At 42.2% G+C, this 144,179-nt stretch overlaps 1 protein-coding gene across 3 annotated transcripts; it reads right to left on the reverse strand.

Moving 5' to 3' along the window:
• Positions 1-26,997: 26,997 nt before the first annotated feature.
• Positions 26,998-85,713, reverse strand: Cacul1 (CDK2 associated cullin domain 1). 3 transcript variants are annotated; one of them, XR_005287683.1, is made up of 10 exons: positions 85,043-85,713; positions 66,283-66,409; positions 65,221-65,323; positions 47,703-47,798; positions 45,334-45,436; positions 39,567-39,656; positions 35,739-35,877; positions 31,561-31,604; positions 27,729-31,217; positions 26,998-27,649 (listed from the first exon to the last, which is right to left on the reverse strand). XR_005287683.1 is itself a non-coding variant. In XM_038349252.1 (9 exons), exons 1-9 carry the CDS (start codon positions 85,425-85,427, stop codon positions 31,015-31,017), a joined length of 1,290 nt encoding a protein of 429 aa, XP_038205180.1. In that variant the 5' UTR covers positions 85,428-85,713; the 3' UTR covers positions 26,998-31,014. The 3 variants fall into 3 exon arrangements, 2 of the variants coding, with proteins under 2 accessions (XP_038205180.1, XP_038205193.1); XM_038349252.1 differs by having other exon boundaries at positions 26,998-31,217; XM_038349265.1 differs by lacking the exon at positions 26,998-27,649 and having other exon boundaries at positions 31,015-31,204.
• Positions 85,714-144,179: the final 58,466 nt, after the last annotated feature.

Raw genomic sequence — 144,179 nt, forward strand, 5'->3', positions numbered from 1 at the left:
TCAAAGGCAACTGTGTTAGTTACTTTTCTCATTGTTGTGACCAAATACCTAACAAGAAGCAACTTGAAAGTGTATTTAGGTATACATCTGAGCACACCGTACATCACGGCAAGAAGTCATGGTGAAAGGACTTTGAGGTCCATAGCCAGAGAGCAGAGTGAGATGTGAGGATGCCAGTGCTCAGACGGACATCTTTTTATCCAGTCTGGGACCCCCAGTCCATGGGATGACATGGCCCAATTTCAAGGTGGGTTTTCCCTCTTCAAGAAACTATTTCTAGAAACAACCTCCAAAATACACTCACACGTGTGTTTTCATGGCGATTCTAGATCCTATAGAGCTGATGAGATTGACCCATCACAGCACCCATGGTTCTTAAGTTAGAAGATGGAGGGATGGTGTTCCCAAGTGCTGCTGTGGACCATCTTATTTTACTGTTACATACATACTTTTGGATGATTTGATGAATAATTTTAAGGCATTGATGTTAACCTGTGTTCTTAGAGGAAAAGGCAGGGGTGCACTGGGTGTTAAACACTCCATTTCTTAGAACTCTATTGGTCACATTTCCATTACAGACAAACAGAACCACTCTAGCTAATGTCTGCTAAAATGAATGTTTCAGGGACTCATGTGGTTACAAAGAAAGAATAATCTCTAACCTAAGTGACAATACCCAAAGATATCCACAGAGCTGGCCCGCTGAGTGAAGAAATTGCCTTTTCTGTTCAGTTCAGGAAGCAGAACTAGTAACTAGGACTTATAGGTGTAAGCCACTAGTGGATAGGGCAGGAAGAGGCACCAAGACTTCTGACTCCAAGGCCATATGTGTCTGCTAGAACCTATCACAGAAAATAGATACTGTGACTCTTACTTACTGTGGGACAATGCTTTTGTACACTGTAAAGATTTGTCACTCATTAGTTTAATAAATGAACTTCATACACCCCAGAATATCAGAAACTTTCAAGATTTGCAAGGCCCCTCCTCAGGTTATAAAAGCAGCAATTTGCTGAAAGAATACACACTGAGACCTAAGGAACTGTCTGCAAGTAATGGAGAGAGCTGGAAAGACGCAGCCATAACCCATGTTGGGTGGACATTTCAGGAACTCAGAGCTACCTGTGAGTCATCCCTGTTCCTGTAAGTAACCCCAATAAAAACCAAATTGACTTTAGAAGAATTATTACTTTGATCTGTTGTTGATGTTCTGTCTGGGGTGAGTAGACATTTGTGTCATTTCTCCCCATGAGAAGTCACACCATTGTATGCTCCCTGGCACATGATTGCAGAGGTTATCTCAGCTGCTTGAGGAATCAAAGTAGAATTAGCCGATGTCATGTCAAAGAGCTTTATCTCCGTTCCCAGTGTTCATTTTTTTTTTAATGTGTAAAAGAAAATAGACCATACATTCACAGCTATTAATTTAGGGGGATGATAATATGACTGCCAGGTCCTCTGTGTGGTTCTCTCTGAAGTCTAACGTCTCACAAAATAGTTTTGTTTAGTTTTTGAAGAAGAGCAGGTGGTTTCACACATTTAATGAAGCTTGATCAGCATTTGTTTCTGGCTGACACATTTGGATCTGCAGGATAGTGGGATCCGGCACCGCAATCCGTGCTCTCCTGAGGTTTAGGCAAATTGATGAGACTTCAGGTGGCTCGTCCAACATATGGAGATACAATTTAAAATCACCATGGCTTCTGCTGTTCTCTGGAGGGGGGCAGGTGGGCCAGCTCTGAGATGTAGTAACTGCTTTAGTCACAAGCAAAGGAGATGGCCCTGGAGGACAGAAGCAGAAAAGATCCTCTCCAAGGGTCAGCTCACAGAAGAGGCAAGAGAGCTGGAGAAATGGGGTCATCAGAGCACCTGCGACCTGGGAGAAGTCTTAGATCTAAGGAACAATCTCTCCCCAGTCTGGGCACTGCTGTGGCCAGTAGAACAAAGAGCCTTGGTCATCCTGAGGGTGTCCCCAGAATCACTCATATTGCCCAGGTTGATTGCATGTCCTTCCCAGCCTCGCAGGGGCAGAACACCTTGATTTCTACCCTTCTGGGGGTATACACAAGCGAAAGAGGTTTCCCTAAAAGAAAATCAAGGAACAGTCTCAGGCTTCGAGAGATGCTGAGAAACACCCAGGATCATCCAACACACAGGATACTTATAATCACATGCATTTCACCAGTGAGGGAAGTGAGATCCAGAGAAGGTTAAATCATTTTTCCAACCGCATACATGTGAGAAAGAACTAAAATTCTAGCTCTGCTCCTTGAGTCCTAAGCTCATCCCACTCACCGCTCTAAAGTCCCCCAAGACCACGAGAAGGGCACAGGGGACGAATTTTTTGCCTGATATTTCCTTTGGTATACTGGTCATCTGAAAGCTGCAGCTTCTTAGAATGTCCGTGTTTTCTCAGTCCAGATGGAAATTAAGGCCATGACCAAGCTCAGGATGTACCGCTGTGCTCCAGGATGCTGCTGAAGGCATTGTCTTATTACAGGCTGGAGACGCAATCCCTCAATTTGTGTGGTTGGAATACGTGCCTGTGAAGGGCAAATTAAGATGGCCCTGGTGAGACTAATCACATAATAAATGGCAGTCGCACTCCCAAGAGCCCAGATTCATGGAGAAGTGACCCTGCATGCTGTTAAGGAGCCCTGGATAGGCAAGCCTGTGCACACCTGCCTTTATGCCCATCCTTTCCCCCAAGAGGAAATGGGGAGGCTGAGGGTGGCAGGAAATTGGGTACCAAATAGGGTGCTTTGGCATAATGAAATGAGCTTGTTTGTCTCCTGAAGAGCCCAATTGAGCACACTTGGAAGGAAATGTTTTAGATGAAGTCCCACGGTAATCTTGTCATGATGATAATAACTAATGCTTACGCTGTACAGCGGGGCTGAGAACAAGCAGAAGGGGGGGCAGTGTGGGGCAACATTTGTGACATCTTCCACTTGAAAATTACCTTCTGCATGAGAAGCAGGCAGCCTGGAGCTGGCCAGAAAGTGCTTCAGATGAAGAAAGGGCACCACCTATGCATCCAAGGACAATTTCCTACCAAATCACTCTCGGAGGAGAGAGAGAGAGAGAGACAGAGAGACAGAGAGACAGAGAGAGAGAGACAGACAGAGACAGAGACAGAGAGACAGAGAGAGACAGAGAGAGACAGAGACAGAGAGACAGAGAGAGACAGAGAGACAGAGACAGACAGAGACAGAGAGAGACAGAGACAGACAGACAGAGACAGAGAGACAGAGACAGACAGAGACAGAGAGAGACAGAGACAGAGTACCATAAAACAACATATTTATGTGCTTTAATGATTATATGAGAAAAGCATGCCCACTATTTAAAAAGAAAATCAGATAATGGGCCAGAGACATGGATCAATGGTAAAGAGCTTGCTGAGAAATCGTTAAGACCTGAGTTAAATCCCCCAAAAGGCTGAGCATGGTGGTGGACACCTGTAATCCTACTGTCGGGGGAAGTGGAAACAGGTGGGTCCCTAGGGCGATCACTGTCAATCCAGCCTAGCCTAATCAGTGAGCTCCAGGCCAGTGAGAGCCCAGCTGATAATACCTGAAATAGAATGTTTTAGATATGATCCCCTGGTAATTGTGTTACTATGACAATATTAACACTTAGGCTGTACAGAGGCACTAGCTATAAACGGTGGGCAGAGGATGTCTCAGTGAGTAAAAACGCCTGCTGTCTGTCCTGACAGCCTGAGTTCCATCCTTGGGACCCACACGGAGGAGGGAAAGAACCAGTTCCTACCAGCTTCCTGGCTGCCACATACACACTGTGGTTTGCACGTACCGTACCCACATCCATCATAAATGATTGTGATTTTAAAGAGAAACACCAAGGAAGGAACAATGCCCGAGGGTGGTCTTTTGCTTCTACTTTCACATACGTACACACGCACAGGCACACATACAAACACATGCACTGGCACACATACACATACATGCACTGGCACCATATATGTACATGCACATGTAAGCACATACAATCTAATAACATCAACTTGTAGGGTAATTCTGACTCCTATCCCAGTCAAGTGGGGCTTATTTTGCATCTTGCATTTTCACATCAAAATACTTACTGAATCACTATGTATTTCCATTCCTCAGGTTTTTCTCTAATATTGAAACATTTCCTTTGTACTGTGGGCCCATCACACCTGCCCCTGCCAGAGATTCAAAGGTGGTTGGCAGAATGGGGCAGATTCACACCCCCTCACAGCCACAGCCTCCAGCTCTGCTAGTTTTGGGGGGTCTCCTGGTTTCTGGTCTTCCCCACACTGGTTTCTCACCTCACCTGAATCTGCTTCCATCACCACAGGCCCAGGCCCTAGTGCCTCTTCTACTTAGTTCACTCCTCCTGCTGTGGTAAACCATGACCAAAAGCAATCCCAAGATCAAAGGATTTGTTTCATCTTACATTCCCAGGTAAATCACTGAGCAAGAGTTTGGGGCAGGAACTTGCAGGCAAGAACTAAAGAACAGGGGCTGGAGAGATGGCTTAGTGGTTAAGAGACATGGCTGCTCTTCCAGAGGTCCTGAGTTCAATTCCCAGCAAGCACATGGTGGCTCACAACCATCTGTAATGAGATCTGGCGCCCTCTTCTGGTATTCAGGCATACATGGAGGCAGAATGTTGTATACTTAATAAATAAAATTTAAAAAAAAAGAACTAAAGAACACACCACTGTAGCACGATAAATAAAAACCCAGAGACAGACATAGGGGTGTAACCTGAAGGTCAGAAAAGCAAAACAGCCAGCCACTGGCTCTTACCTCTACCTCAGAACAAAATGGCGATCCTGCCTCCAGGAATCTCAGAATGAGCTGTCTCCTCCCGTCTTATATTCCTCTCTAGTGCTGGGATTAAAGGTGTGCACCACTACTGCCTGGTCAAACTAGTGTGACTACTGGGATAAAGGTGTGTGTCACCACTGCCTGGTCTGTAAGGCTGACCAGTGCCGCTGTTTTACTCTCTGAACTTCAGGCAAGCTTTATTTATTAAAATACAAATGAAATATTATTACACACCACACTGCGTATTGGCTTCTGCTCTCTGGCTTGCTCCACTTGTTTTCATACACAGCTGGGGCCCACTTGCCCAGGAGTGGTACCACCCACAGTGAACTGATACCTCTACTAGCAATCAAGAAAATGCTCCCCAGACAGGCCAGTCTGAGGGAGGCAATTTCTCAATTGAGGGTCTGTCTTCCCAGGTGACTAGTTCGTGTCAAGATGACAAGACCAACCAGCACAGAACCTGATGGCTCCACCAGTTTTTCATGGGAAGTCCTCTCATGCATTTCAGGTTTTCTGAATATGTGGGGGTGGGGCATTACCCCTGTGGCAGCCTTCCTGTGTCTAGTTTCCACACGATTCCTGGGAGCAGCAGACTTGTCTAGCCCTGAGCAGAGCAACCAACCCGGAGACCCTTCAAAGATCCACCCACACCATATCTGCCCTCCTGAGACCAGCTGTCATATAAAGCTGACAAATCCACCACCTTCATGGCAGAACTGTATGCTCCACACCCTGGAGCCCTGATCCCCAGTGTAACTGGATCAGAAGATGGGGCCTTTCAAGAGGTGTTATGATTTAAACAAGGACATGCCTGAACAGTCGATGGTATTGTTTTTGAACTCTGTGGATCCTTTAGGAGGCAGAGCTTCATTTAAATAAGTGGGTTACTTTGGGTGAGGCTAGAAGTTTTACAGTCTGGCCCTATTTCCTGTCTGTTCTCTGCTTCCTGTCTATGGATATAACGTGAAAAACCACCTAGAGGTAGCTAGAGTTCCTGCTGCCATGCCTTCCCCTCCAACCTGTGAGCTAAAAAATAAATAAGCCTTCCATCCTGACAAGTGGCTCCTTGTCAGGTATTTGGTGATAACATCAAGAAAAACAATTAATACAGGAGGCCATTAAGTAAGGTTCAGTGATGCCATGAGGTCCTAAGGTCCTTCTGGGCTGCCCTGACTAACTCCACAGATGAACTGGTGTCTTTAATAGGAAGAAGAGACCCTGGTTCAGTCCACATCAAAAGGAAAGACCACATGAGAATGAACTAAGAAAGTCCCTTCTGCAAACAGGAAGAGAAATTCGCCAGAAATCAGGCCTGAAGGCCCCTTGGCATTGGCCATCCAATGAGAAGATGCTGAGAAAAATGAAAGCCTGTTCGAACCAGCTATCCTGTAATATTCTGCAATAGCAGCCTGCACTAACACACAGTGCCCACTGTCATAGAATGCCCTTTTCTCTTATTGGTAGTACATGGCAGACATCTTTGGGTCCTTTCTTGTACCAGCTTCCTTATCATTCCTAATGCTTCAACTTAACCATTCCTGAGAGAAAGGCCTTTCAGGTAAAAGCAGGATAAAAAGAAAGGGAAACTATGGTGATCTGAGAAAAAAGCCCATCACTGAACTCTCTCCTGCCAGCTGAGCACCTCTAACAACACAATTAGTGGCCTGGCTGAGTATGCATTTAATCCTAGCATCAGGAGGCAAAGGCAGGCAGACCTCTATGAGTTTGAAGCCAGCCTAGTCCATATACACAATTAATATTTGTTTAAGGTCTTTTTCCCTTCCCAGCTGTGAACCTGAAATCGTTGCAGAATCTCAATAGGAACCTTGTTTACAGCAAAAGGAAATGCCCTGTACGTCTCCTGCAACCCTAGTCGCTCTTGGTTTTATTTTACCGGATGATAGCCCTATCCTAGGGGTCTCTGGAGCCTCCCTATAATCTCATTTATTGAAAAAGAAGGAGGAAAAAGTTTCTTAGCAAATTGAGAGCTTGGTGCTTGCATTGATGGTCAAACAGTTAACTATGACTCTTCTTTGAGAAGGTTATGCTTCTCAGTGTGTCTTATTCTTTTTCTCCAATGCCTTTCTATTTTTAATAAGCTCCAATTCTACTTCATACTGGTTGATCCTGAAATTCTTTTTTCTGCAGTGTGTTTAAGGACCCAGTTTTACCTGAATCAGGGTCCCAAGATGTTAAGGGAACTCCTTGGGCTGCTGGCCTGACATTGTGAAGTTGTATCTCTCTATCTTACTGCCGCTGACAGTGTGTGTCTAAATACATGTCTTCTGAGTTCAAAACTCTGTTAGAGCGATTCTCAGAAGCCTCATAATGCAGTGTCCACATTCGGACACTCTGGGTAAAAAATAATAGCACCTACCCTTGGGTCCTACTGGTCCACCACCCCCTCTGGGACAAACTCCTTCCCAGACCTATTTTATCTCACAGGAAACTTCTCCAGCTCTGGAGAGACTAGGTCTGAGAAACAAAAACAGATCTGAGGCTTTCCAGCCTCTCCCTCTCAGCCCATGCCCCAGTCACTGCAATAGGAACTTGTTCTGATAGAGGTCAGGCCTCTGTGATGTGATGATTAGGGATAATAGCACTGAATCAGACACAGGCCTGCTTTTCAGCTGTTTTTCAAATAGGATGGAGAAAACATTGCTATCACCATCTAGACTGGCTGTTTACAGTCTGCTCCAACTACCACCATCCTTCCTGGCACCAGCTTCTCAGAAATAGAAAAATTCCCACTTGCAATTAGAAGGTGAGAGAAAGACCAGAGCTGGTGACTGAGCTGCAGGCTCCTTAAGAATATGTGCTTCCAACGCCCAGGATCAACCCTACAAACTCTGGAGGGTCTGTAAAGCCTTAATAATAATGTAAAAAAGCTCCTGCAACCCTGATGAACACTCCAAGGTCCCTGCCAGAACCCCTACAGCTCATCATGTGGATGGAGTAGCTTCCATCACCATCACCACCACTTGGGAGGTGGAGAGGAAGTGAACAGCTCCCTGCCTCTGTTTCCTCCTCTAAGCCATATTCTGAGTGAGGGTCAGAGTGGACTGGACCTCAACCCCTCAGTCGTCTCCTAAGGCTGAAAGTTGCCTTTAAAAGCCCCCATTCCTCCCCATTCCCAAGACAGTGACAATGAGCAGCAGGCTCCCTGCTCCTAAGCCTCGTGGAAAGCACAGTGTCTTTGTGGACTACGTTAATCCTCTCCCCACCCACAGAAAGGAACAGAGTGAAGGAAGATGTTCCAAAGCTAAGTCTCTGCACTGACATAGCATCGGTGTCCCCAGGGTGTCAAAGGGACACACACAGGATGGGAATATAAGGGTTCCCCCTTATACACTGCTCCGATCTCACCTGTGTCTGCCTTTGGACTGGGTTCTTGATCAGGACTGAGGGCCTCCTCACACTGGTCCTGTGATCACAGGGGTCACAGCAATATACATATACATATATGTATACATACATATATATATATATATGTGTAATAATAATGTAAAAAAGCTCCTGCAACCCTGATGAACACTCCAAGGTGTGTGTGTATATATATATATATATATATATATATATATATATATATATATATACCCTTATCTGCTGTGGGTCTCAGTGCACCTCTGAAAGAGCTCAAGCCAAACAGAGCAGCCAGGTGAAGGTTCCCCAGGTGACTGAGACTATGCCTGCCCCTGCCATACTCAGGGATCTGGGGTAGCCCAAACAAACCCCACATCCCAAAAGCTGCTCCCTCCCCAGCATCCACAGCACATACAAGACACTTCCATTCTAACTTTCTTCTATCCTTAATGTATCTGCCCTATCCTGTCTGCTCTCTGCTGGGAGCCTGGGGGAGGGGCTGTGAAGAGTGAAGAGCCTAGAGATCCTGTGTGGCCCGGGAAGCTCCACCCAATCTATAGACTCCAAGTTCAGAACGGCCTCTCTCCAACTCCTTTTCCTTCCTCAGGCTCTGTTGCCCCATCTACACAACAGCAATGACACTTGTCCATGTCTTGAAGGCAGAGGCCGGACCAGGTGACCTTCTGAAGGTGTGTTCTATCTCAGGCTTTCTAATGTGCTGATCATAGAGTCGGTTACCACCTTCTAGGTCGAGGTGGCACCAGGACCTGCAGGTGCCCAGCATAGACTGTGAAGTTAATTCCTCTTCCCATGGCTCCTGGACGTGGGTGAGTCTTTCCTGTCTGTGTCAGTACCCAGGCACTGGAATAGGCCCTTCAGGCTTACCCCCTCCCCTCGATACCTCCCAACAAGAGAGGTACAGCCCAGCCTACAGGACAGCTGGCCAGTTTCCGGACGAGGGCTGAATCGTAGATACCAGCCCTTCATTACAGCTGCCCTGTGGCCAGCCCTAGCATCTGATAACAGCAGAAGGCTCATCCCCTACAGAAACCAGCAAGAAAAGGCATGGCACGTGGAGGGAGGCCTCATGTTCTAGTCTCCAAAGTTCCCCTAGTCATGGAGGAAGACAGGATGTAGAACTCAGAGGTAGACAGTCGGGGTCACTAGGATTTGGGGACAGGAAGGTGCTGAATCCACAATCACTCTGGCCTGCTCCACCTTGTCAGCCAAGTGCCTTCTTTCAAAGGTGAAACTGGGTGTGAGAGGCTTTGAGCCAGGGGCCCGACTCTGCCATGAACTGGCATTGCAGGCATTTGCCTGGGCTGATGGGTCAGCCTCAACCAAACCGCTCAAGTTTCTTGAAATTTGTTTCTCAAGTGCCAAGTGCAGCATTTAGACTAAAAGATTCAGTTTTCAATCATAGTTGAGGGGAAAGGCGGCCTGGGAATCTCTGAGGCAGTTGGGGACTCACCCAACTGCCTGTGCACTTTTACTGCTCCCTCTTTCTGGATTCCCTGCAAGCTCCTCCATGGAAATCTAAAATGGGCCACTTGCAAAGAGTCATTTGCCAAATATCCACCAACCCAGAGAAAATAAAACACCACACATGTAAATTTCATGCAAATATTTTAAGTAAAATTAGCATAAACTCAAAACTTCTTGAGTGGAATGTGGGTAATTGGCTTTCTTTCCTCTCATAAGTCACTAACTACCATGTTCAGCAAATCAAGCAAGACATCTAGTTATGCAGACACATGGGTCATTTGGCAAATTAATGGGCGAGTTTGGTCAGAATGGAGATCCGCTGAGGCTACATCTTACTCAGACCCAGAGGATCCTTTCTGCTCTTGAAATTCAAAAAGCACTCAAATTGGAGAGGTTTTTTTTTGTTTTGTTTTTTGTTTTTTGTTTTTGTTTTGTTTTTTTGCCAGGGTCACCACTAGTTTCAACAAGATAATCATCAACAGGTGCTACCTCCAGGGTCTAATTTCATTAGCCAAAATGAGATCAACTTCTTCAGTACTTGTGTGTGTGTGTGTGTGTGTGTGTGTGTGTGAGAGAGAGAGAGAGAGAGAGAGAGAGAGAGAGAGAGAGAGAGAGAGGTGTGTGTGTGTATGTGTGTGTGTGTGTTTTATAGGATATTTGATCATGCTGTGAACCTCAAGATTGCTTTATTTACTGGAAAAACCTGTTTCTAGTTGTGGTATGGCTCAGCCCTAGCACACACCTTTAATCCAAAAGCTTTCTGCTTGAATATTGTAAATAGGATTTTAAAAAGTCAACCATAGGTCAAGAGGCAGAGCCAGCAACCAATTGACAGGAAAAAAAAAGAGTAAGAAGGAGGTGATCAGGAAGACAGAGGGGGGGGAGGGACGGAGGGAGAGAGGGAGGGAGGGAGAGTAGGAAGGAGGGACATTCAGTTTAAGGAGTTTTGTATAGGAGAAAGCCTTTTGTTCTGGGATGTTGGTGGAGGAAGAAGGTTAACTGGGAGCTTTCTTTGCCTCTCTGAGCTAGCAAGCTTTCACCCTTGCATCTGGACCCTGAGACTTCATTGTTAAATTCCAGTGATTGAGATGTAGTCAAAAATCTTGGTCAACCTTAGCTCCATCCACCTTGGATTTGTTTGTTTTTGAGACAAAGAGCTTGCTGGTCTAGAGCTCACTGATTAAGCTAGACTGACTAATCAGTGATCCCCAGGGAGCCACCCATCTCCACTTCCCCAGTGCTGGGATTACAAGCATGTGCCCCACTTGGTATTTTTTATATAGATTCTTGGAATCAAACTTAGGTCCTTGAGCTGACGAGGCGAGTGTTTTACCAGCCCAGCCCTTCATGTTTTACCCCGGCTCGTATCCCATGGCTGCATCAGCTCCCTCCCTTTTTTCCCCCTCCTTCCTCAGGACCTAGAGCCCCAAACCGTGATAGATTCTCTATCATGTGATTTCTGTCATCACGGCTAACAGTCAAGCAGCCAGCAGGAAACAACTGGGAAGGAAACAACTCACTGGAATCTGGCAGTTTCAGAAACAAGCCAGGTGTAGTCCCGGCCAGCCTTCTGGCCACTTGCCTTGGGGCTTGTGGTGGTTTCAATAAAAATGACTCCAAAAGACTGATATATTTGAATGCTTGGGAAGTGTGGCCTTATTAGAGTAGGTATGGCCTTGTTGGAGTAAGTGTGTCACTAAAGGTGGGCTTTGGATTTTCAAACGCCCAAGCCAGGCCCTGTGGCTCTCTCTCCTCTTGCTGCCTGCAGATCTGGATGTAGAACTCTCAGCTACCGCTCCAGCATCATGTCTGCCTATGTGTGTCACAGGCAAGCTACACAGCATGTGTGTATCACATGCTCGCACCATGATGATACTGAAACGTAAGCCAGCCCCAGTTAAATGCTTTCCTTTATAAGGGTTGCCATGGTCATGGCATCTATTCACTAAAATAGAACGATGACTAAACCAGGGTTTGTCTTGGTCGGTGAGCAATCTGGAAAGAAGGCTGCTGTCTCTGAGGCAGCACAGACTACAGGGATGCCTCCGGGGGGTGGAAAGAAGAAACAGGGGACAGTGTTGCAGCTCTGAGTCCAGGTCCCTTGAAGCTCAAGAGTGAGGTCCTGGGAGTCCATCCAGCAACGTGGCTAGCTCCACATTCATTAGACCACCTGGCGCCCTTGTTAGGGTGGGTGGCTGGCTGAATGCTGAATTTCCAATTCAAGGGGCTGGAGAAATGGCTCAGAGGTTAAGAGCATTGCCGGCTCTTCCAAAGGTCCTGAGTTCAATTCCCAGAAACCACATGGTGGCTCACAAACATCTGTAATGGGGTCTGGTGCCCTCTTCTGGCCTGCAGACACACGCACAGACAGAATATTGTATACATAATAAACAAACAAACAAATAAATAAATGAATTTCCAATTCAACATGTCTAGGGAGGAACCCAAGGAATTTCCTTTCTCATTTGATCTGAGGACTACATCTTCAGAAACAGCTTGGTATACTGGTCAGTAGTTAATATATTCAAAGACTCACTCTGCCCATTCCTACTGTGTGACCGATGGCAAGTACTCTCTCTCTGTGCCAGATAAAGCTAAGGAGAGTTGCTTGTGCCCTAGAGCTGTGGAGCCAGGAAAGAAAGAACACTGGAGCTCAAGAAAGGCCCCGGTGCTAGTGCACGGAGCTGCAGCAAGCTCTCGACGGCAAAGTTGTGTCTGTGAGCCTCTCCCCTTCCAGGGATCAAGAGCACTTTACCAAATTGTTTTTTAATTCTCAAAGCAATTCTCTGGAGCCAACGTTAATAATAGTCCCACTTTACATATATGAGACAGAATCAGAGAAGCAGACACAGCTAATGGAGTTTGAGTTTAAACCCTGGCTTCAGCCTCAGTTGCCCTCTTGCCCTTCTTTGCACAGCCATGGAAGTGACCTGATCTTGAACTCAACATAACCAGGGATGGAATGGGATTGGGTCCAGCAGGGGCAGCCACCACAGGACTTAAATAGACATAAACGCCAGCTCCCCTGTTTCACTGGCCTTATACCCAGGGCCCCAGGGCCCCAGTGGACCCTGAAATTCTAGAGCATTCTCATCTGCACACAAACTGCTGTTGGGCAGTGCATCCCACAGCCTCCTATACTGATGACTCCTAGCACTTCCAGTTGCTCCAGTTCCGCAATTAAAATCGAATGGCTGCAGACCAGGTCTAGAAAGGGGAAGACAGGCAGATCCCTGGGTTTCACCGACCAGCCGATCTAGCCTAATCTGTAAGGATCAGACTAAAGAAAGACCTAAAACAAGGTGATGACTTGCTTAGAGTTGACCCTCCACGAGCTTGTGGCTCTGCTCTGGGGACTCTCCTGGCTTTCCTGACAGTGACGGTAGATTTGTCTCTCTACACATGACAGCTGGCTTCGGAAAAACACGTGTCTGTTATTCTCCGCATCTTTGCTACAGATGCTGCCAGCCTACCAAGGGACCAAGATTAGAGAGACAAGGTAGGGTGAACACTGGAGCCCTAACTCTGGGCTCAGAGGTACCAGGACTCCCAAGGGTTGTCAGGGAGGGGACTGGAACAAACCTGAGAATGAATGGTTGCTGCCCGAACAACTGAATTAATTAGTGTGCAGGTCAGAACCAGAGCACACAGTTTGCCCTTGTGTCTGCTGGCCGTGTGACACAGGACTGCAGCACAACCTCTCTGTGCCCCATGGGAATGCTGGGAGGATGGACAGTGATTATGTTGGTGGGAAAAGAGTTTCACACAGCGCTCAGGACAGTCATAGTCACCATAGTGAAGAAGGGATCGACGGTTCTTCCTATCCCTAGAAGACAGGGCCCCATCCATCCCACCCTTGGCAGCAGTGGAAGTCACTGGCAGTGCTGCCAGGCCAGCATTGTTTCTGCAGAGATGATTCTAAGCCACCACTAGCGAGTTGGGTTTTGAGCCCTAGTAGCCAGAGGCCTCCCTCTTTGTCTCCTGAGATCCAACCTTGTGACGAGAGAGTGTCGTCACCCTCTCCATTTCCCGCTCTCCTTCCCTCTGGAGAACCTCAACAGGGCACCCCCAGATTAGGCGGGGTGGGGGAAGTTCAAGGTGAGACTTTCCAGACAGATTCCTGCACCCATAGGGTCTCTTGCCTTCCTGCAGTAAGTTCTTCCATATCTCAGCCCCAGGACCTCCCTGCAAGAGACTTTCCCCATTTGTTTTCTCTAGTCTTCTAAAGGACCCTCAGGATAAGGGGTACCCTCCTAGTCCACCACTGCCCTGGAGCTCAGAGCCTGCAGGGGCCAGTAGCACCCCTTAAGTGACAGTTTCCCTCACCATGCCCCTAGGCTCACTGAGGGCAAAATCCAAGGGCGGGAACAGAAATCCTACCAGTCTCCTCCCCCAGCAAAGAATGGACCCAGGCCTGGTTGCCAGAGTAACCGTTCAGATCTATTTATTTAGGAAGTTAAGCATCCTATTTATGCCCACCAATGTAAGACCCTGATTGTAGAGGGCACTTGGGAAGAGGAATTCCACCACAAATCCCACCTCCCACAGCCAGCTAGTTGGGGAACCCTGCATCCTAGGTAGGCCAGCAGCCACTGGAATGACCTCATCTGAGCTCCACATATATGCCCCAGGCTTGGTAGAGGAGTGAGATTCCAGCTGCAAGGCTAAGGAGAGAGGCATCACACACTCTAGTAGGGCCCTGCGTGACCCATCTGCTAGACCATCCAAAGCACTCAGTCTCTTCCATTATGTGGACCTGGCACTCTGTGTCCCTATCAGCCCTGCCCCAAGTCCTCCTCCACAAAGAGAGCTCAGGGCACAGAGTCAGAATGGAATAAAAAGGTCACCCAAATTGAGAGTTTAATTTTAGCCCTAAAATGAGAAAAATTCAAAGATGACTTAAGAATTAGTCTTCAAGCAGGTTGTGGCGTCACACACCTGAAATCTTGGTCCTTGGTAAGTGGGACACTGGAATCAAGAAATCAATGTAGTCTGAGCTACTGAGAACTTGTCTTGAAAAGAGAAAAAAAAGTCTTCAATTAGACAGGATGGAAACTGGACTCTTAGACTTGATCCAGCTTCTGCGTCTCCAAGAAGTAGGCTTGTTATGCACACCTGAGCCATGTGAGGCTGAAGAGTAGGTGTTGGGACTATAGAACATGTACAGAATCAGAACCTCAGTCATGAGTGACAGGCAAGAAAGCCCCATGATCGACAAACCCTTTTAGTGACAGCTCTGCACACAAGAACTGAAGGACTCTCTGTTATGTGGCGAGGGTCTCAGCCAAGCAAGACCGAGGCCTGGGACTCAGTTCTAGTCACTGAGCTGGAGCGGCTGGGCGGGCCAACCCTCAATTTATGGGAGCCTCTGGACTCTTGTAGTAAGATGATCTTCGATGCCTATAGAGGAAACCTGGGTGGTCTGTCAGCAGGATCTTCAGGGAAAGGAGTGGCCTTGTTGATCTCGTGTTGGGTGGGCTCTGCCATCTGCTGGCTGAGTGACACTCTGAAGTTTGGGGATAATCAGGCCACCAAGTTTCTGGGTTAGGGTGGGATGGGTTAGGCTGTTCGCAGAGAACTCCAAGGGCTACGTGAATGATCCCCAATCTCATTTATGAGTAGACAAGAGAGGAAACTCCATCTTCCAGATTGAAGCATCCAAGCCAGAGCCAGAGTCCTTCCATCTCTTCCCTCTCTGCCTCATCAGACTCCTGACCTGGGAAGAGGGTTCTGCTCAGAAGAGGGTCAGCTGCTACTTGCAACTTTCTCCCTTTGTCATGTTGAATAACCATTAGGTTATTTAAATAACCATTAGGGCCACTTCAGCCTAGAGAAGTCAAGGATTGCTGCTTGGCGTGGATGGGTGTTTCATTCCCAGTCACGCTACCTGAAGAGCTGGCTGAATACTCCTGTAGAGAAGAATCAGGATCTAGTTAAGGGTCTCAGCATTCTAAGGTAGCTCAGTCTCCTTCCACTGTGACATTCCAGGTCTGCAGTGTGGCCATGTATCCAGAGCTTTGGGGTCAGACCCCAAGCTGAACCAAACTCTCAGACCTCAAGCTGATCCAAACTCTATCTTCCCCAGGCTTTAGAACATGGCATGACACAGAATTTCTCTGTGTACACTGACTACCACAAAAACAGGAGGCACTGGGTGTAATTCCCCAGTGCTACATCAACTAGGAATGATGATGTGTGCCTGTAATCTCAGGAGTACAGAGGAAGGCAGAAAGATCAGAATTTCAAGGTCATCCTCAGCTACATAGCAAGTTTGAGGCCAGCCTGCTCTATATAAGATCTGATGAAGCTTTTTTAAATTGATTTGCTTATTTTCATTTTTTTAAAAAATGCTATCAGTTCCCCCACAAGACTCTTTAAATTAAATGTCACTGATCATAAGTGGTGCTTCCTCAGCCCCAAAGAAGAAACAATAACTAGAAGCCATTGCCCATACCCAAGGATGAAGCCTTGGTAGGACTATAATAAAATGTGAGTGCTTTGGATTACCATGGCAATCGCCTAATCCAGTACACAGAGGATGCTGAGTAAACAGTCACTAAGTTAAAAGAAAAAAAAAAAGACTCTAATTTTAACTTTTCAAAAGAAAGTTAAAAAGCAATGTGAATAATGGTCTATGGCTAGACAGCCCTGTAATTTGGTTCTTCAACACTTACCGGAAACTGCTTTCTTCTAGAGAAAAAAGCCTTCTATGCCTGCTGATTGTAGTTATAGTCATTTTCTGGCAATTCCAGGTAGGGTGTGTCCCCTGTGGAGACTGAGGATGAGGTCATACAGCTGCAGGAGCAGAGTCCAGAGACTGTGCTCTGGTTTCCCCAGCTCCCTTCAGCACTCCGTGTTCAATACCAGGAAAATGACCCAACTGTTATGTCCTCACTCTGTCTCATGGGAGGAATAGAGAGACGATCACAAAGCTCTCTAGGGATGAAGACACCATGAGCATTATACATATGGGGGAAGTGGTGGCTTGGGGAGGAACAGAAGGCCCAAACCAGCCGACCCCTCTGAGGTCAGAAGTCTTGATCAGGCCCTAGCACTGGGATTTCAGAAGGAGAATGGAAAAAAGACAGCAACCTTCAGTGCACAGCACCATGTGGAGACATGTGGCACACTGTGAGAAGGGCTGGGCACAGGGCTTGTCATAAAGCTCTCATTAGCAGCCTGTACAGGGAATGGTGTCCTGCTCAGAACACACTGAGCCCACAGCGGCTTCTCCCTGTATTATGTGACTGGCAGTGAGTAGGCTATCTCTGGCTGTCATTAAAGCCTGCTGTATAGGGAAAGAATCTCCAGCTAGGGCCAGTCACCTGCCCCTTCTCTACCCCCTTGGCTGCCTCCCATCCTGCAGAAGATGGCCAGTCTTCTGAAAGTCGGGGACACTCTGCATTATGGACCCTCTCCAAGGCTGCAGGCCAGCCCTGTGAGCACCTGCTGTGGTGGCAGCCAGTATCCTCCTGCTGCTGCCTGGAGTTGGGAAATGCGTTTTTCACCTTGTCAGGAAGCAGGGCAAAAGCAATTTACAGATGGTCAGCCAGAAGCAACATGCAGCTAGAGGTGTTTGGCAGTTCATTAAACAGTGTGGACTAAGGCTTCCAGACATGTCCACACTGTGTATCGGCGTTCAGTCATCCAGAACTGGCAGGGGCTGGTGAGAGGACTCTTGGGGCTCTTGGCTGCTGGGTGATCAAGGATCAGGGGCTCTCAGGGACTCAATCTCTGGGCACTCTGCTCTGTCCTCACCAACTCATACAGGAGCTCTATTCTTTAGCGCATCAGAGTAGGGTGGAGGGGCATTTATAAGGAACTATGAAGCCATTAAGAGAGATTACTTCTGTTGATTGATGGATCTCATTCATGGAAAAGAGTTTCCTATAAATGAGACCACCCAGAGGTGATCTTTTGCCCAAGACCATTTCCGCTTCCATTCCATGAACCAATGCCCCAGGCTCCCTCACTGGAAGCCTTCCAAGTGTTCTTGAAATTTTCTGACTCTATAACTTTTAAGCTAACTAAATCTGTTCTTCCTGATGTACTCAACCTCAGGAATTTTGTTGTTACAACACAAAGAGGGCCAAGACAGGGAGCAACCTAGAAAGTGTCCCCTTTGTTTACAAATGAAGACTGGCAAGTAACTCTCTTTAGATGCATTACTCACCCGCTCACCCTTTCCACAACTGCCCTGAAATGGGCAACAAAGACCCCACTTACGGGGAATGCGTTATATGGAAAGCAGAAGCCCCCAGAAGCTCTTCGAGGAGTCTCAGGGTACATAGCCTACAAACAGTGAAAACAAACCATCTCTCAAGATGAGTGAGATAGGAACGGCGTGGGGTCTAAAGACAGCAAAACAGCACCTTTCAGGGGTGCCAGGACCAGACAGTGCCAGGATATCCACAGCAGGAATCCAGCAGTGTCCACTCCTGGCAAGGGCTGGTCTACTATTTACAGAATTCAGCCCCTAAACAGCTGCAGCTCCAAGAGCATGCTGCCAACAGTTTAAAAACAAGAAAAATTAAACACCAAAGGGACTTGCTGGTTATCTCATTGCACTATTCAAAACACTGTCAATCTGGGGCTGAAGAGATGGCTCATCTGTTAAGAGCAATGACTGCTCTTTCAGGGGTTGTGAGTTTCACTCCCAGCACCCACACAGTGGCTCACAACCATCTGTAATTCCAGCCTCAGAGGATCCAACACACTCTTCTGGCCTCCACAGGCACCAGGTATACATGCTGTTTAAAGAATACACGCAGACAAAATAGCCATACACATAAATAAAACCAACATATATAAAACAGTATATATAAAATGTAAAACACATAAGTTTTTTTTCTGCTTAAAAACAACAGAAAAGAATGTTTGATGATTCTGCCAGCCTTATACCATGGTGAGAAGTGTTTGTAATAATATGCCATCTAGAATGTGTTTTCATAGAGTGAATAGGTAACACCTTTTTTTGAGATTTATTTTTATGAGCGTTTTGCCTGCATGAAAGTATACTTGAATGCTGGTGTACTCTGAGGCCAGATAGAGGGCATTGGAGTCTCCTAAAACTGAATTTATAGCCAGTTGTAAGCACACTGTTCTGGGAACCAAACTTGGATCCTCTGCAATAAAAGCAAATGCCCTTAATCACTGAGCCACCTCCCCAGTCTTCATGCCCGATTCTTCAAGGCAAATATGAGACACAAACAAGAAAAAAGAGTTGTGACCCAATCAAAAGAAATTCATGTTAAGGATACTTTGGGATTATTAGATTGATGTGGAATGTCCTTCAGTATATGTGTTGCCTTTATTGGTTGATGAATAAAGTTGTTTCAGCCAGTGGCTTAGCAGAGCAAAGCCAGCTGGGAAAATTTGAACAAAGGTATAGAGAGAGAGTAGGCAGAGTTAAGCAGATGCCAGCCAGTCACTGAGGAAACAAGATATGTAGAAAGCAAGGTAACGCCACGGCCAAGTGGCAATACACAGATTAATAGAAATGGGTTAAGATGTAAGAGCTAGCTAGAAATATGCTTGAGCCATTGGCCAAACAGTATTGTAATTAATATAGTTTCTGTGTGATTATTTGGGGCTGAGCGGCTGGGAAATAAGAACATTAGATCTAGAGGTTTTTTGGGTTTTTTTTTTTTTTTTGGTTTTTTTTTCTTTGACAAACACTATGATCAAAATCAACTTGGGGCAGAAAGGGTTTATTTGGCTTCCACATCACAGGAAGCCACAGCAGGAACTCTAGACAGGGACCTGGAGGCAGGAACTAAAGCAGAGGCTATGCCAGAATGCTGCTTTCTTGGTTGCTCCTCATGGCTTGCTCAGCCTGCTTTCACGCCAGCAACACTTGTCCAGGTGGCGCCACATCTAGTGAGCTGGGCCATCCCACTTCCATCACCAATTAAGACAATACCCCACTGACTGCCCTACAAACCTGATTTTATAGGGACATTTTTCTCAATTACAATTTCCTCTTCCCAGATATGTCTGGGTTTGTGTCAAGTTGACAAAAAACCAACCAACACACTATGTAGCCAAAATGACCACCCATAAAAAAGCTAGGAAATAAAAACCCCAGAATAAGTTTCTTGGTTGGTTTTTAAGCTAGTGGTAAAGACTGTTGCTATCTATTCAGCAAGATCAGATTACTGGCACCAAGAAAGATGAAAATGTACTAGAAAGTATTTGAGAAACACCTCTACAAACCAGGCAGTTGGAAATGAACATTTCTTCTAGAAAGCATAGCTATTTTGCACTCAAAGGTATCCATGAGATGGCTGTTTTTAAGCATGAAACGAGATACTAAGTAACCTCAAAATCAAGTCTTAAGAAACTTACCTTAAAACCAAAACATTGAGATTTTTGCACAAAGTGCAAAGGAAGGAGTTTCAGAAATAAAGCATGTTGAAGGGATCAGGATGTATGTAGTTGAGTGGTTCTCAGCATGACATTAAAACCAAAAACCCCTTCCAAAAAACTGCTTTTTAAAGTTCTTAAATGTTGTGTGTGATTAATTTTAGTATGATGTTTTTATTTACAAGTTTTCTTAAATGTTGTGTGTGATTAATTTTAGTATGATGTTTTTATTTACAAGTTTTGAAATAATAAAGCGTGCTGGCTAGTTTTCTGTCAACTTGACAAAGGCTAGAGTCATTTGAAAGATGGAAACCTCAACTGAGAAAATGCCTCCATAAGATCAGGCTGAAAGCAACTCTGTTGGGCATTTTCTTAATTAGTGATTCATGGGAGAGGGCCCAGACAATTTTTGGTGGTTCTATCCCTGGGCTGGTGGTCCTGGGTTCTATAAGGAAGCAGGCTGAGCAAGCCATAACGGGAATGCCAATAAGCAGTATCCCTCTATGGTCTTCGCATTGGCTCCTGCCTCTACATTCCTGCCCTGCTTGAGTTCCTGCTCTGACTTCCTTCAATAATGGACTATGATTTGGAAATGTAAGCTAAATAAACCCTTTCCTCCCCAACTGTTGTGTAACACAACTTTTTCTGGGAAGACACAACACACATATCTACTTACCCAAGATGGGGATTCTGTTAGAGATTGGTATCTGCTCAGGACTTCCAAGACCCAGAGGGACAGAGGACAGGGAATAAGAGACAAAGACAGAAGATAAAGGACAAGGGAGAAGGTGAAGGGAACAAAGAAGAGGGGGCAGGGATATTTGTCCTAGAGGGGACAAAGTATTGCCTCTGGATAGAGAGGAGACAAATGGCAGTTTATAAATGTAAAAGGGGAAACCCTGTGTTAGGATGAGCTCTTTAATTTTAACTGGGCATGTTAATTAGGTGAGCCAAAAGGGGCTTTTGACTGATGAACTTCTATACTTTGATATCTAGACCTTGGAAGTCAGCCTCAGGAGGAGGAAGTGGCCAAATAAGTGAATAGACTTTGGTGGCTAGCTTAAGGAATGTAATGTGGCCAATTTTGCCAAGACAGAGAACAGTGGGGAGAAGGGCAAGGACTGCCAGAGCCATGTGCTTGAGTGGACTAGTGTCCCTCCATTCCCACCTTTCTATTGGGTTTCTGGGTGCTGGGTAAGTGGGCATCATTCTCTCCGGCTACTTCCTGCTGACACTGGGTCATCACTATCAGGAAGCTGGGTGTGGGTCAAGGTTTGGAAGAGTAGGCTGTGTCAGTCAACGTCCAGGTTCTTCCGCAGAGACATCTGAGGCCAGGGAAGTGTAGTCTGTGGTGTTGGACCAGGATGTAGATTCAAGGAAATAGTTGGGACTGGCACTGGAGTTGCCGAAGTTATGTAGTTGATCTGAAATATGTTGGAACAGATAGACTAGGACAGAGGTAAAGTTAAGGAGTTTAGAAAAAAACTATCTTATCTTGGTTATATATCTGAAACTGTTAGTTTCATTGTCCTGGTAGTTGGGAAGAGACCGGGAAAACAGGGAGACATCCTACCCTTAGGAACAGGCAATAGGCATAAAAACAGGAGTCTTAGAGTTCTTGAGAGGAGCAGAAAATTTTACATTAGTTATGTAAGATTATTGGGGAGCAATTGTTATCTGAAAGCAGAGTTTGGATGTATATGAGAGAAGACAATTTGAAGGGCTTCTGTTACATCAGAATAGTTTTTCCTGGAGTAGGAATATGGACAATTGGGGAGGATCTTGGCAAATGGTGAGAGGGATGGTCTGTAACAGGGTTTTGGGGGTTGTTGTGAATAGATTGAGAGAATTTGGCTTTGGTTCCCAAAAGGGAACTTGGTCAAGAGGACAGTCAGAAGAGGGGGTAGGGCATTAATAACTGGTGAACCGGCAGTGAGGGTCGGGGGCATTAAATAGAGGCACAAAGAAAGCAGTGGAAGGAACTGAAGGAGTATCAGTGAAGTTAGGGAGAGACTCTGTTGGATGACCTTGACCCAAGTGAGGGCTTGGCCATGAGAGGGGGGAAAGGCAAGGAGGGGGGCAGGCAGAGAGGAGATGGCTTAGGTTTAGTTATGTCTTGGAACTGGGATTGGAATTGGGAGTACAGGATTTATTTAGAGTGTCTGATGTCTGAAAGTGTCTGGACAGTTCATGAATTTAGGGAAGTCAGATGGCGGTGGATGTCTGGTAGTCATCTGACAGAAGAAAAGTATGACTGTCAGAGAGAGATGAGATTTGTGGGGAACAGGTGATCTTAAGAGAACAGGAACTTGAGGATGAGAATGAATATAATGGAAGGGTCTGTCTGACAGGAAGAAGCTGTCATCATATAAAACTATAAGCAGAAGTATCTAGAGAACCCTCTTGTGTATGAGAGGGTTGCAGGAAGAGGTCTTTGTTTTTGGACAGGAATGTAGAGGCTCTAAGGGGCATTGAAGCAAAGGTTAAGTAAGCAGGGGTTGAAGGGAGGACAGATAAGGAAAATGAGTGATGATTTTCTAAAAAGAGAAGTTTGATAGTGGAAGGGACAGGATGGTGGGGTCCTTTGTACATTAGAAGTTGAGGGAGAGGGTAGTGGGAGTGGGTTGTGAGGTGGCACCCCGAATTTACTTGCTAGACTCAGAAGTTGGCAGAGAGGCTGTGGCAAGATTGTGTGTAGACAAGGAAGTCAGCCTTAGACAGTGTTATATAGAGTTTTGGAGAGGTAGGTGAGTGACAAGGACAAAGGTCAGTCTTGGGAAGTTTATGTACTTCAGAAGTGTAAGACTGGAAAGGCTGGAAAAGATCTGGGAGGGGGAGGGCTGGAGAAGAAAGGAGAGCATTTTAAGTTTAAGGAATTGTTTGTGGATGGGAAGGAGGTGATCCAGAACTGGCTTAGTACAGGAAATGTATGTTTATAGGGATCTGTGAGTGGAGGAAATTAGCCATAAGAACATAACAAAGATAAGGTGTGGAGATGGGCAAAGTAGTTTAAAGTGAGGTATCTATGGGTTGGTATGTGAGAGAATTTACGTCAGGTGACCCGTAGAGAGCAGAATTGAGCTTTAGAAGGTGAGACCCAGTAACTTATGGAGCTGAGGAAAATGAAGAGTAACGTGTTGTCAGACTGTCCATCAGAGAGGGAAAGATTGCAAAGAAGGATGTTATCTGCACACTGAAGTAGGTGGGAGGGAAAAGCCAAGTCTGTAGTGAGCACCTGACCCAAAAGGCAGAGACTGTCTCTAAATCCCTGGGGAAGGACAGTCTAGGTCAGTTGTCAAGATGGTTTAATATCATCTAAGTGAAGGCAAAAAGGTTATGGAAGTCAAATCCAGGAGTACTGAGAAGAAAGTGTCTCTAAGATAAAGAATTGATGGCTTGAGAGAGATGACTTAGTGGTTAAGAACCTTGGCTGCTCTTCCAGTGGACCTGGGTTCAGTTCTCAGCACCCATATGTCAGCTTCACAACTGTCTATGACTCCAGTTCCAGGGAATCTGGCACCCTCGTACAAACATACATACAGATAAAACACCAATGCTCATAAAAATAAGTACATCTTAAAAATAAAAGATTTAGGATTGAAAAATAAGTGGTGTCAGAAAATGGAGTGGATAGCATAGGGGTTAGAGACTCGTGGGTGTTAAGGGACAAGAGCTCATGGAGCAAACAAGGGACTGGACTATGTGGATGTTTCCGTTAGGTTTTGGACTTTGTTCTGGGAATATTGTAGGGTGAGGAGGTGTGGCATAGAAACATTGGTTTCAGGCCTAGGCAGAAGCTAGTTAAGGGAAAGGGGTATTGGAATTTAGAGAAAAGGGCAAAACTTAGGCTTGAGTATGATAGAGAGGACATCCTTTCCTAGTAAGCAATAGATGGGAGGCAATGAGGAGGAAAACCTTGAAAGGAGCCAGTTAAGGAAGTCTGGAGGGACGTGGAGGACTGGCTGCATATTCTGACTAAGGGTGAGGGAGCAGCATAGAGAGGAGGAAAGGAACTGAAACAACTTTTCATATACCTTAAATTGCTTTCTTGGATGCATTAATGACTTTCTCAGACCATCATGACTTACTTAAACTTTCATATCTTCAGACTAGGTAGTCCAAGAAAATGTGCTTTTATTGGAGTTAGTTACAGAAGCAGAATGACTCACCCAGACAGCTGCATCACCAAGGCCCACTCCAACATGGGTGACAGTTCACAAGAGCTGGGAAACCTGGAGCACACTGCACAGCCTGCAGGCAGCTCAACAGGCTGGAGGGAGTCCTTTCCAAAGTGACTCTGGTCTAGACAGAGTCTTCTAGAAAGCCAAGCTGGCTTCTACTTCTTCCAGGCAGCTTGTCTGGTCAGAATCTTCTTTGTATGTCTCCCTTTTTAAAAATAGCTCATCTTGTTTTGAGTCTTCTCTGCAGCTTAGCTTTTTCCTCTGAGGGGGACTCAGCTTTTATTGTTTACTCTGGCAAAGGGTGACCTAGGGAATCCGGTCAGTTTTAGGGACTTCCTGAAGCTACTCTGAGTTTTTGCCTTTTTGTTTAAGGGCCTTCCCTGTAGGGTGGAATGTTTTAATTTTGGAGGAAACTGTTACACGACACCAACTTGCTTTTGATCATGGCTTTTCAAAATAGCAACAGTAACCCTAAGATGAAGTTTAAAAAATAGTTTGTGTCCAAATGTATCCTGTGCACTTATGCCAGGGTTCAAAGTCATCAGGGGATGACCCCAAGTGTGGCTCCTTGTCTTTCATCTTGTATTTTTGAGGCATGGTCTCTAACACTGCAATGCCAAGTTAACTGGCTGTCAAGTTTCCAGGGATTCTCGAGTCTCCCATCTTGCTGTAGGAATGCTACCACACACAGCTTTCACAGGTCCTCAGGAGTCAGACGTCAGCCATCACAGAGCATAACACACTAATGGGTGATCTCCTCAGCTCCAAACCATTTTTGAATTGCATGGCTCAAGTTCCTTAAGAACCATTTATTTGGGGGGTAGGCAATTCCTTTAATCCCAGCACTAGAGGGGCAGAGGTAGGTGGATCTCTGAATTCAATGTCAACCTGGTCTACAGAGTGAGTTCCAGAACAGCCAGGGGCCAGAGAAACCCTTCTCAAAAAGCAAAAAAAAAAAAAAAAAAAAAAAAAACATTATTTTTTTAAATAAAGAATACCTTTAAAAGATACAAATGCCACCCACAATAGTTTCACATACGTTACCTCATTTTTTTCTTTAGTCTTCTGTGTACTAGCATGTGAGTAAACAATTTGGGGGTGGACAGATGGCTCAATGTTAAGTGTATACTCCTTTTGCAGAGGACCCGGGTTTGGTTTCCAGCACACACACACATCAGATAACTCATAACTGTAACTCTAGCTTAATGGTTCTCATTTCCTAATGCTTCAAACCTATAATACAGTTCAAGTTCTGGTGATCCCAACCATTTTTGTTGCCACTTCATAACTGCGATTTTGCTAGTTATGAATCACAATGATCTGCTATGCAACCCCTGTGAAAGGGTTGGAACCCAGAGGTCGAGAGCTGCTGCTCTAGCTCTAGATTAGAGGTCCTCTTCTGATCTCTGCATGCACTATACGCACATGGTACACATAAACTCACGGATCCGTAAGTGCACACTGAACACTCCATGCAGAACAAAGGCCGATGACAGCATGTCTACAGCATTTGTATCTCATGATTATGTCTTTAAAAGAAACTTCTCCATTCCTAGGGGTGGGGAGTCATACTGTCTTCTTTGTGTTGTGCTTTTTAAATTTAATTTTAAGCTCATCTGGGCTTTCTTTGATGAATGGTATGACAGCAATCAATTTAATTTTCTCCAGCAGTTTTCAATGAATAATTCCTTATGGCCAGAATAACTTTTAAAAGCCAGTGTTAACACATGCCTTCATGCCGGGCAGTGGTGGCGCACGCCTTTAATCCCAGCACTCGGGAGGCAGAGGCAGGCGGATCTCTGTGAGTTCGAGACCAGCCTGGTCTACAAGAGCTAGTTCCAGGACAGGCTCCAAAGCCAAAGCCACAGAGAAACCCTGTCTCGAAAAACCAAAAAAAAAAAAAAAAAAAAAAAAAAAAAAAAAAAAAAAAAAAAAAAAAAAAAAAAAAAAAAAAAAACCAAAAAACCAAAAAACAAACACATGCCTTCATTCCTATTTTTACCCATTTCCTATTACCCCATCTATGTTTACACTACTGTAACTGTTTTAAATTTAATTGAACTTTTGAAAAATGTGATTTTTTTTTTTTTGGCACAGCCTTCTTTTTCTTTCTTCTTTCAATGGGTATTTTCCTATTTTCATCTGTTACACTTCCATATGAGGTTTTACATCAATTTAAAAACAAGGGTTTTGGCTTTTGGAATGGTTTTGTATAAATTCATATATTAATCCAAAAGGAAATGACATGTTTATAACAGTCAAAATGTTCTTATTATCAAATGCTTATACGTTTCTGGGCTTCTCCATAAAGAAAATCATGCCCATTATATATGCTTACAGTAATGTATACACGTAACACATGTCTAAATCACACGTGTACATAATACACACAGTATATTCACAAATATATACTAATCCACAGTACATTCATTCATACTTACTATAAATACCCAGAGTACATGTGTGCACATATACTATATCACCTACAGCATGCGTACACACTATACCTACAGTACACTCATACGCTACACGTACAGTACATGCTCACATACACACTATATACACCCACAGTACATGTCTGTGCACACATTACAATGCGTAAAGCACATGTAAACAACAGTTTTGTAGTCACTGACCTAGAGGTTGAGGCTGACTGTGTCTGAGCTGTGGCTACCATGTTACAGAGTGCCCTCCCTTTAAGTGGAACTCAACATGCATGTTCCAACAGTGAACCAGGTATCAGAGCCAGGACATTTGCACAAAACTTATAACAAGACAAGTTTAAGGACATTTGTACAAGATTTATTTTTCGTTAACCACAATGTTTTAGAGTGAGAATATACACCCAATACAGAGGAGTGATTCACAATCCACCAAATGTTTAGAAGGAGAGAGCCCAGGCCAGTCGCTTTGTGCCCCAGCTCAAGAAGTGCTTCAGTCGTGTTCTGTGCGTGAGGAGAGGTGAAAGACAGTACCAGATCTGCCATGTCATATGACAAATGGTCGGGAAACTGGACAGCAATGCCTCGTTCGCTCTGCTATGCTTGTGGGCGGCAAAGGCTTGGTGCCTGCAGAGCATTTGTTTGAGCCACAGTCCCTCATTTTTAAGTGACATTAAATAATTTCTCCATAATCGCACGGCTGTAACACTGACAAAGACAAAGAAGAGCCAAGGGCGCTGTAAACCATTCACCCAAACACACCCTGGGCGAACATTCAGTCTCACTGCACTTAGTATAGTCACAACAGTTAAATGACATATAAGAACCAACACAAACTATTTTTTTTCAAACCACTCAACTCTTAACCCCATGCTGACGACTTTCCCAGAGGTGCGATCCATCAGCACTCTTCTGAAAATGAATCAAGTCCAAAGTGAAATGGTTCTGTAAAACAGCAGGTCCCGCAGCGAGGTGGCGGGCCCCTCTGTACCTAAAGTGAAGTTCTTTACAGCAGAGAATGGTTCTGTAAAACAGCAGGTCCCGCAGTGAGGTGGCGGACCCCTCTGTACCTAAAGTGAAGTTCTTTACAGCAGAGAATGGTTCTGTAAAACAGCAGGTCCTGCAGCGAGGTGGCGGACCCCTCTGGAAAGAGGTTCAAGTTAAGGTCTCAGTTAGGGTAGAAGGGAGGAGGCAGTGACTACAGTTAAGTAGCAGGGGGACCAGAGAGGAGACATTTCCTTTGGGAAAGAACAGGTACCTTCTTCCAAATATCCTGGGAATCAGAAACCAAGGGAAATTTTTATGTGGTAATTAAAGCACAAGAGCCATTTCTCTATGAACCTCTGCAACTTCTCGTAAAAATGAACTTTATTTTGCACAGTTTTTCTGAACGCAGTAATCACATCAGAAAAGGTTCTCTACACTGAGTTTCAGCTGTGTCAGTTACCGGTGTCACATTCTAACTTTGAATTTTAAAATCCCCTTACGAGACCTACCACCTGGACAAAAGCAAATATAATATTCCAAGCTACGAGCTCAGGGGATATACCATAAAAACAAAAACAAATAAAACCCCCAAAACTCTAAACACTCTAACAGTTGGATAGCTAATGCAGGCTTTTAGTTGTTTCTTATTAGCTCAGATTAGTATATTCTATGAATATACATTCATAGAATAATGCTTAGTTTAATGTTGGCTGCTTAATAATTGAATCTTAGCTCAAGGGCAATTAACCAGAGAAATAATTAACTACTGTGAGAGGAAACAGAACAAAACAAAACAAACACAGCCTCAATAAGACAGAAAAATCTGGAAGTTATTTACAGGAGAACCGAGAGGTCATTTAAACACTATGTGCTCCTCTTCCCATGACCTGCAGAAACCAGTTTTGTTTGCAAGCTCACCATGGCGTTTGCTAGTAGGTGTATGAAGCCTCTTGTGCAGATAACCTTTGATGATGTTTGGTCTATACAGAGTACATTGAGGAGTGTGCAAATTGTTCCTGAGGAATCATTCATGTGTGCAAATTTGCAACCTGACAGAAAGCAAACAGGGGGGGGGGGGGGCAGCAGCTTCACAGGTCTGAGCACTAGAGACATATATGCAGTGTCATGACCAAGGGCACCCATTCCTCTGCACTTTACACCTACACACATACCAACTTCATCCTAGCAAAAAGAAGAGTAAATGACTTGTTATGGGAACCATAAATGTTTCAGTAACTAGAAATAACGCACAATTTGTGGCTTTCTTTTAAGGGCTTACTTTCAGGCAAACGCACACTTGCCAGCTTAGCCAAATCAAATGCATTACAATGACTGGCTAACCGATCTATATTATTTGGCCTTTTAGGATCTGGTTAAGCAGTCCTCAGCAGGAGCAGAAAAAGTGCACACTGCACTGGCAAGAACACAAGTACACATGAAAAGAAAACATTTCCTGGAAATACTAAGTGGGAGAGAGCAGGTTTTTATTTCCTCATAGTTGAGGACTAAGAATTCTGCCAAGATTTCAATTAATAAGCAAGGCCAATTTCATCTTGAGTGAGTTTTACAAACTGTAAGGATCACATTTTCCCCCACACCTTTCAGCATCTGCACAGTTGTAGCCAACTCTAACTCAAAGAATTTCACAGGCTTTCCCTGCACATTTTGTGCTAACACAGAATGAGTGTGATTACTTCTCCATTAATTTAATAACACAAAAGCACCCACTTTAATGCCGATTTACATAATATAATGCTTTTTATAGGGAAGGTTCTATTAGAGATAAAAAAAAAAAAGAGTACTCTCTTTCAGGGGAGGAGTATAAATTAAGACACTGAGCTACTTACCTATGTTTCAAGAAATGTTCCAAGTTTACTGTTAAAAATATTAAAGCCATGTAGAAGAAACCAGTTCCAAATGATATTACAACCCTGTGGCAAACATCCCAACAGAAAAGCAAACTTTGGACTTCTTGATAAAATGAAAATTTCCCTTGCTATTAGAGCAGAAAAGGCTGTGCAGGCCACAGTAAGAGCCTGCCTGTCCCTACTCTAGGTTCTTCAATATAACCCAAATGAAACTAAGTCAATTAAAGACCCCACAAACTCTACCAACTGCAGAGAAGTACCCAAAAGAGCCAAGCTGTCAGCTCTTACTATTCCTCCCCTAGACATCATTTACAAATCCTGAACTGCTATCGGGCAACGTTCTTGCCGCTGTATCCCATTTCTACCTCTTCTGCCCACTGAGTTCCCAGCAGTAGCCTGAGGAGGCGTTCTCTGAAGGCTCAGAATCACTGTCTGCTAAAGCCCGGTAAGCACAAAGCCAATGCTCACTTCACATTCAAGCAAAATTGAGGAGAAAAGTATTTTCCTTCACCATGTCTATTTTTTGTTTACCACTGAAAAGACACCTGAAGTAAGCTTCAGACTTTTGTGAGGACCCAAAGAGCACTGTTGGTGCAGTGAGACAGAAAATCCGGCTTTATCACAGCTGAAGGAAGCCTGCAAAAACCAGTGCAAACTCTCCCCTGCTGTATTCAAATATCAAACATGATGTTTACAAGATACAGGGCAGAGTTGACCTTTTACAAATACTAAATGCATCCATTAAAACGAGATGGACCAAGAACTACTCACCATATAACTAGAGGGATTCAGGGAGCAGCTCCCCCTGTTGGGCAATCTCTACAGTAGCACAGCCCTGGACCATGGCTCCACCCACACTACAGAGGCTGGTAACTTCAGATGAGGAGATGGCAGGAAGGAAACCACTCAGTAAGAGTTGGTCCCCATGAGAACTGGGACAGAAGGTGAATTCTGACCCCTATCCATTTCCTCAAGCAGGTCCTGCCAGAAGGCCACACCAGAGGCCTTGGTGGGTCAGTTTGCGATACCAACTTCTCCAGGAAGCATTGTGAGTTTGCTGACACGGTCACACAGTTGAAAAGTGCACAAAGCTCAAGGCACAAAGTTGAAAACGTGAACTGATGGGGAAGTTATAGTGAAAGCAGCTATTAGCATTTTCCTCCATGAGACTAGTGCTAAACACAGACCGATTCTGAATTTAAAACATTGTTTGGGGCATGGGTGAAAACACTGTACTGTAGCATCTGCTTGGTTTTAAAGCAAAGATATCTTGACATGAGGCACCATGTGCCTAGTCTACAAAAGAACAAGACAAGTGCTTAAAAAAAAAAGATTCTTTCATCTTTGTATTTTTTGGAGGAAGCGGGTTTGCATGTTGGGCTTCACTTAGCAATGGCCACTCTCCAAGACACTTGCTCTGTAGATAAACTTAATAAAAGATTGTCCCATTTCAAAATCACCCTCAAGTCTAGCAGCAATTGTTTTTGTTAGTTCTTGTTTTTTAAAACTGAAAATCAAAGAAAGAAGTGTGGCATCCTCTCTGAGAACAGCCTTTGACAGAGCTCCTGAGTGGTGCAGGCCCCACTGTGCCTGGAACACTGTCTGTAGCGCCAGTGTCTTCTCTCCGGGAGAAAAGCCCTTCAACAGTCACTATCTGTAGCCCCTGGAGCCTGCACAAGCGGATGGGCTGTCTGGAAAAAAGGCCAGAAGAAGAAAAACCATGAGAGACAGAGCACTCTGTTCACACAAGCTATTTCTCTCCTGATCCCCACCTCCTGATGTGTTTATTTTTAAAACTTTGAAAAATAACACAGTTCTGAGAGACCTGAAAAGGAACCAATATCACCAGGAATTGACCTTGGGGCATTATCCCAGAGTCTTGGTGGTCTCTTGGCACCTGCCTGATCCCAAGGCCAGAAGAACTTCAATTTCCCAAGCCATGCTGTACCACCTAGACCACCAACCCGACCCCATGGATTCCACACTTATCCTCAGAAGCTGGCCCATATCAAAAGCCCATCAAAACAGGAAAAGCATCATTACTTACTATAAGCCAACTCATCCCCAGCTCTCTTCCGGGACTGGTCACCTCTAGGGATCAGAAAAGAGAAAGAAGTCAACAAAACTGACTGGTTTCTTTACACACAAAACCAGCAGAAATAAATCGATATATGTGACAGTACAAACAGCAAATGCTGTTCTAACCCAACAGCCTGTTTAAACAGACATTAAACATCAGCTGAGTCTTTACCCCGAGTATTTGTACCTCAAGGGTATGTAGTCTGTAAAACATAGAAAGTTATTAAATGGATGATCATCTATAAAGACAGTTTACACTGAGAACTAGAAACAGGTGGAAAGTAAAATATGTCTTTGACGACAACCCTGGGTTCTGTTAATATTATCTCCAAGAACCTGCACACAGTAAACAAACTTTAAATATCAAACAGAGGGAAGTTAAAAATCTTGCCCTCAAGCCCCAAACTGAGACCCTCAACACCATTCGAAGTCAGAAACTAAGGTGTTTGCAGACCCTTGAGGTGGAGAGCACAAACCTTCAGATATCGTGCCCAGTCTAACTTCACAAGGTTGTGAACAAGCCTTCGCCTCCTATGAATCACACTCTGGCTTTCTGACTTCAGACACTAACCAAAAACTCCAGTGCTTAAGCAATGAGCAGTAATGGCTCCACTTGTCTCAGCCAAGGGTGCAATCAATCCTCCTTCCTGAAATACTTTTTTCTTAGCTTCTTCTGACCCTCTCCCACCCACTGCTGGTGTCCTTTGCTGCTCTGATTAACACAGCCATAGGCCACCTTTAGTTCTCCATATATATTCTTCTCTTTCTTCTAAGATGCAGACCTTGCCAGTCTGTAGCTCGGAAATTTACAGGCAGTTCTTGATTTCTGTCTGCTTGAGATCTGTAGGTTCAGTATTCTCATTATTAAATACACACTGAAAACTACCATTCCCAGAATATAACGTCTGTTCAGCTCCATCCCCAAACCTTCCTCAGGCTTGTATTATTCTTGACAAAGAGTCAGAGTGAGCTTATACAAGGTATAAGATAGTTCACACCTCTGATTTAAAATCAATTCTAGTTCATCTCCCAGCACTGTCAGGCTCTGGACTAAATCTCCCACCTCATTTTCCAGCGCTCACCACCTCTGCTCACTTTGGGGTGGTAATCTTTTTCTGCTTGCTGCTCTCTTCCCAAGGTGGTTACATAGCCTGTCTCTTCCTCCTCACCTCAGCTCAGTCATCCCCTTGGAAGCCAGCACCACGGCACTGAGAACCCTAACTCTACTTCACTCTCTACGTCTCTCACAGGGCTTACTTACTCGAAACTGTATGTACTTCTGCACGTAACAGCAGAGCGTAAGTACCATGAAAGTGAGAACTGCCTGTCTTGTCTACCCTAGTGACTCAGTGTCTAGAACATAAGAGACACTGGCAATCTATCTGCTCAATCAACAAATTGGTTAAGAATTCACAATCTCAGATGATTACTAAAAAGCTGACCTGAGCATCCCACATTTCCATTAACCAAACAATAAAATAATATCTGACTACTAAACCAATGCTAATTTTGAAATGTTCTAAGATTTTGAATAATTTCCAGATATTCCAAGTTATTCTTTCCCTTATTTGGTTCTAAGCAAGACAGACATCTCTTGCTAATCTAAGGATCCTTGATGATTGGCAGAGAGACCATAATACATGATTGGAAGGTATATGGTTCTTTACAGTGAGCATCTAAAAGAAATTCCACTGTATTCTCCAGGAATAGTCCTAAGCAGCCAACTTTGTGCCCTACCAAATCCAGCCGAGCAACTTCTTAATAATACTGATTAAAACTGAAGATTCAAAACTTTTTATTGGAACCTCTACTTCTAAACAAAGTATCCATTCCTACCTCCTCTCTCGTTAAATAGAAATCGAAGATCTACCAGTAATAGGCAAGAGGAAAGTAATGGATGCAGATGCAAAAGACAAAACTGATTAGTGAAGTCTGCCTACTGCACACTGCTCTGCTATGAAATGGAAAAGCCCAAATCCAGGGGCCTCCCTCTCAGGTGAACAAACAACAACAAACCAAAAACACCAGTATCTTTACAAGGTTTTGCCATATTCCAGAAACAGAAGTCACCTCTTCTCAGACAGAACATCTTATTTGCCCTTGCAAAATGTTTGGTGGGACTCTAGGCTGACCTGAACAGTATACTCCAGCCAAGGGCCCATGTTTTCTGTTTCAAGGTATTTCTGACAGCAGACACCAACCTATCCTCCTCTCCAACCAATTCAATTACCCACAAGAAGATCGATCATAATGCTTCAAGGCTACATTACTACTCTAGTTTCAAAATAAGTCTTCCCTGTACTTCCATGCATCTAAAGAGCTATTGCAGAGGAGCATGTATCTGAAGACATTTGCATAGTATGTAAAAACATTTCAAACACTTGGACACAAAATGAAGAGCTTCGAATCCCAATAAAGAACCACAAACTTGATGAAATAAAACTCACAAATTATTGCTCAAGTCCAAAGAGGCAATCCAAAAAGTTATCTGAGAACCTGTATATTTTGGGGGTTTCTCCCCTTTCATATCAGTGAACACTATGTCTCTCTAAGACAATCCTAGCTAGATAATGACTCAAGAGATCATCAGTCTGACAGGGTATTCCAAAGAGGGCCCATGACACAGAGACAGGCTTGTAACAGGGCTGAGCATGGCAGTCCTTTCTGATAGGTGGTTAATAAGCCTAAAAGTGGGTCATAGGATGTCAGCTCTGGCAGAGCCTACTCTGTTCAAAGTTCCTGTCAGAATCACTTAGAAGGGAGAGTTTAATCCTCACAGTAAATTTGTAATATAGTGTCAACTATAGAAGTGGCTTAAGTTTGTGCTACAAGACATTTCAATTTTACTGCCTCTTAGAATACAACCTAATGTTTAAAACTCAGTCAGAGGCTGTTTTAAAGATGCTGTTATGAGTGGTAACAACTGTAATTTACTTCAAAAGCCTAAGGCAGTTCCCTGATCCCCTTGGCCTTGGCAGCACAATGCTCCAATAGTTCTCTGAAAGCAAAAGAAATACCGTGTGACGCGCTTCCAGAGTCAGCCACCCATTTCACCCCAACCCAACTCTGACACGAGACACATCACATGCATCCGTGAAACTGTCAAAGAACATGGCATTAAATGGCTTCACTATGCACAAATTACTTCAGTACTGGAAGATACAGGATTCCTCAATCTCAAACAGAAAAGCTACCTCTTACATTCAAGTAACACCTGCCTGCATTGACACTGTGGTGTAAGCTACTTGAGGGGGACTAAGTGACCAGTGGAATTCTCAGAACCTCCACTACCTCATGACTGCTGATGTCACCAAGACCACAACACAATGAAGTCCAATCTGTGGACAGACATCAACAACAACATTTCCTTTCTTTCTTAACCTGAAACAAATTAAGTAAGCAACCATGGTAAAGGCTGTTTTTTGTTTTGGTTTCCTTTGTCTGTTTCTGAAATTCAGTTTGGCCTCAGAATTTTTTAGAGAAATGTCCATCCTGTCCCATCAGATAATCAAGATTCAATATGCTGCTTGGGTCCTCATTTTCACAAGTTTCCTTAACACTAGGTATTCAGATACCAGAAGACAGGAGAGACAGATAAACATGAAAGTTATGAAAATATAAGTAATTAGTGTGTCCTTGACTTCCTAACATAATCAAGTACTTTCCCACTGGAAATTACCAGACTTTTATATTAATTCATTCTAATTAAAAAGATAAAAGACCTGTGTTTACTGTGATTTCTCTGGGGTACAGCCATAATAAGGAATTGCAAACATTTTAGAAAAATAAACATAAACACCAAAAGCAATGGACAGAAAATTTCTGGACATTTATAAAGAGAGACTCTACTTTTTAAAAAAAATTAGATTTAGAGAAAACAAGAAAACATGACAATAATGTTTTTGCGTTGTTTCAGGATTAATGTGAGAGACTAACGCGGAAGAAAGCCTTGTCCCGTCTAACTGTTCTTTCTTCAAAATGCACACAGAAATGCACAGCTTCCTCCAGCTTAGCACCCAGCTGGCAATGTCCAGATAAGGACCCCCCAGCTCCGGGCTCTCAGACAGTGATACTCGACACTCTCTCTAGCTAAGCTAGAAGCCTGGGAAAATGGGCTATACTGTCACTAAAGGAAAGCCAACTTGCCTGGTGAAACCATTCTGTATAAGTTCTCTTTGAAGCTTCTGATCTTGAGCGGCATATTCAGACAGTTCCGATTCCACAGCTGGAGGCAGTATGTTTGGAATAAACTTAGAAAACAAAGTCGGAGCCATCTGAACCCATTCTGTAAAGGGAAATATATGATTTGTTAAGAAAATAATAAATTAAAAAAGCAAGTTTCTTATTTAAACAAGAATATATATTAAACCAAATGGAAAAAAAAACAGTCTAGCCCTATTTTGGTGAACACACAAAAATGTATATTTTTCTTTCTAAAAAGTATGAAGAAAATTGACGTTTTTTACATTACTGATTCAAGAAAATTAAATGAAAACCTGTAACTTTTGAATAAATCTTGCAAAAAAAATTATAGAGATGTAGGAAAACACAAATGAGATTACTGGACAATGCCAAGTGGAAAAGGATGTGCAGAAAAGCAGCTTGATGGCAAAACCAGCTCTCTATGAGCCATTAATTCAAACAAGAAACCAGTCCCAGAACACAGCACTTCAGGGCGAACAATAAGTATAACCAGAGAGGAAAAAAATCCAAGTGGGGCAAGGAAGTGGAGAACTAGTTAGTGCTTTGCAAATAAAAATCTCTTTTGATCCCTGTTAAATGACAACTGTGTGGGAGTGGGAATACAATAGTAAAGTAAAGAGAATTATATGGTTATCAAGAGAAAGACCAGAAAAAATAATCTATAGAAAATAAAAGAGCAAAGAGAGGACATAGGGATATATTTCTACCAGATATAACAAAAACTTGTAGCCGGGCGGTGGTGGCGCACGCCTTTAATCCCAGCACTCGGGAGGCAGAGGCAGGCGGATCTCTGTGAGTTCGAGGCCAGCCTGGTCTACAAGAGCTAGTTCCAGGACAGGCTCTAAAAAAGCTGCAGAGAAACCCTGTCTCGAAAAACCAGAAAAAGAAAAAAGAAAAAAAAAAAAACTTGTATTAGAGTGTTTGTACAAATCAGGTTCAGAGAAAAGACAGGATGAGCCAGGTGGTGGTGGCACACACCTTCAATCCCAGCCCTCGGGAGGCAGAGGCAGACGGATCTCTGTGAGTTTAAGACCAGCCTGGTCTACAGAGTACATTCCAGGACAGTTGGGATTGTTATACAGAGAAACCCTGAATCAAAAACAAACAAACAAAGACAGGAATGAATTATCTGAAGAAAAAAAAAAATACACAGCATCAAGGTAAAACCCACGTGCACACTGGTCAGGGTGGCACTGCACCTGGACTTCCTGAGTAAGGTCTTCCGTGAGCACTATTTCAGGTTAGGGCTTTCAAAATGCCCCTTTATAAAAATCCTGGCTGTTTATACTGAAAGAAACATGACAATGCTCTATAAAGCCGGCAAGCCTTCTTTAAAAACTGCAATCTGAATCTGAAAGCCCACATTTTTGATTCTCTGTGGCAGTGGCCAACAGCAAGTAACAAGTAGAAAAACAATGTGCAATTGCAGAAGGGCTAAATGAGAGGAAACACGCAAGAGCCGGAAGCAATGCAGGCCAGCCACGCTGCCCTCGATAGAACCACGGCAAATGCTCACAGTGGTGTGCCCGTTTGGTATGTGGCTTGGAAAAAGTCATTAGAGTATTCTAGGCAATGACTAGCCAGCCAGTCTGAGACTCCAGAGGCTAAATCCTTCCTCCAGGTGGTTTATCTTCAAATAGTCGTTAGTAAAGATAATGAAATAAAAGTGCATATATTAGATGAAAAGAGGCAGAGTAAGTGAGTTTTTAAAAACTGACGGAAAGTTAACATCAATGCTAAATCCTCTAAATTGCCAGTGGGTGAGGGCAGGGAGAAGGCTGCGGACCTTCCAAGGTGACTGAAATGTAGCACAGAGACTAGCGTGATCGAGGACACCTGTGGCAGAAGCGTCTCGGTTTCAAATTCAGCTTCTGAAACATTCCAACCTTAATCTGCCAGGTGACTAAACTTTATTAGACCAGGAACATAATGGACACTGGCAAGACATGGAAATGTCAAAACATGTTTGATAGCATCTCTGAACACGCCTAGGGTAGCGAAAGGTTAGTCTGTGATAAAATTCACCTTTTGAAAAGGACAATTCTCACAGAATTCTCACAAGGAGTATAAATCCTATTACCAGAGCTCAACCTGGATAAAATAGCATTTAGATAAACAGGCACCTAAATTTTTTTCTACCCATACTGATTAGCTTTATTCTGTAATTTTGCTGCATATATTAAAGGCCATGGCTGATGAACCTGCCTACTTAGGAGGCAGAATTTGTCATTCTACACTGGGAAGACTTCCAACATAAAGAAAAACATCATTCATAATCTAGTATACAAAAAAATTCATGAGGATTCTTAATAACACTATAGGAAAATGAAATTCAAATATCAGAAAAGCTAGAAGAAAATAGCTTACTAGAAAATGTAGTAAAATATTTTTAACTTTATAAAATTACTTGACCCAAATGATTAGTGTTAAAAGTTACAACGAATAAAGCTCAAGATGAAAGCCAAAGTTAGATAATAAACATGAAAACTCTACAAGTCACTTATCATTTTATAGTACCTCAAGAAAAAATAATTTCTTGCCAGACAGTGGTGGCAAATGCCTTTAATCCCAACACTTAGGAGGCAGAGGCAAGCAGATCTCTGACTTCGAGGACAGCCAGGGCCACAGAGAAACCCTGCCTCAAAATATTAATAATTTCTTGATAGGAGTTTCACTTGGTTCTTGGTTCAAAATTTATTTTGAAGTGTCTTTTAAATCAATTATTAATTCATCAAAAATAATCACCAAATTCAAGTGATGAGTACCAAGTTAAAAATGCTTATTACTGGTATCAGGTTAAATTCTTTTTTTTAAGATTTATTTATTTACTTTATGTATATGGATGCTCTGCTGACTTTATGCCAGAAAGGGGACCAGATCCCACTAGAGATGATTGTGCACTGAACTCAGGACCTCTGGAAGAGCAGCCGTGTTCTTAACCACTGAGCCAGCTCTCCAGTCCCCAGGTGAAATTCTTCATTCACATTTTATTTCTTTGGATCTTCAGATAACAAAATTTCACAAAACAGTAATTTCTGTACAAAATAAATAAAGTATCTTTTGTGTTTACTGATTATAGGACAATGTTTTAACCTGAGATTTCCACAAGCTTCTCCTGTGGGCATGTTGTAAATGGTTAGATAACTAATTCGGTGGCAAACTTGATGCCCTACAAAGACTCTCTGAATTGCTTTGCACCCACCATGTTTTTCTATGAACAGGCACAGTAAGTCATTTACAGGCATCCCTTGTGAATATGGGCACTGCTTATGTTTCTTCCCCCAAATTCTCATGACATAACTTTATCAACTGTTCTAATCCCTTGTCAGTTATATAATGAGCTAGGTGGTGTCATTTGAGTGTGTATTCTTACACATACTTACAGTGTGAGATCAAAGAGAAACTCCATAACTACAAACAATATTCATTTTTTTGCTTTGTTAGTTATGAGGCTTTCAGGCTGGCTTTAGAATCACCCGTCCTGCTTCAGTTCACAGATGACTGTACTTTCAGCTGTCAGTACAGCAAATCATTCTGTGGATCTCTCTCAGGTGCTACAAAAACCAAAGCAGCTGCTTTTCACTGGTAGAAAACGAGTTCCAAGCAAGTCCTAAACCAACATTTCACACAGATTTGAGTTCCAGGATTTTTACTACAGTAAACCCAAATGTCATTTGGCCTTAGAAAGCATGTAAAGAACCAATGCCCTTTGGAAAGGCTGCAATAAATAAAAACACAGGCCCAATCCCAACAGAAATGACAGGTGTTTACCTGGTCTGAGAGTGTACAGGCCTTTCACAATATTTGCCATAGTTGAAGGTGTGACCTGAAATGGTGTTGACTGGGCTTCTAAAAGTAAAGCTGGAATAAGAAGAAAAAACAGGTAAAAAAAAGAAAAAAAGAGAAAAAGAAAAAGAAAAGAAATAAACAAAAATGAAAAAGAATAAAAAAAGGAAAAAGAAAAAAGCATGTAACACTTGCTAACAGTCAAAATTTCTCTCTATTAGTATTTTCAAGGCCGAAGAGGTAAACACCACAAGAAAAGAGCAGCACAAGACAGATCAAAAGTTTACACATACAAAACGATTACAAAGCCTTTAGCACAGCACTCAATAAAACAGGAATCTGCGCTGGTTTGCTGACTAGAAAGTGAAGCAGTGCAGAGTCTGAGAGAAGTAAAGCCTTCTAAAACCAACAGAACCGAGGGACATAGCTCAAAGTGCCTGCCTGTGTGGGGAGAAAACAACAGGTGACCCTTATTTCTTCAAATCACCCTCATCTCAAATGCTTGGATCAGAAGTTGTCTTGGATTTTATTGGCTGAGCATCCCTAATGCAACAAATCTAAATACTCGAATTTCTGTCATGCTCAAAAAGCTATAGATTTCAGCTGGGAATGGTTGCACATGTCTTTACTCCTGGCCCTCAGGAGGTAGAGGCAGGCGGATCTCTCTAAGTCAGAGGCCAGTCAAAACAACATAGTGAAACTCCCTCCCCATCAAATACAAAGTAAATTATAGATTTCAGAGTACTTTGGACTTTCAGGATTAGGGAAACTCAACCAATAGTAATTTTATAAACTGTATCAAAGCTTATTTTCCCAAATGCCATAGCTCCATCTTTCTACAAAAAAAAAAAAAAAAAAAAAAAAAATCATGCAAAAGGGCAGAGATGATAACTCACCTTTTCTACTTCAACTCTGAACAGAGTCAACTTTCTTTTATATTACCTACACTTCCTCCATTTTTAAAACAAGGAATTACTTCAATAACACTTCTATTAATCATTAACATACTAATTCCATGTCTATTGGAAGAGCAAGTGCCACAGCCCTGAAACAGTTCATTTTTAATTCGTCTCTCAAAGGTTAAACAAACAAAAATACCCACTACAGAAATATTTACTATCCAAAACAAAAAAGGGGGGGAGGAAAAAGAAAGAAAAAGAGAAAACTAAATGGTGGGATATTTATATAAGCCAGGTTTGTAGTTAACTATTTTCCTTTATCCTTGTCTTTTTAAAAATGGAAATATCTCCTTACACTTCAAGGATTTGGTAACATCAGACATAGGGTATGACCTGCTATGGAGTCTGCTAATAAAGATCACCACAGTTGCTCTGTTTACTCTTCCCATCTCATTATCCAAATATAATTTCGATTCTGAATAACAAATTTTAAGGATGACAAATGTGAACTGTCATAAAATCATGAAACGTCAAAATTTAATGTTTAAATACTGAAATTCTAAATGCTGTGTTCTGAAAGCCATAGGTACTCAGCATGTACCCCAAATGTAACTGCTCTTTTTACCAATCTAAGTTCTTAATTTTTGATCAATACCTGAGGTCTTCATGCTTAACTACATCCTCAATATGTGGCTAAGTACTGACCTCAACAACCCTACCATAATTTCTATGTCAACCTAACAGCTATGAAGAAATGGCAAACTTAAAAGACATACAAGGCATATGAAATGTGCATAAATAATTTGGGGCGAACTATAATTATATTCAAAGAAAAAATATTACTACAGCTGGGGTGCAGTTCAGTTTGGTAGTGTTTGCCTACCACGCACAAAGTCCTGGGTTTGATCCCCAGCACCATGTAAACCAGGCATAAAACGTGAAAGGGGGGATCAGAAGTTCAAGATCATCTTTAAGAGTTTCAAGCTAGCCTGAGCTACAAGAGACTCTATCTCAACAAAGCAAACAAAAGAAAAGGTTATCAAGAGCTGGTAAAGTACTTTAATAATTTGATAGCACCTTCTCTTCTCTATTTATACTCTTGGGAGAAAGTTTAAAGGATTCTCCAGCTTTCTTCCCCCTTAATGAACTGGGATTTGCTAAGAATGCAAGGGGTGGAGTGTTTACTGCACCTAGCAAATTCCGGCTTTAGCTGTCTTTGTTTGCTTTAACTAGAAGAGCATTTCATATGGTTAGGAACTTGTTTTCCCTCTGAACCCTATACTCACTCTTCTTTCACCACACACATCACCACAGAGACACTGCTTTTACAGGAACTGGAGCTAGTAAAGTGTTGTTCTTAGTAACTGGTTTCTTCTGAAAGTCATTTATCAAAGAACAGGGTGCTTCAACAATTCTGTTACTCACAGAAGTGTATCAACCATAGGGTGTTCTAATCTCTCTTCTCATGTTATGGCATTAAACTCTGGCACCCAATGTGGTAACTAAATTAACTTAAAAACCTGAGAGGGCTTAAAAATAAGGGAAAGAGTTTAACACAGCTTTTTGCTGTTTGCTAGGACGTGCTGTAGAGAGATTTCCTGATTCAGCAATAGCAATGGAAAAAAGCCACGCCATTTTAAAACGTGGCTTCCTGGGCACTGCTGCAGATGCAAACTCCAGCTATGGAGCGTTTGTGGACCTGGGTCCTGAGCTCCCCTGATGTTTCAAAGATTCCTTGGTGCTAAGATCTTGCCAAGGGTTTTCTTAAGTTTTCATTACATGTACTTACAGTGTGTGTGGTGCACACACGTGCATGAATGTCACTGTGCATGTGTAGAGATCAGAAGACAACTTGAGAGAGCCACTTTTCTTTCACTCCTACTCCAAGGATTAAGATCGCCAGATCTGGCAGAAAGCAGTCTGACCTACTGAGCTGTCTCACTACCTTCACTGTCTAGAGGATTCTGACATCATACTTTCTCTGGAAATGTCCAACATGATTATGAACATATTTATTCTCACATGTGCTCAATACAGCACCATTTAAATACTTCAATTAACGTAAATTCTCCTAGCTCTACATTCAGTTTAATTCAAAGTGAAAACTATTTTCTAAAGAAAGCAATTTTGTTACCAGTTTTTCAAGGACACATGTATGCAATGACCATGCACTGTGCTGATAGAAAACCAGCCTCACCTATAACAGAAACTCCGTTTCTTATTCACAAAATAATTCATGAGCATGAGGACATCAAGTACCAATCTGTCTTTAGCACATACTCTTGCCTTATTAGTTTAAGATATGAACTCTCACACCCTAGTTTGAAATACCCTTCCCCATTGAGAGATGGGGGTCCATGATCTCCCCCAGTAGTCTACCCAATAGAATGCAGGAAATCTTTCCACAGTTCCAAGTTTCTACTTTATGAACCTTGGAACATTTCACTATTGGAGAAAGTCTAAGAAACTAAAAACTGCACTAATTTAGCAGTCATGCCAGCCAGCAATGGAAAGCCCCAGCTAGGCCACATCAGCCAGTGCAGAGCAGAGCAGAGAAACCGCCTCACAAGAGCCCTTTCCAGAATATACAGCAGATTAAAAGACAGTGCTGGCCGGAGCTACTGGACTTCCAATTGACAGTTAATGGAACAGTAGCATGTCCAGTGTGCTGAAGGCCAAAGGAAGGAAACCAGTGCTACAGAAACGACTACTGTACATTAGTATGGACTTTGGTTTATTGATACAAGTTTAAGGTCAATTTTGTTATATGTACTTTTCTACTTTTGTTTAAGCTATTATGTTTACACAGCTCTACTTCAGTCTCACTCTGAGGATTCAGAAGGCAGTGTCTCCATTTTGAACTGAGGTAGAGGTAAGAGCCAGTGGCTGGCTGCTTTGCTTTTCTGGTCTTCAGATTGAACCCCAATATCTGTTATCTGTCTCTGGGTTTTTATTAATCGTGCTACAAACTAATGTTCAGATTTTTAGAAAAACATAGACATTGGGTGTACTTGTGTTGTAGCCACTAGAGTCAAAATACCAATCCTGAATTACTGTTGTTTTGACCTTATTTTTATCTCTTTGCCTCAATTTCTATGGTAATGACCACCTACCTTAGTGTCATGAAATTTAAATAGTATTTGTAAAGTATCTAGAACAGGTCCTACTACATGTAAACATGTGTGTGCCTGTTGAAAATCCTTGTGCCGATCTTCTATGCAACTGTTCAAACATTTACAGAGCCTTCCTTGTCCTGGGACCCAAACCAGTGTGGCCAGCAGCTGTGGTCTTCCATCCTCCGTACAATACATACCAGCTGCTCAGTAAATATCTGATGTGTTTAGTTTAATCCAACCTACAAAAATGTAAGGCCTTTTCATTTGCTGGGAAAAGGCTGTATCCTTTAAGTGTCAATTCCTGAAAGGCCCAGACTAGAAATACTTACATCCAATTTAAGTGTAATATTCTCTTTAATATTCTTTCTGTATGTGCAATAAAGTTGACTTCCAAATTATTAGCAAGTATAAAGACATATTTAGAAAGAAAATACATATTTCTATCAGACATAGCGTTTCTTTATAAAATTTTAACAAAGAAGAAAATGTGCTTTAAAAAATTAAAAACAAAGCCGGGCAGTGGTGGCGCATGCCTTTAATCCCAGCACTCAGGAGGTAGAGGTAGGCAGATCTTTGTGAGTTCAAGGCCAGCCTGGTCTACAAGACCTAGTTCCAGGACAGGCTCTAAAGCTACAGAGAAACCCTGTCTCCAAAAACAAAACAAAATAAAAAATTAAAAACAATGTCAGTATCCAAGGCTATGACCGATGGTTAGAAGCTGGTGCAGTAATAAAACTCTGAATTCCAGAACTTGGAAGGCTCAGGCAAGAAAATTGCTTACAGTTCTAAGCCAACACAGGCTAAGCAAGGCCCTCTCTAAGAGACTCTGGACTCTTTGGGAGCTAATTGATGTCAACTGAATCTATACGATTTTGTAAAAACTGTGCCTTGCAAAAGTAAACTGGTCTAGTATATAAATCCCTTCTCTTAATTTAAAATCAAAAGTAACAAAAAGACTTTGTGGTCAAGCTTAAAACAATTACTCTGTAAATTTCAGTAAAACGTCTGTGTGGCAACAACTAATTAAAACGGAAATACTGCAAGAAAATATAAACTACAATCCACATTAGTACCAAATTACTAAAGAATGCCTTGCTGGGTACCGACCAAAGCATGAGCTTTCTTGAAGGTGCTGAGTGACAAGTGAAGGTACACCTGGAGTCCACTCCTTTGGATGAAGAGGAAACGATGCCACCTGCTGTGAGCTAGGAGTCGGGGGGGGGGGGGGGGGGGGGGTAGACTGAGCTTGTACCTTATTTGCTGTCTACACAGCCATGGTAAATACTCTGCAAATGCTCATCCACAGGAGGCTAACAGCTCACTAACACGGTGAGTAGCAGCCACACTAGACTAACAGCGGAAACCAGATAGACACCTAACACCCCCTTGAGAGTCAGTGATACTGCCGTTACATGCAACTCTGCTAATCATACTTCTGCTCAGTGAAGAAAGGCAACACAGATCAGGGCAGGCACAAGACACGGTCCAGTACATGACCTGCCTAAGTATTCCAACAATAACAGGTGACTGGTAAATTAAAATTTCAACCCCAGGTGTCTCTCTCTGCAGACTGAGACTGGTTTTACAACTTCCTGCTCTCTGGTTCTAGAGATGTCAGTACTGGAATTTAGAAGACAATGACTTCAGATGAAAAGAGTGAGAGTGAGCTGGAGAAGGGAGAAGGAAGAAGGAGACCATGGCTAGTGCTGTCCCCCCATAAAAAGTGAAATTACTTACGCATTAGGCTGTAAATGTGCTTTTCTGCAACATGTTCCGTAAACAGCTTTATAAGATCATCTTTTAAGTCTCTGTTAAGTTTAGTTTCTATGTAAAACTTATTCTGAAAAATAAAATAAGTTTTTATATATCAACAAGGGAAAGCAATCATACCCATGAGTGGGAGAACCAAATAATGTTTAAGGGAATAATGTATAAATGTGCTGATTAAAAAAATAATAATAAGGCCAGGCGGTGGTGGCGCAAGCCTTTAATCCCAGCACTTGAGAGGCAGATGTAGATAGACCTCTGTGAGTTCGAGGTCAACCTGGTCTACAAGAGCTAGTTACAAGATAAGCTCCAAAGCTACAGAGAAAGTTTTTTTGGCATGAGGTTGAAAGGCTGAAAGATTCAAACAATCCCAGCACTATGGAGGCAGTATGGAGCCACACTGGGTGCTGTGTCCTTTAAGCGTTCATCACAAGCATCAAAAGGCAATGCTGGGAAACTCAGGAAGGGCACGCACTCTTCGTCATCTAGGCTGAGGACAGGCAGTGGAAGCTAAGAAGAGTCCCTGTAAACACGCCGGTCAGCAATGGGCAGTGTAACACACTCCAGATACCATCTCTGCTCAGAGGCAGACACCCTAATCAGGCTGAGAGCAGGCAATGCTTGAAGGAAGTTTTTCAATTATTTCTAAAACAGATGAGCTGTATGGTACACAACAAGGGACAAAACTGAGCGTGACTACAACATTCCTGGGAACTGCCTACTGTTTCCTTATTTACCTGAGTCACTTTGAATCAAGTTTTCTCTTTCTTGCAACCAAAATCAGCCTAAACAAAAACAAAAATCTAAAACTATTAAATTTATTCATGTTTAAATGCTAGCTCAATGCCAAAAGGATGAAAACAAACTGTTCACTCACTCTCTTGGTTCTGAACAGTGTTCTCCTTTCTGTAAAAAAAACAAAAAAAAAAAAAAAAAAAAAAAAAAAAAAAAAAAAAAACAAAGCTATAAAAGCCAGGCAGTGGTGGTGCAGGCCTTTAACCCCAGGCAGAGGGAAGAGGATCTCCATGAGTTGGAGGCCAGCCTGGTCTATAAAGCAAGTTCTAGGACAGCAAGAGCTGTTACACAGAGAAACCCTGTATCAAAAAACAAACAAAACAACAAACAAAAACAATAATAAAAAAAAGACGTACATGGTTAGTTAAAAAACAACCATGCCAGCAGGTACGCAATCAAAAGCCAACCAGAGCTGATCCGTGTTCTAGCTCTACAGGTCACATTCTGTAGAGAAAACCACATGACACATTTGTTCTGAAACACTGTTTGCAAGAACATGTGACCCCTTCCTCTCCTGGGAGAAAGCACCTGCTAAGAAAACACAACACACTGCCTGTACCCTTTACCCTAATGTTACGTTCTAGGAGACCTTTCTCCACAAAATTATATAAACATGCCATTATTTTAACTGTATATTTTCCTGTTTTCCATAAATTGTTTAAACAGTCCCCAACTGATGACAATACAGATATGCCCAATGTTTTGCTATTAAAAAGAAATTAAAATATAACTTATACATAGGCAATATTTATATCTATGAGTTTGGGAAATTCTAGAGATAAAATTTTGAGTATTCCAAGGCAATTTTACCAATTTATATTTCTACTGTAAATTATAGGCCTCTTTCTCTACAGCTTAATCAGAAGTATTTTCAAGAACTTTTTAAAAGTAATTTTAACTTAAATAACAATGATGTCATATATATTTTCCTTTTATGCTATATATTTTCTGTGAACTATACAATTCATATCCTTTGTCAAAAAATAGTATTACTGACTTTTTTCTAAGTAAGCCATGAAACTAGTTAGCAAAGACAATAAACCTATGTCTTGTGTTTTGCAAATTGCCTAAACTTCTTCACTACTTTTTGGTTTTGGTATTTTGCTGAACAAGAGTGTTTTATTCTTACATCAACCAATATCCTCCTTCCTGACAGGATTTAAAGGTCTCTCAGCGAGAATGTGGGAACGGGACCTATGTATGGGGGGTGCGGGGTAACACAGAGGTGATAAGAGAGGGTTGAAGGAGAAAGTAAACAATGTACTAAATATAGGATGAAATGGTGAAAGAACAAATTTAATAAAATTGTGAGGGGGAGAAGAAATGCCTTTCTTCACTCTCAAAATTGGGCATGATTTTTTCTGTCACCTTCACTTTTAGGCTCATTCCATTTAGATGTGTTGTGAAGAATAAGGTAGTGATTACACCTCCTACTCTCAACTCCAGATTCATGAAGACACCCATCTTTAATCTGACTCAGGAAAAGAAAACCAGAACACAATTAGCCCCACATGGTTTGGGAGGTAAACAGAGCTCTAACTTACCATATATATGAAAAGAGGCACGATGCTCTGTAATGCTCCCATATACTGTCCCAGAGCTATATTAAATCTTTCAATATAGAGGTCTGGAGGGCTGGCCTGTAAGAAAGCACAGCAACATAAGCACTCTGAGAAACCAAGTAAAAGTCCTTCTTCAACCTCCTGCAATACAAACCAACTTAGAAAGAAATCAAATTCCCATAAGATGTGTAGTGTGGTGTGTGTGTGTGTGTGTGTGTGTGTGTGTGTGTGTGTGTAAGAGAGAGACTTATATTAAAGTCAGCTAAGGTTTCTTTGTTCCAAATCAGTTTAGTCACCTTTAAAAACTGCAAAACTTTAACATACTATGTTTTTAATAAATCACCACTGAATTAGGGAGACACTCCTTACAGGAATCAAGCTATATTGGGAGGAGGGGGGCTCAAGCATGTAAAACAGGTTCAAGGTTCATGATACTACTAGAGGGGCTAAAGAGATGCCCAGCCGTTAAACATGCTTGCTGCTCTTGCAAAAGCACCCAGGTTCAATTCCAAGCAGCTTACAACTATCTGTCCCTCTGGTTCTAGGGAACCCAATACCATCTTCTGGTCTGCACAAGCACTGTACACATGAGGTATACAACATACACTCAAGTAAAACACATATACATAAAAAAATCAATCTCTTTTTAAAAATTAAGAATTCACATATACATATACATGCAGGTCTAGACTGAAGTACAGTATAATGCACACCTCCTAACTTCACCCACTGCTACAAAATACTAAAAGTCACTATGGAAACCTCTTTTTTACTGTGTGTTGACTGAACATGTCTGGTCTCCCAGTATAGCTGTATCTGAAATAAGGAAATAATTAAAATTCCATGAGGTCATAAGGGCATGGTCCTCATCCTACAAGACTGTGTGCCCTTAAAAGGATACAAAAGGGCATACTCCCAAACATTTGCTATCAAAATGTGGCACAGAGGAAAGGCTTTAGTGAAAATGCTTCTACCTACAAGTCAGCAAGAACTGTCTCTATTTCATCTTTCATTACAGAGCACTTAAAGATGTGGTGTTCTCTTTCCATTCTTTTCCTAGTCCTCCTAACCGCCTGCGGAATAAAGATTGTCTCCATCATACATAGGAGGTAAACAGCTCAGAAATGTTTAACTATTTGACTGTGATCCCAAGCTCGGCTTAATATGCACCAAGACTCAATCTGATCCTGGGGACTCTGGGTTATTTTGTACCGAAACGCCCTTCTTTATTACTCTCAAATCCGCCACCTTTTATTGTGGACTTCTAAATTGAAGGCACACTGTCTACTTTTCTGCATCTACAACCTATACCTTTAACACTGCCCAGCCCAGCACATGGACCAACCAGCCAATCCCAAGTAATATCAGTGTCTTTTGTCTGCCCAGACATCTTTCTCCCCACCTCCATCAGACTTGCTTTATTCCTTCAAGATCTATTGTAGCTTTCTCAAAACATCTGAGTTTCATGACCCTTAGTTGGGCAACTCACTCTGTCACTAACTGCAATCCCTGAGGCAGGATCTGTGCCTTACCTGTTCCTCTACAATCTGACCAGACTGTCTAGAATACAGGACACAGACATGTATTTTTCAAAGACAGAATCTTTTGAAATCTAAACTTTATAATATAACCTAGCTCTGTTTAAATCTAAATTTCTATTTTAGTATTAATAAGGGTTTACCGTACTGAGTAACTAATTCATGCCTTAGAATTTTCATTTCCATACTGAGGAGCGATTCCCACACTACGCTATTTCTAAGGATGTGTCAAGAATCAGACAAACAAGCTCCTATCCATGAGTAGGAGTAAACAGCAACCATGTAATATTTTAAAAAGCAGTATTTGTCAACCAGAGAAACTGGGGGAAATGATTCTGCATTACAGGCTAACTACCAGAAATGAACAGACTGGCACACAGCATCTTTCTCAAAGCAGCTTCAAAGAATTCAGGAATTGATATTCAGCATTCAAAGAAGTAAATTTTACACATATAGGAGAAAAAAATCTGAAAATCCATTACATTAAAATATTTTTCCCTTCTCATGAAAGGACACTTCGTTTAAGAGTTAAAAACATGAACACTGATCAAAAGGCACATTGAACAGCAGAGAGAATGAGTAAAATTGAGCTCCATATTCCTTCACAAAGTCCCCAAGCCTCAAAGGCTAGGAGTATAAAAAGTACTTTTTGTGCTGAATCAAATGTCAGAACACTCAGCTTCTTTACTTCCACATTTCATGCAGCACTTACTCACTTAAAACCTTGGAAATAACAAAGACCATAAATTATTACGGTCTGAGAAATAAACTTCATCTTTTCCAGGAACCTAGAAATAAATGTCATTTTGAGAAAACAAATCAAACTGTTCCTCTTTAAAACTTAAAATCAGTACACTCTGGTCTCCACTGGGGAAAATGCTGCCTAGTTTGAGCTTCACTATTCCAAGATGATAGCATCTGGCTTGGATATTAATTAAAAGAAATCCCTCACATCAAACAAGAAAAAGAAATCCCTCACATCAAACAAGAAAACGGAACATTTTCAGGTTTAGTTTCCAGCACAAAACAAAACAGAAACTACTGTTGTAAACTTCTCCCAGTCCTTAGGGGAAGTGTTGCGGGTGCCTGGGCAGACAAAGGTGCTCTACACAGCCACACCAGTCCTTAGGGGAAGTGTTGCGGGTGCCTGGGCAGACAAAGGTGCTCTACACAGCCACACCAGTCCTTAGGGGAAGTGTTGCGGGTGCCTGGGCAGACAAAGGTGCTCTACACAGCCACACCAGTCCTTAGGGGAAGTGTTGCAGGTGCCTGGGCAGACAAAGGTGCTCTACACAGCCACACCCTCAATGGGTTTGGAGTTTTACTTTCACTTCTTCCTCCCTGAAACAACAGCCATTTAATGATTTTCTATCCTTTCAAAACATATTGCTTGTAGAATTAAGAGTCTAATAGTTCTTTGCACAAATGTGAAATTATTCTAGTACCAATGTGTACTTTTTCTAACAATCTATCTTGGAGTAGGTTTATTTTATTGAGTCTAAAACATTGATCCCTGGAATGACTTGCACTATTTAAAATAACTAAAGATGGGGTTGGGTACATGGCTCGGCAGTTTGGAACATTTACTGCTCTTTCAGGGAACCCAGGGTTAGTTTCCAGCACACACATGACATTTTACAAGGGATCTGATTGTCTTCTTGCCCACACAGGTTCCTGCACACACATGGTGCACATAAACTCACATGGGAGCACCAATACACGTGAAAATAATAAATGATAAATCTTTAACCTTAAAGACTCCAAAAAGCCTTTTCTATCTGGAATTAATGAAGGTACAGGGGAGAGCATCTGTACTCCCAAGGAAGCTGAATCAAAGCCCAGGAGTTTGAGAATAGCCTGGGTAACGCAATGAGACTGTATGGCCCCAAAACAAATAATAAGGTCTTCAAAAGTTCCCCAGTGCAAGCAATCTACAGATTCAGTGAAATGCCCATCAAAGCCCCAGCAAAATTCTTCACAGATGTCGAAAGAACGGCACTCAACTTCATACAGAAAAGCAAAATACCCAGGATAGCCAAAACAATCCTGTACAATAAAAGAACTTCTGGAGGCATCACAATCCCTAACTTCAAATTCTACTACAGAGCTACAGTACTGAAAACAGCCTGGTACTGGCCTGAGGACAGACAGGAGGACCAATGGAACCAAATAGAAAACTTAAATATTAAGCCACACACCTTCAAACACCTGACTTTTGACAAAGAATCAAAAACTATCAAATTGAAAAAAGAAAGCATATTTAACAAATGGTGCTGGCATAACTAAATATCAACATGTAGAAGAATGAAAACAGGCCTGTAACTATCACCGTGCACAAAACTCAAATCCAAATGGATCAAAGACCTCAAAATAAAGCCAGCCACATTAAATGTTATAGAAGAGAAAGTGGGAAGTACACTTGAATGCATTGGCACAGGAGACCACTTCCTAAATATAACCCCAGCAGCAACAGAAACTGAGAGAAACAATTAATAAATGGGACCTCCTGAAACAGAAAAGCTTCTGTAAAGCAAAGGACATGGTCAACAAGACAAAACGACAGCCTACAGAATGGGAAAAGATCTTCACTAACCCCACATCAGACAGAGATCTGATCTCGAAAATATACAAAGAACTCAAGAAATTGGTCATCAAAAGAACAAATAATCCAATAAAAGAAAAATGGAGTACAGTTCTCAACAGAGAACTCTCAACAGAGGAATCTAAAATGGCTGAAAGACACTTACAGAAATGTTCAACATCCTTATTCATCCGAGAAATGCAAATCAAAACAACTCTGAGATTCCATTTTGCACCTGTAAGAATGGCCACGATCAAAAACACTGATGACAACTTATGCTGGAGAGTTTGTGGGGAAAGGGGAACATTTCTGCATTGCTGGTGAGAATGCAAGCTGGTCCAGCCCCTTTGGATGTCAGTGTGGCGATTTCTCAGAAAATTAGGAAACAACCTTCCTCAAGACCCAGTAATACCATTTTTGGGTATATAACCAAAGGATGCTTAACCATGCCACAAGGACATGTGCTCAACTATGTTCATAGCAGCATTGTTCATCATAGCCAGAATCTGGAAACAACCTAAATACCCCTCGACTGAAGAATGGATAAGGAAAATGTGGTACATTTACACAATGGAGTACTACACAGCAGAAAAAAATGACAGCTTGAATTTTGCAGGAAAATGGATGGAGCTAGAAAACATCATTTTGAGTGACGTAACCCAGACCCAGAAAGACAATTATCACATGTACTCACTCATAGGTGGTTTTTAAACATAAAGCAAAGAAAGTCAGCCTACAAACCACAATCCCAGAGAACCTAGATAACAATGAGGACACTAAGAGAGACATACATGGATCTAATCTACATGGGAAGTAGAAAAAGACAAGATCTCCTGAGTAAATTGGGAGCATGGGGACCTTGGGGGAGAGTTGAGACAGGGAGGGGAGCAGAGAAAAATGTATAGCTCAATAAAAATCAATTAATAAAAAAGAAAAAAGAATTGAGATCATCTTTCAAATTTTTAAATAATGTTATAATTCTAGAACTTCTTTCATCATATACTTAAATATTTTAGCAATAATTTCTTTATTTCATGAAATAGTCAATCAGTATTCTGATTTCCCCTAATCATATTGTAAGCCCTATTTTTTTAACATTTTATTTGGGTCTGTCAAAATAAGACCCGTATGTTGTGACATTGATGGCAATTTCCCTCCAGTCTCTTTCTAACCTATAGGTTTCCACTCTCTTCTTTTTCATATTCTTGCAAGTTTCATGTTTAAGAAGCAAGGGCATTAAATACTATGGAATTTTCTAAGCTGTTTTTGCTGGTTGCACCCAATTCATACAAATGATGTATTCTAATTCTTTTCTATTTGTGTAAAAATCAATAAAAATCAATAAAGTTCAGCAGTCACGTATCTTCCATGCTTGCTGCTACTCTGCCATGCGTAGTCTCTTCTGCTGCAGCCAAATCACTGTCACCCCCTGTGTAACAATGAAGGCTCAGTGTCCCTACAGCCTACTGCTTCACATCATAAACAGCCGATAGCATGCTTACTCCAGGATGGACCTTCCTTACAATACACCAAGCAAAACAACACGAACAGCAACAAAGAACATGCTTTGCAGAATCAACTAAATGGAGAGCTTTCCATTTTTTGATAAAATTACCCAATTGACATCTTCCCAAGGTTTGGCTACATTATGTAAGACAATAATTCTTTATGCTTCAATGTATCTTAGGAAGTAGGTATACTGCTATGATGAAATAAGTTTAAAAGTTAAAATATACCTTTGAATGGCAGTCTGTTACATTACATTCACAGGATCTGTTACACAATGGTTCGGGGAAAGGGTAAAACTGAATAATTTTTAAAAATTTTTTTCTTAAAAATATAAGTATAAACATCTGAATTTAAATGTATAAAAAAGTTGATTATTCATATTTCAACTGGTATCTGCATTTTGTGCTTTAGTAGCCCTAGAACATTTTAACTTTTCTTTAAATAATGGTCTGAGGCATATAGTTTTCATTCTTTTGTACTTGAATGTCTATATTCTAAATAAAATGAAAAAAATTTACATATTAAAAAACCTGAATTCATTCCAACATGACAATAAAGTCATTACATAAAATCATACTGTTTATGAAAAATAATCTTCCAAAACAAATCCAAGAGTACTTAAAAGTAACTTTAGTAATTATTTTGACATTTTAACAATTCTGTTACAACTTAATTCTTGCATCTGCTTCACTAATCAATTACTATGTTTTGATGTAAAGGAAGAAAATCTAACCTCAGAAATTTGTAAATGAGTGAGGGAGAAAGGTGTATCTGAATAGCCTCCTCTCTCTCTTATTTTCGTGTGTGTGCGCGGGTGCTTTTTTTTTTTTCCGAGATAGGGTTTCTGTTCAGCTCTGGCTGTCCTGGAGCTAGAACTCGGGGATCCACCTGCCTCTGCCCCCCAAGCGCTGGGATTAAAGGCATGTACCTGCTGCCAACCACCACCCAGCCCTGAGTAGCCCTTTCATGACACAACAAATTCTCTTTCTCAGAAGCTTAACAGATGATTGCTTCTTGAAAATTTGTTGCAATACAAATTAAGTCTCCTGAAACTACCCATGGGTGCATTAAATATTATATAGTGCTCTAATTTACCTTCTACTTGGAGTCTTTAATTTACATATTTACTACCACTGCACATTGCTCACTGGCAAACAATGAGTTACATTATATCTTCTAACAGCTGACACATTTCAAATACCTAAGTCTCAATAATCAGTCTGTTCTTCATTCACTCATTCTTCAAGTAAACAGGGGATTCTATAGAAAAGGGTAGTTTCAACACTCAGACCATACTTTGGTGTATAACTAAGCATTTAATTATGAGACCATAGGGACCATTCTTATTTAAAACACCATAGCCACTAGATACAATAGGATAAAAGGATAGATTATTGAATCTACTCTGTAAAGAAAAAAGGGAGGATACAGATATAAGATAAAAAGACAGATTACTGGGGCTGGAGAGATGGTCAGAGGTTAAGAGCATTGCTTGCTCTTCCAGAGGTCCTGAGTTCAAATCCCAGCAATCACATGGTGGCTCACAACCATCTGTAATGAGATCTGGTACCCTCTTCTGGCCTGAAGGCATATTTGGAGGCTGAACACTGCGTATATAATAAATAAATAAATCTTTAAAAAATAGATTTCTGATTCTACTTTTAAAAAGAAACTATTAATTTTAAATATTTTACATTGGGTTATATTTTTGTATACTGTATACAAATTTTATATATGAAGATAAATTTTGTATATGGAGATTAATTTTGTTAAAACATATTATTTCAGAGAAGAGGCTAAAATTTTAGAACAACATGAAAAAGCAAAAGGACTTGAGACTTCCCAAGATCAAATTCTTGGTGAGGGCACTTATGCTGACCAACAGGTTCAAGCTCTTTATGATGAACAAATCTTGTCCCTATGCCACAAAATGGCCTTTAATGCCTGGGACATGATTCAAGAACCAGGAAAAAAAATTAATCATATACCAGGGTTAAACAGGGCCAGAAACAACCCTTTAGGAACTTTTTACAAAGACTGACTAAGGCTGTACAAATAGGAGTAACAGATCCAGATGCTAGACGAGTACTTATTCAATCTCTGGCTTTTGAAAATGCCAACTTAAGAATACAAAAAGATACTTGGGCCTTTAAAGATTAGATCAGCACCAATGGATGAGTGGATCCTGCATACAATGAACATTGAGACATTTGACTATAATACTGAATCTTGGGTAGGAGAAGCAATTTCCAAAAGTATGAGGAGACATCAAAATGCCAAATGTTTTAATTGTGGCAGAATAGGACATCTGAGAAGGGATTATAGACAAGGAATTCCTAGGAATAATATCTCCTCTGGGAATGGCAAGAATAGGGGGACTCAGCCTTCAGGTATATGTAGAAGGTGTGGCAAAGGCCAACATAGGACCAATGAATGCAGATCAACAAAAGACAGACAAGGCAACCCTTACCATCTGGAAACTCCTTGCGGGAGGGGGGGCTCTCACAGGCCCCCAAGTAAAAAGTGGTCTAGTCATTCCCAGTCACTGTGGAGGACATGTCTCACCAGGAAAATTAAAAATTCTAGAGCCTTCTGTAAAAAACCATACTGTTCTGGATGATGGAATAAACATGGAGGATAAGACAAAAATTTCAATAGTAAATAAAAAACATATTCTGGCAGACTTCTATAAATTATAAAGACCAAAGCTAATTGTACATAAAAATGGTATTGTAACTGTGGTTGATAGAAACAGGTGCAAACGTATCATTACTCCAGAATCTTGGCATCCAAACTGGCCTCTTCAAGAGGCAGATGTTCAATTCCTAGGAATTGTAACCCTATCTCAAGTGAAACAAAACACGAGAAGGGTTGAAGGCATGGGGCCAGAAGGACAGACAGAAGGCTGAGGTCGTATGTGGTGAATATTGCAGTGAATTTATGGGGTCGTGAGCTGCTGCAGTAATGGAATAACCAGATTAACATTCCTGCAGTTCCAGAAACTCACAATTCTGGGAAGAATATTATAAGGTACTATACACAAAGGTCATCAGCCATTCAGGCTGAAAACACAAAGCAACTAGCAAACCTTTAGAGGTACCAATGGTTCTACCTTTAAAATGGTTAACTGAGAAACCAATATGGGTTAAACAGTGGTCATTAACAGAAGATAAATTGCATGTTTTAGAAGAGCTGGTACAGGAGCAACTAGATGCTCACCATATTGAAGAATCAATCAGCCCTTGGAATTCTCCTTTATTTGTTGTTAAAAAGAAATCTGGTAAATGGAGAATGGTGACAGATCTAGAGTGTCAACAAGGTTATTCAACCTCTGCGCCCTCTACAATCTGGAATTCCTCCGCCTTCTCTATTACCAAAAGGATGACCTCATAGTTATTGATTTAAAAGATTGTTTCATCACTATACCTTTACAAGAAAAGGACAGAGAAAAGTTTTGCCTTCACATTACCTACTTATATTTATTCTCAACCTACTAGGAGATACCAGTGGATTATCCTTCCACAGGGAATGCTCAATAGTCCCATCCTATGCCAATACTTTGTAAGTCAGCCATTGAAAATAATACGTTAAAAATTTCCTATATTCATAATTTACAATTAAATGGAATAAGTTTTGCTATCTGGTTCAAACACAGACACTTTAGAAAGAATGTCTGAAGAAGTAAAGAAAGTTTAGCCAAAATGGGGATTACAAATTGCTCCTGAAAAAAATAGAGAGAGGAGATCCTGTTATTTACCTAGGTTATAAAATAGGTTTACAGAAAATTAGAACACAAAAGGCACAAATTAGGAGAGACTAATTATGGACTCTTAATGACTTTCAAAGATTGTTAGGAGACATTTCCAGTCTACAACCAGCTGTTGGGATAACATCTGATCTAATAGTTCATTTAAACAAAACCTTAGATGGTAACAAAGACTTAAGTAGTACCAGAGAATTAACAGCTGAGGCAGAAAAAAAATTGACAATTGTTGAGGAGAAATTACAGGAGGCACATGTGGATCAGGTGAATCCAAATCTTAATTGCATCTTAGTCATATTGCCTTCCAGAATTTCTCCTTCGGGAATTTCAATGCAAAGGGAAGACATCTTAGAATGGATATTTTTACCACATAAACCAAGTAAAAAATTAAAAACTTATGTGGAAAAGTCTCTGAATTATAAAGAAAATTGAGGCAATCTTCAACTACTTCCAAGAGCTGTAGAATATGTCATTTAAATAACTTAGGGTTCTGTTGATGCGAGACATGATTGTTCTTGACAGCACCGATCTATTTCTGAATGTTGAGCACCAAAGACACTCCACTTGGGAGTTTGGTTCCTTCTTGGCAAAACTGGTCTTTGGGCAAGGAACTGCCCATGCATCGACCACTGACAAAATGCAAAATGTCCAGACAGGACAAGCAGGATACAAGAAAAAAAGACCGTCAAATCTTGCCAACACAGGGTAAGACAGTTTCATAAATTTTCCTGCCTCTGAAGATGGTCTGTCATTTACTCTAGGCCTTAGCCAAAATTGGTTTGACCAACACTGGAAATGAGACTTTGGGTGACTGCCCAAGTAGCCAGTTGTCTCTGTCATTTGTTGCACATTTTAGAAGTTGCTTGACTGCACTATGTGCTTACTCAAGTCATATTTCCCTTCTCAGGTCTTCATTGGGGTTGAAGACTAGATCGTTGTAGTTACTTTCCTCTCATGACTTGGCCAAGTTATTTATAGTACAAGACTTAAACTCCTTAGGATGGGATAATTATTGAGACATCATGTTTCTTGCTTGAAATTGTTTATGGTGATTGTAATTCTTATTTTTATACCTGATATTTGTTCTTAACTCCTTAGGATGGGATAATTATTGAGACATCATATTTCTTGCTTGAAATTGTTTATGCTGATTGTAATTCTTTATACCTGATATTTGTTCTTATTGGATATAAGTTTGCATTAGGTTTAAAACTCTCTATTATTTAAACAAAAGGGGGAGATGCTTTAGGAATTCCTGCCGCCAGCAGTCTTTAACTTATCAGCCCACTTAGGTGTGGCCTCTTATACTATATATGCCGATGTAAAGCATGGGTCTAGGCTCTCTTTCGGCGGCGTGATCTGGTTCCTGTTCCCCATTCGTGCAGAGGACTGTGATCAGTGAGTCTACCTCTAAATACATAACCCTTTATTATACTCCGTTCTGAGCCAGTGTGGGATTTCTTTTTAGCGTCCGTCTTAAATTCATATGAAGACTGAGCATTTCAGATACACAATAGTACAGACTCAGACATAAAAGACGTCTAAATGAGTCACAGTGTTAGATAAATGTACGTAGGCTTGGGAGAAAGAAGAAAAATAGTATAGAGAGTTACAAAAAAGAAATAAATGGTTTTTAAAAAAAACAAAACAAAGTCTTTAAAGAGAGAATACAAATAGTAATAGATTAAAGGAGTAAAGATAATAAAATATTAAAATTAGAGTAAAAATAAATAAGCCACTTAAATATGGTATATACACGGAGAGTGGATTTTGTATATTATTGTGCTTTCTTTGAATTTTTTTACTATGAAGGAGCTAAGTACAGAGAGACATTTCATTGTATGGGCTGCTAAACTAAACCAGCATGTATATTATAAAGGTATCTTGACTTCAAAATATGGGTCTAAGAATATGTTGCTTTGGAAAAAAGGTTCTTTGGTTTCCACAGAGGATGAGAACCTGTGAATTAATTCTGACTAATGTGGTTTGATGGATCAAGACCCCCCCCGAAAGGTTGCCATTAATACCTCCCAAAAATTATTTTGCCCAACCTAGCACACAGGATACACCATGAAAGACCTAATTAAGAGTGCTCCCAATTGGCAGAAGTAGTCTAGAAAATTATGCCCAAATTCCCAAATATTGTCTATAAATGTTTGTTTATATTTAAAGGGGGATATAATATAGCTTTACATGGGTATGGATCTTGGTTTATTGATACAATTTTAAAGTCAATTTCATTATATGTATATTTCTGCTCTTGATTAAGGTATTGTGATTTGTAGTTCATTTAAAAATGTAATGTATAATTAAGAAATATAGGTTAGATAATCATCTATAATAGTCAAGCTTATAGTCATGTTAGTTAGGTTTTCTAAATATATAGAGATATTTCAGTTAGGTAGGTATTCTTCAAATCTTTCAGAGACCTTCAGAATATGGCATTTAAAATGTTTTAAGAGCTTAGGACTTTTCATGACAATGAGACACATCTGCTCCTGGCAGCACCAATCTACTTCAAGAGGAAGATGGGCAAAGAGACTCCTTATGAAGTTGGTTAGCCATTTGGGCAAGAAACTGCTCTTGTCTGGACTGCATGATGAACTGGACATGCAGGACCCACAGAAAAATGACTGTTGAAGTTGCCTAAAGGTCCTTTGGGGTTCCTGCTTCATGAAAGAATAGAAAAAGTCTGCTAGACATTCTGCAGGACACAAAAGAAAGTGACTGACAAACTGCCAATATAGGTGGAACTGTCTTTGAAATTTTCTGCTTCGTGGATACTATGTCTGCTGGATACTATGGGCCTGTAGGGTAAAGATGGATGCCCCAACAGTACAGAAGAACTCTGGGTGACTGTCTAGGCAGGGAGATGTCTCTGTTAATTCTAGGGTTTTGGAAGTTGCATACAATGCACTTCCTGTTTACTTCGGTAATATTAAATTCTGTTGCGGTCTTTGATGGAGTTGAAGAATAGATATAGTTTTCCTTAGTTATGATAAAAGATAAAATAGATATAAATATTGTAACTGTAATTCTTGCTTAATACCTGTTTTGTTATATATAATTTTACTATGTTAAAACCTTCCTTTTTATTTAAACAGAAAAGGGGAGGGTGATATGTGATTCCCCTCTGTATGCTGTGAATATCATTGGTTAACTTTATCTGGTAAGCCACTGCCACAAGGCAATATACAGATTAACAGAAATGGGTTAAATTAATATGTAAGAGTTAGCGAATAAAAAGCTAGAACTAATAGGCCAAGCAGTGATTTAATTAATACAGTTTCTGTGTGACTATTTCAGGACTGAGCAGCTGGAACAGCCAAGCGGCCTCCTTCAACACCATATTCCAGTCCTGCACAAGAGCTACAAGAACTCTTAACCACCAAACCATTTCTCTAGCCCAATAATTTTATTTCCTAAAATCTTCAGTCTAGTAAGGAAAAAACAGTATAAAGAGGTTATTTTTTGTTTTGTTTTTAAGACACACTATATACTTCAACACAATTAAAAATCAAGATCTTTAATTTCTTTTATTTTTTATTTCTGCTAAGACAGCTGTAAGCAACCAGTTGGACTGTACTGCCACCCACTGGGGAAAAAGCAAATAGCAATGCAACACCTGCCCAGATCTTAACACCAAGAAGACATGGCTGACTTTTACTGGCAGTTGGGTAAGAAAAATATGTTATACAATATACAATAAAGTAATATAAGCTGGTGTTTGTACAGTCCAAATAAAGTTAGGACTAATTATGGCTTACTTTCCACTAATTTCATTATTTATTGGTTTATAGTATCTACAAACCAAGATATATTTAGCTTAAAAGGTACCAAAATTACTAGTTTTTTTTTTAAAAAAAATAATATCTTAAGTGTACCCAGACAACTGATAAACACTTCCATAAAGTACTATTTAGTGGGGCTGGAGATCTTCCCAAAGACCCAAGTTCAATTCCTAGCACCCACATGGCAGCTCACAACTATTTGTAACTCCCAATATCTGACACCCTCATACAGACATACATGCATGCAAAACACCAATACACATAAAATATAAAGAAATAAATTTAAAGTGCTGTTTAGAGATTTAAGAATGAGAACTTATGCCATTTTCCTCCCCCTGCTCTATTTTGGTTGCTCCTCATCAGGACCTGAATGCTGTTTCCCCCACTTTAATGTCTTCGTCTTTCCCTAAAAACAGTCTCTGCTTAAACAGCTAAGTGGGTAAGATACAGTAAAAGCTCCAAATGACTGAAAGTGAGCAACTGTTAAAGGCTAAACAGAACTTTGCAAAACTAAGCAGGCCAGGAGTGGTAATGCACATCTCTGCATGCCTTCAGTTCCAGCACTGGGGAGTCAGAGGTCGCCTTGTCTACATAGCAAGTTCCAGATCAGCCAGGGCTACACATTAAGACCCTGTCTCGGCAACAAACAACAAAAACAAAAACTAAGCAGATTATTTGCTAAGTTGGTAAGACAATTTTCTGTATATAACTAGTTCAAATTCATTTGAGAATCAAAAAAAAAAAAAAAACCCTAAAAATTCAATACTCTGGTGATGGGGGGAACCCTGAATTTCTTTATATTTAAAAGAGACAGAAGTTATAGGAAGAGGGATATAAAAATGGGCAGGATAAACTGTCACAATCTCAAATAGAAACTATAGACAAGAATCAAGTGAAGCAACAAGTCACAAGACTGGGTTCAGTCATCTGTTTTACCAATTCAACCACGAGCAACTTTTAAGTTATTGGACACTATTCCAAACTGAAAGATGTGAGAGTGTGAGGTCTGTGTTTTACAACACTATGTTAGATTATGCTACTTTACAAAAATATTTAGGTTTGATAGACTAATAATATTAAAATCTGAAAACTATATTCTCTATTTTTTAGGTCAACACCAAAAATAAATATGGAATGCTATTTCACACAGCACTTTTGAGTCTCTCCAACAGAATGCACCTTTATTTTTATGTTCCCTGGTGTTTTGCCTGAATGTATGACTGTGTGAGGGTGTCAGAAGCCCTCGAACTGGAGTTACAGACAGGTGTGGCTGCCATGTGGGTGCTGGGAATTGAGCCTGGTCCCCTGGAAGAACAGACAGTGCTCTCAACTACTGAACCATCTCTCCAAGACCCACAACGTACCTTTAAATGTGGGTAAATAAGTGAAACCAGTACCTATTTTAAGATGCCCTTGACAGAGGATGATGCCCTGTGGCTTCCACCCATTGATCTGTCAACTGCAATGTTCAATCTTTGCTTATCTGCCAAATGCAACTCAGACCATAATACTGCTCTGGCTCAAGAACTTAAAAATCAGGTTGGCAAATAACATGCTCCACCCAAATACAATGGCCTGCCCTGTAAGACTTGCTATATTCTGGTTATCATGAAAACTACTTAAACACCTAGAGAACATGAGGATCAATTATCAAGACTAATCATGATACTTCCCCCATTGGTACAGGTCAAAATCATCTGATGAGCATTCACTCAAGTGTCTGAGTTATGGTTGTGCCTTATACTAAGTTTAAAAAGAGAAGCAGGACAGAGTCCTTGCCTCCCAGAAGAGCCAGAGAAGTAGCCGGACTTGAATACAAAGACAGCAACACAGCTGTAGCCCTAACAAGCTTGTTACTGCTAAGAGGCTAGGAGTCCATAAATAAATGCCAACTGTCTGCTTTGTTCTGTTCTGTACTGTCTTGAGGGCTGGACAAGAATTCCAGGAAGGCTGTCCATAGGTGAACAGAAATGAATGTAATACTGAGAAAAGAAGGCTTTGCAAGGCAGGATGCAGAAGGGGAAAAAAAGTATCTTAAAACTTAGTGTAAACTTAGGTATAACAAATATTTCAATAAGGATATTTCACCTTAATGTTGAAAAGTTGACAAGATGATGTGAGCACATTTAACAAAAGGGTCTACAACTGATGAGCGACAAAGCTGGAACCAGGGTCTGAGGTCCCCACATTGTTACCTACTTTACCTAGCTCTTTAAAACTGGTTACCATCTTCCAAAAGAAGTCAATTAAAGACTGGCCGGTTGGGGTGTGTGTGTGTGTGTGTGTGTGGTGTGTGTGTGGTGTGTGTGTGTGCGTGTATGGTGTGTGGTGTGTGTGTGTGTGTATGTGCGTGCCCAGAAGTCAAGGCAGAAGGATCACTAGTGGTCTTACACCATTCTAATTCCGCAGGTGCTTGTTAGATGAAACCCAGGTAAGACTGTCAAGAGCTAGTTCAGTTCACTGGGGGAGCACTTGCTTAGCATGCACAAGACCAGAGAATATGATCCCCAGAACATCAAGAAAAAAAGAATTTAAAGAAAATAATGATTTTTAAACTCAGTGAGATGTGCACTGACTAAAAATAAACTCTGGGTTTACACAATCTATACCTTTACATTTACTGACAGTTTTTTAAATACTAAAAAGAGCACAGCACCTTTATCTTGCTTTAATCTTTAATAAGTCCTTCCTAATAGGAAGTTAAAAATTTAGTTTTGTAAAATGCTGCATTAGCTGGGTGAGGAAAAACAAACTCTGACACAGATATGACTAAAATTTGGGAATACCAGTACCAGTATCAGTCAAAAGCTGGATAAACAGGTACAACAAGTAAGGGAGAACAATCAGCACAGCACTGGTGAAAGAAAGGACAGTGACAGAAACCAGAGGGATGGCAAGCTACAGGACAGACGGACCAGAGCAGCAAGCTACAGGACAGACAGACCAGAGCAGCAAGCTACAGGACAGACGGACCAGAGCAGCAAGTTACAGGACAGACGGACCAGAACAGCAAGTTACAGGACAGACGGACCAGAACAGCAAGTTACAGGACAGACGGACCAGAGCAGCAAGCTACAGGACAGACGGACCAGAGCAGCAAGCTACAGGGCAGACAGACCAGAGCAGCAAGCTACAGGACAGACGGACCAGAGCAGCAAGTTACAGGACGGACCAGAGCAGCAAGTTACAGGACAGACAGACCAGAGCAGGAAGTTACAGGACAGACGGACAAGAACAGCAAGTTACAGGACAGACGGACCAGAGCAGCAAGTTACAGGAGACAGACAGACCAGAGCAGCAAGTTGCCTTTAGGGAGAATTTGGGGAGAAAGGAGACTCCAGAATTAAAAGCAAACTATTTAAGGCACAATAAAATTCTACAACTGACATGATATATAGGCAGTAAGTATCTGTTAATTATTATGGTATATTCAGTTACAAAAAGATGAAGAAAACAATAGGCGAAGGTGTATATTTTATAGAATGTAGCTCTGTTGATAATTAAGAGGAAAAAATGAAAACAACAACAAAACAAACTTTGGGTCGAGCAGGCGGCTCAGCATGTCAAGATGAGAAGATGCCTGACACCACACATCCTGACTCACACAGTGGAAGGAGAAAACCAAATGTAGCAGGACACCCCACGGCACATATTCACGCTGCCCCCAAACACACACAAGATAAAATGTGGAAAAAAAAAAAAAAAACAAGGTAAGTAAGAAACAGTATCAGACACAAAGCCTACTGTTGGAGCTGTTCCACCTTGGAGTGAACCCTGGTCACCTACTCTGAGTGAGTTTTGTATGCCGTTACTTCTACACCAGAATCCAAGTGTGACCTGGCTCTAGCCCAAAAAGCTAGTGACTGAGGCCAGGCACCCCACTCAGGGTGTTGCCTAATAGCATCATCTGCAAGGGTTTGTCAATAGCTTCAGTTGTTCATACAACAAGGGTTAGAAACTAGGAGGCAAACCACTCACTCTTGAAAGATAATACAAATTCAAAAACGTTAAAATATATTGGATCTATTTTTTTTAATTTCACCAGATAGTAAACAGAGAAAAAAAAAACATGGTTTTAAATAAAAGAAATGCTGACATTGTGGTATCAGTTATGAACTGAAATATATTCCAAATAAAAAGTTCCATAATTTATGTCAAATTTTCAAGTATTTTTTCTAAAGATTTAGCCAGCTATCCAACTAAAAAAGTATAAACTTGTGCAGTAAATCAAATTAACAAGATCCCAACTGCTCATGAGACAGCCTAGTTCCACCAGACACGCTCAAAGCAGCAAATCCTGATGCACTCAGCTCCTTACCTGCAGCTCCTTGGAGACTCGTTCTAAGTGACTGGTTATCTTTTGAATCAGATCACTGTACATCTGTTCCGAGTGCTGCTGGCACACACACTTATATACACAGCTGCAAGAAGAAACAGCACAGAAACCAAGTCAATGAAGAAGCATTCCCTGCAATCTAATGTTAAAGTACACTTTTCAAAATAAAACTCATCAACCTACAACAGGTGATCAACCAAAAACTGGAAGAAAAATCTACCCTCCCCATTCAGTGTTCTGATGGAAAGGACACTGCCAATCAACTTCAAACGACCTGGATAGTACACGTGAAATAGGCATGAGATAATCCAAAATGAGAATCTGAATGTGCTAACTCCTTGTAAGTCAGCTTTTCTCTCTTTTTAAAAATACTTGTCAAAATGAGAAAGAGAATGATAACTAGAAGAGAGACGGTTTCTGACTTACAAAGGTGTTTGCAATAAGTCCTCCTGTACACCAGTCATGAGGAATGACATAGCTGTCACTTCTTCCTGTCACTGTGCTGATCTCATTTCCCACCCCAGTTCCTAATCTACTGCTTCCATTGACTAAGCGCTGGGTACAGTTAGAGCTGATGTCAGTCAGCATCACCAGGGCTAACTAGGATCTCCTAAACAGAGCTGATGTCAGTCAGCATAACGAGGATCTCCTAAACAGTTAGAACTGATATTAGTCAGCATCAACGGGGCTAAAGTAACGAGGATCTCCTAAACAGTTAGAACTGATATCAGTAAGCACCAACAGGACTAACTAGGATCTCCTAAAAGCCATGTATTTTTACAGCAGACACTCACTAGCTTCTCTCACTGGCCTTGGAGGTTTTTCATTGTATATGACAGAGACAGGTAAGCAAGCAGAGGTGGAAGTTAATAGTGTGGTCTACTAGATCAATCCTGACACGAAAATCACTTCTGAACTGAACATCCAATTCACCAGTGTGGAGAATATACACGTCCAACGTCATCTTACATACTTCATATATCATATTCATGTTGTCAGCAATCAAAATCAATCCAAACCCACACAAATTAAATAGTAACTTACCTGTAAATCTGTTCATAGGATATAGGTATATAGTCACCAGGACTCTGGGTTAAAAGTTGGTCTATGGCACCATCTAATTTTGGCCAGTATGTGCTCTTATAATCTTCAATTGTTATGACATTCATTACTGCAAACAGAAGTAAAATAAACATTATTACTATGTGCCACACAGAAATAGAAATCATAGCAAGTGTATACACATTCAAAATCTGTCCTTCCATTACTTACCCAACCTATTTCAGTTTTTAAAAGAAGAGAAAGTTGGAAGATGGAGGCAGAGGCAGGCAGGTATCTCTGAGTTCTAGGACAGCCTGATCTACATAGTGAGATCTGAGACAGTGCAGTGACACTGTCTCAAAAAAAAGTTGGGGGAACTGAGGGGGGAGAGAGGAGAAAGAGAGAGATGAGATGGGGAAGAGAATGAGCAGAAGAGTGAAAGCACACACACACACACACACACACGAACTAGTCAGGAATGTTAAGCAGTCATTGGCTGCTTTCCCAATATGCTATAAGCTTCTATCATCAGTAGATATCCTGACCCTCAAATACATATTGTCACAATTATGAGACATAATGAGCCATCAATTAACTAAGAAGGTTCCAGGAACTATAGTCTTTCATAATTAATCTTTATAGACATCCCTGGGGGGGATCTATCTAATGACTGAACTACAGGGCTGGAGATTTAAACAACACTGTAGTCCCAAAAAGAGGATCCCACAAAATGTACTGACATTTACGGTATCACAGTGACATTCAGATGTACCTAGAATTCAACAAGACCAAGGAAAAAAAAGACAATGACTTGGAAACCTTACACTGAAGGGTCACTTCATCTCAATGGACAAACTCAAACCCTCATCACGAATCCTTTCAAGGCCTTAGCAAGCTATTCCTAAGTTCAGGGGTAACACATGCTTTACATCAAGATGCTAAAGTTAAATAGTTACCTAAAGATTTCTAGATACCCAAGAAGGTAAGAGGTAACAACTTCCAGATCAAGTATTTTACTGCTCATTTTGCCAAAACCTGGGAAGCAAGGAAGTTAAGTGGCTTCCTCCAGAATACATGGCTAATTCCAGACAAAGAAGCCAGGCCAGGAAAAGCCTTATTATCATATCTCTAACGTCTAACCTTAGCCATTAAGGATATATATAAAATACACCACTGCTATCATTATTATTCAATTTCCTATAAATCATTTTACTTTTAGTGCTATAAAATACAAGCCAAAGGGCACTTAAAGAATGACTTACGGACCCTTAAAACAACATGGTAGATTTTTTTTCCCTTTTTGAGACAGGGTCTCATGTAGCCCTCAAACTCCAATGTAGCCCTCAAACTCCAATGTAGCCATGGATGACCTTCAATTCCCAAGAGCGGGACTATAGCTGTATGCCAACACATTCAGTTTTAGTATACCATAACCTTAAGTACATTTTGTAAATAAGGCTCAGTATAATACTCGTCTAGTATATGAGAAGCCCTGGGTCCAGTTACCAAAACCATGGGGTTGAGGGCAGTGCTAAATGTAAGAAGCCATTATCAAAAGTCTCCATATTTGTAAGTATTCCACGCATATAATATTAATATAGGTGAAACTGTAAGGATAAAAACATATCACTGATTGCCAGGGATCTGTCAATAAGGAAAAGGAGTATCTATAAAGGGCTAACAGGGAGATCATTAGGGCAATAAGGTGCTTTGTATGGAATTGAAATAACAATATACCACTCTATTTGTGTCAGAACCAAAGGAACTGTGCACCATACAATGAATCAACAAGGCTATAGGTTACAGAGGAAGAAATGAAATGGAAACCTGACAAGTCTAATGACAAATGAATCACAGAGACAACAATAAAGGGTAGAACTTTGCCTAGCATGTATTAGACCCTGGGTTCGAATCTCCACACTGGGGGGGGGGGGTGGCAATTCTCCTAAAGACTTAATATTATAAATCTCCTTTTAGGAAATTTAACTCAGTGGCTGACAACTCACCTAGCATGTATGAGGCAAGTTCAATACCTACTACTTCTGATTAGAAAAAAAAAGTGTCTCATATTAAAGCCTGACATAGTGGTACACACATGCAATCTTAGCACTTGGCAGGCTAAGGAAGGGGGATATCCGAATTGCATAGTATGCATAAGGCCAGCCTGGAATACATCCTGAAAAATTCCATCAAGGAAGGAAGGATGGTGGAGGGGAAGGAGGAAGGGAGAGAAAAGAATGAAAAGCAAATAAACTAGAAGGTGTGAGTTCACAAAGAGACATTCCAATTCAAAATAAAACTTGTGTGATTCTCCAAACAACTGCCACAAAGATGAAGCCTCAAAATACTTACAGGGAAGATATCAAACTCACACCCAGACTCCTACTGAAAGGTAGTGAAAGTGACCCTCACTGCAACCCAATGAAACTAAGTCTTAGAGCACAGGCAGCTGGAACCTAGGGCTTGGGAGATACTACACAGCTGCCAAGAACTAGCAAACTACTAGAAATGTGTCATTCATGGCGCGTACTTTCATTAACCAAATAACTTATTAAACTTGACAAAAGCCAGGAGTAGTGGCACATGTCTTTCATCCCAGCACTCCAGAGGCAGAGGTAGGCAAGTCTGAGTTCAAGGCCAAACTGGTCTACAGAGCAAGTTCTAGGACAGCCAGGACTAAAGAGAAATCCTGCCTGAGAGCAGGGAACAGAAGGTGTTGCTTGAACACAAACACTACTGAGAAGAGATTAAAAGCTAGAGCCCCAACTCTGAACTGCTGATGGGTAGTCAAAGTCTGTGTGAAGTGGACTGACAAAGTGTTTACTGGAGAAACAATCCGAGACATACTATTTGCTGTTTAGAATTCCATTTTCACATGGGGTCCTACTCCCTAATCCTTTCACAATGACTTCTTGTCTTTCGCCAGGCTGGTCTAGCTACTGCAAAGACTGATCATTAAAACCGTGACTCTCAAAGCCTGGTTACACAGGGAGCATCATGGGGAAGGCAGTTTGTCATAGGAACTGTGAGACTTCACTTGTCCTACTTAGTTAGGGTTTCTATTGCTGCTACAAAACACCATGACCAAAAGGCAAGTTGGGGAGGAAAGGGTTTTATTCAGCTTACACTTCCACGGTGCTGTTCATCACTGAAGGAAGTCAGGACAGAAACTCAAACAGGGCAGGACCCTAGAGGCAGAAGCTGATGCAGAGGTCTTAGGGGGTTCTCCTTACTGACTTGCTTCCTGATTTGCTCAGCCTGCTTTCTTACAGAAACTAGGACCACCAGTCCAGTGACTCACAGTGGGCTGGGCCCTCCCCCAATGATCACTAATTGAAACACTGCCTCTCATGGAGGCATTTCCTCAACTGAGGCTTCTTCCTTCCTGGTGACTTTAGCTTATGGCAAGTTGACACACAAAACCAGCCAGTACACCACCTTAGGCCTGATCAGAACTCTGGAGTCAGAAGAGACCCTAGAATCTGTTCAATATTCTCTTCCCAAATGACCCTCAAGACTGCTCAAGTTTGAGAAACCACTGGCCCCCACACACAGTACAATGTAGCCAGAGAAGGTAACATTCATTTTCTTCTCTGGATTGCTAGTAAGAGGTCTGTCATCTTTGCACTGTGGTCAATCAAATGTATAAATATATCAAAGACAATATTGAAAGAGCAGGCAGAAGTGCTTTCATGCAAACTCAAAGTTCCACATGATACCCCTTATTCCCCATCAAGAAAGCCAGCTTATAGTATTGATTCTGACTTGGTAATGACAATTTTAAAATAAGCCAAGCTTAGCAAACTAAATTACATCTGAAACATAGTTTTTTTTTAATTAACTATTGGTGTGGGAAGTCCTTTTGTATATATGTTGCTTTTATTGGTTAATGAATAAAGAAACTGCCTTTGCTTGTGATAGGGCAGAGTAGAGCTAGGCAGGGAAAACTAAACTGAATGCTGGGAGAAAAGGTGGAGTCGAAGAGAAGCCAGGCAGCCCCACTGGAGACAGAGGCTATGAAACTACCGGGTAAGCCACAGCCACATGGCAATACACAGATTAATTGAAATGGGTTAACTAAAGATATAGGAGCTAGCTAACAATATGCTTAAGTGATTGGTCAAACAGTGATTTAAATAATATAGTTTCTGAGTCATTATTTCGTGGTCTGGGCAGCCAGGAATGAACAAGCAGCCTTCCACAACAAACTAATGACTAGGTACACTAAGGCTATTTGTGACAGAGACACACATCTGCTCCTGGCAGTACTAATTTACTTCAAAAAAGGATGATGGGCATCGAAAAACCTCCATATACAGTTTGCTTTTGTTGTGACAAAAGCTAGTCATTTGGAAAAGAAACTACCCTCATCTTGACTGCTGACAGTATAGTGTTCAAATCGGACAAGCAGGACACAAAAAAAAGCAACTGCCAAACTTTGCCTAGACAAGGTAGACAGTCCTTCAAAATTCCTGCTTCATAGAAAAGTCTGTTAGATATCTAGGCCCATAGGCCAAAGTTGGATGCCCCAACATTACTGAGAAACCCTGGGGTGACTGTCCAGACAGCCAGATGTCTGTCATTTCTTAGTTTTGGAAGTTGCTTGCTCTGCACTTCCTGTTTACTCAGATAACATTATATCCTTCCCAGGTCTCTGATGGGGTTGAAGATTAGATAGTTGTAGTTATAGTTTTCCTTAATTATGATGAAAAGTAAATTAGGTACAGTGATGGAGGAGAGTTATCTGTCTATGTTACTTTCATTGGTTAATTAATAAAGAAAACTGCCTTGGCCCTTTAAGAGACAGAAAATTAGGTAGGCGGAGTAGACAGAACAAAATTGTGGGAAAAGGGGTAGCAGGCAGTGGGGAGATGCTTCAGGCAGTCGCCATAGTGAGTCACCATGATTCTCCTCTCTGAGATGGATGCCACACCTCGTGGTGCTACACGGATTACTAAATATGGGTTAAAGGAAGATGTGAGAATTAACCAGTAAGAGGCTAAAACTATGGGCCAGGCAGTGTTTAAAAGAATACAGTTTCCGTGTAATTATTTCAGGTGTAAAGCTAGCCGGCAGGAAGAGGTTAGGCGGGATTTCCAGGAACACAGAGGACTCTAGGAAGAAGGCAGAGTTGCCAGGCAGACACAGAGGGCACAGGACGGGCAGTGCAGAATGAAGGCAACCAAGCCTTATAAAAGAACATAGATTAAAAGATACAGGTTAATTTAAGTTAAAAGAACTAGTTAGGAACAAGCCTAAGCTAAGGCTGAGCTTTTATAATTAATAATAAGTCTCTGGTTTGTTTGTTGTGAGCCTGCAGCCCAAAGAAAAATCTGTTTACATCAGGTGAAATGGACCAGGGAGAAAGTGGATGTTTCTTTAAAAAAAAAAAAAAAAAAAAAAAAGCCACTTGTTATCACAGTTTGCTCATCTCAGTAACAAGCCACTTAATGGCTTTACTCAAAACACTGTCAGGCACGGCATTCTCCTCCCTCCATCAAAAGGGGTTGACTGAACTCTTTAAAGTACCAGACAGAGGAGCTAAAGGCCAAAAATTACACTTTCAGAGTGGGAAAGAAGTCCTTGGGAATAAGGGGAACAGACGGGTAGAACAAAAACAAGATGATGTATTCTAATAAACAAATGGGAATATTTAAGAAGCAAAACCCTAGTTGTAAAGGGAAATTACTTTGCTAGGGTGTAGCTTAGTTAGCTGGTAGAGTACTTGCCAGGCAGGCACAAAGCCCTAGGTTTGATCCTCAGCATCACAGAAAGCATTAATAACTGGATGTGGAGGTGAATTCCTACAACTTCAGCACTCCAGAAACAGGCAGAAGGATCATCTCAAAACAAAAAGAAAATAACTTGACCCAGAACCGTAACACTTAGCTGTTACTAGGAGAATTGGCCAGTTTAAAAACAAAAACTATTCATTGTAAATAGTCTGTTCATGAGGAGAGAAATATCTAACTCTGAGCCACCTACTTGGTAATGTTTTGATTTGCCAGTGGAACAGAGCAGCTATCTGTATCTAGTGAAGCTACATTTCTTTCTACCCAGACAAATTCTATAAAAAAGGCTTTGGGTATTTGGGGACTTCTAAGTTTGGGGATTTGGAGACACTATTGAGAACTTAAAATGTCTACTGTGGATACTATAAAGTCACTCTTCCCATAGGTTCTGGAGTTATATTCACATAAACATATAACCAGATAACACTGGCATCTGGTTTTTATTAAGGTCTTCATTAACATATTCCTTGGGTGTTCTACCCTACTCAACTGTCCACAAAGATACACTGGTCTAGATAAGGCTGCAGCAAGTCAGCTACTTTCTACTAACAAAGTTTGCTTCATATGAAATGCTCTTCCTGACACTGGAAGGTTGTAAATAGCATTTCTGTTCTATTGCTTAGAAACCATTTCTGCAAGAGGAATAGACTAGGAGAGGAGAAATGCCCCCAACAGAAGATAGCTTAAGAAACCAACACTCAGTGCATTGGCTACTGGCAAGATGGAAATCTTTGTTCCTACAGAACAGTGTTGTGTGTTTTCTGCACAACATTAAAACCAAAAATGTCTGAGTTCTGAAGATAAAACAAAGACAGGTGTTGAGGTGAAGCCCTGATGTCAGATGTCTTTATGTATACGCGCTGCTTTATTGGTTGATGAATAAATCTGTTTCAGCCAATGGCTTAGCAGATTAAAGCTAGGCAGGAAGTCCAAACAAAGACAGAGAGAGAGAAAGAGAGAGAGAGAGAGAGAAGTTGGAGTTGAGGAGAGACATCATGTAGCCACTGAAGGAGATGCCAGAACATTACCAGTAAGCTACAGCCTTGTGGTATGCATAGATTAATAGAAATGGGTTAATTTAAGACGTAAGAGCTAGCTAAGAATACGCCTAAACCATTGACCAAACAATGTTATAATTAATATAGTTTCTGTGTGATTATTTGGGTCTGGGCAGCTGGGAAACCAAAGCAGTCACCATTTACAAAGTCCCAGAGTAAAAGGAATGTTCAAGTCCAACCAGGAGAAATACACTTCTTCCTGCTCCACTCATCCCCCCTCCTTTTCTCAGGATGAAGATCCTTCTCTTGGAAACCAAACATCCCAGAGAAAGGCACTCATGCACCAGCACCTGGCAGTGCTTTAACGGCAGTCCTCATCCAATCAAACTCAAGTGAAGCCAACACTTAACCTAGCAAGATCCCCTTCAGAGACCTGCTAAAGTCTCTTTCAATTTAAATATGAATAGACAGTAAAGGATGATCAGATTTCAGACATGAACAAAACAAAAACGACAAACTAAGAAAAAGATAACTCAAAGGATAGAAGAAATCACTTTTTAAAAATCTGTAATTATTATTCTCAAAAGGATACAATTAGAGCTGGCAAATGGCTCAAAGTGCTTACCAAAAAGCCTAAGGGCCTGAGTTCAATCCTGGAACCTACTTGGTAAAGGAGAAAAACAATTCCTGTAAGTTGTCCTCTGACCTCCACATGTTACCATGCTAACAAAACACACACAGTAAGTGTTACTAAAAAAAAATAAGATACAATTAAAAACTGTCTTAGCATAGAAGCAATCCAGGTGCTTCCAAAGTTAAAAATACAGCCAAAATCTAATAGAGAGATAAAGAAATCATCAGGGAACTTTCCCAGACCATTAAGAGAAATAGAAGATAAAACCTAGCTAACTGACAGAAAAACTGGAAATTCTACATGACTACTAATAATTCAAGAGAATGAAAGAGAACAGGAAAAATGTAAAGGCAAACAGATACCAACATATTACAACATAAAGTATCCCATAAGCTCCCTCAAAAACGAAAGTCAAAGTAGCATTTGATGCCATTCAATGTAGATAGCAAACTTGAAGTCAAAGATGGAACATTTTAAAAGTTCCAGGAAAAATTTCAGTCACGAATTCCTGTGGTACATGCCTTTAATCCCAACACTCAGGAAACAGAGGCAGGCAGATTTCTATGAGTTTGAGGCCAATCTGGTCTACACAAAGAGTTTCAGAACAGTCAGAGCTACATAGTAAGAGACTGTTGGGGGATGGGGCGGGAGGGATTCTCCACCTCAACTGTCAATTACGTAAGTATGAGTGCAGCGCTACCCCCCCCCCTTTTTTTTTTTTAGCTAGGAAAGATCTAATGTTCTTACCAGGAACCTCTAGAAGACTTCTTCAAATATGCATACATACCCACACAGGAATGTACCAACAAAAAATGCAGATGGTGTAACTGAGCAGCAGAGCCCTTGTCTGGCATGTAGGGGTCCTAAGTTTGATTTCCACCATCACCAAAAATAAAGAGGGACTGGGGAGAGGAGAAAGGCAGAGAGAGTGGGTGTGGCCGCTATCTACTTGAAAAGCTGCTGAGTGACAAGTATGCCTTAGCCCTAAGGAACCAAAAGGGAAAAGAGGACTGATAAGTTCATAGACAAAGACCAAGTTAATGGAATGACGCTGTTGACAAGTTTTAAGACTATGTTCAGGCAGCCTATGTTAGCATATGCTTTTAATTCCAGCACTTGAAAAGTAAAGGCAGGCAGCTCTCAGGAACTTCTAGATCAGCCAGGGCTACAGTGAGAGCCTGTCTTATAAAATAAAATAATAAAATAAAATAAGAGTATGTTCAACAAAAGCATGTCAAAGTTCCAGATCAAAGAGAATGTATCTGAGTACATTTTTGGTCCTTCAGTGACTATCATGTCTTCTATGAGAGCAGCAAGTGCTCTTAACCACTGAGCCGTCTTTACCGCCCCTCCCAACTTGTATTATTTTAATAGCAGCAAAGTTTTTTTTAATGAAACTACTGTTTTAGGATTTCCAATATTCTAAGGTAGGAGAAATAAGAGTTCAGGAGTTCAAACCATTCATCCTCTCTTCCTCAACCCAAAATTCTATAGACTTCAATCCCTAAAGACCTCTAAACATCTGAAAACCCCTACTCCAAAGCTTTAATTGTCCAGGCTCATCTCTTGTCTACAATTATTACAGCTTCAAAATGGTCACTGTCTCTCTCCACTAACATTAAGACACAACTTAACCAAGGCACGAACTCCCTTAACACTTGTGGGTGGAGCCCTTCCTGTCCAACCACTTCTATCTATTCACGTCTAATTGTGCCATTCCATCCTTACACTTTGTGCTCCCAAAATAATCATGGGTCACATCTGAGTCCAACTACTCCTCACTTTCTCTTTCCTCTCTCTCCCCCTCCCTCCCTCTCTCCCTCCCCCTCTCTCTTTCATGTTATCAAGTATATACACAACACTAGCATCTAGTCATAACACACCAGCATTATGTCTGTTCATCATCTCACATTTTGTCTCATTCCATGCCCTCATTATCAGAAGCTGAAACACTACTTTGCATAAAGAAACACTTGCTGCATAAAATACCATTCAGATGTCTAATCACCACATCTGTAACTAGGAATTATAAACCTACAGAGGCTAACAGCCACATGTCACCAACACCAGAATGAGACACAAAACCAGTTTATAGTTCCAAGACACACTACAAAAGGCTAAGAAAAACTTCACAAAGTGCCTAACAACCTACAGTGCAATGTGCATGGTTTACAGCTCAGTTTACAAAAGAAGTAAACTGTTTTCTTCAGAGATTTGAAACTAAGCTTTATCATACAAATCAAAAGCGGGTTTCTCTTTATTAATGACATTTTATGTGATACCAGTTTGTAAAAATAAAAAGCAAAACAGCAAAGGAAGAGCCCCAATAATATCCTGCAGTTCAGCTAATGGATCACATTCATGGTGATGCTTGCCGAACACAGCCAGTAAGCTAGAAGGTGACAAATCACACACCACATTCGGGTCCATCAACTCATTTGCAAACTGGAGGACAGGCCCTGACAACCAAAGGACAAATTTAAAATTTAGAAAAATCAGTTAATACTTTTCATCAATTCAAAAGTTAAATTTTACTTAATACTAGAAAAAAAGAGTAATTTCATTAGGTTCAATTTGAAATATTATAAATTGCCTTCTCACTTAGGGACAAGAATTATTAGTGATGTGGATTACTAAGTCTCCTCAGATCAAAGATGCCCACAGTTGCCGTCTGACAACTACACATACTCTCATATGTGTGCACACGCACCTACAGCCACACCACACCCACACACAGTCTCTTTATACCTGGACACATCAGCATCAGTTACAGCAAGACCCTTCCACTCACTTAGCCATCATTCAGTTATTATTTGTCCCAACATACCCTAGTTCATCATGCTTCCTAATATATTCTGGAACTACTCTATTTAACATCTAGGGAATGTGAGCAGGTGCAGGCATTCTGATAGAGTCTTATTACTGCTGCCACAAAACACCATTACCACTGTTAGGATTCAGACATTATGTTGGCTCCTGTCACCTGGCAGGATGAACCCAGGCAGTACCCTGGTCAGTCCAGGGTCCTATGACTACTACGTCACTACATATATACACAGGTGCAAAAGGTCCCTTTAAGAGACCAGCTCTACCCATTCCTGCTTTCTCTTTCCCACTGTCTTCTGAAGAGGCAGACTGATCCTTGCCTCTTTTTCCTCTTCCTCTTTCTCTCTTACCTCCCCCACTCCCTTTATCTCAATAAAACTCCCACATACATAAGCTCTGCCTGCATGGTGTGTCTGCTCCTCACCTGCTGTGGGCTCTCGTGTTGTGTGGCCCCTTAGCCAGCCGAGGTCTTTCTTCTGCTGCTTTACAACAACCATAAAGCAAGTAGGGGAGGAAAGTTTATTCAGCTTAACACTTTGACATTGCTGTTCACCACTGAAATAAGTCAGGACTGGAACTCAAACATGGCAGGATCCCGGAAGAATGCTCTTTACTGGCTTGCTTCCCTTGGCTTGCTCAGTCTGCTTTCTTATAGAACCTAGGGCTACCAGCCCAGGGATGGCACCACCCACAATGGACTGGGCTCTCCCCCAATGATCACTAGGTGAGAAAATGGCTTACAGCTGGATCTCCTAGAGGTATTTCCTCAACTGAGGCTCCTTCCTTTCTGATGGCTTTAGCTTGCATCATAAAATGTGCCATTACAGATGCTACATCACATATGCTAATCTAAACAGAAAAGTATCTTTAAAAAACTTGTTTTTCTTTCCCCCCCTTTGTCTCTACAAAACAAAATAGGGTCTAAAATAAGCTCTTCTCAATAAAATGACACATGAAGGGCTGCAGCTAATCTCAGCCATTAATAATGTTCAGCTGGCAACTCCAGCTCACTCCTCCTTGATCCAGAAAGCCCCCATTTCTCTCTCTCCAAACCCCACCCTCTCAGAAAATCTCAGGCAGCTATTTCCTCTGCTGAAGTTGCCAGTAGCCCAAGACCCCGACTAAAGCAGTTAGTTTTGGGCCATACTTGGGCACAAACTCAGCATATCACCACCCCCTCACTTACAGGGTATATATGCTCCTTGCTTTAGTTCGGTCACGTGACCTCTCTGGCTCCAATCTCTGGGGCCGGAGAACTCACCCAGGAGTTGCTTTGCTCAAATAAACATGTTCTTTTGCTTTTTCAATTTGGCTTGATCTGGCTTACTGTGTCAGCAGAGAAACCTATTATCACATTACACTGAAGACCTATTAAACATAACATGAGCAAGAAAAAGATAGAATAAACAAAACAACAAAAACCCTTTGTTATATTATGTAAGCCCCTGAGATTTGGAGGTTATTTTCATAAGAAAACTCATTAATTTTAAATGGAAAGTTAAACAAAAAAGTTACACTTTCCAAATTGGGTTCTGCCAAGAGAACACACTTTAGCGCAATCTGGAAGGCCAAATCAAAGCCAGGGACCTTGGAGTGCTGCTGATCTTTCTGTAGACACTAACAAACTCCAAATTCCAGGACTTGATCACTAACCTCGGGATGAGACAGGTTACAGAGCTGATGTAATAAAGTGACAAGAACAGCAGACCACTCTCAGGAATGGCCACTGACTTCCATCCTTCCAAACTGCCAAATATTCCTAAAACACCTGAGTTTCTGTCCTCAATTCCCTCTTGCTGTGGACACCACAGTTCCTGCACTGAACTGTGACAGGTAAATGGTGCTACCCAGAGGAAACTGGCTCAAAGGCTCAGAACCAGTTTTGGTTTTCTCTCACAATTGAGTTTCACAGCAGTAATGTCTTGCTACCATTTTAGAAAAAGCTCTAGCAGCACATGGCATGCAGCCACAAAGAGTTAAATTATCACCTGTGGATATATTTTTAAAAATTCTATAGAAAGCAATCTGGTGGGCTGCTGAGGTAGTGGAGAACGAGAAATACAAGGACTACGACATCTGATCGGAAGACAGTGGTAGGCTCAAGGAGAATGTCTAGCTTATTTTGTCTCAAAGCATGTAAGACCTCTGCAAAATCCATAATGGATCTCCTAACTATTAGCAGCACTAAGCTGACATTCAAAAGAAAATTACAGACAGAAAGTCCTTAATATCATGGAATTACCATATGAATTGAATACAAAGTCTAAAGGAAAATAAGTACAATACCTGTGATACAGCAGAACCCTGAGTCCCAGAATTAAGCAAACTTGTTGAAAGCTGATCAGGCTGAGTGAGCCCAAGATGTCTCCAGGCCTCTAGTTATAACCAGACTTCATAGAAGAGCAAGTGCCAAGAGTAATGAAAAAGAGGTGGGTAACATTCCAAAAAATCTGCAGCACCTGACACTGGCAGAAACCTGAGAATGCACTGGGAATGGGCGCGCTTACTGAAGACTCCCTCCACTCATCACTACCCAGGATTCGTACAATTAACAACATCCGGACTTGATGTCAGCCTGCACTCAGTCAGAATTCCCAAGTAAATCTGTATAAGCAGATCAGACTATTTGTGGGCTGACCAGAGAATTCAGCAAATAAACTTGCCCTGCAAGTCTGACACCCTAAATTCAGTCTCCAGAGAGGAGAGAAATAACTCCATACAGTTATCATCCTCTGGAGCACACACACTTTTTAGGGAACTATATTTGTAAGAAGAACAAAAAAAAAAAAATAAAAGGAAGTGAACAGTGCTTCAGTCCAGTACTCCTGAGACAAAGCAATCTGTCAGAGGGAACTGGGGATGGGCGTGGGGGAGATAATCTGACAACTCTAAATCCAGGAAGTTCAGAAAGACCAAGGACAAACACTTTTAGAAAAACTAGAAACATCACAGTCAAGCTGCTGACGTTTAAAAAGATAAAGCAGAGTTAGGGGTGTGGTGGCTTAGCTTGTAGTGCTTTAAAAAGCCCTGGGTTGGATAATCAGCTGGTATAACCTGGGCACAATCCTAGGGTAGAGGCAGGAGTATGAAAAGTTCAAGGTCATCCTCAGTTATGAAATCAATATAAAAACGAGGTGGGACAAAAGAATGGATGAGAGATTAAATATATATATATTAAAAGTAGCCAGAAAAAAAGGGGAAATATCATAAAGAAAGGAACAAAGAGGATTCAAACAATCAAGATAAGAAACAGACACTGGAGGAAGGTGGCTCACAACTCCCGCCCTTAGTGGACGCTGCTGACAGTCAGTGTTCTTTAAGCTCTGGTAGGCTGACAGTGGGTGGACACTATGCTTAAAGCCCCACGGACTGTCCTGGGTGGGTTATGAAAAAAGCACACATAAAGTTGGTAAGGGGCGAGGATATGAAAGTGGATCGAGAAGTAGTTAGGAGGAAGGAGCAGGTGAATGAAATTCTCAAAGAATAAAAATTGTAGAGAAACAATGAAGGTTGAGAGAAAATAGAAAGACAGCTTTTAAAATAATAATGGGAGGAAAGGGGTTATAATATGAAATTCTACAGCCAGTAAAAAAAAAAAAAACTCTTAGAAAACAAAGACTTCTATAGACAAGCAAAAGCTGACTAAGTCCAAGGTCAACAGAACCACATCTAAAAAAACATTAACAAGCCAGTCGGTGGTTAATCCCAGCACTCAGGAGGCAAAGGTAGGAGACTCTCTTGAGTTCGAGGCTAGCCTGATCTACACAAAGCGAGTTCCAGGGAGTCCAGGACTACACAGAGAAACCCTACTTCAAGAAACAAAACAAAGCAAATAATAATAATAAAATAAAAATAGCAAAAGTTTTATGGAACTCCAGAACTAAAGAAGAGAAACACAAAGAATAATATAAAAGAATTCTTTCCCAGTTGTCTTAATCATTGTTCTACTGCTGTGAAGAGACACCATGATCCAGCAACCCTATAAAGGAAAGCATCTAATGGGGGGCTGGTTTACAGTGTCAGAGGCGTGGTCCATTATCACCATGGAGGAGAGCACGGCTGCAGGTACGGCACTGGATAACTAGCTGAGAGCTACATCCTGATCTACCAGCAGAGACAAAGCTTGTCTGGCCTAGGCTTTTGCCACTGACACACTTCTAACAAGGCCACACTTATCTAACACGTGTGAGGCAGTCTATGAAAAGACTGTGCATTACTAAAGACTGTGCGTTACTCAAGTCAGATTTTCACAGTGCAACTCTTAGAATGATCACTAAAGAACAAAAAAGATCAGTGATAAGCCAAACTGAAGACAAATTTCATAAAAACTGAGCAAAACACTTTAGATATACCCCTCCTGAGACTGGAGAATTAGCAAGCAATTCTAGGTCATCCTCAGCTAGAAGATTAAGTTTAAGGCAAGCCAGACAAGCAAACAAACAAAAAAAACCCACAATGTATACACACACACACACACACACACAATCAAATGATTAAAACAAGTAAAAGAAAGAAAATAGACAACGGACTTCAACCTTACAGTCAATGTGAAGAGCCTTCAACAAGGCTTAGAGGCTGGAGGCTCATGCCTTTAATCTCAAAGGCACAGGCAGGCAGATCTTTGAGTTCAAGGTCTATGAATTTCAGAACAGGCAGGGCTACAAAGAAAAACTGTCTCAAAAAACCAGAAGGAAATAAAAGGAAGAAAACGGAAGGGGAAAGGGAGAGGGGAGGGAAGGGAAAGGGAAAAAAAAAGGAAGGAAACACAGGCGGACAGACAGAGGTTGCCACAAATAAATCTTTACATCGGCATAAATAGTGGGCGTGTAACTTAAAGGCTACTGGCTGTAGGAATTCCTACAGCACATGTTGTACACAAAAAAAAATGCACTTTAATTTAAAAACAAATGAACTGGAAAAGACACAGCATACAATGAACCTGAACATCTCAGATATCAGACACTACAGGGATAAAGACAGGCATTCATTCCATCATGATGAAAGACCCATAGTCCAGGACACGGCAATCCTGAAAATGATATACATACAAAGGGATTAATGGACAGAACTGAAATCTATACATAAAGTCAGTTACTTTCTTACAAAATTGTCAAAACAGCAGGGGTAGTTTTTCAACAAACATTGCTGACACAACTGGACATGTACATGGGGAAAAAAATGTCAATCTCACACTGCACACACATATCAACTCCTAATTCAAACCACAGATTAGAAATTAAACCCACAAAACTTCTAGGAGAAACTCTTCCTGACTCTGAATTACATAAATATTCTCAGGATACAAACAAACAAACAAGCAACAACAAAAAAAAAAAACATAGGTCATAGAAGAGAAAACTGATTAAAGAAAAATCAGTTAACATCAAAACTAAAACTACTACTCCTCAGAAAACACTGAAAGAAGGACAAGATAGGGGAGAGGACATTCAGAGTGCAGCTTATCTGGCAAACATACACTCGAAGTTCATGAGGATGTCTTTAAACACAACAGAACAAACAACCCAAGAAATGAGCAGCAGATTTGAACAGTCTCACACAACTGTAAGAAACAACAGAAATCATTTGAAAGAGCCAAACTGTGTAAATAAGGGACACAGCAAAGCCTACTACTGTCTACTCTGTCAGGATAAACTTTATGACTGACAGCCTGGAGACCAGCCAGTGCTGCCTAGAAGCACCAGAGAAACAGGCACTAACACAAAAATCTGGTTTAGGTTACTAAGTTTGTCAAACAAATCAAACGTAATGTTGGTGATATTTAAATTGAATTTCTAGATTAAAATGGAGACAAAGGGAATTCTTAAAATAATTTGATTCAAGAGCATGGAAATTTGAGCCGTTTAACTAGAGTCCACCTTAGTTCCTTCGTAAAGTTTCACTGTCTCTCCTTAAAAGTCTGTGTATTCTTGCACTATTTTAAATATAGACACCATAATTTTGTTACTGTTACATAGGCATCCATTTTGGCATATTGCTACTAGTATAAATATTAACTTTTCCAGGCTAGTCTTCAACCTAACGATCCATCTACACTGAGTTTCTCAAGGTTTCAATGGTTCTTGATAAATGAAATGATATTACTGCCAAGTTCTAAAGAATTTGTTTTTGTTTTGAGAGACAGGGTCTCACACTACATCACACTGGCTGACCTGGAATTCATAAGCTCCCCATGAGGGGGTTTAAAGTTGTGAGCCATCACACCAGCAACCAGGATTTTTCTTAACATATTAAACAGTAATAGAAATAGGGAGTAACTATGACTGGTTACCATCTTATAATGAATATACTGAAAATTTCTCCATTATTACTATTAGCTACAGGTCTTTGGTAATGACTTTTATATAGTTATCATGCACTCTTTGCCTTACTAAGTTTTTATCATTAAAAAAAAACTGGTACTGGCCAGTTGGCATAAAAAAAAATCATCAAATCATGTTTTTCTGATCTGCTGAGATAAATTACACTAATATATCAACACTGAAAAAAACTAGAACAAATTGTGAATCATGATTCTTTTGACATGGTTAGGTCTGACGAGCTAATTTTATACAGGATTTTCATTTCTACACTAATAGGTGAACCATACCTATATATAATCTTACCTAGTTTTAGAATCAAGATTCCACTAACCCCATAAAATGGTCTTGGGAGTTTTGGCGTTGCCTTGCTTTTGTGCCCTATGTTCCAGAACTTATAAAAAGGCAAGGTTATTGAGTACTGGACCAAGAGACTTGGAAGGGAAGGCCCTCATCACCACTACTAAAAGTCTAAGCATAGCCCAAGTTTTCTACTGATAACTGTTTTGAGTTAATAGTTCCCTAACAATCATGGATTTCTTCATCTACCTTCTCAAATTTATTACCATATAGTAGCTTTTTAAAATTTAATGTTCTATTTTAATTCTTTTGTTTATTTGCAACTTTTGCCCTGGACCAGTCTTTAACAGGTCTGCATAGCTTATTTTTTGTTTTCTAACAATGTCTCATGTTTCACAAGATGGCCTTGAACAGCATATACAGCTGAGGAAAATGAAATTTTTGATCCTCATGGCTCTACCTCCAAAATGCTGGGATTGTAATTGTTAGTCACCATGTTAAGTTTTATAAGGTACTGGAATCAAACTCAACATCCAGCACACTAGGAGAGCACTCATCAATCCAGCTGTATTCCCAACACCTCAAATTTATTCATCTTTTCAAGGAATAATCTTTTGGTTTGGCAAATTCTTTTGCTCTCAGCTTGGCTGATGACTTCTGTTCTTTATGCTCATTTCTTAACCCATCAAAGAAAGTTTACTTAACCATTAACACAAACTTTCTTCAGCATTTAAGGTAAATCACGCAGCCACTATAAGGTCTATTTTTATAACATAACCTTCAACATAAAAACTATATGAAATAAATGATAGTTCTGTCTATGCATACTAGGGAACAAAGCTTCCTATCCACACCTACACAAAAGTGTCTTTGCCTAAAGACACTTACTTGAAGGCATGTAAGGTGGTGTGCTATTTCCATAAAAAAATTTTTTCTAAGGTTGTGACTACACATATGCATCAGGACGAATAATTTCCTCTTCATAATTAGGTGGGCAATTACTGTTATAGCTTAATAAAATTGGTAACTATAAATAAAATCTCCAGTTGCATTACCAGATGTCATTTTAAACTTGCAGTTAACAGGGACCTGGCTACCACTAGTGGTCACGTTCCTTCTACCACACCATCTCCCAGGGTTAAAACAACACTTTCTGGTTCTTTCCCCAGCTGTGGAAGCACACACCCGACTGTAAATGTTTTCGAATTACTTTTTGTCTGCAACTGAATGTTAAGGCAAGTTCAACAAGCGGCAGGGCCCTAGGTATGGCCACTTGAATGGCTTCTCTGAAACGTGATTTTTATACATCAGCTTCAAAACAGTTGCAGCAGTTCCCGCTGCATAAAGAAACAACTCATAGTTTCGTGAGAGGATGCAAAAAATGCAGAGCAGAGAACAAAGTGCTAACATAAAAAGACAACGTTCAGATTCCTGATTTGCTTAAAGTACAGCGGCTAAGTATACAAGAACACAAGTTGTCAAATGTCTTTGCTTTCTGGTTACCAAAAAGAATTCTTGCTAACGAAATTCAAGAACGCCTTATTCTCCCCCCCCCCCTCTCGCCTTGTAAGGTGAAACTTTGAAGGGGACGCGAGAAAAAAAGAGCTTACTAATGTTGAGAGATGGCCAGGCGTAATAAAGATCTTGTCTGAAGCATAATCTGGGGCTGCGGGCGAAGGTAAACGAGCAGCCCGGGCTGGTCGGCCAGACCCCGGCTGCAGACACCGAACGAGGGTGGGAGGGAAGAGGAGAGAGAGAGACCTAGGCCTGGAACAAAGGAAGTGGAGCTGCTCGCTGCTCCCAGGGCGGGGGGATTCGGCGAGCCGAAGTGGAGGAGCGGCCGAGGCTACGGGGTGGAGGGGGGTAGGGGGGGCGGGGAGGGGAGGCCAGACTCACGGAACTTGGAAGTGGAGGTGTTGATGTTGATGGTGGAGCTGGGGGTGGGGGCGGAGGCCGCCTTGGTCACCGCGGCAGCTGTGTCGCAGCTCTTCAACATCATGATCACCCCGTTGGGCTCCGGCAAGGGCGGAGGCCCCAGCGGGAGCCCCTCCTTTGGGCCCTTAATGTCCACGGAACCTGTGGGCACAGCCAGCAGCTGGCCCCCCGGGGCTTCTCGGCCGGGATCCTGGATGGACGACGAGGGCGGTAGCGGTGGCGGCGGTGGCGGCGGTGGCGGCGGCTGCCGGAAGTTGTCCGCGGCGGCCTCCCAGTTGTTGTGGTTCTGGTCGTCCATCATCGCCTCGTAGCTGAGCATCTCCTCCTCCTCCATGCTCTCCTCCATCCTGCCGGGCCCCCCGGCGGCCTCCCAGGCACCTGCCTCCCCGAGGCCCGGGAGCACGCAGCCGCCTCGAGTTCACATCGCCCGGAGCCCTCGCGGGGGCGGCGGACAGGCCAGGAGCGCGCGCGCCCGAGCGCTTTCGCCCTCGCTCAGGACTCCGCTCAAGGAACCGCTAACTGCGGTGGGCACTCCCGGGCTCTGCTTCTCAGAGAGACGGCCGCAAAGCAGCGACGTCCCTCACGACATTTTACAGCAGCTTCCGCAGGCGCCTGGGAAGAGCTCTGGGGGGGGGGGGAGCGGCCAGGAAGACACGTGGTGCGAGGGACCGGCCCAGGAAAAGCTGGGCGGAAAGGGGGCGGGAGCTATAGGTCCCACTCCGCGCGCGACGGGACCCAGCTGCCACCTCCCGGGCTCTGCCTAGGCCGGGTGCCCAGACCAGCATCCGCCGGCCCCGCCCCCGCTTGCATTACGTCATAGAGGACTGGTCTACGCACGCCCGCGTTCTCTGACTTGGTACCCGAATCTCTGGGAGCCTGGGTGTGACCCGGAGTGCCTGAGAAAACTGCGGGCAGCGGTTATGTGCGTCAGCCTTTTTTTTTGTTGTTGTTTTTTAAAGAAGTCCCAATCTGTAGCCCAATCTGGCCTCCAACTCCTGGCAGTCATTCTTCCTCTGTCTCCCGAGTGTCCCATCACGATCTGTGCTGGCTAATCTTTTATAGTGGGGTTCCCTCACCACCACCGACACATGCTTTTTGCCACCTAGGTCTTGGCCTCCCAGTCTCAGCCATTGCTTGGAGACAGAAGTACAGGGTCGCAGCAGGCCCTGGGTACAGACTCTAAAAGACCCGGGTAGGCTGCTGGTATGTGCGTTTCTTAGCCCTTGGCGCTCAAAACTGAGACATACAGAATATTGCTTCAAGAATTGCACAATATACATTCCTTCCAAGAATATGTGAAACATTTACTGAAGGTAAATATACTGGGTCCCGAAGCAAGTGTCTCTGCGTGTCTGAGGACTGACATTACGGCAACCGCATTCTGTGCAGTTAGAAACCATTAACTGAACAATAGCAAGTCCCTGTTATTCCCTTGATTAACTTGTGGATCGGAGAGGCATAATACTAGGAAACCTTTAGAACTGACGAGAACGGTACAAGCATAGTAAACGTTTCTAGTAAGACCCTGTTCAAGGAGGTTTCCCCAGCACACTAGTAAATACTGAACTCTTCATGTGTATTTTATTAAGATACTCAAGATAATATGCTTTCACTGATTAAGCATCATTATGGAAAAACCTAAAAACAGGCTGGGCCAAAGAAATCATTGATAGGGTTTATAGGTGGTCATGGGTAAGAAACATTAAAGGGAAATCGAATGGGCCTGTAATAACTGGTTGATTCTTAGAACTTTGTGAGCCATTGTTAAATTATACTTTAAAGTATATCATGCTTTAGTAGTTATTAACTTAAAACCACTGCTGGTTTGTTCAGTATGTAGAGACAGATACAACAATATGGGGAACACTGATCCAACAGGGGGCCCAGATTAATAATTATATACCCTTCCATAGTCCCAGATGTTAACCGCTTTGTGCTCTTCCTGTTTCCTGCTAGGATGTGAGTTGTATTAAAGCAGTAAAAATATACCTGCAAAATATACGTGTAAGTCTATATACTTAAAGAGAAAACCAATTTAAAACATCCGTAGAAGTTTATCTGGAGGGAAAATGACTATGGATGCTTTAGTCATCTATGTATCTTTCAATTTTTTTTTCTTTGTTCTCTACAACAAGCACTGTTGGGAGCACAAAGGTCCTTGTGCCCACAGAGAGCTAGGGAAACCAGGAATGTCAATCACACAGGGCTGTCTCCTCTAGGGAGGAAATAAAATACCTACATTCTACACAGAAAGTTGGAAGTAGAATACTGTTAATGACCTGTTGACCTTTTGCTATCTGTACAATCAGACTTCCCCCCACATCCTCCAGAATGGTTATCCCAAACTTTCCCTCCCTAGACCTTTATCTTTAGCTCCCAGTTAATAGTACCCGTCCTTAGGGGAGATGTCACATGTACTTTATAGACTGCTGACCTCTATGCTATCTCAATCAGAGACCACACCAGCTCTTAGACCTTAAGCTACAGAATCCATCTTCCTTTGCAAAGGAGTTTCTCTGCAGTCGTGCCTTAAGTTTTATTTTGCACCTGGAAATGGGCTGATTGCCTGGAAACCTTTCTTCCAAATTCTGTGTTTAAATATGCAATACAATAAACTTCCTGGCCTCAGACTGTAAGTGAAGCACAATTAATAAAATCTCAGAGACAGGTGTTGAACCTGAAGGTCAGAAAAGCAAAACAATTAGCCACTGGCTCTTATATCTACCTCAGTCTGAAATGGCGCTCCTGCCTCCAGGAATTTCAGAGTGAGACTGTGACTGAGAGCTGTCTCCTCCCATTTTATAATCCTCTCTAGTTTTGGGATTAAGGGCGTGCACCACTACCATCTGGTTTCTGTAGGCCCATATTTCTATTTGGTATGGCAACCAGGCTCTAAAGCCATAGTCAGTATCTGAGACCAGCCACATAGCCTTCCAGACAGGCTGTCACTGCCCTAACAAAGGGTCAGGATGTTGTTTTGCTCCTTTCTTTGTAATTTGGAGGATGCCTGATAGAGATGCTAATTCAGCCTACGTGACAGGTAGCATCCAGAGCACACAGGTAGTTGTGAACATGACTAAAAGACATTCACCTGGTTACCTGGGAGACAGAATGCTCATGTATTTTCCCCTGGGTTAAGTTTTGGTATAAAGACTGGCTGGAGAATAAACAGAGGAATTATTCATGATGTGAACTCAGGATTTCATGAGGGATCTCTGAGAATCTCCCTCCCGATGAAGCCCCGTGAGTTGTGTCTTTATTCCCGCCCCTTCACGTGGGTCCAGAGAGAGACAGTGTATGTTGGGGTCTGGTCGAGAGAAATAATTTATGGTCTGGGCTAGCACCGGACCCCAACAGGTTTCTATAGCAAACGTGTGGCTACTGAGATTAAAGGTGCGCGTCATTGCTGCTTGATCTGTAAGGCTGGCCAGTGTGGCCGTTTTACTTTTCTGATCTTCAGGCACGCTTTATTTATTAAAATACAAATGACTTGCCACTACATTCCCCCTTTTTGTCTAAAATAAAAGATAAGGTTATAACTAATATAAGAAAAACTATATACAATAAATGCAATAACTATATACAATATAACAGGCAATAAATACATCAACAATGTCTAGTCCACTTGCATTTGACAAATTGAGAGAAAATACTCCATATCTGTCCTATCTTGATGAGTTCAAAGTCATGTACCTAATTTACTTTCTATTATAACTTGCTTTCTGCATCAGACAAACAAGAAAAACTATAACTATCTAGTCTTCAAATCCCTCAGAGACCCAAGAAGGAAATAATATTAACTGAGTAAGCAGGAAGTACAAGCAAGTGACTTCCAAAAAAAATGAGAGATGACAGAAACAGCTGGCTGCCTGGACAGTTGTCCAAAGTTCCTCTGCAACGTTGGGGCATCCATCTTTGGTTTACAGGTCTAGCATATCCGACAGACATTTCTGTGAAGCAGGATTCTGAAGGGCTGTGAGATGGGTCAGAGGTTAAGAGCACTGGCTGTTCTTCCAGAGGTCCTGAATTCAATTCCCAGCAACCACATGGTGACTCACAACCATCCATAATGAGATCTGGTGCCTTCTTCTGGCCTGTAGGAATACATGCAGGCAGAACACTGTATACATAATAAATCTTTTAAACAAACAAACAAAGCCATTGACTGGCTGCTTTGCTTTTCTGGTCTTCAGATTGAACCCTAATATCTGTCTCTGTTTTTATTAATTGTGCTTCATTATAAGTTTGATCCAGATCTACTAAGTTAGGCTGAACCTAGTTTTCATTCTTACCTCTTCATGGTTCATTTCCCTGCCTGCCATGACATTTACAAGGACCCCCACAAAACACTTATTATTTTTTATAAACAGAAAAATGTTTCAAGCCTTAATGAATAACAAAACATTAAAAACCATAAATTAGGATAAGTTAAAAATGTTTGTACTATTTTAAAAAAAGAAATTTATGTTAAACCCATGGTTCATTTCTGATCTAAGCATTTGCTTTAACAATTTAATTCACAATCCCATTTTCTCTGATGTCAGAAAAATTGTTTCTCTTTTTTGAAACTAGTAAAAATCATCCAAAGAACCAGTGTCCCTAGATAAGATACCTAATGTGTCATTACTCTAAATTAAACACCAGTTAGTGCAAGTCTTGATTTCAAAATAATTAGCAAGTCACTTATGGCAAGATAATTAACTCTTATGACATAAATATATTACGTATGACTTTTACTTATGTACCTGGCCTATCAAAAGGCATTCAGATGTACTCTATAAGTTGCAGGCAGTCATATGTAAATGGACATTACCCTGACCACCCATTCCCAATAACCAACTCAGAGGCTAAATATGAATTATAAATGCTCAGGCAATAGCTCAGGCTTGTCACTAGCTAACTCTTACATTTAAGTTAACTCATTTCTATTAATCTATGTCAATACATAGGTGGCTCATGGCTTTACCTGTCCTTTGGGTCACTGGCATCTCTCCTGACTCTAAGCTCCTTGGCTTTCCTGCCAAACTTCCCCCCAGCAATCAGCCTGTCAGCTTTTTATTAACTAACGAGAGTAATACATATTCATAGTGTAGAAAAGGATTGTTTCACAGCAGCCATATACCTTACCACATATTTTACACCTATTTTTATTTTATTATAAAAATATTGATCGAGGGAGGAAAATGAAACCTGTGTTTTTTAACAGTCTGTTGACTGGATGTTTAACATCCAAACCTTTAGCCATACAGATGAGCCTCCATAGTAACTGTCTCTGCAATTATTACCATGGGCCTGTAAGGACCAGAGAAAGAGAAGGGCTGTGTATGTGAGTGCTGGAGCTTCCCTCATGAGAATGATAAGAACTGGTACAAAGATAAAGGTGATCAAGGAAAAAAGATGAGAAGGGGATCATGGCCTCAAGATCAGAAGATGAACATTTTGAAAAGGTCGGGGAGGGCATTGTTTAATAAAAACTCAGAGACAGAAATTGGGGTTCAACCTGAAGGTCAAAAAAGCAAAGCAGCCAGCCACTGGCTCTTACCTTTACCTCTGTCTGAAATGGCGATTCTGCTTCCAGGAATCTCAAATGAGAGCTGCCTCCTCACATTTTATATTCCTCTCTAGTGCTGGGATTAAAGGCATGCACCACCACCGTCCGGTTTCTATGGCAAACTAGTGTGGCTACTGGGATTAAAGGTGTGTGTCACCACTGTCTGGTCTGTAAGGCTGACCATTGCCACTGTTTTACTCTCTGAACTTCAGGCAAGCTTTATTTATTAAAATACAAATGAAATATCACTACAGGACATGACTGTAAGACCTGGAGATGTCACTCCTGAGGAAGTAGGGTGGGACACCCTTATAGTTTAAGCTTTAGGAAAGGAACAGAAAGGAGCAGCAAGGAGGCCACCACCAGACCTTCCCTGTTGGGAGAATACAGTTTGCCTTCAGAAGGTAACAAGGGAGGCAATACTCAAAGGATTGCTAAATTCAAGGTAAGACAAGAGAACCCAACAACAACAACAACAACAAAAAGTCCATTAAAATGGGTGGGAGGGCTGCAGAGATGTATCATCAGTTAAGAATTGTTATTCTTTCAGAGCGCCTATATGGCAGCCCACATCTGTAACTCTGGCTCCAGGGTATCTGACACTCTCTTCTAGCTGGAATTGCACATGCATAGTGTACAATTATACATGCAGCATAATACCCATCCACATAAAATAAAATAAAGTAATATTTTTTTAAAAATACAAAAGGCTGACCTTGAAGCAAGAGTTCTAGAAGTTACAATGAAGGGAATGGAGCATGCAAGAGAAAAGAAATAAAAAAAATGCCTCAGAGGATTACAGGAAAGTTTGGAGATGAGAAATGAGAAGTGTTTTCAGGGTAATTGAAATTCTGGTGATGAAATGTCAGAGTAATAGGGCATGCCTAATCCCAGTGGCATTTCAGTGGAAAAGGGACCCAGACCAAATGCAGCTCAGCTGTGGCCTGCAAGGTCTGGTCTGATGGAGCTGAAAAGCAAAACTGGTCTTCTACCATCAGCCAGCACAGCAGATGTCACAGTGTCCGTGATTGGCACCACTGAGCCCAAGACACCCGACTCTTCATGGCCAGTGAATTCAGGCAATCCTCACCAGCATCCCAGGAGTTTGGACCAAAATGCTTCACGAGCTTATCGCCAACACCTCCCAGAGATAAACACTAGGTAGTGGCAGGGTTCCCTTTATAGACATGCTGATTATCTGGGAAGAGTTGTTTCTATCTTGTCCTATGGAAGAAGAGGCCCATACAAACGAACCCCAGTTATCTATTTCAGACCGTCAGTGCGTTCACATTCACTACCTGAAACTGCCTCCTGTACTCTAACCCCAGACGTCTCTAACTTTGGTGCAGTACTGGCCCTGTCAGCATGCAGGTCAGCACTGGCAGCATCCCTGTCATATACTATCTGTCACTAGTACATATAGATGAAAATTCCACATTTCCCCTCCCTGTTCTTTTAATTTTATTTTTATTTATGTATATGTTGGTATGCCTGTGTGTGCCATGTGTGTGCAGGAGCCTGCAGAGTTCAGAAGAGGGTATCAGATCATCTGAAGCTGGAGTTAAACAGTTGTAAGCTTCCTGACATGGGTAGTGGGGTTAAAACTCCAGTCTTCAGCAAGAGCTACACACTTTTAACTGCTGAGCAATCTTTCCATACCTGCTCCTCGTTGCTTTAGAAACATAAATAGAAAATGGAAAACTTGATAAATTCATACTAATGATTTTCTCTCACTGTGTAGTCCTGGTTGTTCTGGAATTTGCTATGTAGACCAGGCTGGCTGAGAACTCACAGAGATCCACTTGTCCCTACCTACCAAGTGCCAGTATTAGAGGCATGCACCACCACACCCAACACTAGAAACTTTCTTTTTAAAAAATGAAAAGAAGCTGGCTGAGGTGATACATACCTTTTAATCCTGGCACTTGGAAGGCAGAGGCAGGTGTTCTGATTTCAGCACCATCCTGGTCTACAAAGCAGATTCAGGATAGTAGGGCTACACAGAGAAAACCTGTCTTGAAAAAAAAAGAAACTATAATGATAACCCATCTTATAAACAGGTAATCATTAGATCTGGGGCAGATTGGAGTTTTAATCTTTATCGCTGGTCATAGCGATAATTGTATAGAATGAAATTAAGTCCACATTGCCAGGCGTGGTGACATTTATAATTCCAGCATCCATGGGTCTGAGGCAGAAAGATTTCCAGGAGTTGGAGCCCATCTTAAATTACATAATGAGTTCCAAATTAGTCTAGGCTACAAAGTGAGACCATGTCTCAAAAATGGGGGTGGGAGAGGAGGTAGGAGCAATAAATCACTGCTATGGATTATCTAAAAGGACTGCTGTAATTGCGGATTTTGTAATATTCTTGACCTTTGAGGATAGTCCAGCCTCTTAGATCATGTGGTTTAATTTTCAACTTCTGTGCTTGATTTGATCCAAAATTTTGAGGAACTTTTGTTGAAAAGAGCTTCCGAATGGTGAGCTCTTTTCCTGGAGCACCATGCCTCCGAGACAACAGCCGTAGCATCCCTGAGGCTTTACTAGAACGGAAATGGAGACATCATGAATGTAGCTGAGTGATTTTAAGTCAAGAAAGTCAAGAATAGTTGTGAGATATTCACCAGAGAAGACTGCTCAGACATGGATTTAAGCCAAAAGTAAGTCTTTACTAGCCTGCTGGTGATTACTTTGGGTGTTTCAGATTCCAGTGTAGCCCCAAGCCTTTCTCAGGATGAGCTCTGAAGCACAAAAACCATGTTGTGGGTTGACATACTTCAGTTAGCCCGAAGCATGACTACAGAAGCCAAGTTAGTACATTTACTTTTCCAGAACTGCAGACTTTGATGGATTGGGTCTTTGTTTTCATTTTGGCAGGTGGTACTATCTATGTGCTGAGTTTTATGGCCTTACTAGCACTTCCAACATGGAGTCAGTTGTGCTAAGTCTGGGGGCCTACTAAAGTCTGAGGCCTGTTACAGCAGTCATTCTCTGCCTACTGTGTACCAGGTACACATCACAGGAGCTGCTTCCCCTCTGGACTCAATTACTCTTAAAACCAACAAAAAGAGGGAGTCAGGTTTGAGCTGGTTGGAGTATGGCACCTTCTCTAGGTGTACAGAACACGGGGCAATCATAACACCAATGATAACATTAGCAAACCACCATTGCCTGCTGTCTCCATGCCAGACATTCAGCTAACCATGTTCTATGGATTATCTTATTTAATCATCACAAGAAGCCTAGAGGTGCCTGAGGCTAAAACTGGTGGAAGGAAACCCCTTGGGTCAGGGGTAAGAGAAGTTGTAGTGTAAGTACACTCCGTTCCCCTTGGCCTGTCTCAGCTGATGGGAAGCTTCAACCAGGATCCAGGGTGAAGGGCTCTTGTCCCTTCTCTTCTTCAGTTTTCTGTTTTTCCACTTCTAGTCTCTACCACCTGCCACAGACCTCAGGAAACTATGGGCCCCAAGATTAAGTCCATGATAAATGTCACTAAGAGTTGACTCAAAAGAATGTTGGTGCCACAATTCTGGCCAAAGAGTCTAGAGAGGTCTATGGAAGCCAACAATACGTATGAAGAGACGTGAGACAGGAATGTTCCCCTCTGAGGGAAAAGCTTGGGCCAGGAGATTTGAAGCCAGTACTTGATAAGTCTGCTGCACAAAAAAAAATGGAATGTGTTTGAGTCACAGATGTTCAGATGTTTCAAAAGTGGACCAGCCAACCCTGGAACTGACTTACCTCTGAACTTTTTATTGCATGAGATTCAAGCCCTCCCTTGGGGTCTGAGCCATTTCCAGTAGGGTCCTTAATATTGAGAAAGCCTTTGCACCAATGGATTACATACCAGGTCCAAATCTGCATCAGACTGAGGGTGCCCAAGAACTTTAGTTACCAACATCCCAGACCTACAGAAAAAATGAAATGTGGAACTTTCTCAGAGGCCAGAAAAATGGTCAGAGTGGTACCAAGCCTAATTGAAAACAACAGCTCCTTAATCTAAATTTACAGCATAATTAGCCTCCTGGTTACCTAATCATAACTAAATTAGACTGGCAGTATATTTCATATATGCTAGTTAAAATCACAGAAAGGAGAAGCTGCATTTGTAATCTAGTTTTTCTGTTGCATCCTCCTGGAATTGGGGGTGAGAACTGCCTGGCCTGCAATGTAGGAGATCTGAGTTTGAGTCCTGTCCATGCTGACAATGGCTGTGTGACTTGAAGCAAGCACCTCAGATCCGCTGATCATCTCTGTCTTCTCATCTAACAGATTCCAAATCAAAGGGACTCTCTTGGAGACAGAAAGTGGCATTTCACAAAGGGCCATCATCACTTAGTTTTACCAGTTTTTGTGTGCTTACATGTTCGTGGAAGTGTACACATGTACAGGCATGTGTGTGTACTTGTAGGTGCATCTACGTGCTGAGGCCAGAGGTCAACCTCAGATATCCCTTAGGATGCTATATCCACATTGTTTTCTGACATGGGGTTCCTCACTGGCCCAGAAGTTGCCCATTCAGCTATACTAGTGATCAACCATCCACAGAGATCCGCTTGTTCTCATCTCAGAGCATGCCATGACACCTGGATATTTTTATGTGGGTTTGGGAATCTCAGGTCTTCATTTGCTCAATAAGCACTGTAGTACCCAAGCACCTCCCAAACCCATTCTGCCTATTCATGAATGTCATGTAATTAAAATTATGCAGTAAGTATTGGTTTGAGTCTATTAAAAAGCCTGTGCTAATATTTTTTTAACACAGGGTCTCACTGCTTTGCTGAGTGGCCTCAAACTCAGAGCTTGTCTACCAATGCTTCCTGAATGTTGGGATTAAAGGCATGTACCACCATGCCTGGCCTAGCTGATGACATTTTTGAGGGTATCTTATTGCCAGGAAATTGATAAGTCCAAAGTAGCAAAGATTTTTGACTGTTCAAGCATTAAACAGCTTGGGTTGGTGGGGGGACCTGCATAGGCAGGAAACCAGCTTAGAATGCTGTGTACCCTCTGAGTAGAGCAAACTCTCCAAAACTCAATTTGCATATGACTCCAGAGATGTTTAGCAAGAAGAAATCTTCCAGAGTGGTGTCAGAGCCATAAGGACCAGTGGACCTGATAGCCATTCTCAGTATCAGAGGTGGCTCGAAGGTGGAATTTCTCAGTCCTCTTTACATCTACTCCATGCCTGTCAAGAAGAATCTCAGATATCCAGGCCGGTGGCCTCTGTGTATTGAACTTTACCTGGAAGTTTGTTTGCATCATTAAAAAAGAAGCTGCACCTTCAGCATGGAGTGCACTGCCTATTCACTTCAAGAGGGGGATGAGGAAGATGGGGAGGTGGTTAAGTGCTTTCTCAGAAGGTTGAGGACCTGAAGCTGATCCCTAAGTCCCACAGAAAAATCTGGGCACAGTGTCATTCACCTGTAATCCCAGTGCCAGAAAGACAGGAGGCTCTCTGGGGCTTGCTGGCCAGCCAACCTAGCTAGTCAGTGAGCTCCAGGTTCAGGAAGAGACCTGGTCTCAAAAAGATAAGGCAGACCTTGGGCCTCCACATACATGTGTAGTTCTCCCACTCCTCTCCTCTCTCCCTTTCCTCCCCTCGCTTTTCCCTTCTGGCTCCCCATCCCCCCTTTTCTGTTTCAAGACAGAACTTGTGTGCATATGCACTGAGCATGAGTACTGAAAATATGTGTTGGAACATGGGGGAAGCAGCAGAAGTGTGAACACAAACATTGACTCCCCACCAAAGACACATGTACCCCTTCTAGAGTGTTGGGGTTTGCGTCAGGAAGCAAACAGCAGCCTCCTAGCCAGGAACTTAATTTTAGTCCCCTGCATATTTTAAAATATAGATGAAAGATGCATAACGCAGCACTAACTTTTGTAAGGAGTCCTGTCCTATGGTATGTAGTTCATTCACAATGTTACCCAGCTGCCCCCTACCCAAGTGTTAGAATGCTTTCATCAAACCATGTTGAGCTTACAGGAGTGAATGACAACCCCTGGCCTGTTTAACCGTCTGCAGAGAAAGTACGTTGCTTCCAGAAACGTCAGCTGCTTGCGTTTTAGTGAAATTCAGTGATTGCTTCTCCACAGTGGCAAGCGAGTGGCAGAGATCTTTGTTACATTTGGGCAAGAGTGCTTCCCCATAAGACAGTGGCTCTCAGCCTGTGGGACGCAACCCCTTTGGGGTCAAACAACCCTTTCACAGGGATTGCCCAAGACCACTGGAATAGATATTTACATTACGATTCGTAACAGTAGCAAAATCATAATTATGTAGTAACAGCAAAAATAATTTTCTGGTTGGGGGTCACTACAATATGAGGAACTGTTTTAAAAGGCCGAAGCATTAGGAAGGTTGAGAACACTGCCGTTAGAGCAGCCCACTTAAGGCTGTATGCAGAAGACTCCAAGGATTCACAAAAGGGAAGAGCCACAAGGCAGATGGAAGGATATAGTCTCTGGATGAAGCCTAAATAACCAGGAATAGTCACTCACTGTGGCATAAACAAGAACCAGCCGAGGCCACTGATTTCCAGGCTTTATCTATTATAGCAACTTCTGTCAACTAATGCCCCACTCTTAATTCCCTGGTAGAGTTCAGTATAGTGTTCCTCTTACATATCTCAAATGTCCATCACTTCTCCTCCAGGAAGGATGTGTGGAGTGCAGTAAACAAAAACACTCAAACCAAATGAAGCAAACTTGACCGGAAGGCTGCCAAGACCTGGTGAGCTTTGGAGACAGAATACAAAATGATCTGAGCCTCCTGAAAGCTATTCGATATACAGAAAGGTTTTTGGTTTTCCCTTCCTTCCTTCCTACATGAGCCAGGGTCTCATGTAGCCCAGGCTTGCCCTTGTAGGATGAATAATAAAACCCAGAGACAGATATTGGAGTTGAAGCTGAAGATCAGAAAGGCAAAGCAATCAAGCCACTAGAGAGTTCTTACCTCTACCAAGGTTGAGACAAAGGGGAGATGCTATCCTTAGAGTGACTGCAGACCGCAATGCTCTCCACCAAACCTCAGACTACAGACTGAGACTTGAGCTTCTGTCTCCTCCCAATTATATTCCTCTCTGGTGCTGGTAATAAAAGTGTGCACCACTACCACCTAGCCTCTATGGCTAACTAGTGTGGCTGCTGGGATTAAAGGTGTGTGTCACCACTGCCTGGCCTGTATGACTGACTAGTGTGGTTAGCTTTGCACTCTGATCTTCAGGAAAATTTTATTTATTAAAACACAAATAAAATATCACTATAGTCCCTCAGTGCTAATCTCCCTGCCTCCACTTCTCAAGTGCTGGGATTATACGCATAAACTACCATGCCTGGTTTTGTGCAGTGTTTATAATGAACCAGGGCTTCATGCACACTAGGTAAATGCTCTACCTACTAAGCCACATTCACAACCACCTAAGTTTTCTTTGAGCTGCCTTATTTAAAAAGGCTGGCACTGAAAGCACTAGTTTGATGTGTATTCAGTATTTATTTCTAGGCCAACCTGGTTCCCAACTCAATTTCCTTGTCTCTGGCTCAGTGACGATCCTGATGTCCAGCCACAGAGAATCAAGACTACCAACTATCACTCAGGCAAGTCTATATGTTCTTTGTCCTCTGCTTCCTCCTGGGCCTCTATCCCACACTATATGCTGCCTTCTATGAGCTTCTTCCTGCTGAGCTTGCTAGCCACTTTGAATGATCCAGTCCATCAACTAGAATATGCAGATATCATCTGCCTTCCTCTCTTCTTGAATATGGTCCACTTTTACTTGTCACCTGGAACTCATTGCCCTGTGCGGCTGACTTCCTTTGCAATGTGTGCCTAAATTACCTCCTAGGCCTCTAGATTACTCCAGGCCAAATAAGGACCTGGATCTATGATTTGCACTTTCTGACTTCAAGCAAGTTATTTCACATCTCTGTGATGTGAGATTCCCCTCTGTATTCTGTGAATGTGTTTTGTTAATGAATAAAGAAGCCACTTGGGCCTGCAGCAGGGCAGAATAGAGCTAGGTGGGAAAACTAAACTGAATGCTGGGAGAAAGTAGGTGGAGTAAGTAAGAAACCATGTAGCCACAGCAGGAGACCAACACCAGATGGAACCTTACTGGTAGGCCACAACCATGTGACAATACACAGATTAATAGAAATGGGTTAATTGAAGATGTAAGAGCTAGCTAGGAATATGCTAGAGTCATTGGCCAAGCAGTATTGCAATTAATATAGTTTCAGTGTGATTATTTCAGGTCTGGGTGACTGGGAAAAGGAACAAGCAGCCTCTGGCTACAAAATGATGCCCAACGTTCTGCAATGTACACCCACATAAAGCCTAAAAAAAGCTTTTTTAAAAAATATGGCTTTTAGACCCACAAAAATGGGAGCCAAGTGCAGCTTTCCAGATGGGCTCTATTTGCTGGTGGTGAACAGGGGCTCTGTGACTCCTTTAAGAGAGGTAATCCGGACTCAGCCAGCATTGGCAGCAAAGGCTGTGTGGCTTTTTTAGAGGAGGACTTCCTGGTTTGTACTAGTTGCATGAACAGCTCTGGCTCTTTCAGGAGGCCAAGCCCTTGAATGGGATTTGTGGGCAGCATGCTGCAAGTTACTTGGTGGCAGCATAGGCCAACTGGTTACCAGAGTTGAGGTGGTGAGTACAGCTCCTACCCAGTAGTCTCAGAGGCAGTGAACAGACCTCCGCCATGTTGGACTGGGCAGAAACAAAAAGCAAAGCAGCCTTAGTCCTAGCTAAGCCGCTTTGCATTTTAAGAAGTGAACCTGATCAAAAAATAATTACAGACACACAAACAATGAAGACAAATCCAGATGGGAAAGACCTCTAAATGGTGTTGGATAAATGTATGCAGGCTTGAGAGAGAGAGAAAAAAAGAGTATAGACAATTATAAGAGTACAGAAGTCATAGATTAAAGGAGTAAAGGTAATAAAAGAAGTATTAAACTTGTAGAAAAGTAACAAGGTAAGAAAAATAAGCCACGTAAGGATGGAATATACACAGAGAGTCTGGATTATGTATATTATTGTGTTGTCTTTGAATTTTTTGACTGTGAAGGAGCTAAGTACAGAGAGACATTTCATTGTATGGGCTGCTAAACTAAACCGACATATATACTCTAAAGGCATCTTGATTTCAAAATTTGGGTTTAATGATATGTTGCTTCAGAAAAGAGGTTCTTCTTTTGTTTCCACAGAGGATGAGAACCTGCAGATTACTTCTAGTCTAATGTGGTTTGATTGAACAAGACTTTCTGAAACAATGGCCCAGATGGCGCAACATCCATGATGGCTTCAGGACTTCCGGCTGAGATGGACCTACCACACAGGATACCCCATGACAGACCTGATTAACAGCACCCCAATCAGTAGGAAGTAGTCTAGACAACAATGCCCAAATTCTCTAAATAATTGTTTATAAATGTTTGTTTACAATTAAAGGGGATATGCTATAGAGATTTGTATTGGTATGGATCTTGGTTTATTGATACAAATTTAAGGTCACTTTTGTTATATGTATATTTATGTTCTTGATTAAGGTATTGTGTTTGTGCAGCTCATTTAAAAATGTAATTTATAATTAAGAAATACAGATTAATAGTCATCTATAATAGTCAACCTTGTAGTCATGTTAGTTAGGTTTTCTAGATGTACATAGATGTATTTCAGTTAGATAGGTATCCTTCAAACCTTTCAAAGACTAATAGAATATGACATTTAAAATGTTTTAAGAACTTAAGATTTAGCCAGGCGGTGGTGGCACACGCCTTTAATCCCAGCACTCGGGAGGCAGAGACAGGTGGATCTCTGTGAGTTCGAGGCCAGCCTGGTCTACAAGAGCTAGTTCCAGGATAGGCACCAAAGCTACAGAGAAACCCTGTCTCAAAAAAAAGAACTTAAGACTTATCATGAAAATGAGACATATATGCTCCTGGCAGCACTAATCTACTTCAAGAGGATGATGGGCATTGAAGAGGCTCCTTATGGAGCTGGTTAGCCATTTGGGCAAGAAACTGCTCTTGCCTGGACTGCTTGATGTTATGCTGTATGAACTGGACATGAAGGACCCACAGAAAAATGACTGCTACGGTTGCCTAAAGGAGGTGAGACAATCCTTCAGGATTCCTTCTTTATGAAAGAGTCTTCCAGACATTCTGCAGTGGCAGAACATATCTTCAAATTTCCTGCTTCAGGGAAAAGTCTGCTGGATACTATGGGCCTGCAGGCTGAAGATTGAATGCCCCAATGTTACAGAAGAACTTTGGGTGACTGTCCAGGCAGCGAAATGTCTCTGTCAGTTCTAGAGTTTTAGAACTTGCTTACAACAAACTTCCTGTTAACTTTGGTAATATTATATACTTCTGTGGTCTTTGATGAAGTTGAAAAACAGGTAGTTATAATTACAGTTTTCCTTAGTTATGATAAAAGATAAGGTAGATTCTTGCTTGATACCTGTTTTGTTATATGTAATTTTACTATGTTAAAGTTAAAACCTTCCTTTTTATTTAGACAGAAAAGGGGAGGTGATGTGGGATTCCCCTCTGTATACTGTGAATTTTTTTTAATGAATAAAGAAGTTACTTGGGCCTATAGCAGGACAGAATAGAGCTAGGTGGGAAAGCTAAACTGAATGCTGGGAGAAAGTAGTCAGAGTGAGAAACCATGTAGCCACTGTAGGAGACATATGCTGGATGGAACCTTACTGGTAGGCCACAACCACATGGCAATATACAGATTAATAGAAATGGGTTAATTTAAGATGTAAGAGCTAACTAGGAATACGCTAGAGTTATTGGCCAAGCAGTATTGCAATTAATATAGTTTCAGTGTGATTATTGCAGGTCTGGGCAGCTGGGAAAAATAACAAGCAGCCTCCGACTACATCTCTGAGCCTATACTTACTATTATGTGAGTAAGACAGTACTGGCCACATCAGCATCGTGTGTGTATGTGTGTGGGTGTGTGCGTGCGTTCGTGCGTGCGCATGTGTGTGTTAAAAAAATTGAGAATCAGTATGAGCTCTCAATGGTTCTTAAACTTTCACCAATTTGTAGGACAATTCCTTTTCTCCATCACCACACTCAAAAATCCAAATTCCAGGGATGGGTTTGGAAATACGAAAAGCAAATGACTCACCTTCAGGAAGGCCCCATCAACCCTGCAGGGCCATCTGCCCAGGGCAACTGGGAAAAAGCACCAGCCTCATCCTATGGAGGTTTCCTCAGCAAGCACAGGGACTCTCTTCTGGTGAAGACCTTGCCCCACGTCCCCTCCTTGAACAGGTAGCTGTCTCTTGTGTCCCGTTGTGGTCACTGACAGCTTTATGCACTTGCCAGCCTGTCTTGTTTATTCTATAGTCTTTCTTTGATGAGGTGAGAGACCTGGGCAAGGGCGGCCTGGCCTTTGTGTTGTGGTGAGGACTTACCTAACCAGGCCTGGGGGACTCTCCTCCCTCCTCTTTAAGAAGACATAAAGAGGCTTATTCTACCTTTGATACCATTCCTCTTTCCTCCAGCATCTTGGGAGTAGAGTAGCTTAGTGTGGCTGTGTGTTCCCCATGGAGGGGTGCTGCTTACCTTGCCCTCCAGATGCTGATGGTTTGTTTAATGCAGTCACACATTTGCATGGACCTAAGGGGTGTGTTCCTTTGTTCCTTCCCTCTTTTGAGTAGCCTGTATCCATTCTACCACCCTCCCAAACCTTCACTTGCCTGTTTAACGAGGTATCACAGAACCTGCTCCCTAAGCTTTGTGCCAGCCCTGTTCCTGTTCCTCCTACTTAATGGAGCAACAACAAAAGTTTGGCTCATCCAGGGCCTGAGTCCTATCTGATCAGCCTGCAGTGACGGTCCACTGCCCTCACCTTGGGAGTACTCCAACAACTCCTAACAGGGATTCTTTGCCAACCTTCCCTCTTTACTTGGCTTCAATACAATCCAAGGTGCAGCAGATTATACACACACCTTGGGGAAGGAAATAAACTCCCACTCTCCTATGAGACATACATAGAGTAACTTTCTGTCCTCATCAGCCCAAGATCCAGGTCACAGGTAAGTCTCACTTTATAACCTGTCCTTAAGGGAAGCCTTCCTTGATCTTCTGATCAAAGCTGCCAGCCCAAAGGCTCTGTCATGAGCAGTGAGCCATGGGTGTCAAGAGTGGCTTCAAACACAGGGATGGAACAAAATCCTTCCCCTTTCTTTCCTTAAGCCTTCAAGTAGAAGGAGAATAACCTGAGTCACTGCATTTCACTTTTAGGAAGTGGTCCTTAGAGTGGTGAAGACGTCCTTCTTTCTGATGGCAAGAAGGTAAATGTGACGGCTGGGAGGTACAGGAGCTGTCTTAGACTGTAATCTAGATTAAGTGCCAAATCAAGGAGTAGGAGTCCTAATTCCTGACAAAGGGGGGATTAGTTGTCTTTCTAATCCTGGACTGCTGGTTTCTGTCTCATTTTCATGACTTACTTCCCAGGCTTTCTGCCTCTCCTTGTCAAATCTCGCCATGAGAGTCTAATTCTGAGTTTGAAGCCTCCCTTCCCTGGAAAAAAATAATCTCCTAGATTATTAGAACAGAAAGGTATCTGGAGAGGAAATGTTGCTTGGGACCTTGTTGCTTTCCTTCAAAGAGGTTTGTGCACTAAGCAAGGTCTCCCTCTTACCACCAGGGGCACCTGCTTAATTAACCCTTGAAGAGTGGTCCTCACAGGTTTCAAGTCAGTTGAACATGGTGAGAATATATTAGATTTGATGGCTGTTTGAATGTGAGAACCTTACTATCCTCTTTCATTAAATCAGTGAAAACAGGGATTGGAAAGATAGCTCAGTGGGTAAGGAGTACTTGCTTTTTTTTCCGCAGAGGATCAGAGTTCAGTTCCCTGCACTCACATTACACACACACACACACACACACACACACACACACTAATAGTAATAATAATAATAATAATAATAATAATAATAATAATAACAACAACAACAACAGCAATGCCTGCCTTCAAGAACTGACCTTCTCTGGTATGGAAGTACATACCTGAAATACCAGACTCAGGAGTCAGAAGCATAAGGATCATAATTTTTCAGCTGGTTTAGGCAATACCAGAGATCCTGTCTCCCCAAATACTCATCTGATTTTTTTTCTTATTTCTGTGACAGGGTCTTCCTATATTGCTCAAGCTGGACTAGAATTTAAGGTTCTTCTGCTTCAACCTCCCAAATCTGTGATTACAAATTCAGGCCCCCGAGCAATTTTTGAAATATTTTAAGAGTGTGTATTGTGTGGGGTGGTCATTAGTGCATGTGTACAAGGAGGACAGAAGAAAACACTGTCTCTGGGAGCCGGACTACAGGAAGCTAATGACCCACCATTGAGGGTCCTCTACAAGAGCAGTGAATACTCTTAGCCTCTAAGCCATCTCTAGCTCAATACAAGAAATTTTTTACTTCACACCTACTATCTGCATGGCAGTATGTAGAAGACAGGATGGAGAAAAAAACAAAACTTTTACTTTCATGGAACTTGAGGTTGGTGGATAGAGAAGGTTTTTAAAAAGCCCATAATCAGGATCTGGGGATGTAGCTCCAGGATACTGTACCGTGTGTGTGTGTGTGTGTGTGTGTGTGTGTGTGTGTGTGTGTCTGGGGGCAATCAGACTAAGAGAATTCTGGGAAGAGGAAAGGCAGGGAGATGCAGTCACCAGTCAGACACAAAGGAAGCAAGATGAGAATGTCTCACTGATAAAAGGTACCAAGTCACATGTCTAAACACAGCTAAGAATTATGGGTTAATTTAAGTTGCAAGAGCTAGTTAGTAACAAGCCTGAGCTAATAAGACAAACATAATTTAAATTGTAAGAGCTAGTTAGTAACAAGCCTGAGCTAATAAGACAAACAGTTAATAATTAATGTAAGCCTCTGTGTGTTTCTTTGGAACTGAATGGTTGTGGGAGTAGGTGGGACAGAAACTTCCATCTAAATGTGAGAGTCACAGGTGTCGTTGAGGAAAGACAAGATAGATAGTGGGACAGAGCACAATGAAGCAGACAACAGAAAGGAAATTTGGGAACTGAGACATCGTGAAAAACTCTGGTGAACCACCAATTACCAAAAGAAGTTCCCTCTAGAAGCAGCCAGCAAGGACTAGAGGCCACCATTACCAAAGCCCAGTGGCCCAGCATGTAGCTTATGCACAGACCCTACCTAGCTCTCCAGTCTGCGCTGTTTCTGTCCTTCCAAACCTGGATGGAAAATAGGATTGACAAACATAGGGCTTTACACAGACTGCCCTAGCATAGTAATTGCCCATTCCTGTCTGGCACAGACCCCTCCACTGAAGCTGGCTTTAGTTCTTCACATAATGGGCACCACCTGGGTCCCAGGGATTGCATCTGGCATCAATTAGTTCTAAGCCCAAACTGGAATAGTACCCTGGCTCTCCTCCCAGCTACTGGCTTTGAAAGAGGCCAGATCCTGGATGAGTGTCTTTTACTCCTAATGACCTCTATCAGTGACCTCCATTGTAGACCCACCAGGCCCACAGCTGTCACCATCATGAGCAGCCTGGTTCCAGGGAAAAATCAGCTGTCAACCTTCACTGTGTGCCCTAAGGACCTGGTGAAAGGGACAGCTTAAGCAACAGAGGGTGAGAATGCTATTTCTAGCTTCCACAGCTAAGAGCACATTCCATGTTTGGAATGATGGATGGGCTGGAATCTTTGGTAATGTGCACAATACTTATAAAGCTGCTTGAAGACAGGTGGATGGGAGAGATCTCATCCCTACTTGGCTGTTCTCATGGTCTGATCTTGGGCAAGTAACTTACATTGCATTACCTAAGCTTCAAATGCCCTATTTTTAAATTGACATGATAAAGAAGTTACTGCATATGTGGGGCAGAAATTAAGTAAAATAATCCATGCAATGCACTTAAAATATTTAATTTATATCTTTTGAGACTCATCTTCATTCACTACCTCAAAAATATTTTAAAGCCTGCACTATGTGCTAGAATAAACATTCAGACATGTCCAACCTTTTAGCATGACAATAACAGATCATTCTTGAGATGACTAACCCTCCCAAAACAATCATGTACCACACAAAAAACCTCATAATATTTTAAGTATGTTTATGGCTTTGAGCTGTATACATAGTTGTCTCCAGTCTCATGTGGCCTTTGGGCAATAGGTTGGATACATCTGTCAGCTAGCCTTTGAAGATGCAACAAAAAATAAATTTGGAAGTAATATTGAATCATATCCGCAGATCATGCACTGTGTGAGCTTTACAACATTCCACCTGGGCTGAAGATCTCAGGCTGGAGCTAAAATGCCCCTGTATGCCTGAGGTTTTCTGAGTAACCAAAAAAAGCACCCCAAAATATAGTGGCTTGAAGCAATACCTGCTTCTACTTTCTCAAGACTTCCGGTGATCTGGGTAGTTGTTGTGGACTGGGTGATGCTGGCTACAGCAGGTGGTGGAGGATGACCTTAAACCTAAGCCCTCGGCCCCAGCGTGGATATATGCAATTCTCTTGCCACAAGGCTCTCAACCCCCATAGAGCTGTGATGTCTGACAACAGACGTCAAGAGATTCCACAGTAAGGTGGTCCCCAATGCCTAAGTACCCTCCAAGCCTCTGCATGCATACATAATAGTTTTGTTTCATTGGTCACAACAAATCACAAGACTATGGCCAGAGTCCTCTAGGAGAAACATGGAACCAGTAAGCAAGAACAAATGATGTTTTGAACTGTCATGGCCATATTGATCCATTCCTAAGTGGTTCCCAAATGGTTTTGTTCATATAACCTATATTAGTCAGTTCAGGCAGCCAAAACAAAACAACATGAACTGGACAGTTTAAACAGAAGTTTCTCTCATAGATCTGGAGGCTACAAGTCCAAGAACATGTCACCATAATTATTGAGGTCTAATTAGAATTATTGGGGGTCTAGCTGGCCTCTCTTTTTAGTTTGCAGATAGCCACCTCCTTGCTATGTCCTCTCTGGCCTTTGGTTCTTTTATGTGGAGAGAGTGATATTACTATTTATTTTCTGTGTGGGTGTGTATGTACATGTGTATGCATGTGTTCATAGCTTTCTTTGGTGGGTAAATAAGAGGATCCTCAGTCATCCATTACAGGACTGGAAAAGTATAATTGCTTTCTTATGTTTTTAAAAAATAGTTTTAAGTGCATTGGTGTTTTGCCTATGTGTATGTCTGTGTGAGGATGTCATATCCCCTGGAACTTGAGTTACAGACGTTGTGAGATGCCATGTGGGTGTTCAGAATTGAACCCTGATCCTCTGGAAGAGCAGCCAGTGCTCTTAACTGCTGAGCCATCCCTACAGCCCACTTGCCTTTTTTTTAACCTCAAAGTCCCCATAATTTTCCTAAAGCCTAGGAGATCATATTGAGTATCCCATTTGGAGACCATTTGGACTTGCTCTGTCAAGGAAAGTATTGGTTTTTCATATACTAAAATTTGAAACATCTGTGTAAATAGCTAAATAAATAAAGTTCTTGCCACACAAGTACAAGGACCTGAGTTCAGATTCCCATCATTCACATAAAAATCCAGACCTGGCAGTGCGTGCCTGTACCTTATAGTACCAATGCTGGGTTGCTGGGATGTAAACAAGCAAGCCCCTGAGGCAGTGTGGAAAGAAAGGCTTGTGACAGTAGAAATCTGTTTCTGTGGGAACAGAAATGCAAGCTGAGGTGTGAGTAGGCAGTGCTCCTTTAGGAGACACCAGAAGAGGATACTTCCTGGCCCTCCAGTCCCTCATGCTGTCACCTAGTATTCCTTGATTCTACTTCTAGGTTCTATCCTTGTATTGCTTTTCCCTTATGGTTGTTATCACCTCTATACATCCTGGGAAAAGAGCCCCTGATCATGCTTGTTAAGGACTTTAAAAAATAATATTTTCTTTAAAATTTCAATATATGTATACAATATATCCTAATCACATCTACCCCTACTTCCCCATGAGGGATTTTCTTAATATACATTTATTGAGGTAGGAAGACCCACACTAAATGTGGATGGCACCATTTCATGAGCTAAGACCTGAACTACATAAAAGGCAGAAAGGGAGCTGGGCACAAACATTTATTTCTGCTTCCCCACTGTGGATGTCACGTGACCAACTGCCCTCCCACTCTTGCCACCACACCTTCTTGTTATCATGGACTGTACTCTCAAACTGTGACCAAAAATAAACCTTTATACCCTAAAGATGATTTTGTCGGGGTATTTTATTGCAAAAACAGGAAAAGAAACACACACACACACACACACACACACACCAATAAAATCAAAGAAGAGAGGAAGGACGGAAAGGAAAAGGAGGAAGAGAAAATAAGAAAGGGAGAGAGGGACAGGGAAAGAAGGGATGAAGGAGAGGAAAGGAAAGGAAAGGAGTTTAAAAATCTGTAAAAATGCCTCTGAGATTTGATATAGGGGTTCTACCACAGCCTGAGTCACTCTGTGATGGTCCAATCATGTAGGGGCCACTAATGAATGACTCCAGAACCTTAGACTGATTTACAAACACAAGAAAAATGCCAACCAGCTACCAACCCCCTGGTAGCAGTTTATCCTCCCAAACAAAATCCTTAAATGCTGAAGCCCTGGAGGTGGAGGTGAGATAACCAGTTGCATCTAGTGACAACTGAATTATTTTAACTTTTTATTGATTTTATTAAGTTATACATTTTTCTCTGCTCCCCTCCCTTCCTTTCCCTTCCCCTTCTACCCTTTCCATGGTCCCCATGCTCCCAATTTACTCAGGAGATCTTGTCTTTTTCTACTTCTCATGTAGATCAGATCCATGTAAGTCTCTCTTATGGTCCTCATTGTTGTCTAGGTTCTCTGGGATTGTAAATTGTCAGTTGGTTTTCTTGGGTTTTGTTTAAAACCACTTATGAGTGAGTACATGTGATAATTGTCTTTTTGGGTTTGGGTTACCTCACTCAAAATGATGTTTTCTAGATTCATCCATTTGCCTGCAAATCTAAAGATGTCATTTTTTTTCTGCTGTGTAGTACTCTGTTGTGTAAATGTACCACAGTTTCCTTATCCATTCTTTGGTTGAGGAGCATTTAGGTTGTTTCTAGGTTCTGGCTATGATGAACAATGCTGCTATGAACATAGTTGAGCACATGTCCTTGTGGCGTGGTTAAGCATCCTTTGGATATATACCCAAAAGTGGTATTGCTGGGTCTTGAGGAATGCCGTTTCCTAATTTTCTGAGAAATCACCATACTGATATCCAAAGGGCTGTACCAGTTTGCACTCCCACCAGCAATGCAGGAGTGTTCCCTTTACCCCACATCCTCTCCAGCATAAGTTGTAATCAGTGCTTTTGATCTTGACCATTCTTACAGGTGTAAGATGGAATCTCAGACTTGCTTTGATTTGCATTTCTCTGATGACTAAGGATGCTGAACATTTCAGCCATTTTAGATTCCTCTGTTGAGAGTTCTCTGTTTAGGTCTATACCCCATTTTTTTTTACTGGATTATTTGTTCTTTTGATGACCAATTTCTTGAGTTCTTTGTATATTTTGGAGATCAGCCCTCTGTCTGATGTGGGGTTGGTGAAGATCTTTGCCCATTCTGTAGGCTGCCATTTTGTCTTGTTTACTATGTCCTTTGCTTTACAGAAGCTTCTCAGTTTCTGGAGGTCCCATTTATTAATTGTTTCTCTCAGTGTCTGTGTTACTGGGATTATATTTAGGAAATGGTCTTCTGTGCCAATGAGTTCAAATATACTTCCCGCTTTCTCTTCTATGATTTTCAGTGTGGTTGGTTATATGTTGAGGTCTTTGATCCCTTTGGACTTGAATTTTGTGCATGGAGATAGATATGGATCTATTGATACTTGTTGAATATGCTTTCTTTTTTCCATTTGATTTTTTTGCATCTTTGTCAAAAAGCAGGTATTTGTAGATGTGTGGATTAATGTCTGGATTTTCAATTCACTTCCATTGGTCTTCCTTTCTGTTTTTATGCCAATACCAGGCTGTTTAAGGTTTTGTAGCTCTGTAGTAGAGTTTGAAGTCAGGGATTGTGATGCCTCCAGAAGTTCCTTTATTGTACATGATTGTTTTGGCTATCCTGGGTTTTTTTGCCCTTCCATTTGAAGTTGAGTACTGTTCTTTTGAGGCTGTGAAGAATTTTGCTGGAATTTTGTTGGAGATTGCATTGAATCTGTAGATTGTTTTTGGTAATATTGCCATTTTTACTATGTTAATTCTACCTACTCAAGATTATGGGAGATCTTTCTATTTTCTTCTGTCCTCTTCAATTTCTCTCTTCAAAGATTTAAAATTCTTGCCATATAGGCCCTCTACTTGTTTGGTTAGAGTTACTCCAGGATATTTTATGCTATTTGTAGCTGTTATGAAGAGTAATGTTTCTTTTATTTCTTTCTCGGCCCATTTATCATTTGTGTAAAGGAGGGCTACTGATATTTTTGAGTTAATCTTGTATCCTGCTACATTACTGAAAATGTTTATGAGTTGTAGAAGTTCCTTGGTTGAATTTTTGGGGTCGCTTATGTAAACTATCATATTATCAGCAAATAGTGAGAGTTTGACTTCTTTTCTGATTCTTATCCCCCATGATCTCCTTTTGTTTTCTTATTGCTCTAGCTAGTACCTCAAGAACTATTTTGAATAGATATTGAGAGAGTGGACAATCTTGTCTTGTTCCTGATTTCTGTTGGATTGCTTTGAGTTTCTCTCCATTTAGTTTGCTGTTGACTGTGGGCTTGCTGTATATTGCCTTTATTATGTTTAGGTATGTTCCTTGTATCCCTGTTTTCTCCAATGTTGGGAGCTGTTGGGTGTTATGGACCCCTGGACCCTGAATTCCCTGTGAGCGTCTTGTTTTTCCTGTGTTTGCAGCTGCTCTGAGCAAAACAACTTGTTTTGCTCTGCTCTGAGCAGGAGACCCTGATGGCAGGCTGCTGGGTCTGCAGCTCAAAGAGCCCAAGCTAAGGCGTGGCCAGAGCCCTATATAAGCTTCCCCTGAGCACAATAAATTTGACACTCTTGTATCAAGAGTGCCCCCCCCCCCCCCCCGCGCGTCTCTGTGTTTTTAAGTCTCTCAGCCCAGTTCCAGGCTCGCACAACTGGTCCTGTGGACACAGGAGCTACAGGACGGTTGGGAGCTACAAGCATAGTACTGTACAGCAAGTAGTACAGACGCCAGGTTCTAACACTGCAAGACCTCTATCATGAAGGGATATTGTATTTTGTTGAAGGCTATTTTAGCATCTAATGAGACAATCGTGTGGTTTTTATTTTTCAGTTTGTTTATATGGTGGGTTACATTGAGAGGTTTTCATATGACAACTGATTTTTTAAAGGCAAATTCAGTCCCCAGGAGTCTCTTTCTCCAGCCGAGCATCTCACCCGACTCTTTATTCAGTTCCTCTAGGTAACACACTGTCATTAGATGTCATCTAAGCTTGATTGTTCTGCCCACATCCTGGGCTCATCAGAAAAAGTCAAGGCAAGCTAGCATTCAAGTGGGACCCAAGAGATTGTAACAGATAACTGACTACCAGGCTACCCTAAGAACTTGCCCAGGATTCTCCTGCCTAAGTGCCACCTTCTTGGCTCTTCTGTAGAACATCTATCTTCTACTAACTGCTTTGCAGACTGTCCAGCTTTCAGCAAAGTTCAAATGTCAGTCTCTCTACAGATAATGCCTTGGATACTGCTACATGAAAAGTGGCCGAAGTTGGGCCAGCTTGATAGGAGACCCAGTTCTGTCCCCAGTGAGGTAGGTGACAGTGGCTGAAAAGTTTAGCTTTTCTGAGACACTTCAGATTTCTCCCACTTGTAATTTATTAATCCAAATTATGGCTCAGAGTTGCCCTGCGTTGGGGCTTATGCTGAGGCTGGACTGAGCCTGTGTGAGAGGACCTGGCATAGAATAGGAGCCGCAGTCTTATGCAGACGGAGGACTGGAGCACCTTGCCATGAAACCATAAGACTTCTAGTCAGAGGTTGAGATCACGACTCTAGTGGTAAACTGCTTGCTATACAAACATAAGGGCCTGAGTTCAGATTTCTAGCACTCATATAAAAATCAGGCATAGGAATATGCACCTGTAGCTCCTAATACTGGGAATGCAGAGACAGAATGATTCATAACAGGTTGGTCAGTCTAGCTGAATTGGTGAGTTCTGTAATCAGTGAGAGACTCAGTTGGCAAAAATCAGATACAGGGCGGAAGATATGGCTCTTGATGTTCTTCCAGAGAATCTGAGTTTGGTTCCTAGCATCCACAGCAGGGGGCTCACAACTGTCCATAACTCCAGTTCCAGGGATCTGACACCTCTGGCCTCTGCAGGCACCTGTACTCACAGACCCACACTCACAAACACACACTCTCACACACAACTAGAAATAATATAAATAAATCTGTAAAAAAGTAAAATATAGATACACTGTATTTATGAATGAAATTGACACGGAATAATTTTAATAACGTAGATGATTTAAGTTGATAACTAGTGCTAACACACACACACACACACACACACCACAAAGAACAGCTCTTTTCAAATTTAAATGAGGTGCTACTAGGCATAGTTAGAAGGCAAGTTTTAGTCTGTGGTCACCTGAACAGCTCATGAATTCCAAACATGTTCCAGGGTGTGTTGAATCCATAGACCCCAGGACTACACTTGAGGAGATGCTGCCTTCCTGACCAACAGGAAGGAAGCATGGAGCCTGAAAGAGGCTGCTATTCCCACAGATGCCCACAAAAGCTGCTGAGAAAGGCAGCCCAGACGGCTCTACATGGTGGAGCTCAGTGGTAATTTGTAGGCTTTTTTGTTTTGTTTTTTTCTTTTCCTTTCTTTTACCCCTTACTCTTTTACTCTTTTGGAGACCTGCCACCCAGCTCCCAAATAAATTGCTCACATGGAGGCTTATTACTACTTATGAGTGCCTGGTCTTAGGTTGGCTTATGTCTTGTTAACTTTCCTTAACTTAAATTATCCCATCTACTTTTTCCTCTGGGTTTTTTCCTTTTCTTACTTCTGTATATCTTCACTTACTCCATGGCTGGCTGTGTGGCTGGATAGCTGTCCCCTGACCTAGTCCTCTCCTTGTTCTCTCACTCCCCTCCCCCTCCTCCTAGATTTCTCCTAGACTCTCTGCCTGGCAGCCCCACCTATCCTTTCTCCTGCCTTGCTATTGACCATTCAGCGCTTTATTAGACCATCAGGTGTTTTAGACAAGCAAAGTATCACACACAGCTCCACAGAGTTAAACAAATACAACACAAACAAAAGTAATACACCTTAAAATAATATTCTACAATAGCAGTTCATTTACTGTTTAAAGCACCTGTTGACCACAAACCATGAGAGTTTTCTCTGTCCATCACAAATGTGTTTTTTTCCATCCCAAGAGATAAACACTCTCAATTGCTGACCAAGGGAAGCTGCCTTTCCAATTTGTCTGAGATGGAAGGAAGAGAAGGTGAACTGGACAATCTAAAGAGCAAAAACCTTGTAGGGATGGTCTGGACAAAGGCAGACATGACCAAGATCTCTAGGATGCCAGGAAGGTCTCTAGGATGCCAGGAAGGGCTTAGGGACATTCGTTTCTCTTCTACCATAGTTATCAGACTGCCCACCTTAGAGAAACACACAACTTATTCCAGCTGCTGCAACTCTGCTATGGGGCATGCTGAAATGAGTCCTCTGGGATTCCTAAATGTTCCCTGGAGTTGTTCCACAATTAAAAGGGCATTTTGTTCTGCTGCACCAAGGAGGGGTTGCTCCCCAAACAAGCCTGTTCCATGAGCTCTACTCCCTGTTCTCCACACCTGATCATTCCTTCCACTAGGTACTTGCTAAAGCTAAGTACCTGCCATTCTTCCAGGCTCAACTAGAAAAGGATGTGCTACTCAGAGAGGGCTGGAACCACCAGCTCTCAAATATGAATTTGTCGAGGCTGGGCTCTGTGCTAAGGCTCATGTCTCGTCATCTCCCAGAACCACAGCCCTAGGGCATTGCCCCCACCAAGTTTGGGAAGTGGAAACAAATTAATCACTGGGTGTCACTTACCCCCAAAGGATCAAGAGGAACAGAGAGGGACATGTACCGAAGAAGGCTCACTCATTCTCCTGCAACATGGACTCTGGCAACTCTTGCCATTTTCTACTAGCACATGCCCACACATACATGTGCTATGCTCTGGAAATAAGACACATGAACCATCCAGCTCATGTCCTCAGAGAGCTGACAATTCTATAAAAGCCATGATACAAATGTGCTGCTTAGTTCTTATCAACACAAAAAAGTCCCCTGAAATGAGGAAAGTTCAATTGAAGAAATGCCTCCATCAGATTGGCAAGTCTGTGGGAGCATCTTCTCAATTGTTGATTGATACAGGAGTGCTCAGCCACCTATGGGTGGTGGCACACCTGGGAAAATAATCCTGGAAAGTGTAAGAAAGGTAACTGAACATAAGCCATGGTATCAGGTCAGTAAGCAGAGCTCCTCTGTAGTTCCTGCCTCTGCTCCCTTTTGAGTTTCTGTCCTGACTTCCCTTCATGATGAACTGTGACCTGTAAGCTGAAATAAAATCTTTCCTCCCCAAGTTGCTTAAGCTCAGTGTTTTTATCACAGCAACAGAAACTGAACCACCACGCCAGGAAACAGACTTCTGGGAAAGAAAACGTAAAGTTGCTTTTGCTCTAGTGAGGAGAATTGCTGATGGAAGACATGACTCTTACCTAGTCTTGCCCGTCATAATTTCATGCTCATATAGTCTCAACTTTCTTAAGGATGTCTCGGTTATGGGACAAGTCTTCTATTTTAAGGAGAAAGAACCAGAAATATTGTTTGTAGGCAGCCTTCTGTTTTTATAAACGTGGAATGTGTGTAAAATTAACTGCACAGAACTGGAACACGAGACTTCTGTATTATAAATGGCAGTTCCATCCTGGGCAGCTCTGCACTGTTGGGCAGATTGGACAGTGTGTAGCAGCATCTGGCTACAGATTTAGTAGGGACTGAAACTGAGCTGTGTATCATGGTACAGTGTTATACTTACGTAGAGGAAGAAGAAAAATAACCCCCTTTTCAAATTTTCACAAGATACCCTTCCACTGGTAGTGGTCTTAAATCTGAGAGATCAAAGGTATTTCACATCCAGGGTTGGCTCAGCTATCAAGAGTGCTTGGCTAGCATGCGTGAAGTCTGAGGTTCGATTCCCAGCACTGCACAAACCAGGTGTAGTGGCCCTGTTTACTCTAACCCTAGCACTGTAAAGGTGGAGGCAAGAGGATTGCAAGTTCAAGGTCATCTTCAGCTACAGAGAGAGACTGGAGCCACTTTGGGTTATGGGACTACCACAGACATATCTTTTTTAAAAATGTATTATGTATATGGTGTTTTGTCTGCATGTATGCCTACATGCCAGAAGAGGACTTCAAATCTTATTACAGATGGTTGTGAGCCACCATGTGGTTGCTGGGAAATAAACTCAGGACTTCTGGAAGAACAGCCAGTGCTCTTAACCACTGAGCCATCTCTCCAGTCCTGAGACCTTATCTTTTTAAGAAATGTTTTACAACTTTAAATATTTACAGATTGATGTTTTCTTTTCTTTTCTTTTTTACTATTAAGCCTTTGTAGAACCATTCAGATCAAACAGCATCTGAGGCCAAATATTGGCAACTGAATTTCCTCCTGGAAGCAGATATACTAACAACCATGGTGTCTTAGGTTTTCTATTACTGTAATAAAATACCATTACCAGAAGCAACTTAGGATAAAGGGTTTGTTTCAGCATGTAGCCCATCATCCAGGAAAATCAGGGCAGGAACCTGGAGACAGGAACTGATGCAGAGACCATGGGGCAGGTGCTGCTTACTGGCTTGCTCAGCCTGCTTTCTTACAACACTCAGGACTACCAGCTCATGGGTGGCACTGCCTACAGTGAGCTTGTCTCTCCCACATCAATCTTCAAGCAAGAAAAGGTACTTCAGGCCAATTTGGTGCAGACATTTTCTCAACTGAGGTTCTTTCTTCCCAAAATGACTCGAATTTTATGTCAACTTGACATCAAATTAGCCAGCACACATGGAAACGTTATTCGGTTTAGCTCTAATATTAGCACTTTCTCTTTGCAGTGCTTCCCACTTGTTTTCGGTAAAGCAACACAGGGAAAATTCAATGACTGTTGAACAGAGCTGTGTTAGCTGTGGGCTGGCAGGCAGCACCACCTTTGGGTGGCTCAAGTTATTGTTTCAGTAGCTGGCACTTGACAGTCCAGTTTTGTGCTAGGAAACCAGATTAGGTGTGTCTGTGCATGGCATCAACAGAGGACAACTCTAACACTAACACAAACATTATGTGGTGCTATGCTGTGCTGAGTGCCCTCTAAAGATCTGTGGGTCAAGGATTTGGGCCCCAGACTGTGGCACCATTGACAAGTAGTAGAAACTTTAAGAAATGAGACCTAGTGAGGTCTTTAGGGTGTGTGCCCTGAAAGGGATAAAAAGATGCCAGCCCTTCCTCTTTCTCTCATGTTCCTTTCCTGTCCATAAAGTGAATGGCTTTACTTTATCGGGCATTTTCCCTACGATATTTCACCTCATTGCAGGCTCAGGAGTGACTGGACCCACTGATCATGGACTAATACCTCCAAAACTGAGCCAAATGAATCTTTCTGCTTTGTAAGTCGATTATGTCAATGTTACAATGACAGGAAGCAGGTACATCTATTACTTCTCTTATTGATATAACCAAATCTCAGGTGAGAGGCAATGTAAGGGAGAAAGGGTCTATTAGACTCACAGCTTGAGGAGATACTTCAGACTCCAGTATGGCAGAGTGGGAGATGGCATCTGGGGTCAAGAAGCAGAGAGCAGACAGGAAATGGGGTTGGCTATAAAACCTCAAGGTCCAGCCCCATGGATGTCCAAACCCACTTGAAAGGCTTCATCTCAAAAGATTCCACAATCTTCTAAAATAGTGAAACCTGCCAAGTTTCACTCCAGCGCAGCTAGAGCCAAGTCTGAGCGAAGGACATCAGGATTAATTAAACACCCACTCTGGATGTTGCAGAATCAGAAGCCTTTATTGTACATCACCAAGGGGGTTTTATACCTAACCCAGACAGGTGGGCCAACAGGATGGAGACCTCATCACTGGATCCTAAGGTTAGGGCCAAAGCAATGTGTACTCAGGAAGCAGGGTTGGTAAACAACTCTGAGAGCAGGGAACTTGCAAGTTTCTCAGAAACCCAGAATAACAAGGGCAAGAAAGGTCACCAACAGAGTAGGTGAGTAGGAAGGTCAGGACTCCATTAGGTCCCAACAGAAACCAGCTGGGGACTAAGTGTTAAAATATATGAATCTATGAAGGACATTTCACACTCAAACCACAAGAGCCAGCTAACACCCAGTGGGTTGATTTCTACTGCTGCAAGAATTCTCACAGAATCTGCCTCAAGGTGTAGCCTCTGATGCTTGTTTACCTGGGGCTCATCTACCTCTTCTGTCTTTCTCCTTTGCTCACTGCGTCTCTCAGAATCTTCTACTTTCCTGGAAGCAGTATACTTACTTGAGTCTTGACTCCACAGGAACTTCCTTCTGATGGCTGCTGTCTGGTGCTAGCCAGGCCTGCTGGCACCCAGTGTCTCGACACCATTGGTGATGCTAGTCCTGAGGCTGAGGACGGGTTCTGCTGTTCACAGCCTGGCTGTATGACCAAGTCACCCTGAAAGGCATAAGCTTGCCCAGACCTGGGTTGGACCAGAAAAGACAACAAGATTCCTGCTTCAGTTTCCATGACTGCTGCTCCATTCATCACTCCATAGGCATCCAGCCTAGCTCAGAGTTTCCTGTTTAAATAGATGTCACCTAGCATCCTGTGTTCTTCGAGTCCTTCCTAGGCTCCCAGCACCTGTTACCAATGGTAGATCCTGACAGTAATCATTTGAGTGGCACTTCTGGGATCACACCTCCCATGCTCTCCCCATAGCTTATTACATGGTATAACTATGGCCTGTCTGTCAGCTTGAGCTTGTTCCCTTTCTCTTCTCATGCTCCTTCCAAGACCAGACATCGTAGCTCAGTAGCTGGACAAAGTCTTGGTCATCACGTCAGAAAGGAACTAAAAGGGAGCGGTGTCCCTAGGGTAAAGAGTGCTGTTGCTAGAGGAATAAGGGAGGTTCAGGTCTAGTACAAACACAAACGTGACAGAAAAGAGCATCTTTGGGGCTGGACAGATGTTCAGCTCTTCTAAAGGACCAGAGTTCAGTTCCCAGCCATATTAGATGGCTCACAACTATCTATAACTTCAGCATCCAGGGGGATCCAACACCTCTGGCCTCTGAGGCACCCAATGCACATGTACATAGCCACACAGAGACATAACATATACACATAATCAGAACTAAAAGATATGTTAGATCTATTATTCTGTGTATGAGTGTCTAGTCTGAATGTATGCATTGCACTATGTGCATACTTGGTGCTAAGGGAGGTCAGAAGGTGTTGGATCCCTTTGAACTAGAGTTACAGATGGCTGTGAGCCACCCACCATGTAGGTGTTGGGAACTGAATTCAGGTCCTCTGGGGTGGGGGGAAGCAAGGTTTCTTAACCCTTGAGTGACCTCTTCAGCCCCTACAATAAATACTTTTAAAAAATAAAGATTCTGTGTGGATTCAACAGCCAAGCTCTGGGTAGTTGAGGAGTCTAACGACCAGGTTCAAATAACCTCCACTAACGTTGGGTACACTTCATTTCTCTAAGTGTCACCTGGATTTCCTTTTCTGAGAAGACTCAGGGAACCACCCCACAAGCAGCTCAGCAGTGATACGGGGATCATTTTAAAAGGTGAGGATTCTGTTTGGTCACCGGGGAGAGAAACAGCTTTTCTAAGGCTCAAGGGTACTGAGCCTCTGAACACTACACATTCTTTGTAAATCAGTAGGCTGAGAGAAAAGCTATTTCCAGGCAGGAAGAGACACATGGGCCAGTACCTATGAAAGGTGAGGCCCAGACCACTCAAATTGAAGTTAGAGGCTCCTCTTCACTGGGCTGGGTCGCAGGCTAAATCATGGGGCAGGATTCTGGAATGATCAGCCTGGCTCTGTGAATGGCTGTTTGCCATGGCAACAGGGACTGCGGAGATTCAGAGCCTGTTCTAATAAGAGCTGCTCTGATGGGCACCTGCTGCCCAGGGACATCTCAGAGCTGTTATTGCAAGAGCAAGCTGCTTCAAGGACGCCTTCCGGGATCCTGGGCTGGGGAGACGACTCACACTCCTGCATCTCTCCTCAGAGTCCACTTTCCCCCCAGCCAGCTTTCTCATGTCTAGTCTTAGATCAGCAGAGAGTGGATGTGGAAAAACAAGCACACTGGGCACACAATCTGTCCAGAACCACCTCACAGATTTCCCGGCCTCCGCTTCTGCCAGCAGAAGGCAGCAAGCTGGAGAATGCTTTGTCTGCCCCCTCCTTGCTGAGCCAATATCGCTGCTTCTCTTGGGAGGCTCACCCATTCATCCTTACGCCCAATGCACCAGCAGCTCCAGCAGCGACAAAAATTGACAGACTTTTCAGGAAGCAGTGGAGACTGTGCCAGGCCTCCCCCTGGTGGTGGTGGAGACCAGGATCTACCCCTGTTTCTAGAACTACCAGCACTCCTCTTCTTGCTTGCTGATATGAACACCACTGACAACCACGACCCCAGACACCGGGAGACTTTCCAAGTCACCCTCTTGAAGTTGCTATGACTCTCCACAGGGACTAAGAATAAAGATGGTCCCAGTTGTCAGTCTCCTGACATCTCACGTTGAGTCAAAGTCCTGCCTTCTCACCCCAGGTAGAAGCGTCCTCACTTTACTTGACTTGGGCTATATAATAAAATGCAATAAATGGGGAGGTGGCCATAAACAATGTAAGTGCTTTTCCTGTAGTCTGGAAGCTACAGAGTTCAATCAAGCTCCTGGGGGTTCTGTCTGATGAGGGCCTGCCTGCCTAGTGCTGACATTGTAGAAGTCTGTGTGAGGGGCGTCTCTCTTGGATTCCTTTATTCAAGTACTAATCTCATTATTGGGCTCTGTACCTGTGACCAAATGATCTCCTCTCCTTGGGATAAGGATTTCAATACAGGAATTTAGGGGCAAGAGAGACAGTCATGTTCAGACCTCACTCCATGCTCACAATTCAGGGTAGCTCTTTTCCCTTACCTCCCATATTCCTGCTACCATTGTTCAAATTCAGGCTGGATCTGCCAAAACAGGGGAAATTAAGAGACAATAGAAAGGAAAAGGAGGCTTCCCATCTGCAACCTAAGATTCAGAAACTTCAACCTAAATGTTATAAAAATGTTAAAACCCAAATGTTATAGAGACGGAGTTCAACTTCCTAGAGACTTATCAAACAAGGTTCAACAGAATAGAGCTCCTGCCACCAAGCCTGAGTTTGATCCCCAGGACCACAAGGTAGAAAGAGAGAACCAACTCCTATAAGTTGGTCTCTGATCTCTACATGTGTGCTGTGTGCACACACACAAATGAATAAATACAAACACAACAGAAATTTATACTCAAGGTCAGAATGTTTGTGACTTTGAGTTGAATTCCATCATCCACTCCTCCCTTGTCTCTAAATCTATACAACACTTCATTAAATCTCCTTACAGAGCTATTAGAATGGCACGGTTGGTAAACTACTTTACTTATAAAAACTTAGTTTGATCCCCAAAATGCATGCTAAAAAAGAAAAAAACAGGCATGATGCGTGCTTATAACTCCAGCCCTGGGGAGGGGGAGCTGAGACAGACAGATCCTTGGCCAGCTAGCACAGCCTACGTGACAAGCATTAAGACAGTGACAGACCCTGTCTCAAAAAACTAATTGTACTAAGACTATGGCAGTTCTTTGAATTTTCAAATCCTGTGGAAACACACTAATGTCCAAACTTCCTTTCTGGTACCTGAGGGCTGACAGTACCCACTTTTGCCTTCTTCCTCCCAATACAGAGAGGTAGTCTACAGATCCACCCCTTTAAAAGTTGGTATGGTGCAGATACTGAGACTTGGAGACCTCCTGCAGTGACTAAGCCACTGGTCACCCTAGCAGGCTCGTGTACCTAAAATCACTTGTCTGGTTTTATCAGGGTATCTCCACCCCTGAAGATCCAGGTAACTACCTCTGACCTCCTCCCCAGTCCTAAGCTTCCCCAAAACATACATTTCTCCCTCCCCAAGCTCTGATTTGTGCCACCCTGATTGCTACAGGGTCCATGGTTGTTTCTTTGTGGTCATGTGACCCCTGCTTGACCATGGGACACAGACCCCAGTACCCATTCCCAGGTGACTAAGAAGGATGATGGACAGAGGGTGTTGATCTCCATTGTCAGTTGAACTGGATTTGCAATCTTCTAGGAGAGAAAACCCTGAATGTGTCTACAAGAGTTTCTAGAGAAGTTTAACTAAGAAGACCCACTCTGAATGAGAGCTGGGAGCACAGAGTGAATTTAAAAAGGTAAAGGAGAGAGTGAACCGAGCACCAGAATCCATCTCTCTGTATCTTAGCTATGGACTCGTAACCAGCTCCCTCATGCCTCCACCTCCACAACCTTGAGCTGCTCTCACCCACACCTTCCCTGCCATGATGGACTCTATCCTCAAAGTGTTAGGAAAATCAACTCTTCCTGCCTTTGGTTCTCACACAGAGCCCATCAATACAGTCACAAATGCACATATTAACTTCCCCAGGAGGACCTAAAGAACACCACCTAGAAGGTGGGAGAGTCTTCCCAGAAGGGCAAGCACCACGTGTTTTATGTTAGAGTTCCATACTGGATTCTGCCCTTGTCCTGCCAAACTCTCTCATGTGATCTTGTTTACAAGTAGAGTTGGGCTGAGTAAGTCCAGGACCCTGACCTTGCAAGCAGTCTGCTTGAAGCCATTAGGGGATCAAGAAGATATCAATCACATCCCTCACAAGTGAGGTCTAATGTTTGACCTGACCAGCACTGGCTGGGGTACAGGGCTCCAGAGAGTTTGCAGAGGTCCGGGAGTTGGGATCTCCTTAGCCCTGTGCCTGGGTATCTGTTGGTGAGAAGACCACAGAACGCTGTCCTTCCAGAATTCTCAGCTAACACTTCAGCTTTTCTAGTTCTCTGTAATGTATACATAGCATATATGTATAGCCGCTCACTATAAGGTCTCTGGGAACAGTGGTAAAAAATGGGAAGGGGGGTATTTTCAAGGCATCAAGAATAAAAGCTTAGCCTAGAGATGTAGTCCAATGGGTAGAGTGCTTCTCTAGCATGCTCAGAGTCCTGAGTCTGATTTCCAACCCCAAATAAAACTGGGTATAGTAGCCCATGCCTGTAATCCCAGCATTCAAGAGTAGAAGCAAGTGCTGTGGGACAATGGTCTTGTACACTGTAAAGATTTGTCACTTGTATCGGCTTAATAAAACGCTGATTGGCCAGTAGCCAGGCAGGAAGTACAGGTGGGGTGACAAGACTAGGAGAATCCTGGGAAGAGGAAGAGCTCAGTCTGCAGTCACTACCCAGATGCTGAGAAAGCAAGATGAAAATAAGGCACCAAGTCACATGGCTAAACATAAATAAGAATTATGGATTAATTAAGTTGTAAGAGCTAGTTAATAATAAGCCTGAGCTAATAGGACAAACAGTTATAATTAATAGAAGCCTCTGTGTGTTTCTTTGGGAGTGAACAGCTATAGGAACCAGGTGGGACAGAAATTTCCATCTACAAGCAGGAGTATCAGAAACTCAAGGTCATCCTCAGCTACATGGTAAATTTGAAGACAGCCTAGTTTACATTCTTCTTAGTCACCAGGTTCAGAACTGGGATGGTTGATGGAGTACGTGTCACATGAACACAAAGAAACAACCATGGACCCCATTTCAGTCAAGAGGAAATCAGGGGCAGCACAAACCAGAGCTTGTGGCTACAGAAATGTAAACTTTGGGATGAAGTCAGAGATAACACTTCCTGAATATTAAGGGGGCAGAAAGACCCTGGTCAAACTAAACAAGTGACATTAGCCACTTGAGCCCACTGTGGTGGCTAACAGCTGCTTTAAAATAGCAAAAATAAATAAACAGTAAAAAAAATAGTAATTTAAAAGCTAGTTGGTCCACACCTGGAGGCTTGCCATGTCATGATCAGGGCATCTTGTGGCTTCTCTTTTCCCCACTGCCCTGTGCCCATGCCTTCCTGGAAGTATTCTCACCCTCCATCAGGCACCATCTGGCAGTGTTGTAGCAAGACTGGAGAGCAGCCAGGAGTTGGCACAAGCTGAGAGTGAAGATTATGGGCCTATGTGCTGGACCTGGCTCAAGGGACTTTGGCTCTCTCCTGATTTGATGGCTGGAGAGGGCTCCAGCTGCATGAAGAGTGGCCTCCCAAGGTTGACAGATGGGCAGCCCCAGGAGAAGCCACATGGCCAGGCTTGTTGTTAAATGCAGCTCATTAGATTTTATCCACAAGATGCTGCTGACTTGGCAAGGACACACCTGTCCCCAGCAGGAGCAATCCACAGTGAACTGTAGTGGGAGATTAGAGTAAAAATATACCTCTTCCAAACCTCAGAGGCCCCATTTCTTTTGGGGTGGCACCAGAGAAAGCCTAAAGAGCATGTTGGCTGTGTCCAAAGATCTTCACTTTTCAGCCTCTCCAGGGAAGTCAAGGTGGAAGCAAGGCCATGTCTCTCTACTGGTAAAGGCTGGACTCCGGAAACAGCTACACCAGGGACCAAATAGCAATCACTTTAGTCACTGTAGACCAAAACCTAACGCAAATACAGTGTCAGGATTTGAAATGTGGAGAATGTAACCATCTAAAACTGTGAAATCAATGCATGGGCCATACAGACAGCAGGCCACAGTTTGCCAAGTCCTGGATTTTTGCTGGGTCAGGATGCCATCAGAAGTCACCTGTGGATCTCTGAAGCGGTGCTCTCTCATGAGGGCACTATGAAGGTATCTGGGGAGAGCTGACTTTGAAATACCTGTGGACAACACCTCTGTCACAACACCTGCATTATGTCTCATCACTGTGTCCAAATACCTGACCAGACACCAGAAGGATTTATTCTGGTTCACAGTTTCATGGTAGAGAAAGCACATCAGTTGGACCAGTGCTCTCTAGTCTCAAATTGCAGAAATGCGTTCAAAAGGTATTGGATAGGGACCCCCCGCTGAGTGCTCAGGCTTGCTATTGCCACAATCCCTGTTTCCAGATATTATGGTCAGCACTAGGCCTATCTGTCAAGAACTGCTTCTAGGACCTAAGCCAACCACATATGCAGCCACTAATCCCACTCTGGTACTTTTACATACTAAATGTTATTACTCACCCTTCCCATTCTTAGAAAATAGCAGAAAGAGGCTTGAGTATGATACCAGGTAAGCTGCCCATAAATCTTGCCAGGGACTCTTGGAGCAGCCCCCCCAGACTCACAGAGCTGGAACCAAGGGAGCTGGGGACCAACCATCAGCTGCTTCATGCCACCTGACCCAGTCTTCACAACCTAAAAGAGAGCACAACCTCTGTCTCTCTCCTTTTAAGAGATCACATCCACAGACAAAAAGCCACATCCGAAGGCCGGTACCCCAAAGGTATTGATGGCATGACACTTCCCCTTTTTGTCTAAGCAAGACGATTTTAAACTTAATATAAAAACTATATACAATAAGAAAAATTATCAAGTACTATCCAGGAGAAAGAAAGTGTAATGACATACACAAAATGGAACTACAACCAACAAGAACAACATCAAGCAAGAAACACATACTAAATGTTCAGGCTATAGGTAATTGGCAAGTAACAGGATTATTCCAATAGCTGTCCTATCCTGACTACTCTAAATCTTGTACCTAATATGTCTAGCTATGAGAGGGTAGAAACTGTGACTATCTGGTCTTCAACCCCATCAAAGACCTGAGAAGGAAAATATTACCTGAGTAAACAGGAATTACAAGTAAGAGACCGCCAACAGAACTTCCCACCCCTACTCCTTTTCTGGAACATTCCACAGCGGCTCAGCGTTCCCTGACACAGCTGCAGGGACGGACAGGCGGGAGGGAAACCAGTCCAGTGGGACCAGGTGAGACAGAGAAAAACAATCGGCTACAACCCAGGGTTGCTCATTTATACCTTGGCTCCCGTTAGTCCTCAGTGGCCACTTATCGGATTCACATGTGAAAGTGCAGTGCAGAAATAGCCAGACACGGATTCGGGAGTAAAGGATGCAGAGAGGGCACAACCATGGGAGAGGCAGAGAGAGGTCCTGATCTGAGGAGAGTGGGGGGAGCTCATGGGATGGCTGGAGACTGAGTCACCACCATATCTCACTTCTCAGGGCAACACCCATAGGTCTCTGACATAAAGGTGAGAGAGACATGGAGAATTATGTGTGATAATGTTAACAGTCAATTAGATAGAACCTAGAATCACCTGAGATATGGGCTGCTAGAGTGGGAAGTTATCTTGACTATAGTCATTGAGGTGGGAATTCCCTAGGATTGTGAATGTGAAGAAAAAGAACTGAGTAGAAGCATGAATTAACCACTGCTGTAGTCACTGTTCTCTCACTGTGGAAAGACACCATATCTGAAGCAACTCTTACAAAAGAAAGCATTTAATCGGGGTCTGCTGCAGTTTCAGAGGTTTGGTCTATTATCATGACAGAGAAGTACAGTGCTGGAGAAGTAGCTGAGAACTACATCCTGATATGAATGCAGAGAGAGAGAGAGAGAGAGAGAGAGAGAGAGAGAGAGAGAGAGAGAGAGAGAGAGAGAGAGATCTGGCACAGGCTTTTGAAACCTCAAAGCCCACCCCCAGTGACACACTTCCTCCAACAAGGCCACACCTACTCCAACAATATCCTTTTCAAATAGTGCCACTCCCTCGTGACTAAGCTGTAACCAGATGTTTCTCTCCCACCTGCCAGGAGTTCCTGAATAACCACTCAGAGGCTTAATATTAATTATAAACTGATTGGCCTATTAGCTCAGGCTTATTATTACCTAGCTCTTAGAACTTAAATGAACTCATTTCTATTAGTCTATATTTTACCATGAGGCTCATGGCTTGTTACCTCATATCTTACTTCTGTGGCAGCTGCTGGCATCTCTCAAACTCCCCTTTCTTTTGCTTCTCTTTTTTTCTTTTTATCTTTGGATTCCTGTCTAGCTATATTCTGTCCTGCCATAGGCCAAAGCAGCTTCTTTATTAACCAATGGTAATAAAAAAAAATACCAACCTCGAAAGAAGAATAAGTACCTAAGTTCAGACCCTTCTGGAGACATGTGTATATCAGCCAAGACTCCTATGACATGCCTGAGGAACCTCTGAAAACTACAGACTGCATACATCTGATTCTGTGAATGGATTTGCTCAATTTTAATCACTTCTGCTGTCTGAGTGAAGAATAAAGCTCAGAAACATTACAAAAGTCTCTCCTGAATAGACACATATGAGAGTTTTCATAGTAATCTCACAATAGACAAACTAGACACAGCTCAAACGGCTGTGACTAAGAGGGTACATCTGTGGAATGTTTCCACGCCAAAATGTCACACCACACTAAGAACGAACCCTTGGCATTAAGAACAATATGGATGTGTCTCACCACCTTAAAAATTAGGCTAGAAGATGGACCCTGATGGGGTACTGGCTAGGAACAGCGTCAGAGGAATGGTCGGAACATTCTAGATCTTGGTAACAGCAAATGAGTATACATGGATGAATACATGTACAATGATTCACTTAGCAGTACAAATAAGTCTGAGTTCCTCTGTCTCCAAGTGCGCTTCTCTCTTAAGTTAAACCTCAATTCTCAGGCTGGTGAGATGGCTCAATGGGTAAAGGTGCTTACCACCAAGCCTGTGATAAATCCAGTTTGATCCCTGGAATCTATATCATGGAAGGAGACCTCCCCATAAGTTATCCTCTGGCCTCAACATGCATACACCCATATTTATGCAAAATTCTTGAAAAACTTAAAAGTGTATTGCTTTCCAAAAAAATACTTTTGAGAGTTATTAAAGGAAGAGCACATAAAAACAACCCAAAGAGCATCCCTACCATGATGGCACTGGTCTCCAAGCAGAGTGACCAGGCTGGTACAATACCATAAGACTGATGTGGGATTCCCCTCTGTATGCTGTAAATAGCATTGGTTAATAAAGAAACTGTCTTAGGCCTGTGCAGGGCAGAACAGAGAGAGGTACGTGGAAAAAACTAAACTGAATGCTGGGAGAAAGAAGGCAGTGTGAGGAGAATCCATGTAGCCCTGGCGGAGACAGATGCCAGAACTTTATCCAGTAAGTCACAGCCTCGTGGCGATATACAGATTAATAGAGATGGGTTAATTTAAGATATGAGTTAGTCAAAAATACACTTAAGCTATTGGCCAAACAGTATTGCAAATAATATGGTTTCTGTATGATTATTTTGGGGATGAGCAGCCGGGAACAAACAAGTGGCGTCTTACAATGTAAGACCAGCTTTTGGTCACCTCTGCATCTACCACTGGTCCATGGTGGCTGGGATCTGGGCATGGGAAGCAGCTTTTGCTCCTTGTTCCTTATCTTTACTGGGATGTCGTCCATTGGGATGGCTCTGACTATAAGTAGCATCCCAAAACAGGTGTGTTAAAGTGGAAATTGTCATAAATTGAGAGATGGTTCAGTAGTTAAGAGTGCTTTCTGCTCTTGCAGAGACCTTGGTTTCTGTTCCCAGCACACAAACAGCTGGCAACCACCTCGCTCCTGGGAATCTGACACCTTTTTCCGTTCCCTCCACATATATAGTACACATAAACTCATATAAGTACACACATGCACACACACACTCACATTCACACACACACACATACACACACACACACACACACACACACGCACTTCTTATGTGTATGGGTGGTTTGCCCTCCTGCTTGTACACCACATCCCTTGTTCACACCAAGGTCAGAAGAGGGAGATCTGGAACTGGAATTATCGATCATTGTGAGCTCAAATATGGGTTCTGGGAATATAACCCAGATCCTCTGGAAGAGCAGCCAGTGCTCTTAACCATCTCTCCATCCCCTACACATAAATGTTAAAACCTGGAAGCTGTTATCTATTCTAATTTGGATACTTAATGTCCCCATAGTGTTAAGTATTGAGAACTTCTTCTGAAATGATAGTGGGAATATGAAGATTTTAGGAGGTGCAGTACAGCTGAAGGAGGTGGATCGTTGGGACAATGACTTCAGAGATTCTATCGGGTTCCTGTATATCCGGGGGTGAAGAAGACCCTCTACCATACAATTCTGCTACCATGACGTTCTGACCTAGTACACAGGGCCAAGCAAAGACTGAACTCTCTAAAAATCAATCAAAATAAACCTTTCCTCATTTATATTGTTTCTGTAGGTATTTGTGCATACCCATGATGAAACAGACTAACACATGTCTCACATAACAAGAAGTACAATGGTAGGAGACTCAGGTAGAGGTCGCAGGTCCATGATATAGGATTACTCTGGGCAACTATTTCACTGCTCTTGCTCTCCTGATTTTAGGTTATCTGTTATAGCCATCATTCCCATCACAAAACACTTGCATCCCTGACATGGAGAGAGATGCTTTCTCATCTAAATCAAGTTCTTTATAGTACCATTGTCCAGAACTGGGTCTTGGGACAAATCCAAAAGCAATCCTTAGCAAAGGAGAGGCACCTGAGCCAGAGTTTACCCCCCCCCTACCACCACCATCACCACCACCACCACCATCATCACCACCACCATCAACACCACCACCTCGAGTGCATCATTCCAGCTGACCATAGCTGGAGTCCTGTTGGAAAAATAATGGGAGGGATGTTGTGGTGAAAACCAACACAAATACCAGGCCTTGTTGGAAGTTCTGCTTTTTAGTCTCTGCATATTTCTAACTAGAGAGACTGTACTGTCAAGACAAGTGAGTCATCATGCCCTTCTGACAGAAGTCTGGTGAATTAACGCTTCCATCCAAATTCCCAGGGAGACACAGATGCATGGACAGGATAAGGCAATAAAAATGTTGGGCTAGCCAGGCGGCGGTGGCGCACGCCTTTAATCCCAGCACTCGGGAGGCAGAGGCAGGCGGATCTCTGTGAGTTCGAGACCAGCCTGGTCTACAAGAGCTAGTTCCAGGACAGGCTCCAAAGCTACAGAAAAACCCTGTCTCGAAAAACAAAAAAACAAAACAAAACAAAAAAAAAAACAAAATAAAAATGTTGGGCTGTCCTTAGAAGGGTTGGTTGTCATCACAGAAGGAGTTGAGAGACTGTGTTTATAGAGATGAGCTGGACTGGAGTCCCTTGCTTAAGGATTTTGTAATTAATGGCTTTTATTCATTCACGCTATGATGGGCATTCTGCTATGACACAAAAGAAACAGTTCATAAAACATTGAGAGGGAAAAGAAAAATAGCATTTTCCAAATCCTTCATGCATGGTTCCAACAGAGATGGGATGGGAGTGCTCTCCTGGCTCTGCTGAACACTGAAATGGTTCAGAAGTCATAATGGCAACAGACCGGGAATAGGAAATTACCAGCTTTTCATTCTAGCTCTGGGCCTCAGGTACTTCATTTGTAAAATCATCTTTGGGTGTTAAGATTAAGGTCTTTGCAATTCTGCCTTCTCTAACTACAACTTGGTACCACAAATGATAGTAGAGCCCAGAGGTCTGAAACCAGTGGTCCTACAGGTTATAGTCATTCTCTTTAGACTGATAAAAAATAATGTCCTGTTGATAATTACAGTATTACTGACTGTGGTGAAAATGGTGGTGGTGATATGATGATGATGATGATGATGATAACAATGTTGGAGATTGATAATGATGGCAGTGATGATGGTGGTGGTGGCAATGCCAGTAAACCAGTTGCTTTTATTATTGCCATGGAGCAGATACAGCAACTGGGATTTAGGGGGCTCTTGACTGAGGTCATTTGTTATGCTCTACTCATGCGCCTCCTATGCTCAGCTCACTTGTCCATATATTGAGGCCCTAAACACTGTGACTATTTCAAGACACAGCGTATGACATGAGTAAGAATACATGAAGTTGTAAGTGTCGGGCTCCAACTCAGTATGATTGGCGTCCTTATAAGAGGAAGAGAGGCTGGAGAGATGGTTCAGTAGTGAAGATTACTGGCTGCTTTTGCAGAGGGCACAGGTTCGATTCCTAACACCTGCATGGCAGCCCACCACCATCTCTAATTCTCATCCCAAGGGATCCAGTGCCCTCTTCTGGCCTCCACAGATACTGCACATACATAGTACACAGATATCCATATAGGCAGAATGCCCATACACATAAAAGTTTTGTATGGGCATCCCCAATTGACCGATAAATGCCCAGTGATAAAACCAACATTAGAACCAGCTAGATAGGTTTCAAGGCAATATTCCTAGGACCTCACCACCTACACTTCTCATCACCTTTGCACAACAAAAGCAGCCAAGACCCATGTTTTTGATGGGGAAATATGAGTGAGAACTGTGGGTAGCTAGAACCATCTGGGTAATTTTCAGGGCAGGGTCATGCCTAAAATGGCTGTTGGCCTGGAAGAGATTTGGACAAGAAACGGACATTATCATCATCTGCTTCCCATGGAAGAGTCTTGGATGCCACCCCAACCAGACAGCTCTGAGTTTTTACTCTGCCTTCCCCAAGGTTTGGGGCGGCCTTGGGTAAGTCACTTCTGCCTCTAAGTATATTGCTCCATCTGTCACGACACTGCAGTGTGCCTGTGAGGATGAGAGCAATTGCTAAACGGGAAGCTGCTTCGCAGATGGTCTGAATTCACTACCACTTAACCCCAGGGACCACCTAAATCTCCTTAGTATCATTAAAGCAAAACCCACAGTTACAAATCCTCAGGCAGATACCACCAGTTCTTTCTGGAAGGAGTTGGGTATAAATTATAGATCACAGCTTCTTGGGTCAGTTGTGATTCTGGATATTGCCCACCAACACACTGGGTTCTGGGCTGGCTTCTCTTTGGAGTGCTCTTCATGGCCTCAGGGGTCTCTACTCCCCATTCACTCCCTACCTCCTGCTCCAGATTTCCTTCCCAAAGAGCAAATGCTCCTTGTTCTGGTGTTGAGAAGACGTTCTGGAAGAACTTGCAAAGTATCCTCCCATTGGACCCTATGACTCAGAAACCCCACACCTGAGCCCTAGCCCCAGCTCCACCGAGTATGACCACTGTATCTGCCTCTATCCTTGGGCAAAGATTGCCTACCAGGAAATCCAGGAAGAGAAGCAGAATCTCTTGATGGCATTCTGTCTTTAAGACTAGGAGACTGCCAAGAGGCCAGTTCTCTTAAAGATCTTTCCTGCCTTTTGAATTCAAGGAGGCTCTTTGACTTCCATCCTGTGGATGCCACCCACCCTTCCCACACACACTAAAGTCATTCTTCCAAAGCCATATGAGGCAATGGGATCCCTTTCCATTTCCCAAGACTGCCTCCAGAAACCTACGTTGGAAGAGTAGAAGAGCATTGGCCCATGCTGCACCTTTAGCTTTGTCTTGTGACAACTTGTGCTTCCCCTCTAAGCTCTTTTCCTCATCAGGACATGAACTCATAGTGAATTAAGAACAAAGTTGCTGTCAACATCCACATCACCAATGCTGTTGTAAGAGCTAAAGGAGATGACGCACCAAAATGCTTAGCACAGGCCTGACAAGTGAGTGTCAATCACATGTCAGCTGGGTGATGCAGACCTGGGCTTCCCAGGATACAAAACCTAAGGTCCTGACAATGAAGGCTTCCTTTGTTTTGGTACCGTGGACACCTTAATCTCTTCAGTCCTACTCGCAGAATTTGTGCAGGTGACCTTGAGAGACACAGAGCTGTAAGAAGGCCTGAATCACCTGACATTGGCCTTAGCCTCCAGGAGAATGAAGAGCAGAGCTCAGCCTGTAGGAATCACAGTTTCTGGCATCAGCAATATTTCTATGACTTCTCTAAGACTGTGTTCTCATCTTAAAGTCTCATGAGTTTGATCCCTTCTCATTATCTTCATCACAGAACTGTATGGAACCAAATAAGATACCAGAGGGAAAGGCTTTGTAGCCCGCTGTGGGATGGACTGCTCAAAAGATGATGTTTACAAGAATGGTCGCTACCCATGAATCCACTCACCATAGCCCAGCCTTCTTCCTAGCAAGTTCAAAGACATTCTAACTATTCAAAGTCTCTATTAAAAATAGCCAGATACTACTCAATTATTTTGCTTCATATCTTTTTTTTTTGAAGTAAATAAAGTAAAGTTATTCAGCACAGGAGCTGGTGATGAAGTGCTCGATGGTAGGACCCATTCATCTTTCCTCCAATTTAGGTTTTTTAACCACTACAAATCACCACTTTCGTTGAATTAAATTGTAAGGGAAATTAGGAAACAGCTCAGATTTTAATCAATGTTTGCCTTGACCATGAAAAAAGAGGCTCCTCTTTTGCTTGTCTCTAATCAGGAGTGTTAATTATCTTGGTTACATGCTAGCAAATTAATTATGAGCTAATGAAGTTAAAGGAGGTCATTTGTTAAGAGAAACTGATCACATATTGTTAACTCTGAGGGATTATATGGAAAATCACTGTTAGAAAAATGGTTTTTAAAATTAGACCGAATATTTGATTTGTGAAGTTGCCCAGAGGACAGGATGTATAACAAAGTACCTCTCCACCATTCCACAGATGACAGAGGGTATTACTCTGGACACCATTTACGCCTGTGGAGGTTTTAGGGTTGATAGTAACTCTAGAAGTTTCCTTTCTTGATATGTATTTGAGTTGTGGGGAGGGAGTTGGGGGAATTTAGTTGAGTGCCTGAAAAGTCTAGGGAGATAGCTCAGTCAATAAAGTTTTTGTCTTGAAAGCATAAAGTCCTGAGTTCAATTCCCCAGAACCCACATGAAAAAGCTGGGTACAGTGGCAGGTACTCATAATCTCAGCACTGAGGAGACGGAGACAAGCTGGGGCTCACTGGCTGACCAGTCTAGTCAAATCAGCAATCCCCAAGCCAATGAAAAGGTCTGTCTCAGAAAATTAAGCAAGGAACATGCCATCCTAAAGAATGACATCCCAGACTGATCTCTGCTTCCACATGCACATGCATACAAGTACAGGTATACCTACAAAACACACAAGTACATATATATGTACATATACATATATGCCAAAAATGGTGAGAGGGTCATTGGAAAGTGTGTGCAGAGAGAGTTATGTTGGGGGATGGAACACAAATACCCTAACATACACTGTAGTCTCCAGCTCAGTCCTAAGGCAGTGCTGTATTCCCCAGTCATGAACTCACTGTGGTGAACAGAAACTGCCACACCGGCTCAGGTTTCCAAAGCCTGAATGAAACACAAGATTTCTGGTTTAGTGAATAGCAGATTAATATTTGGGCACACAAGCCAAGAGAGCTGAGCAGCGTCTCTCCATGTCTGCCTATTGTAATGAGCCATGTCTATAATGCAGAAAGCGGGTAGCAGACCGAGCTCTTTGGTGTGACATGTGTCCAAGGATTTGAGCGTCCTGCAGAGGGTGATGAAAACTGCTACTTGCCTCTTGCATTATTACTTGTCTCACTACTGTGAACAAATACCTGGCAAGAAGCAACTTAAGAAAAGCAGATTTAGGGCTGGAGAGATGGCTCAGCGGTTAAGAGCACTGGCTGCTCTTCCAAAGGTCCTGAGTTCAATTCCCAGCAACCACATGGTGGCTCACAACCATCTGTAATGAGGTCTGGTGCCCTCTTCTGGCCTGCAGGCATACACACAAACAGAATATTGTATACATAATAAATAAATAAATTTAAAAAAAAAAAAGAAAAGCAGATTTATTTAGGGTCGTGTTTTGAGGGCACAGTACATCATGCCAAGGAAGGCAGGGATGAAAGATCAGCTCTCAGCTGTGATGATGGGAGTATGCAGATTCTTGCTCATATCTGGGCAAACTAAGCAAAGACCAGTCAGCAAGTGGGGCCAGGCTATAACCCTCAAAGCCTGTCCTAAGTGATAAACTTCCTCCAGTGAGGTTCTACCTCTTAAGGGTCCCACGAGCTCCCAAAACAGCAGCTAGGAACCAAGCATTCAGACACATGGAACCTATAAGGGACATTTCACATTCAAACCAAGACATCTGCCAGTGTTCCTTTTACCTGTTCTTAGTAGAATCCCCAGTTCATTCATCCAATTAGAAAACTCATATGCCCACCTTACACCTGAGTAATGAAATCTCAGTCAGGAAAATGTGAGCAGAGAGAGGTAGCTGGTTATAATTTCTGAAGAAATTAGTTGATTTATTTTTTTCTTTTTTCTACCCCCTTTTCCTCACGAGGTTGAAGACATAATGGCTGAAACTTCAGTGCTGAACAATTTGAGGAAGAGGCAACCTTGAAGATGAAAGCCACTCACTCACCGATGGTGGCAGTACAGAAAAAACAGAAGCCTGGGCTCCTGAATGCAGCAGAGTCCTGGGCAAGCCCTACACCTTCTTAGATGTAAATGCATTGCTACATGAGAGGAAATATACCTGATATGATGTATTTGCATCATGGTCCTTATTAGATGATGTGGTGAGGTTCTTTGTTCTACACTGAATGTTCTCTTCAAGTCACACAATAGGAATATGATCATCTGAGTATGAACAGCAATATTTACAGAGCTTTGGTTCTTCAAATGGAACAAGAAACAACCACTTATAAGGGGAAACTAACGTGAAGGGAATAGAGTAAACATTTTCATTAAAGAGAATAGAAAAGAAAGGACCAAAACAAGATCAAAAGCAGAATATGGTAGACAGTAAACCCTGTAATTCCATGTCTAGCATCCAGAGCACAAGAGGGTGTGATGTACACTCTGGTGGGCTTGGTAACCCTGTCCCTATGGCTCTGCCGCCTACAGCACATGGGTTTCCTCTTAGGCTTGTTTCACTGGCTTGAAGTTTTTCTCAGAAGACATCCTAGACATTCCTATAATGGCTAACATCCCAAGGTTTCCACTTTAAGATTCACCTACAGCCTACTGAGGAGCTCCACACAGGAAATCTGTTCCTACTATATGTTGCCTAGCCTGAGTGGCTCCTTCCTGGAACCTGATTCTTTCTGCAGGGCTCCGTGACCCCACCGCATCTGTATTCTGCACACCTGTAAGCCCAGTGCCATGTGGGTGATGCCAAGTTCTGCTGCTAGCTCAAGTAGTAGCTGAACCCCTTTGAACCATGGCTGCAGTAGCCTCTGAGTGCCTGTGTACCTGAAGCTGGGAAAACACTTACCTAGGTTACCCTATAGCCATGTTCTGGTGCAAAGAGTTTGATTTCTCTTTAATGGTTTGTCTGCACCCACCTTGCCACTAATTTAAGCATACTCATGTGCCTTTACACACCAAATTCCACATTTTTCATCTCTCTCTGCTGTGTGCTTTTTGCTCTGGATACTCAGGGAAACTCTGACTACAAGCAACAAGAAGCAACCACGCCACCACCTGGCTGTTTTTCTGTCTTGAAATTTCTTCTGCCAAATAAGTTAGTCCTTTATTTTTAAACTCGTCCTCACTCAGATTTTCAGCACAGGAGTAAAACATAGTCAAGTTATTTGACAAAATGTAAAGACATAAATGGCATCTAGTCAGTTCCCAACTGAGTCTTTGTTTCTCTCTGAAACCACATGACCGTAGTCTTTGCTACCTACATCTCCACTGCATCCCACCGTTAAATCTTCAAAGGGTTCTCTAGCCTGCCACTCCAAACTCTTCCACAATCGGGTTCTGAATGCCATGACCATAGGATCAGATACATCAGACAACAACCCCGCTTTCTGGAATTAGCTACTTTTCTCATTGCTGTCACAAAAATACATAAGAAAAACAACATAAGAATGGAAGGATTTAGATTGGCTCACAGTTTCAGGGGTATCAATTAATGGCAGTGAAGACATAGTTGCTGAAGTGACTCCATCTGTGGTTGTGGAAACCTGAAGCATGGTTACATCACATGGATAAGGAAGCAGATAGAATAGAACTGGAAATAGGGCTAACCTATAACCCTCAAAGACCTATCACCAATGACCTACCTTAGTCAACCAGGGCCCACCATCTTCCAAAATAACATCACCAGTTGAGGCCCAGTTATTCAAACACATAGGTCTGCAGGGTACACTTCCCAGCCAAACCATAATATGCATCTTTATCCAGCTTGGATTTATCCAGCTGTCACTGTGGTGCTCTGCTACCAAGACCTATAAAACTGCTCATATGACTCTGTTAGGCCAGAAACGACTGTCAAGAGCACCCTGTTGTGGAATATTATTTTAACTGGGCAAAGATGTGCTACATTTGTTTATGTTGCAGAATATTTCTTTAACTGTGTAAAAGTGTGTTATTTTTGTTTATGCTGCATTTGTTTAATTATGTAATGATTTGTTGCATTTGTTTCACCTTGACTGCCTAAGGCACCTGGTTGGTCTAATAAAAAGCTCAACAGCCAATAGCAAGGCAGAAAAAGGATAGGCAGGGCTGGCAGGCAGAGAGAATTAAACAGGAGAAGAAATCTAGGCTCTACAGGAGAAAAGAGAGAAGGAGGGGGAAAGAATGAGGGACAGGCCTGGGCCCAGAAGCCAGGCAGACTGCAGGCCAGCAGACATGAGCAGCAGTGAAAGTAAGATATATAGTAGGAAAAAGTAAAAAGCCCTGAGGCAAAAGGTAGATAAAGAGAAACAGGTTAATTTAAGTTATAAGAGTTAGCCAGCTGGGCCTTGGGAGCTCAGTCCAGTGCTCCAATGTGGGTCTCTGTCTCTATCTCCATCCATCGCCAGATGAAGGTTCTTTATCAATGGCTTCTCAATCAGCCCCCCATTTCAGCCACATTCAGAGAGTCCGGTTTGGTCACATGCTCATTCAGTCCCAGTCCAGCTGGATTTGGTGAGCTCCCATTAGAAGAGGCACGCTGTCTCAGTGGGTGGACCAACCCCTTGCAGTCCAGACTTCCTTGCTCATCTTCTCCCTCTTTCTGTTCTTCAACTGGACGTTGGGGGCTCAGTCCATTGCTCTGATGAGGGACTTTGTCTCTATCTCCATCCGTCGCCAGACGAAGATTCTATGGTGATATTCGAGATAATCATCAGTGTGATAGTGGGGCAAGGCCAATTCAGGCACCCTCTACTCTGCTGCCCAAGGACCTAGCTGGGGACATCCCCGTGGACACTGGGATCCCCTCTAGAGCCAAGTCTCTTGCCAACCCTAAAATGACTCCCTTAATGTAGATGACTTCTTCCCTGCTCCTATATCCGCCCTTCCTCCATCTCCACCCTTCCACACCCCAAGCTCTCTCCAGTCTCTCCCTTCTGCAGAAGGAGGGAGAACATGAGCAAGGAAGTCAGGACCGCGAGGGGTGCGCCCACCCATGGAGACAGTGGGACTGATCTAATGGGAGCTCACCAAGACCAGCTGGAATGAGACTGAATGAGTATGTGATCAAATCGGACTCTCTGAATGTGGCTGACAATGAGGGTGGACTGAGAAGCCAATGATAATGACACCAGATTTTGATTCTACTGCATGTACTGGATTTTTGGGAGCCTAGTCTGTTTGGATGCACACCTTCCTAGACCTGGAGGGAGCGGGGGCCTTGGACTTCCCACAGGGCAGGGCACCCTGACTTCTCTTAGGACTGGAGAGCAAGGGGGGGGGGGAGAGTGGAGGGAGTGGGAGGGAAATGGGAGGATGGAAAATAAAAAAAACAAAAATAAATAAAGTTTTCGAAATTAAAAAAAAAAAAGGAGTTGGCCAGGAAAAAGCTAAGCTAAGGCCAAGCATTCAAAACTAATAAGTCTCTGTGTCATGATTTGGGAGCTGGTTGGTGGCCCAAAAGAAAAAGCCTGGTACAGCACCCTTTATGCACCATAGTAAACATGGGCTAGAAAAGCTTCTATCCATTTTTCTTAGAGCCATAGGAGGGGCCTCAGTGATGACCTCACTCCTCCAGATCACATCAAGGAGAAACTAGGAGGCAAGAGGAGCAGAGATATGTTCAGTTTTTAACCTAAAAGGGTCAGGGGCCCACCAAGATTCCTCTGGCCCCTCCTAACCTATCCTGATCCCAGGATGGATTAATGAAAACTCTTAGTCATGGGAGCCTTGTTAAAGAAGGGTCAGAACTCTTTTCATGACATCTCTTCATAGCACACAAGCATTACCTCAGCTGTATTCTAGAAAGTCCGTCCACTAAAATACACACCATAAATCAGATTTGCTAGTAGCCCCATTAAGCAAAAGGAGACAGATAAAACTGATTTTAATATTTTACTTAATTAAATGTTTTCAAAAATAATTTCATTTGCTAAAATTACTCTGTGTTTATTGTTAATGTCAGAGAGCATGGGTGCACAGGAGGGCAGGTAGGTTCCCACAGAGTCAAAAGAGGGCATCAGATTCTCTGGATCTGGAGTTGCAGGTGGTTGTGAGCTACCAGATGTGAGTGCTTGGAACTGAATTGGGTTCTCTGGAAGAGCAGGAGGGCTTTTTAACCACTGCACTATCTCCCCAGACACATCTCCACCTGTCTTAAAAATTGGGGCTTTCTTCTCACTGAGTCTATTAAATATATTAGTTCTTCGTTAAAGATGAAATCCCATGCCTGTGCCTCTTTCTCTGTGTGTGTTGCTTTGTGTTAATCTGAGCTGTTTTTGAACAGTCTAGTATGCCAGCCTTGCTATTTATAGCATCTGAATTGTTTGGCTTGCTGAAGAAGGCGTGTACTCCCCCAAGAAGACAAAAATACCTGTCTGTATTTTCTACAAAGATTATTCTATTCTAGTTCTTATTTGTTTAGCACTGTGTTCCATCTGGAATGCGTCTCTGCTCAGCATAATTCTTATACTTAACAAAAGTGTGATGCTAACCCTGAAGCCTAGCTGAAGAGAAAGGAGCTCTCCAAGGGGATTGGAAACGATGAAGGAGAATTTTCCAGAAAGGACTAGAAATTACTCATTGGGTGGGAAATGCAGAAGTACCAGGAGGAAAGTGCTTCACTGGATAAGCAGGGCAGCCAGAAGTGACAGCAAGAACAGGCTAAGACTCACCCTCCTGCAGGAACTTAATCAGAGAAATATTTTTCTCATCACTTGGAATCTTAGTTTATCACCGGTAAAATGGGGATCTTAATACCTCATGGCATTGTAGTTGGGTCTTAACAGCCTCTTAGGTCTCCATATCCTGCTCTCTGAAGGGTTCGCCCCACTGGGACTGCTGTGGTGATTACTTAAGTCAATATTCAGAGGCTGGCAACTATGACTGAGAACACCTCTCCTGGTTTTGAGGTGCTGAACTGACAGCTCTTACCGGGAATCATCTTGATCCCTGAAGTCAAATACCACCTGAAGCTACAGTGAAGGCTTCACTAAGTCAGGCATCTGCTCATCCAGCATAGGAAGGGACCACTGGTGCAGCAAAGCTGCTTTAGGAAGGCAGAATTCTTACCTGAATTACTGGAGTCAGGGCCTAGGCTCTGGAATCCCTAGCAGGCTAGTCTGTTCATCTGTCTTAAACGGGTCAATTTTAAAAACAAACTAAAAACACAAACAGACATACAAAAACAAATATTGAAAAGCAAAAAGTGGGAATGTATTCAATGTGACCATATTGAGAAAGGGAGCAAAATGGTCCAGTGGCTCCTCACCAGAGGTCATCTTCGGAGTTCTGACACGAGGTTTACCTTCAAATAGAAGACAAGAGATATGTATGACTAAGCAGCCTTAGTCAGAGAGTGGTCCATCCATCACCATTGTCTGGGCTCTAGTCTCTTCTGAAAAGCAGTCTGATAAGTTGTCAGGATTGTGTAAAATCTCCTTCCAGAAGATAGGTTCTAGCTGGTAACAGGCCTTTCCTTCTCTCTACATGAGATTCTGGAGAAAATTCAAATTCCTTGGGGACCACCACTTCAGTAGTCTAAGAGCCAAAGGGAAACAAGTATCTCTTTTGAATTATCTTCATTTCTTCCAGGACAGCTACAGTCAGCAAGGGTTTCTCTAAGAAAGTGACATTTGAGTTAATGCCTGTTGATGAAGGACAGAAGGCTGGGGGAGCTTGTCTCCAAATGAGGGAACAATTATGATATTCCACAAGACCAGGAATCTTACTGCAGACAGAAGCCCCATGGCAGGTGGCCCAAACTGGCCAGGAATGAGAGTAGCTGATACCTTGGAAGAAAGTTACTCATAAGAACGAAGTACAGTAAAAAGAGTGTCCAGAAAGTCTACCTCGCTCAGTAGGAAGATGAGATTGGAGCTAGAAGCCTCCTTCCTCTGGGAACTGTCCCCCATGAGGGGTCTGTGATAGGTTCGCCACTCTTCAGGTTTTATTACTGTATTGCCACCCGCGACAAGACAGTCACCGCTTACCCTGGTAGAAATATCCCAACTGTTGACAAAATACAAGATAACAAGTCTTCTTTTATGAAGCAAGCCCAGGAGGCTCCCCCAAACACCCCTTGCTCTGTCCCTTTTCTTTGACATGAGCAGCTGCACTGATGTAAGTTTACCCATCAGATCAAATATAATTTGCTAAATAACAGTGGAGTTATTGCTAAGTGGATGTGGTTATCATCATGACATGCAGGATTCATGCTCCCTGGGTAACTGCAGGGCACAGCTAAACAACAAAGAGACTGTAAACAAAGTCCAGGTCAAACAGACCTGTGTTATACTTCCAGTAGGGGAAATTGTAGCTTGGATTATTTTGATCTTTGTTCACAATTCTCCCTTTTATTGTGGCAACGATTATCAAATACGGGGCCAGAAACTGGACTTTATTTTCTATGAAAACTAAAACAAGACTATCCTGAGTCAGTACTGAAGCTGTTTTTTGGGGGGAAAATCATGATGTAAATTAAGACACAGTTCCTATCCTTGGGAGCTCAGAGACTGTTGTGGAAGGTGGGGAGGCAGATATATAAACAAGTAGATCTCAAGAAAAATGAGATGAAATAATAGTTGACAGAAGGGGACTCAATATCGAATTTACTCAATGGAAGAACTTATTTAGAGGGAGATGGCAAGGTGGTTCTGGAACATGGATTCTCTGAACTGGGCTTTGGTGTAGATTTCAGGTTTTGTTTTGCTTGTTTAAATAATATGTCAGAAGAAGGTACTTGGAGATTGCTCAGGGGATAAAGTGCTTGTTAAGCAAACATGAAGACCCAACTTTAATTCCCAGCACCATGTAAAAGAAAGCATGGTGATATATGCCAGCAATTCCATAGCAGAGGAGAAGAGACAGAAGGATCTCTGGAGCTTGCTGGTGTACTAGTCTAGCCTAATTGGTGAGCTTCAAGCCATTGAAACACCCTGCCTCAAAAAGTAAAGTGGGAAGCAACTGAGGAAGACACTTGACATCGACCTCTGGACTGCATGCACACAGGCACACACAAGTGCAAACCTTTACAAAGAAGGAGACCAAATCTATGAGCCTGTAATATAGAAGAGGGAAATGGAATAAAAATTAAAAGTATAGAAAACTTATAGCAGAAAGTTCCTCAGATCTATGGAAAGAAATGGATACCTACATTTAGGAGTAATTTAGAACTTCAAATAGACATGATATTGGAAAAGAAGCTCTCTATCACATATTATAGTAAAAATACCAAATGTACAGAGCAAATAGTACTGAACTGTAAGAGAGAAATGTCAAGTTATTACAGGGGTAAACTACTAGCATAACAGAAGGCCCCTCAATAAGCAATTTTAAGCGTACAGTGGTATATTTCTAATAATAATAATAATAATAATAGCTGTCAACCAATAATAATAATAATAGCTGTCAACCAGGATGACTACACACAGCAAAGAGAAATAAAGAACTTTCATGGCAAGCATAAACTAAATTCATGACCAGCATTGCTGAAGATACTAAATGACTACTAGGAAGAGAAATATATAGAAACGTAAGAGATCAGAAAAATAAATCTTGGAAGAATAAGCAAAATAGAATTAGAAAAGAATCAAATATTTTAACTTAATAAACAAATGAACCCAACCTAGTCTACAGAGCAAGTTCCAGGATAGCCAGGACTACACAGAGAAACACTGTCTAGAAAACCCAAAAACAAACAAACAAAAACTATGTTTATAAAACAAAGAAAAGAGAACTTAGCACATAATTTTCAATAACCCTAAATGTAAAATCTGAATTCACCAATTAAAAGACCTAGACTGGAGGTATGGGGTGGGGATAGCCAACTAAATGAATTTTAAAAATAAGATCTAACTATTTGTTGTTTGCAAGAAACGTACCTTACTGGCAAAGACGGAGACAGGCTGAAGGTGAAAGGGAGAAAAGTGATATCCCAAGCAAATAGAATCTGAAGTTAAACGGTAGTTATACTTATATCCAATAATGCAGACATCAAGACAAAGTTAGAAATAAAGACAGTCACTGCAAATATTAAAGGAGGGAATAACACAGAAATCAAGACATCCCTATAATCAACCGAAAAGGATAGCAACTATGGTGTAAAATTTTAAGAGGAACCTTTACAGCTATGAGTGCCTACATCTAAAAATCAGAGACATCTCAACCTATGAGAACAAATTGAGCCCAAAATTAGCAAATGGAAAGAAGTAACAAAAGATCAGCACAGGATTGATGAAATGGAAATTCAAAGAATAAATAAGACACAGAGTTTATTCTTTAAGAAAATGTGTGATTGACAAACCCTTCACCAAATTAGTAAAAAGTTGAGAGACAACCCATATTAACAAACTAGAGTTTAAAAAGTAGGTTGTTAGAGAATATCTTGAAAATATATAGTCCAGTGGATTGGAAACCCTAGAAGAGACTTTTTAAAGTCACCCAATAAAATAATACTTGCATTGGAGAGATTTACTGCCATATTTTTTCACTGATTTAGACTGTTTTAGTTTTCTCACTGCTGCGACAAAATATCCAACATGAAACAATTTAAGGATGGACAATTCTGATTTAGCAATTCAAGGAGATACATTCCATTGTGGCAAGAGCAGGGAGCCAGCTGGTTAATTGCATGGTCATGAAAAAGAATGAAAAGTAAGTGGAACCATGATATAAAACCTCAAGGTCCACCCCAGTGATCCCTTTCCTTCCTCAAGTCTCCATCTCCTAAATGTTCTACACCTTCTCAAATAGAGCCACCAGTTGGGGACAACATGAACCTACAGGGGACATTTCACATCTAAACCACATCATAGAAAATTGGAACCATGTGGAAACTGAAGCCAAGCCCCCAATTCCCCGGCTATCCTAGCACCATGACATAGCTCCTCACTCTGAGTTAATGTGGAACTAAGCATGGGCTTAGCATTGGGCTTTGAAAGGGAGACCAAAATACACCATCAGATCTAGTCTTAGAAAGCTCTCTGCCAGATGAAGCGGCGAAGATTGGAAATAACCAAAAATAGTCCTTTTATAATTACTCAATTTTAATACAAAGGGAGATAAGGGAACTCACAGAACCAAGGGTCCAACGGAGCAGAAGGAGAGCGCGGGCGAGCGCCAAGAACGGGCTGCCTTCCGGCCCCCAATCCTATTTAAAGGGCAATGCTACCCCGCTGGAGCAGCCACGCCCCTGAACGCAGGGATTGGGCCAGCTGCCCCAACATCTCCCCTTTTTTGTCTAAATAAGACAGATTCAGAAACCAAATACAACTATATACAATGGGAACAGATCATATAAAATTACAAAAAGTAAACAATATCAGGCGAGAAGTATATAACGAAGAATTTTTCTAATCACTCTACTTTGAGAAGTCTAAATAATCTAGAAGGTAGCTACCATTATCTAATCTTCAACCCCATCAAAGATCTGAGAAGGAGAGTAAAATTACCAAAGCAACCAGGAAGCACAAACGAGAAACTTCCAAAATGTGCAACAGAAGACAGAGACAATTGACTACCTGGGCAACCACACGAAGTCTTGATAGCAATGTTGAGGCAACCAACTTTGGCTGAGGCCTGAAAAAACCTGACATACCATTATACAATGGCAAGGAACCTTTAGTAGAACTATCCTATCCTGTCTTGGCAAGATAAGACAATTCTGTTTTATCCACTTATGGATATTTCGTACTTTAGTCAGTAATGGAGGTATGGGCTTTTCTTTGCCCCAAGGCCAGTTCTGCCAAGTAGAAGACAAACTCCCAGTGGAGTGTCTTTGGTGCTCAACGTTCTCTCGGGAGTAGAGCATTGTTGCCAGGAGTGATTGTGTCTCATAAATACAAAACTGTAGGTTAGATTAAAGGCCATGTTCTACAGTTCTTCAAAGAGGTTGAAGATTATGCTATCTATACTAAATACAACCTCTATGTGTCTAAAAAACCTGATTGTCCTAAATATAAATATGACCAACATATAATTCTCAACACTTATGTAACTGTAAGACTAATAGAATAGACAACTGTGCAAAAAAAATGAAGACAATGATTT

Source organism: Arvicola amphibius, chromosome 1, assembly GCF_903992535.2.
Source record: "Arvicola amphibius chromosome 1, mArvAmp1.2, whole genome shotgun sequence".
In the NCBI taxonomy this organism is placed as follows: domain Eukaryota; kingdom Metazoa; phylum Chordata; class Mammalia; order Rodentia; family Cricetidae; genus Arvicola; species Arvicola amphibius.

What these genes read in the sequence shown, in the direction of transcription:
- Cacul1 (XM_038349252.1), bottom strand. Translation starts at nt 85,427, where the DNA reads ATGGAGGAGAGCATGGAGGAGGAGGAGATGCTCAGCTACGAGGCGATG. An exon ending in GAGTCTCCAAGGAGCTGCAG is followed by an intron (nt 47,799 to 65,220) that starts GTAAGGAGCTGA and finishes GCTTTCTTACAG; the next exon opens with GCCAGCCCTCCAGACCTCTA. An exon ending in TGGGGATGAGTTGGCTTATA is followed by an intron (nt 31,218 to 31,560) that starts GTAAGTAATGAT and finishes TTTCTTCTTCTG; the next exon opens with GCCTTTTTTCCAGACAGCCC.